Genomic DNA, 112,900 nt, shown 5'->3' on the forward strand with positions numbered 1-112,900 from the left:
TTATTGCAAGAAAAAAAATAAATAAATAAAATGCTCGTTTTGTGTTATCCTACTCTTCACAACTTAGGAAAAAACAATCGTTAAAAAATGTAAACATACCGTAAGGGTAACTAAATCAATTTGCCACAGCATCCATACACACACAAACAAAAATTCGTACAAGCAATTTTACCAAAAAAAAAAAAAAAAAAAAAAAAAAACACAAACTGAAACTGAAACCGAAACAGTCCTTAAAGAAAAAGCAAAAAGCGAAACGGTAGAAGAAAAAATCACAAGATATGAGCAACGGAGTAAGAAAAACTCCTAGCGCACACATATATAGAGACTACACATGACTACACACAATAGCATACCATTGTAAGGGACCAAAATGATGAACATCCTTCAAAAAAACATCTGCAGGAAATGTAACTTTTCCAGATTTTACAATAAAAGAAATATTTTCAGTCTCAGTCAAAAGAAAAATATGACGGCATATAAAATATACACAGATGGACTAATTCATTCCGAATTTTCAACTGAGTTAAAAACAGTGAATGATGTTAATAAACTTCCTATATTTCGTATATTAGACACGGAAGGGAATTTATTAGATGGCCACAATGCTCCATTTGAAGATGAAGAAATAATAAATATTTATAAACGCATGGTTGAATTTTCAATATGGGATGAAATATTTTACGGGATTCAAAGACAAGGTAGAATATCCTTTTACATTGTAAATGATGGGGAAGAGGGGATACAGTTTGCTTTAGGAAAAGCACTAACTCCTGATGATCATTTGTATTGTCAATATAGAGAAACTGGAATTTTATTGTCAAGAGGATTTGATTATCCCGATATTATTAATCAACTATTTGGAAACAAATTTGATGAAGGAAAAGGTCGACAAATGTGTATCTGTTATACTAGTAAAAAATTAAATATACACACAATTACAACACCTTTAGCATCCCAATTATCTCACGCATCGGGTTGTGGTTATGCACTGAAATTAAAAAATCAGAAAGCCGTTGCAGCTACCTTTTGTGGTGATGGTTCTTCATCCGAAGGGGATTTCTATGCTGCTTTAAATTTTGCAGCTGTAAGAGAATCACAAACTATGTTTATTTGCAAAAATAATCTCTATGCTATATCTACATCTATAAAAGATCAATATAGAGGTGATGGTATAGCACCTAGAGCACTAGCTTTGGGAATTGAATCTGTTAGAGTTGATGGAAATGATTTATTCGCTAGCTACTTAGCTTCCAAAAAAATGAGAGAAATTTGTACTGAACAATCTAAACCTGTATTTATGGAATTTATGGCGTATAGATATGGACATCATAGTACCTCAGATGATTCTTCCTTATATAGACCGAAAAAAGAAAATGATGCTTGGAAGAAAGAAGGGGTTCATCCAATAAGTAGATTATTTTTATACTTAAAAAATAAAAAATTGTATACAGATAAGGATGATGAATTACATAGAAAAAGCGTTAAGGAAAAAGTGCTAAAGGAATTAAAGAAACATGAAAGCATTAAAAGGTACAATATTGTAGGGGGATTATTTGAAAATGTTTATCATGAAGAGGATTGGAATCTAAAGGAACAAAGAGAAAATTTTGAACAATTTTTTAAGCAAAACAAAAGTTGTTACGATACATCAAAGTTTGAAAATTAGTTTATGTATTATATAACAAGAAGTGGGGGAGGGGGGGGGGTGGATATGTGAAAAAGTAAAACTTTTTCGTTCCTGTTTCTTTTTATTATTTTTTTTCACTTTTTTTTTTAGGGAAGAAAATTAGAGAAGAAATGGTACATGTAGTGTGCAACTATAGCGTTACATGCTTACTTTTACACTTCTCAGTATACTTAGTTGTTTCCATTTCTAACGTAAAATTATTCTGTAACTCTAATTTCACTTATAACCCTAAAAATTTAGGAAAAGTATCATGAACAAGCACACGTAACTATTTTTATTCTCCCTATGATTAAACAAAACGATTATTTTTACACACATCTTAGTTACATCTAAAAAGCTTTTAACAAATTATTTTTTCTTGCAATAATGACAGTGCAGTTGTGCCGAATATATGTAAAAAAAAAAAAAAAAAAAAAAAAATAGAATTTAGGTGTACCTTCCACACAACCTGTTGCACAATATTTTGATATTCTCCGAAGAACCAAATGCACATAATAATTATATGCACACGCTTTTGTGAAGAAAAAATAAATGTCAAAAATGAAACCTGTTCAATAAAGCCACTGTTCCCTTATTGCTGTGAATAATTCGGTTAAGCACGTGACAACACAAGTTCCTCATTCACATGTACATGCATGTGTGTGTCTGTGTGTTTGTATGTATGTTTGTATGCTTGTGTATACATATGCAAGACTACAATGGCATATACCATCAGCATACACACACAGTCGACATTTTCTTTCATGGATGCAATGGTAAACAAAGGAACAGATAAATTGTAGGTATCTAATTTGTATGCTCACCAAGTTGTGAAAATGTTTAATGGGTGTGTAATATTCTTCAAAGCAAAAAAAAAAAAAAAAATAAAATAAAACCTTGTACACATACGCGTGCAACCAAGCTGAAGCTATCATATGTTATAGTTATGAGGAATAACAGAAGAGAAAATATTTTATAATTTTTCCAAATATTTATAAGATTAAGAATAACTCAAGTTGGGAAAATATGAACAAAACAAATCGGTACAAATGTGTAAATTGGCTAACTGATCAAGCTGCAAAAAGGGTGATAATTCCATTACCCTTACGTAATAATTTTTTAAAAAGTGCACACAAAAAAAATCGAAATCAAAAAAATAAAAAAAAAAATGATAAAAATGAAAAAAATATTATAATATGATAAAACAGTAATGTAATCATGTAGAAAAATGTAACAGTCAGGCAAAATAACAATAGTGTTAGGGGGGAATGAACATCACCCCGAAACAAACAGAATTTTGAAAATTTACATAAAAAATGTCAACACTACAGTAGACACAAATTCGCTGTGTTGTGAGAATGAAAAGGTATTCGTTTTTTTTATCTTTTCCTTTTTTTTTCTTTTTAACTGGAATCAAAAAAAGAAAAGAAATTCTTCGTACACATACGCAATTTTGCGTAGTAAAAGCATGACATATTATTGTATGTAAAGAAAAAACAAAAAACAAATTTCTTTATAAGAATGCACGGGCTGAAAACATCAAGGTGTTACATACAAAACAAAAGAACCCTGTTACGAAAAAAAAAAAAAAAAAAAAAAAAAAAAAGGAATAAGCGAACATGCATATACAATTGTATATACACATATATATTTTTTTTTTTTGATGGGTACATTTTTGCTGCTAAGGAATTGAGAGATTTTTCCCAACCTGAATCTACAAGTGTTATGCTTCCAATTTCATCGTTAATCAGAATGATCGGATACCAAAAATAACAAGGGCTCCATTTTACACCCCCCCACCCCTCCCTTTTTAGCTATTCCTATCAGATAGACTTCCCTTTCCTTTGTTTTCAGAATCCACCTCATGATTAGTATTTTCCATTTGTGTCATCATTCCAAAGGGTAATATTGATTGAACATACTTGTAGTACGAATTATTATCCTCATTCCTTCCTTCCGACATATACCCGTGCGAATTTTGTGAGTATTTTGAATCAGACAATGACGGAGAAGTTCCCTTTTTGTTATTGGACGTCAATTTCACATTTAGTTTTGACTTAAAACTTGATAATCTAACAAAGTCCAAAGAATTTGATGAATTTTCGTCTCGTTTTCTACTCCTTTTTTTGTTATACTTTGACAATTTTGTACTATTCTCTTTGCTTGAAATTTTTTTCGAAATATTTCTTTTGAGTATTTTGTTCTTTTCACCAAGATATAAACTACTGTACATTACATCACCAAATAACTCCCCAGTAATTTGGCTATCCGAGCTCATCACATATCTCTCAATTTCTTCATTCTCCTTAGCCTCGATTTTTTCTTTTATGTAATTACTTAAATGTTCTGATGAGGATAAAATGGGCGTTTTAATTTCTTTTCTTTTGTTATGTTCTTTCGTTTCTTTCTTATCTTTTTTTTTTTTCTTTTTTTTTGTATCTGTCACATTATTCCATTCGTAACTTTTACTACTACACTTATACTCTTCTTCCCTTGCTTCTTCATTCACATTTTTCAAGATTCCCTCTGATATTTTATTTCCAAGTGAATTACACTTTCCTGAGCTACAGTCGACGGAATTACAATTACATTCTGAGAGGTTATGATTAGACATGCTGTAACCAAACCTAGGTGATAGCTTCTGACCGTTAAAACTATTCTCATCTAAAATATTTTCATTCAGAAACTTTTTCCCCTTGTCAATATTACTACTCTTATGTACGGTGTTCAATAAGGGGTTCATGTCTCTATCCGTTTTCTTCATCTCGTTCATAATGTTTTCATTGGATACACTCATACTGTTTACTGTTTCCACACGGCTGATAATATGAAACGAGGGAAGCAAATTCTCATTTTGCTTTATTGAGACATCGCTTTTTGTCTCTTCAAATATTTTATTTCCTATACCTTCCTTTGGATAATTCATCGCTTCACCACTAAGAGTTACCTCCATTTCGGTGGAAATTCTTTTTTTGTCTTTCAGTTTATTTATATAAGTATATAACTTATCTACTTGGTTGCTCATTTTTCGCTTGTCCTTCTTATCTTCGCTCTTCTTACTCAAATCACTATTTGATAAGAAGCTCTTAGAAATATACTTCTGCCCGTGAGTAATAATCTCCTTAAGATCATCACGTTTGCAATCTTTTTCTAATATCTCTTCATCCAATTGGCCATCAATGTTTTCATTTGAAGCGACACTAGGTACACTATTTAAAATTATATCGTTCGTATGGGCTGACAATGCTTTGGGCTTTTTTTTGGAGGACTTGAAGCTAAATTTTCCTAAATTCTTAAAAAATTTATTAAATTTATTTTTTTTATTTCCATTCTTAATAGAACCTAAGCTAGAAAATTTGTCGTATTTATTACTCGTAGTATCCTCCATCGCCCCCTCTACATCCTCTTCCAATTCTTCTTCCTCATCATGTGAATAGTAAGAAATGTCTGAATGTGCAATAGGGTTATTTTTTTTGTTTTCATTTTTTATTTCTCCACCATAGGCCTCCTTAGTTAATGATTTTTCTTCTACTTCTACTTTTTTCATATAAAGATTACCTTCTTCATAACGACTCCACCGCTTTTTGTGTTCATCCATCCTACAAGATTTATTGTTGATAAACGATATAGCCTTCTTATCTATTATGTTCTGTATTTGTTTCGAATTTTTTCTTAAACTAATCGACTGCATCTCTAAAGAGGAGTTAACCTTGTTTAATTCGCACAGTTTTGCATGAGCTAAAGGGATTGTATTTTTTTCCACATGTTCATCAATTTCCTTCGTCGAAGTGTGTTCTGTTTCACTGTCTCCACTATGTTTCATAAGTTCCTTTTTGTCTAGTTTTTTATCTTTTCCTTTATCGTCTTTCTTGTTTTCTTTCTTGTCTTCCTTCTTGTCTTTCTTCTTGTCTTCCTTCTTGTCTTCTTTTTTGTCTCCTCCCTGCAACTTGTTTAAACTTGCCTTTATGCCTCCATGACTGCTAACATTAGACTTTGTAAACATTTCACAACACTCTTCTTCATTTAATTTATCAATAAGCATTTTTTTTTTCTTTTCTTCTTCCAAGTGCAAATGGTCACCCACTTCCTTTTCTAAAATTTCATATTCAAATTCGTCATCATATTTAAATTCATCTTCAGAGGAAGGGGATTTACCATTTGACGCCATGTCACTCTTGTTGACGTTGCCTTTGCTTACACTTCTTCTACTTACTTTGCTTTTTTGACTTATTACGCTTTTTTTATTTTCCACTTTATCTGCCTTGCTTGCTGTTTGTCTTTCATTTGAACGTTTCTCTTTTTTCTCACCCTTCGCAGACGAGGAAAACGAAGATTTATTGCTGTCCGTGGAAATTTCCTTACTTTTTTTCTTCCTGTTTAGGTAAAATATTTTTTTAAATGCACTCATATTACTCTTTTTGCTCTTTTTCTTTTTTCTGTTATATTTACCAGATTCCTCTATTTTGGAATATCCCATAGAATATTCATCTTCATTATGTGAATTGCTGGACTTGGATTTTCTTGTGGATTTAGAATTATCCGACTTGCTTCCAGAACTCTTTTTATTTGGTTCGCTTTTGAAAAGGAAGAAGCTACCCAAAAAGGAGCCATTGTTTTCTTTTTTCTTTTTAGTAGATCGTTTTACACTTCCGGAGGAACTAGAAGAGCCGCTATCGTGTGACCTGCTTTTAACGAGCGAGCCGTTTGTAACGTGAGAACCGCTTGTTACATGAGAACCGCTTCTAACATAAGAACCGCTTCTAACATAAGAACCGCTTCTAACATGAGAGCCGCTTCTAACATGAGAGCCGCTTCTAACATGAGAATCACGGATAACACATGAATCATTACTCAAGTAAGAAGCATTTAAAACGTGCGAATTGTCGCATCTGTTGTCGTGTGTTTTCAATAACCCTTTCACCTCTGCTTCATCCTTGTTGACATTCTCTTTTTTATTACTTTTTTCATTATGATTATCATTCTCTTTGTTTATCACATGCTTGTCATCTTTTGTATTGGACTCCTTCACCGAAATGCTATTACATTTTTGGTCAGAATGTTCATGTTCTTGTTTCAGCTGAGAATTCTTTTTATTACTATTGTGCTTATTTGATTTTTTATTAAAACTGTAAATTAATGATTGCATATATCCCTTTTTCTTATTAAAATGTTTCGTATTCTCTGCATTGGTAATGCTTCCCTTCTTTTCCTCACTGTTAATAAAATTAACATCATCATAAGCAGTGTTCCTTTCTTTGCATTCATCAATTTTTTTTACTAATGAACTTGTCTTTTTATTATCCCATTCTAGATGTAATATCTTTGCATACAAATCTTGGTAGCACATTGCATTTCTCTCATAATCCAGTGTAACATCGTAAATATTGTTGCTTATAATATTATTTGTTCTAAAATTTTTTATTAATTTTTTTTCTATATCGCATAGTCGCAAGTTCATTAGCCCTTTCATGCGGCCACACCACAATTCTTTAATTTTTTTATTTATGCATTTTTCTAAATATTTTTTTTTTTCTTCTTTAAGTTTTTCTAATTCAACATTACTACTTATATATTCTCTCTGTAATTGTAAATCTATCCATTGCCATTTCGAACAATCCTTAATCCATTTTTCAAATAGTTTGAAACTTCCCCATTTATCATTTAAAAAATTTTCCAACTTTTTTATGTCTTCCTTACTCGATATTATCTCAAACCCACTGTATTCATTAGAATCTTTTATTTCGAACTTATTTTCACATTGACCATGCCCACCTGATGGGGTAATGCCAATATCGCCATTATATAAAGAGTAATTCATCACATTGCCCATAGTATTAGTATTACCATTTGTCATGTCATACTCATTATTCATGTATATACTACGCAAGTTACTAGTTTTTCCATTCATCATCACTTCTCTATTATTACGCGTCTCCACAATATATGGCATCGTGCTACACTGAACAGAATTGTTGCAAACCACAGTTTGTAATATCTTCGGATGTTGATCCACGTTTTCATAAATGAATATATCTCCTTTTTTCGCAACATCGAATACATTTCTTCCATCATATTGAACATGCGTATTATTCCCCAAAATATGTTGATTATGCTTATATTCTTTATAACTATCCAAGCTTGTAGCTGTTCCTATGTCATTGCAAAATAGGGAACAATGTTTCGTATCACCCATCATTAGAAGATTGTCCCTATTATTATTGTTTTGTATTATTTTGCCACTATTTTTATCATAGATGCAAGATGCGTTATTTTGGTGATATTTCTTATTGAAGAATGAAGCATTGCCACTACAATTATAATTGTTCAAATTGTTCATGTAATTATCTCTTTTTTCTGGCTTCACATGTGGTACATATCGATATGGTATCTGTGTTCCTTTCGTCAAATCCATCATACTTATAGGAATACTGTGAGAAATAAATTTATGGCAACTAAAATTGTCGTCGTTCCTCTTAGGCCCATTTTCATCCACACAAGAATTGTTAAAAATGGTAGTTGGAGGATCACATTTTTGATAATTATTTAGGTTTATCATATGTTTATTGTCAACAATGCCTCCGATATTATCACTAAATTTTATATTTTTATTAATCAAATAGTTTTCACAAAGGTGATTATCCTTTTTTGTGCTACTTAAAATACAAAAATTTTTAAATTTATCTCTGTCTATTCCTTTTCTACCACTACTGTCCTTTTCTACATGCACATTATCATATAGATGAAAAAAGTTATTCAAATCATTCTGGTAATCTGGAAACATGGTCTGTTTTTTCCTCATATTTATTTCATATTTCATATTCGTTTCATTCATGTGATATAGATCCTTTGGATCTGGTAGCAAACACACATTATTTATAGAATTAAAAATAATATTTATAACATTTTTTTTTAAGTTATGTATATCATCGTTTAGATTTTTTACTTCATTGTAACAAGATTGTACCTCTTCTTCTAAGCAATATTTCAATTGCTTGTATAAAAAAGTCAACATGGTTTTTCCAAAGGTTAACTCCCCATTTTTATCTACTATATTTTTCATTTCGTCCATTTTGCTATATATTATTTTTCTTATTAAAGCATTAAATTTTTTCGTGTCATACACGCATAGAATTAATTCCCTCAATTTTGTATTGATATATTTAAATTTCAAAAGATCCAATGTTATGTGATTTAAAATCATTTTATTTATATCATCTTTAACTGTACTATCTTCTAACAAATCATATTTTGTTCTTAATTTATTTTTTCTGATATCTTCAATTAGTATATCAATTATTTCATTTTGAAAAAGTAATATATATTTTAAATCATCATAAATTCTTTTTACATTTCCTTTTTTCTTAATTTTATCTATATCTATTTTTATTTTTTCAATTTCTTTTTTCAAATCTTCATGAGGTTCAAAATTCATATTTTTGTCTTCTTCCTCATTTTCACATTTTTCTTTGCTTTTATAGTTTGTAATTTTGTCATTCTCTTTGTTATTACTATAAATAATGGGAGATATATTTTTTTTCTTTTTTTTAGTCTTTATTTTTTTCCTATTCTCTCTTGATATTTTATTATCTAACAATTTTTCTTTTTTTTTTTTTCTCTCTTTCAAATGTAAATTGTCTATATTTTTTTTCTCATCTGGATTGTGATCCTCCACAATTTTATCAGACATGTCGTCACATTTATTTAACTCACTAAAAGAAAGATAATATTTATCTTCATCCACATTCTTTGGATTTGTTAACACACAATTCGAATCGTATATTTTAGAAAATGTCTCTTTCAATTTTGTCGATTTTTTCTTTTTCTTTTTAAAAATTTTCATAAAATTATTCTTCTTTAAATGTTTTCTTTCCTTATGACTGCTCGATGATTTTTCCATCTCTTCTTTTTTCTGAACAATAGCGTTTGAGCTGTTCAGCTCATTCATTTCCTTAATTTCCTTTTCATACACATTCTCCGTTCTAAAAAAAAGCATGTTCATATAAGTAAGTAAAGTGTATGCATCTTAAATGTTCATACATAGGAGGTCTGTTGAACAAGCACAGTGATGGATTCTTATCAAGAATCATCTGAGAGGGAAAATACATTTAAAGAAGTATATTTTTTTGCTCACATGCAAGGATATGCATATGCATATACATATATATATATATTATATAAAAATATGTTCAAAAAAAATGTGTTATAAAAAAAAAAAAAAAAAAAAAAAACTTGCTTGAATTCTCATCATCTTATTATTTCAAAAAGAGCATACTTATAATCCTATTCGCAAAATAACATTTCAAGTCGTAGTTATAAAAAAAATAAAGTATAATTCCCAAAAAATTGTAATGAACAAAAAATATTAAAAAAAAAAAAAAAAACATTTCTTCACTACAGTAGTGTGACGGCAAACATATAAAAATAAAATAATGTCTAATGTTTGTACCATATTATTCACTTAAGAAATAACAATGTTGCATAAATTTATATAAAAGACAATAATTAAACAGGATATTTGAAGTCACGTTATGCATATATATAGCCCATAAAATGTATCTTTTTTCTCTCTTTCATACTTTTATTTTTCTACTATTATTTTTTCTCTCATTCTTTTGCTTTTTTTATCTTGTTCGTCAAAAAATTCTACAACATAATATTTCCTAATATACCTAAAATTGCATGTATTATATAGGATATACTTGTTGAACCTTTTTGATACTATTAAATAACTTCTACATCTTTATAGTTTGTGTTAATGCTTTTTTTCTTTTTTTTTGGAAAATAATTAGTAATTCGCATGGATTGTATAAATTCTGTGAGCTTTGCGTGTTATACGCGTCTCACTTGTCGCATGAAATGTACATATATTATGGAACTTGTGAACAATGTCCAAGGTTCACCTTGTGCATTTACGCATACTACTTTCATATCACTTCATGCGTGCCACGTACGTTAAACAAATAAAAGGAGAGACAAGCGTATTAAAATTATAAATATACTTAAATACCCTCTTATTACATAAGCACATAATGTATATAAAAACCAAACGCAACATAAAATTTTTGCATATACTTGAGATAATATTTAGGCAGCATTTGGATATCATTTTTTCTGGTACTCATAAAAATCATTTTAGTTTATGCATACTGTGTATATATAAATGTAAATACATTATGAATATTATTCAGAATTTCGCACTATATAGAACTTAAATATTATAGTTATATTTCTTTTCTTTTTCTTACACGTCACTGATGCCAGAAACATCTTGAGTTTTCTTTGAGGTATCTAAGTTTAGAAAGTAGCTCATTATAATTTTTTTCCCCCTGTCTTTATTCTTTTCTCTCAGTTAGGTTTATCTGCTATCACAAAAATATTGCTTAAGGAAAGAACTTATAACTATAATTTGCTTCTTTCGTCTCTTCTTTCTGTTCTTTTAAGTATAAACACTAAAAATAAAATAAAAATAATTTTAAAAATTAAAATGGTTAATCTTTTTTAATTTTCACGCCTCATACATGTATATATATATGAACTAAGTAATGGTGAAATGTTATTTTTCCAATACTTTGAAAATATAATTATTACCAAGAAAAAGCAAATACATGTACTGTTTTTGCCTTGTTCTTCATTTCTCTCTTTCTCTTCTCTATTGTGCGTAGAAGTAACATTCCGCACCCCAACAAGTTTATACTTATATTTCTGCTGAATTATAAATTTACATAGTTCCTTCGACAAACTCGTATGTGTAGTTTGGGTCAAACAATTTAATGAAGAAATGTTTTAACGTAACGGTCTTTTGTAAATAAATAATGAAAAATAAAAGAAAAAGTTGAACAAAAGAGGGAAAAATTGCACAAAAGTGTGCGACATCTCACACACTTAAGCAAACGTGTACAAAATTGTGTATATTGTGGAAGTTATACAGAATGTACAAAAATGTGCCAAATTACAATGAAATTGTTGTAGTATATTTCTTTCAACGCACGCTAAAATGAAATAGTTTGTGAAGGAGTAAACGATAATTTTGCCAACCCATTTTAACTAAACCTGCTAAGACTATCCATACCGTAAAAGAAATCTTTAAAACTAAAAAAAAACATTTTTATCTTTTGTTGCAATTTTCATTTAAAATTTTTTTTAATCTATGTTTCACTTTTATTTTTCGAGAAGCACAGGCTACTGCTTTTTCATAATACACACGTGTAAAAATATATGTACATTTATTGCGTATAAATAATTGTTGTTGTTTTTTTTTTTTTTTTTTTTTTTTTTTTTTTTTTTATGGTTAACAACTTGTACAAAAAACACAAATACCATTTTGGTTATTTTTTGAAATTTTGGACCATGAAATTTAGCATTTCTTTATAATTTTTTCCTAATATTTTACTCAATTATTTTGTTATCAATTCATACGCATAAATTTATCATGCAACTTATTATGCCACAAAAATTTCAAAATTTTGGCAGGATAGTGAAATGTAGATTTCACACTTCTTTACCTAAACATTCATAAAGTATTTTAACAATTTCATACCAAATCATCGGATTAATAGCTGTTTTTTTTTTTTTTTTTTTTTTTTTTTTTTTTTTTTTTTTATATATATACGATAAATCATCTGTATTAATCAATTTTTTATTTTTATGAACGGTTCGTTAAATTGTATAAACAAAAGATGTTTATATAAACATACATACAAACACATGTACACTTTGTGTGTCTTTTTTCTTTTAAACAATACACTTCCATTATATTTCTAAGAATGTGCTATTATTTTTATATATTCATCATTCAACAAAATGTGTGCATAAAAACATATGAATGAATATGCTATAGCAACTTTTTCATATTGAATAACCTTATTGAAAGACGCTGAGATTACAACCTTTTTTTTGGAGGACTGATGCATTTTTATTGCACAACTCATAATACTTTTTTGTATTATATGTATTAATTCGTTAGCACTATTTATTTTAAATATTTTAAAGCTGCATAAAGCAACGTTTATATATTTTATTTTTTTCCCGATTTTTCTTGTATATAGTGTGATATAGAGAAATTTAAATTTTCATTCAATAAAAAAGCAAAGGTACTGCTTAAGCGTAATAATTTGCAAATTGACACTTCAAACTACTCTTGGAATTATTCAAAATGTTGATGGAATTATGACATCAAAATATTCAAAATAACGCTATTTTAAAAAGACGATGGAAAACAATTGGGGGAATAGTTAATTAATCCTCTTTGAGGCGACATAACTCACAAAGGATAATTTTTATGTACAAGCATGTTTTATATACATAAGTACATATATCTATATCGTAATATTTATCAATCCCTTACACAATGTGAGAGTAACAAAAATGTAACAGTGAAGAGGTTGAAAGGTGCATGGTTTTTAATACCCTTTTTTGTGGTAAAATGTCTGAAATTCCACTATAAAATTAACCTATGTCTTATTATTGTATATATACAATTATCATTTACGTGTTTACACAAGAAAAAAAAAAAATAAATAATGATGCGTTGCGTAAAATACCCCTGTACATAGTTAATTTTGCATATGGCATATCGGCTCAGGCATTCGAAAAAAAAAAGAATAAATAACTCACACATAAGACCACATAACGTTTACCATTTTATTACACTTTTAAAAGGTCTCATTCTAATGCATGTGAACATATATATACACCTATTTAATAATACATAAAGTACTTTGGATTTTTACCTATCTGAATGAAAATACAGCCTCATTTCTTAAATTAAAAGGAGGAAGTTAAAAAAGAAATAAAAAAAAAAAAATAAAAAACAATTTTTATCCAATCCGACTCATAATGCAATTTTCTAAAGTTTTGTTTTAAAAATAATAAACTCATAAAAAAATGAGAAAACGTTGCATTCTGCTTAACATTCCGAAAAAGTGTAATAAACGTGCTTTTTTAATCCCTTATCATAACTTGCACATGTAAATGTGTTGCGGCACATGCTCCCTTGTAGTGCATCACTACCTTCTTTCAATTTACTTGGTGATATATATATAGCAAATGCGTACTTGTTAATTGCAGAAATAGTGTATCATTCCATAGTGAGTTTTTTCTTTTTACTTTTTTCCTTTCTTTTTTTTTTTATTTTTCCCCAAAATCCGTTAAATTAAGCCAATGAAATACGTTGGATAAAGCATTTTTGAGCAATAAATAGTGCTCTTATAAAAAAAAAAAAAACATAAAACACTTTCACCACATTTAAATTCGGTAATTAGCAGGATCGTTATAACAAAAAAAAAAAAATCCTTAAAGCATTATTGATTATAGTTATCATATACATTTACATATATATATATATATATATATATATATATATATTCTTATATTTTTTATCTCAGTGCTAATGTTGCTTGTGTATGCCCCACTTGTACGTGATGTGCCATACAAGTGAACGCATGCACTTTGTTTTCTTATCCCCTACACGTTGTAGAAAGTAATTCATAAAAATGTGAAAAAATACATTTCTTTTAACTTGAAAGAAATTCAAAAAATATTGCTTCGAAGTCAAAGCATGTTGTTTCTTTATGTTAATAAGCTTTGTTCCTACCTACATGAGCTTTGCATTGCACGAACTGTATCTTTTTTTTTTTTCTTTTTTTTTTTTTTACAATGTGGCAAGAATGCAAAATGCTTTTTAAAATTTTATAATGTATCTAAATTTATATATAAAATAACACTACATATATATGTTATTAGTGTTAATGTATATATAGTAACTTTTTTCTTTTAATTAAAGCACTACTTTAACATGCGCGGGAAAAAAACTGACAGATAAAACCTTTAATAATTTCTTAACCTCCCGCCACTATCGAGCAAACACATTTTTTTCAAAGCATCTCTTTTTTTTTCCATTTGACGAGTTTTACGACATTTTCTTGTGTTATTAAAATTACGTAAAAAAAAATTAAGAGAGGAAAATCGTAGTTTTTTCCTTTTACATTCAGTTTAGGGAGATAATTGTTCGCTTGTATCTTTATATTTAATAATGTGGGGTTCATATATAACGACTTTTGTTTATATATTTATGTATATATATATATATATTCATACATATATTCTTTTTTGTAGCATTAAAAAACAAGATTTTGTCATACTCAGAAAGGCCACATATGAGTATGTTTATGCGTCAATTATAAAATCCAAAATAAAATAAAAAGCAATTGTATAAACATACATAATTATGTTATTTACACCACTTTTTTCCAACCAAAAAAAAAAATATATGCGTATTGCATCCATGTACATTTTAATAGATAAATATATAGCTCATATATTGTTCGAATATATATATACATTGTATACATTCGAACACCACTATATATACGTTCATCAATATACATGTATAATATGTACGTACATAAATTTTCACGATTGCATCAAATACATTTTCATTTATTTCATTACATCTTTATTTTTTCCCCAGGGATTATTTAAAAAATAAATAAAAAAAAGAAAAAAAAGAAAAAATTCCTCTTTATTTATATAGTTTTATATCCCCAATATATGTATATAAAAATTTACGCAATGTTAAATGATTACAATTTTATATAAATATACGCAATGTGACACAAATTGTATTAGTTGGCATTTTGAAGGTTTTAAAATCAATAAGAACGCGTAAAATATCATTGCATGCACGTTTTGTATTAATATTTTTGCATACCCCCACCCAACCCCTTCACATGTACATACTTTTTTCTCAACAAATGCATATCATTGTATATACGCTTATATATTTATATATATGTGTAACACATATATATATATATATATATATATGAATTTTTTTAATTAATTTTTTTACAATACGCATTTACGCCGCGTATATATGTTTCCCCTTTTTTACAATTTATATGCTTTAATTTTTTTTTTTTTTTTGGCACGGGGACTTTACTTTCGTAGGAAATTTATGAATTGCATAAAACACTGCATTATACATGTATACGTACGCACAAATAATATAAACACGTATAGCAGGACTTGAACTTGTACATATATATATGAAAGCAAAAATTCGAAAAAATACCGAAATACACATCATACATATAAGTGTTCTTTTTTTTCCTATTATTTGCAAAAATCATTCATTAAAGTGAAATACCAAAAAAAAAAAAAAAAAATGAGTTGCATGGATATGAAACAGGAAAATGTCCAAAACAATGAAAAAAATATGAATGAAGTAGGATAAATAGAACATAAATACATATATATTCATTTTTACATATATTAAAGTTATGTCGTGTGTATATTTACACGTGCACATGAACACATTTTTTTCCATTATACAAATGCACATATTTTCCCACTTCCAGGCCCAAATCAATACAACTACAGACGGAAATAAAAAAAAGGGAGACGACGAAAACATGAACAGGTAGAAAAAAAAACGACAGAAACTTATGTGCAACTAATGTTTGTATATATGTGAAAAATGCGACGTTGAAATGTATGAAGCTGTGGTAGTATTTTATTTTATATTACACATATTGTAATTGTATATGAATGAATACATCACAGATCAGAATTACATTTCTTTTGAATAAATAGAAAACAAGCGCATCCATACCATCGCTTCCGTTACCGTACACTCGCCATTTCAGGTTTAACAAGAATTCCCGAAAAAATAACGCTTCTGGATCATACAACCAACAAGGTTCAATTAATCACAGTTCGAACAATAACCCTGAAGACATGGACAACGAGTGGAATAATTTGAGAAGCGGTTCTAGTCACACCTTTAGAAATGCAAATAAATCTATGGAAAATAACAGTTTTTCTTCAATGAATAAAAAGAATCATGTGATGGATCAAGGAAATTGGAGATCTAAAAAAGAAGTGAATGGAGCAAATTATAGAAATAACAATTTTAATAAAAATGAAATGAATTCTAACATGAACAGCTCAGACAATTTAAAGTTTGAATTTGTCAGGAATTTTAAGAACAGTAATAATAGAAATGTAAGTACGAACAACTCTGTTATGAAAAACATAAACGCTGGAACGAGTGCTAAAGGAGTAAATAAACTTTTTAACAATAATAATAGCAATACAAATAATAATATGGTTAGTGGCGCAATCCCAGCGAATGGTATGAATAATGAAAACTCAGATAACTACACAAATAGAGAATCCGTGTCCAGCAATCAAAACAAAACGATAAATTCAAATCAAGATAATTTTACGAATTTAGGAGGAAATTTTAATAACAATTTTAGCAGTATGAATAACAAAGATTTTTACAAAAATACAAATAAAAATAATAAATTTAACAAATCTAACATACAAAATAATGACAGTACAAATAACTTCAACAATAGCTTAGATGGAAAGAAAAATATGAACTACAAGAACCAATATAGTTCGAATTTTAAGAATGATGGAAATGTAAACAACTTGCCATATAGAAATATCAACATGGATGAAGGTAATAAAAATTACCCAAATGATTTTAATCAGAACATGAATAACAATTATACGCAAACCAAATTTACTACACTTATAGAAAATGATGCAGAGGGTAAAAATATCAATATTTCTTCAGGGTATAACAATGCATCTAGTAATTTAAATAATTCATCTTTTTACAAACAGAAGTATGACAATAATGGTACCATGAACAGCTTGGACCAAGGGAAAAATGAATTTCTTCCATTTGGAATTAAGGGAACGAACAGCAAGTACTATGGAACTCTGGACAGTGGCAAGAACATCCATTGTGATGATAGCAGCATGGATGGGTTCTACAATCAGAATACCAACCTTACGAATTACAGCAATCAAAACAAAAAAGGTAATATGTACAGTAACGAAAATGTTAGCAGGAGTAATGTAGATTTTTCATATAATTCAAACGTTGGTAACATTGGCCACATGGAAGGGGGATACCCAGAGGGAAACAACCCTTCCATTGTTAACCAAGGGAACAGGGACGTAACTCAGAATTTTTACATCAACTCATCAAGGAATGATAATTCAAATAACATGGGTATTGGTAGTGTGGGCTATATGAACAATATGACATCAAATGATAACGCTAATTTTACCAAAAGGGAATGTGTAAATGTAGATAACCATTTTGCACTTCGAATGCAAAACCAAGCCAATTGTAATTTTGAAAATTCAGGTAATGGAAACACAAATGGAAATTTTAATGCACAACCCATTTTTATGAATAAACCAATAACAAACACATTCAATAGCGCAAACAATATGAAGTCAGATATTAACAGCAACACCAATTTTATAGATAATAATTCGAACAGTACCAATTTTATTCCAGGAGCAGGAAGTAGCACCAATAATGTTAATATGAACAATGTAGATAATCGAAATAACAATGATGAAGAGGAGGATAATGATGATTGGGGAGAATTAGGTGAAGACAAATACATAGACATTAACTCAATTATAAAAAAGAAAAATGTCATTCTAAATCAGTTAGCTGATTTAAATGAATCTTCTAAAAAGGGAAATGATAACAAGAATAAGAAAAAAGCAAAGTCGAAGAAAGAGGAGGACAAACTATTTTTAATAGGAGCCGATGGGACGAGTACATCCATGGGTGATAAGAAAAAAAATAAAAAAAATAAAAATAAAAATTCAAAGAGCAATAATAATAAGGAGAACGAGAAGAGTGACAAAACAATTGGTACCAAATCACTAAACAGTGAAATAAGTCCCAAGGAAGCAAATAGCAGTAATAACAATGCGTCAAATAAGAAAAAGGGAAAGAATAAGAAGGGAAACATTGGTAGCGAAACAGAAATAAAAATGAATGAAGGAAGTATAACATATGAGGGAACAAACGAAAAGGATAATAACACTATTTCAAAAAAAGAAGAAAGAAATGAACATGAGGAAAGCTATGCCCAGAATGAACTGAACCATGAAAATTGTGAAAAAAAAGAAGTCACGGAAAAACCAGCGAAGGCTTTGTACGTATTTAAAAGAAAGGAAAATATGTCTCCTCATGAATATATGGAAAGACAAATTAAAAGTTTACTGAACAAATTAACCGTAGAAAATTTCCCAATTATAACAGAAAAAATGTGCCAAATAATGGACTCACGTACAAGTATTGATGAAATTCAGACAGTTGTAAATGAAGTTATTAATAAAGCTGTTTTGGAACATGACTGGTCAGAGATGTATGCTGATGTTTGTCAAGCCTTGAAATGGAGATCCCCAAATTTTGAAATGAAAAAAAAATCCTCCTTTGAAATTGCTCTTTTAAAAAAAATTCAAGAAGAATATGAAAATTTACCGAGTACGTTCGAATCAACTATGAAAGAAAAATTAAAAAATGATGAAAATGAAGAAGAGCTAAGTTTTGTTGAGCAAAAACAAAAAAAAAGGTTATTTGGAATTGTAAAATTGATAGGAGAATTATTTCAGCGTCAAATCGTATCTATATCTATTGTGATAAGCATAGCACATGATTTATTAATTGCATATGATGAACCGAAAGAATATTGTATTGAGGCTTTTCTTCAACTAATTTATTCCACTGGATTTTTCATTGATAAAATGGAAAAATATAAAAATATATTAGACACATGGTTTGGTAGATTAAAAGAATTACAAAGAAAAAAAATGTATTCAAAAAGAATAAAATTTGTAATTCAGGATGTATTTGATTTAAGGTTGTCTGAATGGAGAAAGAAAACTCATAAAGACACAGCCAAAGGATTGAATGAATTGAGATCCCAATTAGAAACAGAAGAAATGATGGGTGGCTCAATTCACCTTGCACAGTTAGGAAATATAGTCATAGTTGGAGAAAGGCATAACATTAGGAATAATGAATCCTACTCGAAGTATATGCAAGAGCAGGAGAGACTCAGCAAGGCAAATCAAAAGAAGTAAAATTCTTCTGGTTGTATTAAGAAGGTGTAATATGTTGTAGTACTATGACCACAATTTTAATGTTTTGTATAGGCAGCAGTTTTGATATACCATAGATGCAAAGAAAAAAAAACAATAAAAAAAAAAAAAATGAACAAATAAACAAAAAATGGACATAAAAAAAATAATAATAATAAATAAAATAAATAAAAAATGAACAGATAAAAAAAAAAAATAATAATAATAAATAAATAAAATAAAATAAACAAAAAAAACAAACAAAAAATAACTCTCCCAATAGATAAAATAACTTGCAATAGCGCTTGTTCTCGAAGGTCCCTATTTTCCTCAACTCCCATGATCAATCGTTCAAAAGGAAGCGATGAAAACTTCTATTAAACTGCAGATTTGTTTCGAAAAAAGAGTTGGCTCATACTTCACTGATTGCATTTCAGAAAGGTAAAAAGAGAAGTCGACAGGTGATCAGTAAGTTGGTAAAAATAATTTTAAAATACAAAGGGAGAAAGTAGCATATAACAAGGGCATCAATAGCGAAGAATACATATATATACAGAAAAGGGAAGAAGATAACAAATTAAATTATTTATTTTTCTCACGCATACGCACACAATATTTCGTGAACACTGCATGACAAAAGTGGCCCTCCACCGTTATTTCATTTGAACAGTTTTCGTATCCCTCTGCAAGTGAGGTATATCATGTATATATATATATATATGTACGTCCATCTCGTCACACATATATACATATACAACCATCTGTTTGTTCTAGTGATAATGATGCGTGCAACACACTCTGCAGATGTATTATGCATGTGACATCTGGGCATTTAACGAAAACACAAATAAAAATAAAAAGCGCCATGCCATGATGCAGAAATGCAGTATTGCACGAAACTGCTTTATGTGTATATACAAATGTGTACGTATATATACATATGTGTGCATATTCACAAAATGTGCATTTTAACATGATGCTTCTTATCTCCATATATTTTTATGCTTTTGTATGCCAAATATATATATATGCACAGTTGTGATGGACGATATACATTTTTGTATGTGGGAAAAGTGTAAATTCCCTCAATATACACAACACATGAGCTTACACGTTCATGTATAAAGTTGTTCATCATTTTTTTCGCATAACACGATGAAAAAAATGGAAGTAAAAAAAAAAAAAACAGAAAAAAAAAAAAAAAAGAAATATTTTCAAGGTTATATACTAACATACACAAATACATCGTTGCATCACGGTGTCACAGTAGTTTAATAGTGTATAAACCTTGTTTCTTTTTATAACACACATTTACAAAAGAGAAAATTTTTGTAGTACATAAAATTTTTGTTTTTTAAAATTTAAAAATGTGTATATATATAGATGCACATGTATGTATATATATATATATTTTTATGTAATTTCCATACCCTTCATTCATAACCTTTATTATTTTTCCTTTTTTTCATATATGTATAGATTTCGAATACTCCCCACAAATGTATGGAGTTCTACTTTTATTGTAACCATTAAAATTGTATTTAAAAAATATGAATAGGTGAAAATAATTAAGTATACACAGTATAGGTATACCCACGAACCTCTTCATATGTTATATACGTTACGTACAGAGACAGAAATATACCCTTTGGAGGGTTGCTCGAACAAAGCCTTTGTTTATTGTATATCATTTTTGGTGAAAGAGAACATATCATATTAATGAACTCATGAAGAAGTGAGTTAAATGCTATGCAACATTTTTAGTTCATAGCATTTTTATACCCATGAACATGAAAAAAAAAAAAAAAATGTTAAATTGAGGATTAACAAATATCAATGCCTATTTTGCTAAAGTGTACGTTCATCAATAAGTATCACGTTTAGAATGTAAAAGGGATATTACCAGACATTGTAAGTTCATGGAGAAGAGGGGGGATATAATTCTTCTAAATTACGAAATTATGAATTTGCAAATTTACGAATATATGTATAAATATTGTTTATATGTTAAAACAAAATTTGTACTTTGTTCAAATGATTACCCGTTTTGTAAAACGAAAAAAAAAAAAAAAAATGATGTGTAAGAAATAATGTGCATGTTCAGTGAAATTGCATAACCCTGGATGGGATAAATAAGTAAAAATATGTTTGCAAATGTTGAGAAAGCATATTATTGTTAAAATTTGTTCCTGTCAATAGTGTCCTCCTCTCAGTTGTAAAATCATGTGAATGGTTGAACCAGGTACAACTCTGTAGTCGCTTAGTTTCATGTCGTCGTGCATTTGTTTTCCTTTAAAAAAAAAAAAAAATTACAAATATAAAATTACAAAATTGAGTTTACAAGTTGGAAATGGTGAAAGGGAATGTGCGAACTGAAAAGTACACACTAAATATTTCTAACTTTAATAGATAATGCAAAGTACGTTAAGAAAATTATATGGAACAAGTTCAAGCAATTATGGCACTGGAGTGGGGGAAGAATGTAATTTCAAATATAGTGCCCATATGATTAACACAAAAACGAAGACGAAATAAGAATAGGATAAAATAAATAAAGCAAAATAAAACAAAATAAAACAAAATGGCCATAAATTTAGAAAACAGGCAAACCTGAGTATATGAGCCTTATCTGTTTTGCGTCTATTCCTTCTTTTTCTTCAATAGCCATCTTTATTTGATATACAGAACTGGATGGTTCAAAATTAAATGATTGTCTTTTCCCGGTTAGCGTTTTTACTAATATTTGCATCTTTTTTTTTTTTTTTTTTTTTTATTTATTTATTTATTTCTATATGTACTCCTAATAGTTTGAATGTTTTACATTTCACACCACTTTTCTTCTTATGCCTGAGGTTCGTCAAGTATATATCACTTTACTGTAATGTTTTGTATTTTCTTTAGGGGACCGAGCAGCACAAGTTCAAGCTATGGTATCTTAATGGCATTATGATTTGTATTTTGTTTTTTTGTATTTATTTTAGCTCATTTCTTGCTTTATTTATTCATTTGTGTATGTATTTTACTTTGCTTTGTTTTACTTTATTTTTTGTTTTAAATTATATAATTTAATGTTTTTTATTGTAAAACTGTCGTATGTGTATGGGCATGCCTAAGCGACTCTTTTTTAATTTTTTTTTTTTTTTTTTTTTTTTTTTGTTACTGGAACTTTCTACATACTTCATTAAAAAAAAAAAGAAGAATATTACATTGTTTTTTATTTAAGATTATGAGGAGTTTTTATTTTTATTTTATGCGCAGCTAATCCGTATTCTTACATGAAAGGAAATATAATACATGGTAATTTTAATTGATGCCTTTTATATTTTCTGCACTTTCCACAATTAGTTAGCCCTAAATAAGTGGTCTCGAATGGTTTTCCTCTTCTTTTTTTTTTTTTTTTTGTAATTCATTTCATATGCTAATCGTCTTTAGGTTATTACCGAAAAGGTGTGTTATTAATGATACCTGGGAGGAGAAACAATTCAACATTTTTTGAAAAATGAAAATAGGAAAAGAGAATTTCCAGCAAATTGTTAAGATACTTTTTATAGTAACACAATTTGCCGCACGTACATTTGCACACCGAATTACATAAAGAGAGTATTTACATTTCAGTGGGAAATTTGTAGGAAAAAATATATCTCATAATATAGAGGCCTTTACGACGCCAAATGAGGTAAAGGGAAGGACAATTTTTTTTTTTTTTTTTTTATTTCATACGCACATATGCTATTCCACAAGCTACTCCACACATGCTTATGTGCATTATCACATGTGAACGTTCTTAATTGTTGTATATTTATTGGAACACATTTATGTGTATATGTTCTTATGTACAAAATGTTGAAACGCTTAAATCCTACGACTCTCTTTTCCCCGCTCTCTTCAAAAATTAGGGAAATATGAAATGGTCATTATATGCCATTCCAACTCATCTATATATATCTTGGATATAAAACTAATTGAAGTGAAATTTTCCTGGCATTCTTCAAAAAGTAGATAAAGTTACCATAGTAACAGTAATTTTTCGTATAGACCCAAATGTTAAGAATCGTAAAACATTTTTGCATTTGTTTTAAAAAAAATTTATATATGTGTATGTCCATGTGGACACACATTTATGTGAACATATAAATGATTACGTTCCAGATACAATTTATGGAAAAAAAACATAATTTTTTTTTTTTTTTGAACAAATGACCCCCATTTTATTTCATTTTTGAGATACCTCACTTTGGTCCTGTGCATATGTGAGCATATTGTAAAGATTATTCATATGACAGTTGTGGAATTGTGTAACTTAGTTGTAATTCTAGATTCACGGGTTTACATGAACATTTTTTTTTTCTTTTTAATAAGTTCATAGAATAATGAAAAACATGCTTCTGTAGTTCCCTCATTTATTCCTTATAATATTTGCAAAAAAAAAAAGAGGGGATAAAAAAGAAACATAATAAATGAAAAAGGAACAAATGATATGGAAAATAAGACGAAAAACTAAGAAACCTCATTTATGCAAACCAACCGAACGGAACGTGTTCTTCATTTAAATAACCTCCATACTCTATTATTCATACGTAGTTTAAAAGCTATAAATAAAATGAACTTACCCGAGTGGCAAACATTTATTTACGATGATTAAAAAAGGTATAAATGTTAATTTTGCACACCTGCAAATCTTTACACAAATGCGTAGAACCAATTCGAGGATTAATAGAATGGAATAGAATTTAGATCATTTTATGTTGCACAATTTTTTAAGCACAAAAAAAAAAAAAAAAAAAAAATACAAAGTATAAATGATTATGTTACTTAAAAATTGATTATTAAACAAATACATATAAAATAATTTCTAACCCCTGGGGGTATACGCACACATTTCCATCGTACAAGGTAATTTCTACGTCGTGGATTTACACATTCTTGTAAAGGAAAAATAAAATTAAAATAAAAACTATTTAGAATTAATGCACACATATATTTATGTAAAAATATGCTTACATCATAAGCACGTGTATTATTATTTGTATATAATGTAGAATTATTTTAAAAAATTTTCATTTGCTCATAAAGTATTTAAAAAATGCAGAGGGCAGAAGTTGGTAAAAAGGAAATAACTTCTTCCTGCATTCATTTTCTGCCGAAGTGCTTTTTTTTCCTTCAAATGTAGAATTTTTTTTTTTTATTTCTTCCTTCCTTCTATTCCCCATTATCAATCATTTCTGAACGCTTTGGCTTTTGTCTTCAAAAGTTTCCCTCCTTGCACTCTTAATTTACCAAATCCACAGGACGCGTACATATTAGCAATACAACTATTGTCGAGAACGTATTTTTCTGGAGTGGCAATTTTGGCACTTCCAAAAAAAGAAAAAGAAATTGTATATAAAGCAGAGTTATGAGAAGCAAAGTCATGAAAAGTAAAATGATGAGAAGTAAAGTGACGAGAAGCAAAATTATGAGAAGAAAAATGGTGATGAGCAAAGTGATAGAAAAGAAAGGCACCGCGAAGAAAAATTCTAAAAAGCAGAATGTCGTAAAAAAGAAAGCGTCATAAAGCAAAGTGCCAAAAAGCAAAAATATATAAAAAAAAAAAAAGAAACATTTATTTCTTTATTTGAATATTCTTTGGAGGATCATGTAAAACTGGTGGAAGAACACAAACCTTGTTCAAGTTGAGTTTTTCCAAAATTATTTAAAAAAAAAATAAAAAGGTTTATTTTAAAATACAAATTCTACAATTTTTATTTTTTTTTTCCATGTATTCATAGTGACAATTTGTAAATGCAACCATGCTTACATCTACATTTGTTAATTTAAGAGCACGCTCAGTAACTCTGGAAATTCACCACAAGAATTATTCTGTTAAAGAGGGTTCCAAGATTTTGACTATGTTACATGATACAGAATTTTATAACATTTTTTCATATATCTTTTCTTTCTTATTTTTTTTTTCTTTTTTTTCTTTCTCTTCAAAAATTTGAGTTCCAAAATAAAACATTTTTAATAATAAAACTTGCATGACTATCTCTTACGCTGGGTATATTTCATGTATAGTATAAAAATAAAACAACAAAAAAAAAAAAAGCATTTAAAATTAAATTTATGAAAATCCAATAATAAATAAGTTGACAATATATGAATGCATGATACTTTAAACACATAAAAGCATTACATAATTTATGTGATATATCCCAATTCAGATTAGCCGATTTACTTATGTGTTCAGCATTTTTCACTGCTTCTATTTTGTGCTTTAAAAAAAAAAAAAAATACAAACCCTAAGAAGGCATATTATTGTAACACACAAAAGGGTGCACACATCCCACTCTGCATATATATATGTGCATGCTATGTTAGAGGACATATTGTTACATACATTATATGACGTTCTTTGCATCCTAATGCATCCCATGAAAAAATCACAATATGTGGTTTCTCATAGGAAAAACATATGATTCTCATGAAATAGTTTATATATCTAGTGTGGATTAGAAGAAAATATTACTCTTAAAGGACACACACGCAAAAAAAAAAAAAAAAAAAAGGCACATATTTATATTTGCTCAAGTTTCTTCTGAATCAATCCAATCATGGAGGAAGATAAATATGAAACACCATTAGAAGTTAATTGTATAGGAATTGAGGAACCTCCAAAAAGAAAAATAACCAGTAGACGTAAAAAAGTAAGACTACTGAATAAAACAAAATCAAATGAGAAACGCAAAAAACCATCTAAAAATTTTAAGAACCTTAAAACGTTTAGAAATTTTAAGCCTTTCAAACATTTTAAGAGTTTGAGAAATATTAAAAATTCCAAAAATAAAAAAAAGAGGGAAAAGGAAAAAGTAAAAAAGAGACAAAAAAAGAAGTTCAAGAAAAATACTCTCAATGAGCGCTTACCCATCGAGCAGGAAAATTCGACGGAACTTCTGAATAAAGACATGTGTAGGGAAACTGAATGCAAGGACAATGAAGTTTTATGTAACCAGAAGAAAATATCCCCCCATTTTAAGAATGAACAAAGGAACATCAGTCCTCCTATTATCTGCAAAATGAGATGGCGAAAAAAGAGTAGCAATACTGGACATACTGCCTTAACACACAATAAAATTCTTTCTAATCATTCTGATGAACAAAATGGACCAAGTATAAATACTTCAAATGAAATTATAAAGAGTGTCTACAAGGAACAACTCCTTTCGACCCACATAGATTTAATTGTTGGAAATACAACATCTTTGAAAGATCAGGAAAGGCGTGTTGTCCCGTATGCTCTTCTCGATAAAAATTCCACTAAGCAAGTGTTTCAAGAAGTAGTAACAGGTTGTGGTAAGTCCATAAATCATGGGGAAGAAAAAGGATGTAGAGGAATTAACAGGACTGTTTTAGAACATCGAATGGATGAAGATACTGAAAAAGTCTTACTGAACCAAAATGAAGACAATGAATTAATGAATAATGGTAAACGTCTGGGAGAAAAGCTCACAAATGAGGAGCACACAAATCCGGAGTACACAAATTGGGAGTGCACAAATGCTCTAGGTTCGATGAATGAGAATGAGATGTCACGAATTCAATTCAAGGATCTAATAATATCAATGAAAAATGATACAAATAGTATAAGTCTTGTAATGGAAAAATTGAGCGAAGAAAAGCTACTGTATTTTTCCCTACCATTTAGCGAAAATTACGACATTGTAAAGTACTTCAGTTTGTTATCAGTAGAAAAAATAAGTAAAATAATAAAATTATTACATGTAGATAATTATAAAAATTTTATTTTTTTGTTTAACCAAAAGAAAATCACAGATGTAGTGAATTATGTGTCTGTTAATACATCTATTAGTATACTCTTAAATTTATCTCATAACAAATTAGTATATATATTGAATCATATAGAAGAAAAAGTGCTTATAAATTTGATAAATGGAATACCTTTGTGTAAATTTTACCACATTGCTGAATGTTTGCCAATTCCCAAAATAAGTCTCCTATCAGATCATATTACATATGATAAATTATATATACTTCATAATTCCATGCCACCAAAAAGATTATATGAACTGACGAACAATTTACCTATGCACATTATTAATAAGTTGATAAATGAATTACCTTTATACAAATCTATAAGGATTTTAAAAATTTTGTCACCTTCAAAAATTGGATGTGCGATTAACACATGTGAACTTACCCCCCATTTTGCTTCAGAAATATGTAGATCATTTAATGCACAGGAAATTATCGAAATTATAAATTATTCAAATATGGAAAATTCAGTAATGTTATTAAGTAAGTGCAATTTAATCAAAATTATTCTCTACATAAATTACATATCAGTAGAAGAATTTAAATATATTGTTCCAAAATTGCCCATCCAATTCCTCACACAAATTGTCAATGACATATCTTTGAAATTGCTCATAGAGCTTTTTATGTCTCTTCCAAAGGAGAAGATCATTCCTTGTTTGTTCGCTATAACTCCAAAAAAGTTAAATTTTATTGTACGGGTCATACCCACACAAAGAATAATAATAGACATTATACTAAGACAAGCGAGGGATGCTGAACAGGGGTTTCACGCCACCACTACCATGACTACCACTACCACTGCTACTTCCACGGCTAGCAATAATAGACACATCGATCATGTAGAAAAACAAAGGAAACTGATTAATTTGCTAGATGAATACAATTTACTCCTCATCCTTAACCATTTGAATGATGACGATTATGGAGCATTCTGCAATTTACTGTGCATTGACAAGGCAGAAAATATTATAAACTCCTTTTGTGTCGATTACAAAAGCGCTGCAATGGTAATCCTGTTTTTACCCATTAGCAAAATGATCGAGATTCTACAAAGGACAAATGGTGAACGAAGAGATGAAATTATGAAGCATCTTCCAAACTTTGTTAACCATATTCTTTTACCACGACCATGTGATAATAAACGAATGAGCACAATAGAACAAATGTTTATTATTTGCAAATTGCTAAGACTGAATAAAATTTTTAGTAACAATAAAAAAATTCAATCTTTAAAAAAAAAAAATAATAAAACAAAATATTATTACACTATAAAGAAAAAAAACAATGATATTATACATAGTATTAATATAAAAAATTATTGGAAATTTTTAAACACAATTTCTTGCTCCAAAATTCTGGAAATGAATCGTGTTGTCGATAGCATCATATGTAGAGATTCTTATGATGAATCTGAAATTATGGATTGTGTTTTGTTTTTCTTTAGTATCTATCGACAAAATAAAACTACGAAATGGAAAAATGGAAAAAAAAAAAAAGAAAGAAAAAACATACAAAAGACAAGTAACATCAATTTGCAAAAACAAAAGTCATTTCTTCATCAAAAATTCTATAATAACACCAAAGTGTATGACAATGATATGGGCATAAAAAAAGAACATTTAAAATTATACGAGGAAAAATTAAATATGAATAGCTCCTTAGATAGAACCAAAATAAAAAGAATTATAAGTCACACAGATGAAAGAAATAAAAGCTGTATGAAGGTTGAGTTAGGAAAATATAATCCTATCATCAACAGGAGCGTTAGATGTCCCTTCTACACATTTTTAATACATTTTATTTGTTTTATAAAAATGCATATCGAACAGCATATTCTTCTGAATTGGAAAAATTCACAATATAAAGGAGAAGAAGAGAAAGACATTAGCGAATTTTTAGAAAATAATTTACTCTTAAAAAAACAACAAGTACTGAAAAATACATCCTATTACAATAATACACAAATCAATAATAACTATAATGTGATTGAAAAATCAAGTTGCATACAAGCCCATTTATTAAACCACATATGTGTAAACAGTAAATTAATTTTTAAAATTGTTAGAAAAATTATGAAAAATGTCTTCTACTCTGTTAAGAAAATAAATCAAATGAAAAATTCTGCCCTTATCATTAAACAAATTTCTATGTTTAATATCATCCATGCTGATATAATTCAATATAAAAATCAAACATCAAAGGAGGACCTGAAAAGTCTGAATGAACAGAACTATTCCACGGGTAATAAAATGAATGATCAAATTAGCCAAAATGAAAGTGAAATCACCGTTGCAGTTAAAAGTAGCACTAGTTGTGTCTCACGGTGTAACAACTTTTTGAATGAAAATTGCCCTTATACAAATGCCAATTTTGGAGCAATGGATGAAAAAAACAGCAAAAATGGGATAATCTCAGAAAATGGAACTAAAGAAGAAAAAGCAATTCAAGATAGTGAAGAGACAAATGAGACTAACTACAAAAGTGGACAGTTGCAGATGCCGTTACATTTGACGTTACAAAATGATAAAGCAGAATATGCATTTAACAAAGGAAAAACACCTTTGAGTGTGTTAGGAAATGAATTACTGGAACATAAGGAGGAAGAAGATATTTTTCCCTACTTAGGTAAGTCTGTCACAAATTCAATTCGTAAAAATGGCCCTATTTTCATAGCGAACAAAAAAAAGATATGGAAATATGACCCTCTTATTAATGGTGACGGTTCAGGGTTCAGGGATTGTAACTCTGGAGAAATCCATATTGAGAAAATAAAAACAGAGCAATGTAATAAGATTAACAAAAAAATTAAAAAAAATTATTTTAAAAAATTAAAGAATATTCAAAAACTACCCAGTTTTAAAAGATTTACACAAAGATATAAATGTATCAATAATAGACCAAATAATAATGCACCTCCAAATAGAAGTTTAAATTGTTCTATTGACAGTAGTCAAAACATTGGACAAAGTGGAAATATTACTCCTAACGTAGACAATAATGAAGAATCCATTTATTCTACTAGAAATAATCAAACAGAAATAATATCATCCGATGTTTCCACGAAAAGGAAGAAAAACAAAGTGTCCCTTTTAAAATTCATATTATCTTTTAACGATTCTACTTCACAAGACTATGATAATAACATTACATTAATTATAAGTTTTTTTTTTTTGAAAAAAAAATTTTTTTTTAGCAAATATAGAAACAGAATTGTAGGAACTTCTCTAAATATACATATAAACAACAAGGAATGTAAAAAAGTATTGAATTTTAGTGCACCCCTTAGCGACACTCTATGTTACATCAATTCGAATATTATGTCTTTACAACATGAAGACACCGAATCTATTAAAAATTTGTATTCCCTAGCATCTAGCAAGTGGACTTCGGGACGTTATAATTCACGTGATATAACTTCATACAATGGTGCACAATCATATTTATCGAATGACGAAGAAAAGCGGAAAGATAGAAACCATTATGATAATAAGATTTACATACCTCAGATGATTAAACAGAATAAAAACAAATCAATTAAAAATATGTGTAATAATTTAAATTCTAGCATTATTCTGCTTTGGAAATCTACTCAATTTGGGTACATACTTTTAGATGCACACAATTCTCTTCATGTGAATATTAGAGACCCCTCTAGACAGTTCTTTCTAAATTTATTCAGACAAAATGATGACATGTCCTTAGAGGGAAAAACTTACAGAAACATAAATTCGTTTTTTTCAAAATATGAAAGGAAAAAAGTAAGCCTCAAAAAAATAAAATCAATGTTTTCAAAGATATTAGATAAGAAAAAGTCTACCGTTGTAGCGAGTACAGAGAATGATGCCAAGATAGAAAGAGGACAAGCAAGTGTGGAAGAAGAAGAAGAAGAAGAAGGGAGAGAGAAAAGTCAAGCTGTTGCCAGTTTCGAAGGTAGAACTATTTTATACCAAAATGGAAAAAATTACATGAACGAATGTGAAAATGGTGTACCTAAGGAAGTCTGCGATGCCAGGGATACCATCGTCAATGGACTAGGTTTAAAATCGGAGGAAAGTATTATGAGTGACGATAATGAAATATATTTTGGTGATGAATATTACAATTCTTGTGAGAGGGAAAATTCAATCAGGGTTAAGAATGGGGAAGAAGAACGTGGTGATAAAAATAGGGGAAAATGTAGTGACAAAAATGTGGACGCTGTGACAGAACAAATCGGGATTGGGGAAGGGGCCTTCCAAATTGGGCTCACTGATAAATGCAAAAAAAGGGTGGAATTGAGCCAATGCCATAATGTGATAAACCAAAAGATCCAAAAGAGAGATCATATGCACCATGATGAAAAGGTTAAAAAAGAGCAAAACGGAAAAAACCAGGAATATAGCATGTGCAGGAAATACGACAAAAAATACACCTCAACCAAAAAATATTCCTCAACTAAAAAATACCCCTCAACTAAAAAATACCCCTTAACCAAAAAATACTCCTCAAGTAACAAACACAGCATTGTGATCAACAAATTCAGCAACATCATTAGTGAAGCGCACAGAATCCTGTCTCGTAAGGAAAAAATTATTAACAAGAAGATATCACAAGAAATGCATATTAGCAGAACATCTCCATACCTTTTAACGGAAAGCGAAAAAGAAAAAATGAGAGAAATAAAAAATAACGAACTTAATAAAATTATGGAAGAAGAATTAAGAAAAGCAAATAAGAATTATAAACCAAGAAGTGTTTACTCACATAGAAATACCACGTATACAGATGATGAACTTAATATAATTCACTATTTAGAGGAAAAAAAAAAAAAAAAAGACAAAAAAATGATAAAATGGAAACAAGTTATTACTACTAATAAAAAAGAAAAAAATTTCTTTCCATTTTATATTAACGAAAGTAAAATATTAAAAATAAAATTATTAACACTTATTGAAAATTCATTATGCAGTTACGACATTATAATGGGTGATAAAACAATTATGAAAGTAAATGAACACATAAAAGATGAAATTGAAAAGGAACCTACATATTCTTCCCCTAAAAATAGTACTACTGGATGTCATTTCTCCCTTGAACAAATTTCTTCCAACAGTTCTCACAATTATGGGGAACAATCGATATTTCCATTTTTAAATTCAAATGATTGTCAAGAGAAGCTACATGTGAAAACGATTACTCTGAATAATAATCTAAATTTCAATCCAAATAATATATTAAGCAGCAAAGCAAATGAGGATAATGCTTATTTCTTACATAGTAATGTTTTTTGCATTAAATACCCTTGTGGAATGGTCACAGAAGGAGAACTGTATCAAACAAGTGTACAAAATGAAAATTGTAAGATAACCTCAAAAGAGATAAATGAAAAAACGATACATCAAATGAATGAGGGTCTTCAAAATAGAGCACTTTTTTCCCCCTCTGAATCCTGCAACAGCACTACTACAACCCTTTTGGCAGATCAGCGTGCACTAAATAAATCCTCATCACTATACCTAAACAACAACTTTCAGAACAAAACAAATATTATTATGAAAAAAATAAGTGGAAATACATACGAAATTTTAAATAATATTGTAATTAATGAGAAAAATAAATCAGAAAAAGGATCATCAGCGAGTGAATCAAATAAATGCTTAAAAAGTGATACACACTTAAATAAAACTTCAGCCTTTGTAAATCTGTCTTATGAAACAGATAAATCTATTCACCATTCGGTAGATGGTACCTTAGAAAGAGGAAGTGTTTCTACTACGAATGAAAGGAATGAGAAATGTGATGTTGGAAAGGAAATAATAATACCTAAAAATTTGCTTAACAAATATGGTAACAACGATCTTGACATTTATTCACATGAAGCAAGGAACGATAATTTAATGAACAAATTGGATGAAGTTAACGACAATTCTCTCTTATTGAAAAAAAATGAACAAGACGCAATTCAGGAACATATGGAGTACACGAAACAACAGAACTATTTTTCATCCACTTTAATGGGACACAACAACCAACCAGAAAATTATGCACAGATGAGTTTAAGAGAAACATGTGCACAAAGAAATGACATATGCAATAACAAAGTTGAAAGAAATAACATAGCAGAATATCAAAAAAGGAAACTAAAAGAAAAAGAAAACGAAAGTTTCTTAAATGATCTGTTAAACAGAATGAGTAAGGAGCACAACTCGCTTGACAACTATGGCGGAGAACTGAAGAAAAAAATTGGCCTTTTAAATTTGCATTGTTTGTTCGAAAATAAGTCAGAAAATTTTTACCTAATTAGTGAAGGATGTGCTAAAGCTAATAATTATGTTAATGACAATATATTTATTCACACGAAACTTTACAATGAACTTTTTCATCTAAAAAAGGATTACATGTCTACCTCAGAAAAATCCTCCAAGATTAATATATCTGTCGCTTCCAACTCTTCCAATTATCACAATACAAGTAGTTGTTATAGCGAGTCAACTGAAAATCAAAACATATGCGTGCACAAGATGAAAGAAATATTGTGCAATGAGTGTGGAAATGTTCTCAGAAAAAATCTCCTAAGCGACATGTTCTTTTTCAGAATAACAATTATTAATAAAAAATCATTTTTTTCAAAGCATGTAAAAATCAACATATATTATCAAAGTCCCTTAATTAGTGCAAACTTTACATCGAAGGATAATGTTACGTATTCTTTAGAAAAAAGTATAACAGAATATAAGTTAAAAATTGTTGCTATTAATAAAAAAAAAATGCACAAAAAGTTATCTTTATCCAAGTCAAAGTTTTTTAGAAAATGCCTCGAAATTGAATTAATTAGTAGTTTAGACAATATGGAAATTTGTGAACAGGAAGGGAAAAATGTAATGAGAAGTTGCACAAATGATACTAATGCTCATTTTTCCATTAATCAATCAAATTTGTATAAGCGCAATAGATTGGGGGACCATATCATGGCAAGAAAAAGTTTATCCTATGAACAGACGAAAAATTATTCAAAACGATTGTCAAATGTGTACCATTCCTCCAATGATGCTCCTACTACTTTGTATAATTCACGCTTTGCAATACTAAACTTTAGCATCCTTGATGACAAGAATAAGAAGTAAGAGTTTTATCTTGTTTTGTTATATTTTTATTTATTATTTTATTTTTCTTTATTTGTATTTTTTTATTTTCTTTCCCCACGCACGACTCATTCTACAAAAAGAATTTGCATAAATTGGAACTCGTTCAAAGAATTTATTTTAGTTTTTCAATTTGAGCAGCTCTACAAATACCACTCCTTGAAATTTTTCTACTTTTTTCTTTTTTTTTTTTTTATAGGAAATATGACGTTGAGAGGTTTATGGTTCCTTCCATGCTATTTTACACTAATGGTTAACGAATTTTTCTATATCGTTGAAGAATATATAAATAAGTGGGCGGACAAATAAACGTCCATTTTGCGAAAATGGGTAGAGAATATTAAGACTTACCACATTGTTTGAAATGTATTATCTCCTCACCATTTTTGTATTTTCTTTGCAATATTTCGCTAGCTGTCAACATGTGTTAATTTTCTGGTATTTTTCTCTGTTCGCCTTTCTCCATTTTTACTTATTTTATATGTTTTTTTTTTTTTTTTTTTTTTTTTTTTTTTTGGGTGGGTGGGGGGGTTTTTATTTTCCTTTTTTTTTCCTTTTTACCTTTTTTTTTTTTTGTTTTCTTTTTTTTTCTTTTTTCTTTTTTTTTTTTTTTTTCTTTTTTTTTTTTTTTTTTTTTTTTTTTATTTTTTTTATTTTTTTTATTTTTTTTATTTTTATTATTTATAATATATATATATATTTCACGTTTTCCCATTTTTTGCACACCTTTACGAAAGTTCCATTTTATTTAAAATTTAATTGTGCTTTGTTGCCTCTTATGTTATATTCTATGCTCATGGCCTAAACATTTTTTTATTTTATATGAATAGGCTTACATTTTTCCCATTCCCTTTTTTTTTGCAAACTGTCCCTTTTTTTTTTTTTAAGCCAACTTTGATACATTTATTAAATTTACTTTATTTTATTCTGTTTCAATTCATTTTAAGGAACTTTTTTTCTACTAAATGATAAACATGACAAAAAATGAACATATAAAAGTTCATTTATTCCTTTTGCTGCTTTTATAATACCACTCTCCCGTTAAATATATAAATTTATAATTCGTTTTCTTACACAACATAAATGGAAAGTGTACTACATTATGACAGAGTGAAAAAAAAAAAAAAAAATAAATAATAAATAAATAAAAAATATGTTATCACCTGTCTGCTGATGGATATCATTCACCGAAATCACTTTGTTATTATTATTTAAGAAAAAAAAAAAAATATGAGGAAAAAGCAACTTAGCCCACGCCCTTATCATTACGCAAACACCCCCACTCCCCCTCAAGCAACTTTTAAAGTAAAAGAAGAAGAAGAAAAAAAAAAAAAAAAAATGCATAGACTTACACAACAAAAAATGAGTATCCCTTAATATGAATGTAACGAGCTCTCATGTTGTGCGAATAATTTTCATTATATTTCTAAAAACATACATTTGCAAATTGTGCTATATTAACAAATCCTATGTTAGTGATAAAAGACAACCTACTCAAAATTTTAACAAAATCAGACATCAAATTTATATAAAAAGTGTAAAAAAAAGTGCAACAAAAAGGAGAAATAACGACAAATTAAATCTCACAAAATTAAATGCCACCAATGCTCTTTCACCCAATTGGGGGAAGCGCGAAACGGTAACAGAGACAAATATAAATTCAGAAGAGTTCCTTGAGTCATTATGTAACTCATCTTGTAACTTATGCAAGCAGGATGGTACATTATTGTTGTACACACGATGTAGACACTACAATGATGGGGATTACCCCTTTGCAAAAAAAAGAGTTATCGATACTGCAAATGCATTAATTGGGTCAAGATATTTCGTGAGCAAATATCTATTCTTTAAAAATGGAAATGTAGAATATCATAACCACAGTAAGTGGAATCACAAAAAGCACTCCAAATCGCATGTATCGTCAAACATTATCATACACAACTTGCTTAAATATGAAGCTATAAAACTGCATTTGCATAACGTCTACGAAGAAATAATTCGTACAATAGAAAATACATTAATGAATAAAATATTTTATGTAGACAATAGGGAAGAGTTTCACAAGAGAAAAAACATTATTATGAATATGCTTTACGAAATTTATGCATTAAAAAATGGGGAAAATAACAAAAGGAATAATAATCTCCAAATGGGGAAAAGAAATATTCGCATTCTATTCATCGGGAGTAACGAATTCAGTTTATTGTGCTTTAAAATAATATTATTAATCATAAAATATGTGAGAAATGATGTAATATTAGATCATGTTATTACAAAAAGTCCTAGAAAAAAGGGAAGAAATTTACTTGTAAAAAAATCTCCTGTTGAAGAAGAAGCTGAGAAATATGAAATGAATATATTTTATTACGACAAGATAAAAAATAATATACATTTGTTGAAAAAGAAAATATTTGATTTATGTATTTCTATATCATTTGGGGAATTATTTAATAGCAGCTTTTTTAAAAATATTCATTCCAATATTTATACCTTACATCCAAGTTTACTACCATTTTACAGAGGCGCATCTCCTATTCAAAGAAGTTTACTAAATAATGAATCCATATTTGGATATTCCATATTTTTAACCACATTGCGTATTGATGCAGGTAAAGTTTTAATGAAAAGACAGTTTGCATTTGATCAAAATTTCAATTTTAATGATATAATTACCATATTATTTACATTCGGTACATTACACTTGATGAGGAATATTTCCTTCCTCTCCAATTATAAATTAACGAACAATGAAACAGAAGCACTTAATGGAAAGACCCACCCTTCTTCCACGTGGTCTACGCAAAACAATTATGATCACTTAAACTTTCATCATATGGAACATGAAAAAGAAAATGTCTCTTTACTTAGGAACAAAATTCATGATTTCATGCAACACACAAATGCACAACAGGATCTTATGAATTATTCTTGGCAAAAAAACCACCACATGTATTATATGCCATATAAAAATAATACATATGCACAGAAAATAAAAAATGAAGAAAAATATGTCTGTTTTTTTTGCTCTACCGCCCTGCAAATTCATAATAAAGTGAGGGGATTTATAAACTGGCCGAAAGTAGAATGCACCTTTTTCCTTTTTCAGAATGGCCATCTTAAGGTGATGGAAGTGAAATTAATTAAAACGTCTTACTCTTCGATAAGCAATAGAACTAACGATTGTAGCAGTAACACAAATTACTCTCATCATGTATTTAAACATTTAGGAGCTGTACAGATGCACAAGTGCTTTGATGCCACCCCACGCAAATTTGCAATTTTTGATAAAAAATCCATAAATGTTCAATGCAAGGATAATAGCCTACTAAAAATTTATACATTACAGCGGAAAAACAAAAAAATTATGGATTCCTCATCTTTTTTTAACAGCATCAACCGCGTCGATCTACTATACTAGTCCATTATATGAGCGCGTTTTTTTCGTGCTAACATGTATGAACATTTCAAGATTTTCCTTTCCTTTCCTTTCCTTCCTTCCTTTCTTTTTTTTTTTTTTTTTTTTTTTTTTTTTTTTTTTTTTTTTTTTTGGGGCTTTTAAATTTTGGGGGTCCCCAAAATTTTGAAGTCCTCCAAATTTTTGCAATGTTTAAAATTTCCCAAATGTTCACCCATTCCATTTTTTTTTTTTTTTTTTTTATATTTTCTTTTTTTTTTTTTTTCTTCTTTTTTTTTTTTTTTTTTTTTTTTTTTTTTTTTTTTTTTTTTTGCATTTTTTCGAGCGCTTGAAATTTTGGAGGTCCCCAAAATTTTGAAGTCCTCCAAATTCTTGCAATGTTTAAAATTTCCGAAATGTTCACACATTCGACGATTTCAAAATTTATGAAATGCTTTCATCCTTGTGTAATCATTTGGCCTAAGCCATTTTTCCATATTCTTAAGGATAGCACATTAGTTATGCAAGTTTTTTCGTTTGTTTCTCAATTTCTCAAAATAATTAACACTCCACACGTATGTATATGTACGTATGTATCTATTCATGTATATATATAAATCTATGTATGCTCACTATTTTTTACTGCTAGCACTCCTACATTCGAAACTGCGATAAATGCCTATTTGTTCATTTCATTGCTATACATTTGTTTACGCACTTAACAAAAAAATTTATACTCATCTATCTAATATAGCTTAAAAAAAGTAACACTTTTAATACTTAACAAAATGAAAAAGAGCCCTAAATATGTACTTCACGGAATTACGAAAAATACACGCCTAATTTGGTTAACTTCTGTGTATCGGATAAAAATGAGAACTTTTTTTATTATGTATACATTTTTTAAATCGTGTAACAGGAGAAAATTCGCGTTCCTATATTGTCATTTCAGGGGGAAAAATTTTAATTCCCTTTATTTAAAAAATTTTTTTTTTATTTCATTTAATTTATATTTTGCAAAAAAATATTTATTTTCAAAAAAAAACCTAATTTCTTATTTGGAAGAAAAGGGAGCAGATGCCTATTTGGAAAAAAAATACAAACCTGATAAGCCCTACGTTAAAACAGACAGGTGTAGAAAAAACGAAAGGAAGAAAAAAAAAACAAATGGAACACACAACTTGCATAACTTGGATAAGTTCATGAATACACAACTGAGCATTGCTAAAATGGCTAGCTATGCGAAATGATATATGCTGTGTTATCTGGTGCATGCACACACATTCTCACACATGCGCTTAAAATAAAAAAAAATAAAAAAATCTAACGCATATATACATTCACGCCTAAATGATAACCCTATTTTTTTGATCAAGTGGAATATTGTACAAAGATATCATAGAAGGCGAAGGTGACACTGTAGAAGAGGGAGACACGGTATATATTCACTACCAAGGAAAAACGACAAATGATTTTCGCATAATTCATTCAACTTTCAATAGCATAATTCCACCTAAAATAAAAGCTGGGGAATACGATCAAAAGCACATAAAGGCTATATATGAGATTGTCATTGGGATGAAAAAACACACAAGAAGACAGTGCATCATTCCTCCACATTTGGCATATCCCAATCATTTTCCAAGCCAGGTATTTCAGGCACAATCGTTTTAAAAAAAAAGAAAAAGAAAAAGAAAACTTATTTGTCTTCATTACAGCAACCCTGAACCCTTCAACTATCAACAAGCAGAATGTTTCTATCTCGCTTCTTATTTTTCTTTCTTTTTTTTTTTCTTTTTTAAACCCATCAGCCGCTCATTTACGAAATTGACGTAGTAAAAGTTTTAAAAAAAGGTTCTGATGACAAGTCATTTTTCGAAACAGTTGAAGAAACAATAAAACAGATAAGGGGTGCCATATCTTCATTCTTCTAATTCAATTTTCACCAACATTCCAAAATGTTTTATTTTCCCACTTTTCTTGCCAACTCACTACTCTTTTTTTTTTAAGTTCCATTTGGGAATTTTGTGTAAAAAGTAGAATTCATATTCGTACCGTCCTAAATAGGTGTACATCTTTACTGTTTCTTCGTTATTACAATTTATTCCTCTTTTTTTTTTTTTTTCTTTTTTTTTCAAACCTTATTTAAGTTCTAATTTGAATAGTTCACATTGATTAATGTGTAAATTAATGAATGGTATCATTTTCCACTTAAGCAGTTTTACATAACATAAAAAAAAACAAGAGAAAAAAAAAGTGAAACACATGAAGATGAAGAAAGAGTTACAAACAAAAAAAGAAAAATAAAATAAAATAATTATATTACTTCTTATTCACTTCACATGTGCTACTTATCACATAATTCCTTATTTCAATTCATCTAATATGCATGATGTGATGTAATTTAAATTGTCTTTTCCCTGATCTGTGATGGCAGATACCTCACTGGGCGAATTCTTCGTTTCTTGCTTATTTTTTTCATTTTGCACCATTTTATTATTATCCACATAATCAGAGGATGGTTTTTCCCCCTGTGTGGTAATATCGTCCTTTATTTGCAATTTGGTAAAACAGACCCGTATGTTCGTCAACCAATTTCTTACAATATGGACATTCCTTTCATCTTCCAACATGATGGAATAACCAATGTTATTCCTTCTTCCAACTCTACCACTTAAGTGAATATATTCATTTACATTTTTCGGTTTATTGCACAATAAAACGAGATCTAAATTATTTATATGAAACCCCCGAATACTATCAAAGGAGCTTATAATAATGGGGTATTTATTTATGTATTTTTTCTGTTGCTCTTCCTCATTTTTCAAAGAAATTTCTTCTAAATTTTTTATATCTGCATAGCTTTTGCACATTTCATCCAAATGTTTGTTATTTCCTGTGAGGGAGATTTGTAACTTTTCATGTAGTAACACAGAAAAAACATTTTTTTCAGTAAGATATTTTTTCATATCTAGTAAGGAGTACCCATTTTTAACTAGCGTTAGAACTTTTTTATTTTTAAAATGTTCTATGATCTTATATGCTTCTTCCATTTTATTCCTATACAGCTGATCGTTTACTACAATGTATAAGTGGTGTATATTGTTTGGAACTTTTACTTTTATTACATATTTTTGCAATGTATTATCTTCATCATTCGGGGAAAATAAATTGAACCTTTCATCCTCGCTCTCAGTATCATTGATATCGGCATTGTCCTTTTCGTTTTCTTCATGCGAAGTGATAGCATTTTTTTTCCCTCCACAAGGTCTCATTTTTGCTTGGTTTACATTACTCTCCAACACTTCATCACTCAAGGGCCTCCAAGTAGGACTCATAGGATTGCTGTATTCAGCATTCATTCCTTCATTTGAACTAGCATTATTCTCCCTTAGTATATATATTTTTTTTTTTGCATTATTTCTATTCATATATAAAAGTTTGAATATTTTTCTGTGCAATTCCCTATTTAGGGTACTTGAGCAGCCGATAAAAATTAAGTTTTTTTTATTCATATACATAATCGTTTCTAGAATAAAATATGCCGTTTTTTTCTTCATATTATTTTTTGTTCCCTTTGATTTGCGTGTTTTCATCGTAGGAAACATCCTATCAATTTCGTCAAAAAATACATACTTTATACTTTGCAAAAATGCTTTCAGCTCCCCCTTTCCTAAGCTTAATAGATAATTTTTAAAACACATTGGTGTCCCTACAAAGAAAAGGGCATCCTTGAATTTTCTTGTTTCCTTGGATATGTCAATTTCATTTTTGATCTTCATTTCGTGTGAATCATTATTATAGCTAATAGTAGTACCACTACCACTTTTTACATGTTCAGGTAAAGAAGATATTTCTTCCCTTATCCTTAAGTGTCGCTCATTCCCCTTCTCACCATTTCCCTTTTCTACAACTTTATTTGATAAATTGGAATCCGAAACGGGAGTGGACTGTTTTTTCTCATCTGCCTTATCAATAAAGAGATGAATTATTCCTTCATTTTTGTCACCAACAAAAGACAGAATATTATGCGAAATTTGCACACACAATTCTTTAGAGGGAGACAATATAAGAATTTTCTCCTGCTTTTTTAATAACGTGTTTTTAGCCCTGTCTTCTAATAATAAATCTGTGTCCTCTCTAATATCACGTATTTGTGCATATTTTTCACTAAAAGGGGTATACTTGAGTTTATGCCTATGCACCTTTTTTCTCGCTTTATTTAAAAGTAATATTTTATTATAACTATTTATGTTCTCATTCTTGTTCAAATATTTCTCCCTTTGGATGTCTTCATCGAAAACAAATTCACAATTATAATAAAACTTTAAAATAAAGTAAAATAAACAAATGGTTGTTTTTCCGCTAGCAGTTTTGGCGTGTAGTAGGATGTTATTATTCCGTTCTAGTATATAAATGAAATTTTTTTGTAGATCACTTAGATATTCTATTTCCTTTACTCTGCTATTACTTTTTATTTTATTTCTTATATAAGTTATTCTATTTTCATTTAGGTTTTCATCTTTTTCGATTAGAACAATATTCTTCTTCTTTTTATTATTATTCTTCCACTCATCTCTATATTTTTTTTTTAAGTAAGTTAAGTTATTCTCATTTTTATTTTCATTTTTCAGCACAAATTTGGTTTCTACAGGTAGTGCTAACTTTCTAATGAAGTTTAAATTAGAGTGTTGCTTCCTCGCAATAATACATTTTTTTCCGAATAAAATAATTAAATAAACCAAAAAATATGTGCATCTCCCAGATGGACGCTTTTCAATCCTGTTCAAATTCAATATAAAACCGTTTAACAATAAAAATAATGCAATTATGTAATTTTCCATAAAAATTTATATTTTGCCAGCTATCAAATTATAGTTGCATAGAATGCGTAATTATACATGTATTTTCATTTTGCTCTTCGCACATGGCTCATTTGCTAAAACAGCTAAAATGTAAAACGTAAAATGAATGCATTTTTAGTTACCCCCAAATTCGTGCAATTGTCAAGCGTTTCTTGAAAACTGCATTTCTACAAGTAAAAATTTATAAAAACCCACGTATATCACGAAAGTAAATATATTGGTGCCTACTTCCTAGCATCGTTTTTATACACGCATACGGTACCCACCAGTGCATATAATTGTATTACATACATAAGCTTATGCTAACTTTTTGAAAAAAGTAAGATATGGAAAAGCATATTTGCGAAACTTGTGTGGGGATCATGAATGGGGTATCAAATAATACCAGCCCTCCCCCCCCCCCATCATATTTGCAAAGATATTTATAATATATTATATGTATAAGCACGCAAGTGTACAGTATACACATGTGTTAATAATATAACAACTGATCACAAAAAATTTCGCAAATGTAGTAATAATTAATCAGTATATACAATTTTGAAAAAGTTAAAAAAATTAGGCAAAATTTTGATAAAAATGAAAAAAAAAAAAAAAATAAAGTCACATGGTTCCAAACGATGTGAGAACATCCTTTCTATATTAGTATCATAACATAAGATTCTGTATATTTCGTGTTCTCTTTTTTTTTTTTTTTTTTTCAACTAAAGTGGATGCTTACATATATTTTTAGGCATTCATCTTTTTACACAAATTTAATTCATTTGCTTCCTTTTTACATGGACTATATAACACATATTTAAAATTGAAGATGACACATCTCCTAACTGTACAACACGTTATGGATATTGTAAACTAGTGTTTTTCCTTTGGTACAAATAAGTTTATTACCATATGTATATAGTAATTTATGATGATTCATAATTGCTCATTGAAGAACCTATCATTAATGATGACATCCTTTTTTTTTTTTTTTTTTTACGATTTTCCTGTTATGTGTCCATTATAATCTGCTTCGCATACTGCTTCAGAGTATGTAATCTGTTTTTATCCTCAGAAATAATTTCTTCGCTCATATTTATTTGATTATTTATTTTTTCCAAGTAAGTTCTGGAAGAACTTAAAAGCTTACTGCGGAACTTCCACTGTAACTCTATTTTACGTAAATCCAACTGTAGACCATATATCCTTTCCTTTAAATGATCACATTCTGTTATCAACGTTTTAGATATATCGTTATTACCTCTTAGCTGATCTTTAAATACTTCAAAATACAATAATATGTTATTAGTTTCCTTCTCTGCAAACTCTTTTATTTCTTCATTTAAATATTTCCATTGTTCGTTGCTCAAATGTGTTAAGGTGAAAGTGGAGTAATCTTCGCCTTTTTTACTAGCTATTTTTTTTTTTTTTTTTTTTTCCTTTTTTTTTTTTATTAAAATTAAATAGCTAACCAAAATGGGTGCCAAAAGGGAATATATAAAAATTAAACGTATTAATATTAAATGAGGCAAAACAAGAAATAAAAAGTAAAAAACGTTGCACTTTAAATAAACATCAATATGAACTAAACCCAACAGAGTTAAAATGGAGTATATGAATTGCTGACTCGTTGTCAAGTCGTTAAAACCGTCTACACCATAAAAAAAATAATGAAACATGAAAAAATTAACGAAAACAAAAAGAAAAAGAAAACTACACTTTAATATCTGCTTTTTGTTAATATATAAAGTTTCGTATAATTTTTCCTTTTTAATATAATTAGACGAAAAAATAAAAATATTTATTATGATTAAAAAAAGAAAAAAGTAAAAAATATTTACAAATTTGCGGAAAAAAGAAAACAATTTTATGTATATATTAAAATAAATTCCCAAATTATCAGTAGAATATTCTATCTTGTTAATATATATACACACAGTAAGCCATAACGCAACTAAGGTAAAAGATGATAACAGAATCATTAAATTTAAAACGTCTGATTCGAATAAATATATCAAGTAAACTTTTAATTTGAGCAACGTACCAATTTTGTATTTCTTGTCATTTTTATAATCCCCCCGTATATTAAAATTATTTGGGTCTAGACCGTAGTTATATCCACAACCTTGCATGTTAAACGCTGGATAATTCCCATAAATTCCATAATTCGTGAGACCCGCACCAGAGTAATTTCCGTATCCTCCATAATTCATGGCACCCATATATTCGTCAATATTGTTGTAATCCAAGAATGGGTAACTTCCATAGTTGTAATTATTTGGATTATTTGTATTCCCCATATTTTCAATTGGCCACGCACTTAACTGTCCATTCTGCAAACCACATTCCGCAACATTCTTATTATTCCCCATTAGGAGTGAAATACACGCATTGTAAAAGTAGGTAAAATTTTTGAACATGTACAAATACATTATTACAAAGGAACACAACAATATGGTTATGAATAGGATATTAATTACTACACCTTTGAAATGGAAAATATTAAAGGAATTAAAAAATAAATGGTCAAAATATATATTTTTTGATATATGTCCACTAGAATTGAACACAAAATGTAAAGTCACTAGAACGTTGTGATAATCATTTTTATCAAATAATATATAAGATATTTCAATTTTTTTAATTGCATCATTAATAAGTAATGCTACATCGTTAATCCCATTTTGTAATATCTGTGCTTCGTTGCGTAAGTTTATATAGCAATTTCTCTGCTTATAATCACATATAAGACTATTATTTGACGAATGAATTCTTTCCCTTGATACAATATTTATTTGTACTTGTTCTTGTTTCATGCTAAATATATCATTCCATTGGAAGGTACTACTGTAATTTTTTGAAGCATTTCCAAGGGCGTTTGAATTGTTGCCCAAAAGTGAAATAAAACAACTCTTTAACCACTGAACTAAATCGGTCTTATTCTCTATTTTTTGGAAGTTAATGTTCTCCTTTTTAATGTTTACATTTATGATTTTTTTTAAATGGTGGAATTTCATATTCTCAATTAAAGCATTGTTTGAAAAATAGCCTATACTCTCTATTTGATATTTTAGCAACTCTTCGCTTTCTCTTCCTTTTTTGTAATCATTAATAAGAAATAGCATAATGAACATTAAGAATGATATGTATACAGAAAGAGAAAATATTATTCCATCATTTCTTTTTTTATTCATATTATATTCTTTCGAAATGAATCTTTTTTCCCTACTAGAGAAAGGCATTATGTTGCTACTTTTTAAGTTAACAAATAGATCAAGAATTTTTTCTATATTAAAAAGAGCATTTTTTTTTCTATTACCCATTTTTTTATCTTGTCTCTCTGTATCATTCTTTTCTTGATCATTATGTAACTCCTTCGTTATATTCATTATGTCATTATAGTTTAATTCCTTATTTTTGTCATATTTATTTGGGTCAATTTCATATTCATTTGATTCATCTAACGAATATATACTGCTATTATCAATGCTTAACATTTCTTCATCACATTCTTTCACATTATCAATTAGATCATCATCAAATGAACCATATGTATCTTCGACATTATGACTTTCTTTTTGAACCATTTCGTCTTCTGCACCTGAATATGAAGTTATTTCGATTATGCTGTTGTCATTTTTAGCCCTTTCATTTGAGTACTCCTTTTCGAATGCTTTTTCTCCATCATTGTTTTTAGTATTGATATCATAAGCTTCCAATTTTCCTCTTTTACTATTTTTACTTTGCTCATCCCCCTGGTGCATATTACCACGCTTTAGTGATCTATCGCCATACTGATATATAAATAAGTCATATATTTTTTTATCTCTTTTGATGAATGACTTAATAGATAGGAAAAATAAGAAAGCAAAACTTATAGTAACAATAAAAAAATGAGTAGGGATGGAATAAAAATAAGACAATATATTTTCTTCATTTAGGATGGAAGATATATTAACTCCTTGGAAATTCGCAAATATGATACATACGTTGAAAATAAATGTATAGATAATGCTGGAGCCAATATTTTCATCAATATGAAAAAGTGTATAACTGAAGACAGAAAATATTCCTAAGCACCCAAATATTATGGACAAAATTATCAAAAAGGGAAATAAAAAATCTCTTTTTATATTATTTTCCACAATATTATATTTTTTTATCAACAGACCATTCCGTTTTATGCAAACGAAGCAGCATACGGAAAAGGTTATTATGGTATTATATACAAAAATATTTTTAATTAATTCCATACGTGAGAAGAATATGGTCATACTGTGTAAAAATTCCGTTATTTGTTCTGGACTGCTTAGGTGATGTGTTGTATCCACTTTGAATTTCCCATTCTCATAATTTGCACTAATTTTTGGAAGCAAGGTTTGGTGTAGGAGATAAATACACAGGGTTACCAGGTTCGATCCGAAGCTGACTGAGGGAGAAAAAAAATTGAGAAATGTAATCAAATTGGGTAAGTTAATCAAATTAGGAAAAACAATCAAATTGAGTAAATAAGAAAAAGGGCAGGAATAAAAAAAAATGAGTCAATTCAATATTTCCGGTCATTGTGTGTTGGGAGATATGTGAACATGATTAGCAACTTCCACATGTACATATACACATAAGACTTCTCAAGTGAAATTATCTTCTTTTCCTAGGAGTGGAATACAAAAATGTCTTTCGAATTACCAGTAAGGAGAAAGGGGGTGCTGTATGATTTTACGTAGAGTTTGAATCCAACCAAGGCAATTTTCCGAACATAGATAGTAATATATATGATAAATGTTATGATAAATACAGACAGGGCAATGAGGAAATAAATATCAAATCGGTTATATGAAGCGGATTGTGTTACAACCTCCTTGTACGTTTTGGTATTTGGTAAAAAGGAAAATTTTAAAACGTTATATGAAAGTACATTAAGGAGTGGGTTAAATAATAAAAAATCTATCGCAACAGATGCTATATTATAATTTGTTAATATAAGAGCTGGGATAAAATAAGGATAATCAGTAACATATGAAGAACCCTGAGAAAGACCTTCTTGTATTTTATTAAAGTCCTTTTCACATATTATTTGATATAATCCTCCAATTTTTTTATAGGATTTTTCACGAGAATATGAATAATTCCACTTTTTGTTAAAAAAAGAAGAATTAATATTTCTAGTATCTTCAAAATTTTCTAAAAACGAACTGTCAGGATATATTTCAAATATTTTCCTATAATTATAAATATTTTCTAACATAGAATTATCCTTTTTGTATAATCTCATAGTTACTCTCCAACATTTTCCAATTATAATGTTACTATTTAAGAAATTCTCTTGGGATATTTTCTCAGTGAATGCATTTTTTAGCCACGAGGAGAGATCAAATTTGGTATGTAAATTTTTAAATAATATATAGTCTTTTTTTCTTGGTTTATATGAAAAATCATTGTTAATTTTCTTTATATGTTCACTTATAGATTTATAAAAATGTTCAGAATATGTTTTTGACTCACTTACATTGTTATATATATAATTCTCCAAATTTTTTATTTTTACCAAATCGTTTGATGCATAAAGAACGATGAAAAATAAAATAATTAAAATGATGTCTATATTTATTTTTATTAATCTTTTCCCATCTTCTATCTTTTCTGATAATAGCAGTAATTCGGAAGACTTTTTATCTTTTTCTTCTTCTGTATATTTAAAAAGAGTATTAGAGTATACTTTTAAAAATTTTAAGTTTCCCTCATTGCATATTTTTTCCTTGTTCATTACCATTGTGGAATTTCGGGAACATTTGTTTATTGGTCTATTAGTCGGTTATCTTATCAGTCGGTTCGCTTATCGTCTTATTAACGTATCATTTTTTATCCCATTTTAGGATCATTATGGAGAGTTTATATGTGCCAAAAAATATGTTCTAGAAGATGATCATGTCGATAAAAATTGGAACATCACTATGACGCTAACTAAAAAAGGTGATCTTATTTTTAAGTTTAAAAAAAAAAAAAAAAAGAAAATCACGAACTTTACAGGATGACAAAAAATTTTATATAATATAAGTACTGTATATTCACAAGGTATGGTATTTTTCCTTAAAAATGATTAAAGTAATTGGGGATTTGTCCATGGGTATAATTTGTGTGTACTCCTTATGTGTGCATACATGCATAAACATCATGTTCATGCACTTATGATCTTACATATGTATGTTTACCATGATACAGTTCACTGTTGTAATTTTATTTTGGCACATGCATGATGCCAGAAAGTGACTATCTCATATGCAAAATTATGATAATGATTCATATTATAATAGCTTTTTGTCTTATCCTCTAGCAACTTTTAAAATAATATTACACATTATTAGTAAAAAAAAAAAAAATAAATAAATAAATAAAAATAAATGAATAGTAGCTGCACTATTGCGGCTTCACTATTTCTCTCCATCAAAAAATGTAGTCTCCTGAAATCAAATTTTTACACTAACTTTTGGTACCGCCTTTTTTAAGCAATCTAGTAAACACATAAAAAGGGTAGGCAAGCAATAAAATACCATATTGTAACAAAAGAAAAATAAAATAAAAAAAAATAAAACAAAACTTTACACTAATTTTAGATAAAAATATATATATTTAAAAATTCTCAGATGAAAAGTATATTGTGGCAGAATTAGTCGAGTTTATATCCTTTTTTTTCATGTGTGCACATTTTTTCATAACAAAAAAGAAGAAAAAAAAAAAAAGAAGCATAGCTATCCTATGTAAGAATAATTTAAATGTGAAACTCACAAAAGCTAATCTGATTTAATTTTTAACTATTTTAAGTAACACCCCCAAAAAATGTAAAAAAATTACACATGGAACTTCTGACCCTTATTAAAAATAAAACATTAATGTGTGCCTCTTAGCCATATCTCAAATAGTCCAGAAAACGATTTTCATACTCAGTTTGGAAAATACTAAACCACTGCACACAAGGGGAGGTGAGAATACAAAAAAAAAAAAAAAAAAAAAAAAAAAACATACACATACACGCACGAACAAAAACACTCTCGAGAGAAAAAAAGTGAATAATATAAACGACAACCTTCAAAAAGCTCCCTATATACAAATATCATGTCCATTTTAAGCATCCCCTTTTTATTTTATTTTTTTTCATCACAGCAGGTAAACATTTTCCTCAACATATACTCTTCTTTCTTAAAAATACAAATTTGAGATACTCAATTTTACCCCTTGATTTTTTCTCCTTTTTCACTTTGAACTGTCGAATACACTGGAGGGTGAAAAGAACCACGGATTAGTCACAATTATGTTCGATAAAAAATCGACGTTTTTTACTACATGCTCTTTATGAAAGTTGGAAAGTTCGGGATGTAAATTCACACTTAAGTTTCTTGATTTCTTTTCCTTATCTAGGATATTTGTAAGGTTTAAAATTTTGTTCCCTTCATTATTCAGCAAGTATTGTATATACTCTGAGTACTGTTCATTTTCCGTAATATTGCTTAAAGACTTTACATGAAATAGAATTAGCTGTTTTTGTAGAGGCGTTAAAAAAAATTTAACCAAGTCTATCAGTAAAATCAATTCGGTATGACCACAAGTGCCTTTCATTACGGAAAAAAAAAGTAAATCAAACCATATACTTGGGTTTAATAAACAGTTATAATTTGTTTCTGTTCCCATTTTTTGTTTATTATTATATATATTACATTTGGAATAGCAGTATTTACATATATCATCTATGGTAAAATAAGTATCATCGAATAATATTTTCTCTATGGATACATAATCGTATTCTCGTGTATAACAGTTTCTGTGAAAGAAATTTCCATGTGTATTTTGATGAAAATTGCTAAGCTGAAGATTTAAAGCTCTTCCCCTATTTCCACCTTTATGATTCAAGTGTATATCGTCAAGTATTTCATCGATGCGCATTTCCTCACTGTTATTTTTGTACCATGTGTTATCAAAACAATCTTCTCTTTTCGTTACTGTAGGAAAATCCCTCCTTGTGTTGCACTCATCAAAACACAAATTTCTAAATATGGAAGGTTTATTTTCCATATTAATTCCACCTTTTTTCATTAGCGTTAAGTTTTTCACAAAAGGGGATGAATTCTTTGACAAAATTATACCTAACAATTTAGAAGCCAACATGAATTGTTTTTTCATACTTAAAGAAATTACCTTTATTTTGAGTATTTCTCGTATTATTATGAATATTTTTTCCATATCTTCTTTACCCATATCCTCATTTTTATTTGAACTGGGTAATAAATCATCCTTGGTGTAATAACACCCGAATATATCCTTTGCAAAAACAAGATTATAGTTCTTTTGACTTTTCAATTTTTCATACAATTTTATGTACAATTCGATTGCCTCTTTTCTATATTTTTTATTTTTTTCATTTAAATAATTTTTTTCCAAAATGAGAAAATCGGAAGTCGTAATTTTTTTTTTAATATGAGCATTGGAAACATTGTCTAATGAAATATTTGGGTAAATTAAATCTCTACAACCTATGTATTGTTTCATTTCAGCTAGCCGATAAATTATATATAATGTTAAACTGCGTGATGAGCATGTAGAACTACTTAATGTCTTTAAGCAATCTTCTGTAATTTCAATTGCTTTATCAAAATTACCGTTATTTTTTAACGAAACAGCTAAAAGGCATTTATTTTGCAGTATGAGAAAATTTGGTAGTTTTGCCCTCTCACAATTGTGTATGGATAATGTGTAATACTTTATTGCGCTCTTAAATTTATTCAGGTCCATTAAAATGTTTCCTTGTAGTATCAAAGAAAATATACAAATATAGTGAGAAGAAATATCATTCATTGTAGTTGAAATTGTTCTGTAACATTCTTCCGAATAATGTAATGCTTTGAACAAATGTTTTTTTTTTAATTCCAAATAGTCTACTTGATCTAGTAACATTTTGTCTTTTTTTGTACAATTCTTATTAGTAATATTCTCCCCCCCCATTTCATAATTTTCAGTTTCATAATTTTCTGGGTCGTCATTTTTTCCTTCAGCATTGGATGCATTATCCAAAAATTTTTTCCAGCTTTTACCATCTGTACATTTCTCTTTTCTCTCGTTTGCTATGTCATAGTAGTAGCAAGCCAATAATACGTTACACAGCAACGTACTGATGCTATTAGTATCTCCATCGTAAAATTTGTTGAAAATCACAATTAGTTTATAAATTATCAATGCGTCCTCTATATTCCCTTCCTTTACTTTACACTGCAAAATAAGGATAAGTATGTCCCTTCTGATGGTACCTATATTTGGAGTTATTTTATAAATATAGTAACAAACGTTTAAGCACTTTTTTATATATCCATGTTCAAAATGCAGATAGGCCAAAAATAAAAATCTTTTAGATAATTCTATGATGTTCTTATTTATGCTAAAATTTAGTAAAAGATAGATACACTTTTTAGCTCTTACATAATTTATGCATTTCATTTTTTCATTTAGTATACAATATGGATGGCAGGGAATGTTATATTCATAAACGAAACTCTTTATTTTGTTACATGAACCAACGGTGCATATATTATTCATATGCAAAAAGTCGTTTTCTTTGGGATAAATTATATTTACAATATTTTCCTTTAACATATTTTTTATTTTAAATTTCTCCTGTAACATATTATGTAATGAAAACAGCTTTTCTCTTGTTCTATAGGACCATGTAGAATATTTTGGAAAGCATCCTTTTGTATTAGGGTAAAACAAAACGAAATGATTCATTCGGAAATTATCTAATTGTTTGTTTCCTCTACGATAATTCATATTATCATTATTTGATACTTCCCTTTTTTTTCCCCTACACTTATTACGATTATTTCTTCCTAAAATCAAATATTTTTTTTTATTCATTTTGTCTACTAAGGAATACACATTTCTTAATTTAACGTTGCTACTCCCATTATAAGATGAATCACAACTTATGTTGCAATTGTTCTTCATTCTCTCTTTTCTCCTTATAGTTCTACTGCACTCATCACTTGTTAATGGGTCTAAATTTTTGTAATTCCTGTGTGTACTCTTTTGAGAGAAAGAAATGTAACCTTTGTATGAAGAATTATCTGTAATCCCTCTCTTTGGATATGTTTCACTTGGATCAATTTTGTATTCATAATTATTATAAGTATTTTCACTATACGAATCTTCATAATATATTGAGTCAGTGTTTTCGTCTACTTCATCACTGACTTCGCTCCTCAATTCGAATATCTCCCTCAAATGACAAACATTAGGAAATAAAATTTTTTCCTTGTCAGAAAAAAAGTTAGACATATCATCCAAAGTTAGAGGTAGTCTAACTTTATAATTCTTCTTACATTCATTTTTAAAATAAACACCAATGTGGTGTTCTATACACACGAGTAATCCATATATTTCCATTTCCTTAATTTTTATATGATCATTTAAATTTATCTGGAATTTTTTTATGCATTCTGGTATTAACACCTTATGCCAGAACTTTATTGAATCCACTGTCCTAATATTTAGGGTTAAATTTATCAATCGAATTAGTAATTTATGAGGAATTAATTCAGGAAAATAATCCCATTGTGTAAAACAGTTTTCACAAAAGCAGATAAATTTGTTACATTCTTCATAAGTACATTCTTCTCCACATTCATTATCCCCAGAGTTATGTCTGTTTATATCACTCATTTTGTCATGAATACATATTTTCTTATCATTCTTAAAAAATGTATCGTAATACGTGGTATTGGATTCATCATAATTATCACTTCTACAGTTAGTGATACTATTCCTTTTTCCTTTTTTAAGAATAATCATAAGAAAAGAATGAATTTTCTCATAAAAAATACACTTCAATGTGCGACAAATAAGTTCTCTACATATTACATCTGTAAGAAACTCTGGAGTCTTGTTATCATTGTTTAGTAGGTAACCAAGATTACTCATATTAACCCCATGGGAGTGGTAAACCTCAGTGATGTCAAAGCTATCACTAAAATTTGTTACTATATTTACAATTTTAGGTAAAATGTAATTTTCAATATTATCAAGACATTCCTTACTAGCGTCCTTTAAAAGGTCCACATTATTTTTATGCTGATTTAATTTGTGATTCTTTATATCAATTGATAGCGTGGTGTTACATAATGAATGCTCATAATAATATTTTATAAATTCATATCTTATCCTTTTGTTAAAGCTCATGTCAGTGGAATTAAGTAAAAATGGTGGGAGTATTTCTTCTGCTCCTCTTACGATAAACATATTGTCTATATGTGATTTATAAATTTTTACATTATTTCTTTTTTTAAATATTTTGCATTCATAATAGTTGGAGAATCCTAACGGTAAAATGCAGCAATGGTAATTCATATAATCACTCATTTGTTTTAATTGTTCATACAATTCTGGGTCGTAATTTTCCATCTCTAGAAACAACCTTTCGTAAAAAACTTTTTCCTTTTTCCTCTTTAGGTATTCCCTTTGTTTTAAACCTTTTCTTTTATTTTTGTATGTGCAATTTTTCTCCCTTTGTAAATTATTCCCTTTCTCAAGGTTCTTACTACAGAACTCATCATCCTTGTCTGGACCCTTTCCAGGGCTGTATATACTATCCATTGATTTAATTCTTTTCTTAAAAAACTCATTTTCATCTTCTGTCTTATAATCCGTAAGGTACACTCCTCTGAAAATATCTTTAATTATATCAACTGGAGGATAAGATTCATTTAACGGCATTAATGGCTCAGAAATCACGCGCATTCCCATAAAATCGATCTGGCTAGCTATTGGTAAGGCAAATTTGGAACTGTTTTTTAAATTAAATATGCATTCACATAATGCATTTTTCCCTTTCATATCATTGCTATATATTTTTCTTGCTGTGTTGTAATTAATGTTATTCACTTGGCTACCCAATATAACGGTAAAAACAAGACTGTCAAATAGAAAAACTAAATCATCATCAAATTTGGGTTTGTATATTTTGTAAATATGCGGATATCTTTCCTTAGACACTTGCACAAAGCATTTTTTAAAATAATTTACTGAGCTATTCTCCAATTCTTGATTTTTTAAAAATAAGGAATATATTAATCCACATGCCCCTATCTTACTTGACATGTGAAATAATTCTAGTTCATTAAAAAATTCTTTTTCTCTTTCCCCTTCACTTTTTTCATCATGCATGTATCCCCTTAATGTCCATATGTTACGAAAAGCATAATTTATTCTATCATGCCAATTAGAACTTAAATAGGAATTTTCATTCTTGCATAAAAAGCTGTATAGAGGATGACTTATGTCCATGTTATAACTTCTACAAGGTTTCATATTTCCTATTAGATTATTAAAAATATTTAATTTGTTATTTAATTGCTTTGGAATATCTTCTTCTTTGTCTAATTGTGCACCGACACTACTGCTGCTAGAGGAATTATCAGTACTATCCTCTAACATATTGTATTGGGCGCTGCTTTTATTATTAACGTGATTTTCTGATTCTTGTTCAATCTCACTAAAATTATTTCCTTTATTTGCTTTCAAAAATAGTTTTTGTATGCGTGAAAATTTGGATTTATCTATTTCTACATTGTAACATTCTTCACCTGGTTCATTTCCTACTATGGGCGATATGCAGATTTGTGGTTTAATACCTAGAGTTTCTTCCCTTGATTCAATATTTTTATTTATATAATTATGGGCTAAAGATTCATTATTCTTTTTCACTGAAATTATTTTAGTATATTTAGTGAAATTTTCTTTTTCATTTCCTACACATTTATCCATTTCATTCATTTTCTTATTACTTATTAGACGCTGTGGTAAATTTTCAGTTGGTACATCCTTCAATGCACGTCTAATATCAAATGTTTTAATTTCAGGTTCTGCATCTGTTTCTTCTTTAAATATTAAATTTCTTAAATTTTGTGACTTTAATAGGCAAATGGTATTTTTTTTCTTTCTTTTTAGTTTTCCTTTTTTTCTTTCCTTGCTCTCAATGAGCTGCTGTTCATTCGGAAGCTTGGGGTTGTGCAGTTTTCTATTTGTTACATTCCTATTCGTTTGCTTCCGCTCATCTGAAGTGTATTTTGAGCCATTTATTACTTCTTCAGGAACTCCATTATTGGATTTAAAATTCTCTTCAATTAAGGAATCGTCCAAAGCCTTGAAATAACCGTTGGGCTGATTAAGCATTTCTTCATTTTCCTCCCATTGCTGTCCCTTTTCCTTAATGAATGTGGAAAAGGGGCTTTCCTCCGTACCCATTTTTGTTACAGTCGCTTTTTATCTATCTATATATCTATCTTTTTTTACTTTTTTTTTTCCCTTTTTTTTGGACTATACTTTTTCCTTAAGCGTGTAATATTTTGCATTGGGGTGTCACTTGTATACTTCAAGTTTTATGTGTACATGCTCCTAACAAGATTGTGCCAACATGTACCTTTTTTTAAATTTGTTTTTCCCTATGTTGATTATTAAATCTGAGTGTTGACTCTTCTGTGTGGTAATGCACAGAACAGTTAAAAAAAAAAAAAAAAAAAAGTTGCGAAGTGGACATGGAAAAATTTGGCATTGCAATGTATCTACACGATGTTTATAAAAATTTGTTTGTGGGGAATAAATCAAAAGATTTGTCAAATGGTTGATTCATGCTTCCTCTTGTTATCCATTTTTGATAATATGTTTCATCATGCTACGTTTTGTATATGAACGAACCCATTTTTTCTTATTCCCTTGTTCACCAATAGTATCGAAAATTGTATACACAACATCTGTGCCCCTTATAGCATAAATGTACAACAGATAGGTACACAGGCAGGGAGGGGAAATATATATGTATATGTAAATGAACAAAAAATTTGCACCTTTAGTAATTGTAGGATTTTTTGTTGCACTCATTACCCAATGTATATTAGCAAAGGTCGAAAGGATACAACCCAAAATTAACTACTTGTGTCCATTTCGGCTTGCACACATAGACATATGCATACATGATGCATACATACATATATATATATATATATTTATTTATTTATTTATACATATGTAATATACATGTATGCAGTGTCTTTAATTTATCAATATAAAACGTACGTATATTCGCTAGTAAGATCTTTTCGCACTACTAGTAACAAATAGTTGAATATCCATTAAGAAAAAAAAAAAAAAAAAAAAAAAAAAAAAAGTTCAATCCCTTAAATAAAAGGAATTCATTCGCACATGAAAAAAGAGAATACATTTTCCCTGCACTTTAATGCAATTTTATTTTTCCCTTATACATGTATATATAAATATATAAATATTTTCCCTGTCCCACCCCCTTTAAGGTATATGAAAGCACTTGAATCTTAATTTTTTTTTTTTTTTTTTTTTTTTTTTTAATCATCTCTTATTTGCATTTCTCTTATTTCTTATGTAGTTATTTTGATTGATCTCTATTTTTATTATTTTTTTTTTTTTTTTCACCCCCTTAATTGTGTTTTTTGTGTCTGCAAAGTAGTGCGTGTAATATATATTTTACTTAAAGTTCCTATTATCTGCAGGGAATACTAAAAGAATACATTTTGTGGTGTATTTTCTCCAATGACATGCCTCTTTTCTCATTGCTATATGTGTTGGCAATTTCCTATATTTGGAGTATATCATTTTAAAAAATTTTATTTTATTTATTTCCCCCTCCCCCTCTTCCTTGGATTATTGATTAGAAAAAAGAAAATAGTTTGGCATTTTCTCTACTACAGGGTGAGAAAACATGTTGGGATTAATGATCTATGTAACATTTTGTTAGTGTTCATATTTAGAATACAACACATGGTATAAGATAAAAATGGAAAAGGTTATTTTCTACATAAATACAATAACAGCGTTGACATGCATATGAATTTGCATATACAAATGTGTGGGATATACACATGTCTCTGTGTGTATGCTCTGATTATATACTATAACAAAAAAAAATATATATTGTACAACCCTTTAAATTCTTAGCTGATTGCTCTTATCAACAGAATATTTTACTCTCCTTGCACAACTGAGTTAATGTTTTGGATAATTTATGAATTGGTAATCCCATAACGTTGTAATAACAACCATTAATTTTTTTTATAAACTGACAACCAACCCCTTGAATGGAATAAGCACCGGCCTTATCATATGGTTCATTCGAATTTAAATATTCTGAAATATCTTGTTCTAATAAATTATCAAAATGTACATGTGTCTTCTCAATAAATGTGATAGGTACTTTTGTTTTATATAAAAATATACAAACAGCTGTATAAACACAATGGATATTAGATGATAGCCTTTTTAATATTTCATGGGCATGTTTTTTATTTAAAGGTTTTTCTATTATTTCATCATTTAGTGTAACGATAGTGTCACATGAGATAATAACATTTGGCATAGGGTTATAATTACTATATAAATTTTTGACTTGATATTTATTTACTTTTTCTATATCAGTTTTATTTATGTTGTTCTTATTATCCAGGTCATCAACCAAATGAACATTATTGACGTGTTCACTTTTTCCTGCCTCAGCTTTTGAGTTCTTCTCGTTTTGATTACTTCTTTTGTTTCCAAACCAGACATGTTCTGCCACGTTTAGTCCTTTTTTTATTGCATTTTCCTTAACATATTCCTCAGCAGAAGAAAATTTGTTTTTATCTAAATTTTCTTCAAATCCTGATTCACAAACATGTAAATTTTTTACCCCCATTAACTTCATTAACTCTATTCTTCTTGGGGATTTGCTTGCTAAAAGTATCCAACATTTTTTTGCGTCTGCAAAAAAGTCACCTAGTCCGATCATATGTGAACATTCCTTCATTTCGACTTTGAGAAAAAAAAAAAAATAAATGAATAAATAAAAAATACTAAAATAATAAAATAAAAAAGTAAAAAAAAAAAAAAAAAGGGGTTAAAATTCAAAAATATTGTAGATCAAGGGACTTTTTGCATACACTAAAAGTGCTAATTAGTTGTAAACATTCGACATGCCATTTTTTGTACTTAATTTTTTCCAACTGAAAGAAAAAACATAGTTACTTTTTTTTTTTTTTTTTTTTTTTTTTTTTTCAACTAGCAATAAGTGTATATGGGAACATAGAAAAGGAACCATTTGTGGGTGGAGAAGACCTCTAGGTGTTTGGTGCACTTTCGTAGTGAAGTTTGCCAAATATATATATTTTTTCCTTCCTATTCATTTTGCTTGAATATTACTATTCATACATAAACAAGGAAAACATCATAAAATAGCTTTTTTTCATTTTTGTATTTCTTTGGTTTATACATTTATTTTGCTGGCGTATCCCATTTGTGGAGCACAAAAGTTAAATCGCGTTTTACCTATAGAAATTTGTAGATAATGTGAAAAAATATTCTCTTTAAAACGTTGGCGTTTTTATACAATAGTGATGAAATTATTTTTCACATGACATTAGTATACAATTCACATAGAAAAAAAACTGTCATACAAGATCAGAAGAGGAAGAATTATATAATACATAAGAGGAAAATTACATAGTACACAACGTGTTGCTTGTACATTAAAAAAACTTTGCCACTGTTATCAACGCACTTTTTGGTTTTAAGAAGCAGACTGCCTTTTATGTAAATGTACCAAAGTTTTGGTAATCCAATTACGCTCCTAACACTTCCCTTTTCTCAAAGGAAAAGAGATATTTACCGGTTGTTATTACGATGAAACAGATAGAACCAATCCGCACACGCATAGGCATATGCACATTCATACATACGTCGATACATAAGTCAATACATACGTTGTTACATAAGTCAATACATACGTCGATACATACATCTGTATAACAAAATACAGATTACCTTTTTCTAAAACGAATAAATGGGAATTTTTTTTCGCCATGGAAAACATCTAACATAATAGGTTCCATAAACTCCTTCATATAAAAAGGAATATTTAGCTTAAATAATCTTCAGGCGTAATGCTTTATGTATGTATATCTCTCTATATATATCTATGTGAAGCGAAATCCTTTTTTGAGGTAATAGTTCATCTATGTGGTAGTGACATATGAAGAGCAGTTTCAGAGTTGCAATGTGGACAGAAAAGCTTACGAGGTTTAAGAACACTAAGCAAAGTTCATGCAAAATGGAAGCAAAAAAAAAAAAAAAAAAAAAAAAAAGAACTATAATATCATAAAACGATGAAGATACACAAAATTAAGATTTCCCATGGATATTTTACAACGTGTATGTTAAAACGGAGAGAAAACATGCTGCATACAACCATTATGTACATTTTTGACGTTGAGAAAAATAATAAAAAATAGCATATAACTCCGGCTACAGACGCAAATTCAGTTGTAATTATGGTTGATAAAGCAAGTGGCGGTTAGACATGTAAAAGGCATATGACACAGTTCACATTCATCTGGTAGTTACTTCGGAAAAAAAGGGGGGTTACCCAAATTATAATGGATCATCCAGTTGAAACTAATTTACAAAACTGAAGTCCAATTTTTCTATGCTCTGCTTACTCTTCATCTCTGTCTGTTTTTCCATATCCATTGCTTCTTTGATCAAGTTATATACTAAGATCTTTTCGTCCCCATTAATATCAGCAAGTATTTCCTTAAAAAAAGAGGAGTTCTTAAATGCAAAATTTCTAAAAAGGTTTATCACCTCTTTGAAATATACGGTTATAATATCATTTTCTGTATGTACTACACTTAATTTAACGAAATTATTGTGTATGCACAGATTTTTATCCGGCAAGTTTAATAAACTAATGTTTTCCCCTTGATCTATTTGACATATAAAAAAGGCTTTCATAATGTTCACGTTATTCTTATCACAAATATGAAAAACTTTGTGAATAAAAGAGATAAATGGAATTAGTATTTTTCTTACTAATGCATATCTACTAATAAATAAATTAAAAAATAAATTTAAAATTTTTACAGGATATACAATAATGTCTTCTACACATGAATTTGTTGGTATAACATCTTCGTAATGAATCTTATCAATTGAATAATTAACTACTAATATTGGTGCAATGTGGTTTTTTATTAGATTTTTTATAAAGTAATAAATGATTGAGTCTTCTCTATTTTTCATAAGGGTAAATATATTCTGAATAACATTTATGAATGAATAAATTATTTGACTATTTCTGTACATGTTTTTCGCTTCCACCCTTTTTGTGATTATATTCGCTCTTTTTTTATAGTCACATGCGTAGAGATATACTGCTTTCATCTTGCATGAGAAAGAAATAAAAACGTCCAATATTTGTTGTGTGTAATACATTTTACTCTTTTCATTCATCATATCTGTTGTGTTGATGAAATGTATGAAAACGATTACTTTTACGTAAAACAATTTCAATCTCGGTAAGTCATTTTCATATATAATTTTGTAAAAATAATCTTTATATTTTTTCATTTCCAATAGATAATTATTTATATCATTAATAGAACAATTTTGAAAAAAAAACTTAAGTACCCTACTGCTCAGTTTTTCGTCTTTCAGAAAGTTCATTTTCTTCAGGAAGAGCTCTTGCAGGAGGAGTTTCATTTTTCCCGATAATTTGGTGGGTTCTGTTTTCACATTTTCCAACTTTTCCAACTTATCCAACTTTTGCTCCTTTTCCAACTTATTCAAAAGGGTGTAACAACTAAGAACGGAGTTCCACAAAGGCGTTAGCAATTCCCCTCCTGCTGATCCTCTATTATGCACTCCTACATGCTTATCACTACTGATATTATTACTATTTGCTCCATCATAATTTTTTTTTGTCAAAAAATTATTAACTACAAATAGGTTTAATGTGAATACATTGCAAAGTACACTATACTGGATCCTCTGAGTTTTCATATTCTCCAAGTGTGCATACGCAATGGATATGAATTCAAGCACACTTGGTAGTATTTTTTCATTTATCGAAACTACTAAATGTTTCAGTATATAACTTAGAACTGTGTTTAAAAAAGGGCCCCTTGATATATCCTCATAATTGTGCTTTGTTTCACTATGAGAACAATGTGTATCTGTTTCACAACAGCTGTTACATGTGTTTGAGTCTTTATCCCTAGATGTTTCTTTAAAACTATCTGTGGCATACTCATTGGGTATGGGCTCTTTCTTCTTTTCTATATCTCTATGGTGAGCAATAGAATTGCTCATATGATAAGATGTATCACATGAAAATTCAATCAAACATAAGTAACCAAATATGAATGTAAAGTATATTTCCTTCGTTTCCTTTTTTAATTTCTCCTCATGTTCTTTCAAATGATAACATAAGAAAAGTATTAGTGTTTTAAAAATTAAATAACTTTTCCTACTAATAAAAATATCCTTATAACATATTCTTACAACATTTAAAAATTGTATAAAAATTGAAAATACACTGAAATAGAAAATAGATAAACATCTTGCCTTCTCATTCATGCATGTAAAAAATTTATGTACAATTTCGCTTAGGAATTCCTCATTTTTATTATCTTCAAAAGACCAAAAGTATAAAACAATCGTGTCGTACAAAAGATAACTAATATGCTTTACAACACTTTTTATATTGAACATGCTCAGATTCTTTTGTGCCTTTTCGTTATTTATTATGTAGTTGCTGAACGACTTATGGGAAAAGAGGTAATATACACATGAGTCGAATTCTGAAAAAAATAGGGAGAAATTTATCGCGGATCCCTTGTTTTTTCCTTTCATGCATGTGTTATCACGCACACTCTCCTCATTTCTGGAATAATCACCATTGTTAGAAGCATTGTCATTACTAAACGAATCACTCTTTCCCATGGTACCACACTGAGGATCTTCATTCTTAACTCCGCTGGAGGTCTTAATGGCAAAATAAAAAAAGTACTCAACAAATTTAGAGTGCGAATTGCACAATTCAATTCTATTTAGAAATAAAAACAAATTGTATATACGCATCAAGGGATATTGGAAAAAGTGGGAAAATTGCAGGTACTCATTTTTCCTATCTTCTGCAACATCTAAATTATCCCCTCCTACAGAATTATCATTTTTGTAACTTAAATATATAAAATTAAACGATTCATAATAGATCTTTAGCGAGGTGAAAATATTTATTTCGTAATTTGTGAGCAACATAATTTCATTACTATTTGAAAAATCATCAAGAATAATTTTGGAACGCTTAAAAATCTTTAAGTATCGCACTAATGCTTTTATGGCTACTCTGGACAATTTATAATATCTTATTCCATAATTTATATTATGTAATATAATATTTAGAATTTGTTCAAAATTATCATATAAAGAAAAATTATCGATGATATTTTCTATATCTGCACTGTTAAATTTTTCTTCCCATTTTATGCACTCTCTTTTGGCTCTTTTCCTACGAAAGAGAATATTTTCAATGCAACTAATTTTGTCCTTTATCTTACCTTTCCTGTTACTATGATTAATTTCCTTTTCACATCTATCTCTCCTCACGTTATAGTTATCATGAAACGAATACAGCGTCTTATTCATTTCATCCAAAGCATTTACCTGTTGAGCCATTTCTTGATTACTAGTACTTCTAATACTACTTCTGCTACTACCGTTTCTATCTCTACTACTATCATTAACGTCACTTCTACCCAGTTTGAATGTGTTACTACCTCTTCCACTGCTGAGAGAGAATAGCTTTTTATTGTTATATTCTCGTAAAATGTTTTTCTCATTTTTCACTCTTTTCATGTTAGAGCTGTTTATAATCCGTCCGCTCATTCCTCCTGCAGAATCCACCTTATAGTTGCTCAATATTTGCCCCTTCATTCGTTTTTTCACATAGTTGACATAATAAGGATCATTGTGTATATACACAAAAGGAGAAAGACTTATATTTTTCAAAAAAAATAATAACAATTTCATGGCGAAATGTTTTGTGTCATGAGAAAAAGTGAAATCAGTTTGCCTCATTTTGAAGACGTCAAAAAAATAAATCGATTTTGTTCCTCTAATTGAGTTATTTTTTTTTTGTATATTTTCTTCATTGAAATTTATATGCATGTTAATTTCAAAATTTTTATTAAATAATGAGGTATAGAAGGTTGGACAACTGTTCAGTTCAACACTTAATTGTTTTTCATTTGCTAATAAGTTATTCTCCTTCTTCTTAGAATCCTGTTCAAACGAATTCTTATTATCAATATTACATTCATATTTAGAGTAGGATCCTTTAGACCTATATTTTATGAGATCATAAAGGAGCATATTTTTATTATTTAAAATACTATCGAACAGTTTTGTCCAATGTTTGACATTAAAAAAACCATGCATACGAATCCTTAATTTCAATAATTTCATAAAATAATTGTTCATCTTCTTTTCACAGTAGTTGTTATAAATTACTAAAAGGTAGTAATCAAAATTTTTATGTAATGGAATTACAATATTGTTTTTCAGTAGTTTATATAAACACATAATTGCATCTTGTAGTATACTTTTATCCTTTTCCAAAAATATACTTTTCTGTATCATCAAGGATATTTTATACATAAATCTTTTTAACTTATTCTTCTTCAATAAACTGAACAAGATATTAATAGTCCTGAACAGGATACTGTTTGATTTTTTTTCATACGAATTTAGCAAAATTTCAAATATGCTCAATATTTGGTTTTCAATCTGGGTGCCAAATTTTCTCTGTAAAGCATTCATTGTGCCTTTCATACGACCGATCCTTTGTGCACCATTTTGGTTGCATCTTTTACTACTCCTGTCACTAATTCTACTCTTGTCTCCACTTCTACTGCTCTCGCCACTTCTACTGCTCTCGCCACTTCTACTACTCTTTTCGATACCTCTTTTTGTGCTATATCTTTTTCTGTTTTTCTTTTCCTTTTTTTGTAGAATGCTTAGCAGATTGTTAAACAAACTGATGATGTGCTTCCCCTTCACAATTTCGAAGCTGTATGTATTATCCCCCTCCATTTTTAGTATATAGGCCAAGACGATTTCTAGACAGTTCTTCACCTTGCACATGTTGAGTCGGTTGTTCATTTTTCTTACCACAGTATTGAAGTTTATCAAAACGTGCGTGAACACCTTATTGTCGTGTGGAATTATCTTCAACATGTTCAGATATATAGCGAAGAAATCAAAAAGTCTTTTTTCCTTTTTTTTAACAATATGTTTAGCATTTTCTGCTACTTCGACACAGTTTGGTTGATCTGGTGCATCATTAGGTGCAACGGTATCTATACAATTTCGTGAAGTATTAATTTCGCAATTTGCTTTAACACCCTTTGAGATAATAATACCTGTTGTTCTTCCTTTAATCTGTTTCCAAAAAAAAATTCTCTTCTGTCTTTCGAAATGATTCTTCAGTTGGCATAAGTCCAACGTTTGAAAGTGTGTAAGAGAAAGGGGATAATCATTGAGGGACAAATTTTTTGGTTTTCTTCTTTTAGCTTTGGAAATGCTAGAATGTTCCTGTTTACTTGACATATCTAAAAATACAGTACTATTTAGGGAAGTCGTACTTAAATTACTAGAGGGGAAGAGTTCTTCTTCTGCGTTAAATAATTTGTTTTTTTTTATATTAGTCCAATTTTTCGTTATATAATTATTATTATCTTCAATTTTTATGTAAGATATAATAACATTTTTTATAAAAATAGAAAAAACGACACACAAATAATTTTCCTGGAACATTTGTTTTGAATATGCTTCGTACAGCTTTGTAGCATAACTGAAGATGTACGAATCTACCTGATCATTCTGACTAATAAAATGGGTCATATTTTTTATAAGTAAAACATTTAAGAGTCCACTATTTTTATTCATAAAATGATTATTTAATACATTAAATATAGGTAACATACATTTAAATAATTTCCCTTTTTTTTTGTTATAAAATTTAGCTTTTAAAAATCTGTCTAATATTAGTAAATACATTATTAATTCATTTTTATTTAAATCTACATTTAAAATACATCTGTAAATATTTTTTATTATCAAATTAAAATTTTTTTTTTTTTCTACATACAATTCGAAGAGTTTTATAAAATAAGTTAGAACTAATTCGTAATAAACGTCATAATTATTTGTCAATATGTTTAGGATTTCTAATTCTGTATCATCTTCAAATATATTTTTTTTCTTTCTTTTCCTTGTACAGGCAGTGGCATTATTATTATTTCCCTTCTTTTCCTTGCATTTTGCTTCTTCTCTTTGCAAGATGTTAATAACTGAATTGTTAAAGTTGCCTTTGTCTTTATTTTTGACAAAGTTAATTAATAAACTCAGGAAAAGGTCAAAGTGAACTTCTTCATCAGATTTTTCCTGAATCAATGCGTGCCATATTGGAAGAAACGAAATATTCCCTGAACTACCAATGCTGCTGCTACATTTTTCGTTCTTGTGGAAAGTGTTAAGAGGAACAGACTTATCTTCATCATTGTTGGATATGTTATTTTTATATTTTTCACACATGAGATTAGTGTTAGCCATTTCTCCATTCAAAATATAGCCCATGGGAACCTCATTTTTCATGCTCTTCACGAATTTGACAATTCGGCAGAAAATCTTCAGAATGTATATCAGAAATATCAAAAGAATATTTTCAATGTTTATTAACCTACACATTTGAGTAAATCCATGATCGAAGAAATAAAATGTCATTTCTCTTGCTCTTTTGGAATAACCTCCATTGTTCATGTATTTCTCTTTCTTTTTTCCCATGTGGTCTATATTAGATGTTTGGGATTCGTAATGTTCATAATCGATATCGCAATAATCCTTTTTTAATTGATATATTTTACTCAAAAAATTAAATGACATATGCACAATTTTATAAATTTTATCGAAAAAGAGAAAAGTCAACATATCTGATGCTAAAATGACGTGCACACTTTTCAGTATGTAAACCATGATAAATAAATTATCTACGATGAAAAAATTTGCCGAGTTCATCTTTTTTTTTTTGATTTGTTCTTCATAAGAATTAATAAAACATTGCATTTTTTCTTCTTCAATCTCGTTAAGCATTTCGTGTAGCATATCCATTAGGAGTTTGAAAAGGACATTATCATAAGCCAACTCATATTTCGTGAAATATTTCTCCACATTTTTTACCTGTGTCTCTGTTGCTGAGATTTCTTCCTTTCCATTTTCATTTATAACCGTGTTATTTTTATCGCTATCATCCCTATAGCAGCAGAGAGTATGAGATACATTCCGTATCACCTCATACACAATTGTAGATGTGATAGAATGAATAAGGGAAAAGGAAATGATTTTCCTGAGTTCATTAATAGTTTTCAATGGATGCGTTTGCACTTTTGACAAGAACAGTTTGCATATATCAAATATACACAATATTAAATTGTTCAAATGATACATTTTGTAAAATCCGGATGAATAATACAATATCTGCTTCAAAGAAACGGAGCTTATCATTAATATACTTACTTGTTTTTCTATATCGTCAAATGTATTTAGTGTTAAGGAAGTCATGAAATTAGCATTAATTATGGTTATATAATTTACTAGTAGGGTTATTAAATTATATATATAGTATGGAAATTTTAAAAATATATTTAAAAATAAGTTTATAATGTGTCTAACTAAGTTTATATCTATGTGAATACCATTCATATTATTTATAATAAGTTTCAAAAACTTTTCATATTTTTCGTATTTATCCTTCTTTATGTTATTATTATTTATTATTACTTTATTGTACAAAATTATTAACCCTTTAAGAATTATATCATTTTTTTTCTTTTCATTTACATCCATGTTCATATCATTGTTTTGTATTAAATATTTTTTTACTTGGTTTTCTATGTAAATTCTTACTTTGGTATCTTCTCCCATCGACTCATCTTTATTCCTTTTATTTTTCTTCTTCGCAACTTCTTCCTTCATCATATCTTCCATCTCCCCTTTCATTTCGCTTCCAGCTGTTTTCTCTTCCCCTTTTTGGTCGTATGTACTACTCCTTATGTGATATTTATCTGTTTCATTACTCCCTCTATGCTTATCATTTGTTGAAATGCAATTATCATGCATGTGTTTAGTACCCCAACTAATGGTATCATTCGATTTTTCATTTCCACCATGTGTGGAACTCCTTGTTCCCTTATTATTAAGATGGTGGTTGTTCTTTATAGCACTACTTTCACTCTTATAATTTGTCTTTTTTTCAAAAAATGCAAAATTTTTCTCCTCTTTGGTTTCCAATTTGTCATGCAATTCATTCGATTCCTTGCTAAGATCCTCACGTTTGCTAAATATATAGATTTCCTTTTCGTCTTCATCATATTCGCTACTGTTATTTATTTGACAATTTCCTCTCTTCCTTGCTTTGTATTCCTTTTCTTTAACAATTGTGTAGATATCTTTTTTTTTCTGACTAATTAATTCAGCTACAATGTTCGTGAAGTGAAATAAGATAAAATTTATTTCAAAACTATTTGTTATATTATTCGTATGAAGTGGGCTCTTTGTAATTTTCTTTCTGGCACAAATTGTACATGTGGCATCTAAAAGGTGTAAAAACAATTTGATAATTTTTATAATTGATTTTCCAGTAAATTTCTTCGAAAAAAATAATAAATTTCTAAAAAATTCGAAGAAAACGATTTTTAACAAAGTACTGTGTATTAAATTACAGTACGTCTTGAAAGCCTTTTTCTCTTCAACAGATGCATTTAATTCATTATAACATACATCTTTTTCTTTCATCAATTTGTAGTCTATCTCCAAGAGAAAATTAATAAACATATCGTTATCTCTCGTTTCTACTCCTATCAATGCTTCAGATGCAGAAATCGATGTCGATGTAAATGACGGTGTTCCTGTACATGTTCTTCTTTTCTGCCTTCTGAAAAATTCGTGTATTTTTCCACTACTAGGTATATTCATTTCAAAGTTATGTAAAACATCTGAATAATAACCGAATGTCTCTAACTTTTTTAAAAAGTGTAACCTTTTCAATTCAGAGTAATCATGATGAAAATCCGTGAACATTTTCATTAGTGTCCTTTTAAAATATACCAGAAATGAAGGAAAATTAAAAACTAGTAAGATATCCTTTTTCTTTCTCAAAATTTTTTTGTTAATCTGGTTATTACGAAATAAAAATCCATCAACGTGATCAAGCTTAATGTAATTCTCCATCACCTCTTTTTCTTCTAATTTTATTTTACTAATTTTTGAAACTATTTCATCTGTAGCTATTTTTAAAAAATCTGAAAAAAAATTTTTTTTTTTCCCTTCATTTTTCATATGTTTGCTTGATATGGTGTCCCTCTTTTTTTTTTTCTCATGTGTATAATTTTTTTTGTCTTCATTTTTCATCTCAACATTGTGTTCTGAGTTTTTTTTCCCTTCTTCTTCTTCTTCTTCTTCTTCATCATCTTCATCTTCTTCTGCCCCTGCACCAAATGTACTATTAGAGAAAGGTGACATAACATCTGTTCCATTTTTAATGCTGTTCTTTACTGCATAACGGGCATTGTTACCTCTGTTATACTTCACATTGGAACAGTTACAAAATATGACAGTAAGAAATTTGATAATGCATCTAATATTAGTCAGACTAACATAGGTACTTACACTTGTGCTACCAATTATGTAATTTACAAAAAAGTCATATTCTATGATAGAATACTCAGGGTACACCATGAACATATTCGTCAGACATTTAATAACTTTATATTTAATTAAATCTTCTTTTTGAGCAATTTCTCTTTTAAGAAATTTGTAAATTTTCTCACAATCAATTGTATTTATGCTACAAGTTTTTATTATTTTATTTATGCACTCCAGGTAGAAGTATTTCAATTGTTTGTTTTCCGTTTTTCTTATATTTTCTGATCGAGAAGTAAAAATTTAGGGAGAAAGAAAGAGGAGAAAATTATCAATTGTATAGAATGAGGAATCATCAAAAAGGTCAAATCATAATTAATGATAAGTCATTATGATAGAAGAAGTGAATTTCATAACAAGGTATACATATGTGGGTAAAAAAGAATGAATAAAAATAATCTAATGGGTATATTACACGGAAACCAAATATCACTATTTGCATGTAAATATGTGTTATCAACAAATGTTACACTCAAAAATAGTTATTACTTGAATAATCAATGATTGATGAAATGTTCGGTCCTATCCGTTCATGTATTTGAGATAAAATTAAGGACGTGAAAAGGAATACATTTTTTAAGAAGTTCTCATGCAATTTTTTCACTTCACTTGGAGTATTAACAACAGGTTTATTTAATGTGATATCGATTAAATTGTCATAATGTTCAATTATTTTACCGTTTGTGTGTGTACAAAGCTTTATATAAAATATTGCTAATAATTTTAAAATAAAATTCGTGTTATTTTTTTTTAGTATAAACGTTAATTTGGCATCTATATTTTCAAAGACATTGGTTAAATGTTGTTTATTCACTTGATCTATTAGATTATTTAAAATAAATAAATTTTTAATTACTCTGAAATTTGTTATATTGTTTTGTACACTTATGTTGGATATGTTTTCATATTCTTTTATCATAAAATGATAGTTCCTTTCCATTTCATTTCGATTTTTCATCATTTTATTCTTGCGCCTATTGTATTCCCTTTCTCTAATCATTTTTTCTTAAAAATAGAGTAGTAAAAAAAAAAAAAAAAAAAACGTTTGATTCATAAAATTAGTACATTTTAACATTGTGGTCAAGTGACCAGTATAAAACTAAAGAACATTAAGGTGTGATAAATGTGTTATTGTCCTTAGAACCTTTTTCTGAATACAAACAAAGTGACTCTTAATTCATGCCTTTTTTTTTTTTTTTTTTGGTGGTCAGGTATTTGTATGAGTTATAATGTTCTACAAGTATATGAAGTTCCAATGAGGAATTGGGGGGAGGGGTATAACACCTCCTGCAATCTCAAATGTACAAGCGTGTATGTATATATATGTATATATAGGGATGGGTATATGTATGCGTTTATTCATATATCCGTATGAACAAACTGAGGGTTACACATTCAATGTAGTCCTTGTGCATCGTGCACGGTCCACATGACAGATATGTCACCAAGCATGCTTCTATTCTACCTTGGAAAAGTATGAACGTTCTTATGTATGTTTCTTTTCACGTACGGGTATACAATGGCATACATCTACATATGTACATTCATGTCAATTGCAAAGGACATACGAATAAGTAAGCTATCCCATGTATAAGCTCTTCTTTGAGTTACTTAATCATATGAACAAAACAAGTACAACATATGATACAACCCTTGTTTTCGCTTTGAATAAAAAAAATGAAAACAGAAGAACCTACATTTTTATCAGAGCTGCATTTTATTCGCATATTTAAAGGCCCTCGGGGAATGTTGGTTTTTATTTTTAAGTACTTTAAAAAAAAAAAAAAAATGCACCTTTTTTGTACTTATGCAGAAGTATTAGAATGTATATTTAATGCTGAGCTTGGAAAAAAAAAAAAATTATATAACATATAAAAACATATACATATATGTACATACATATATACGTGCTTCTTTCGCAAAACAACCGCTACTGGTTTGTACCTCTTTTTTAAAAAATGTTAAGCTCGTGATTTCTAACAACGCAAAGGAAATTTCCTTGGATACTCCCCAGCCTAGGGACATTTTGTCCTTATGTCCAGCAATTTAGTACATGTGCAGTGATAAAAATGCTTAAATGAATTATATCATAATTTACACGCATTAGGGGGAAAATCTGTTTTATTTTTTCGTTTATTTTTGCTCATTTTTCTGCTCATTTTTCCGCTTATTTTTCCGCATATTTTTCCGCATATTTTTCCGCATATTTTTCCGCATATTTTTCCGCTTACTTTTCAATTCATTTTTATTTTTTGTTTATCCCCATTTTAGCTTTTTTCATCCCTTATCTTGGCCTTTTCCATAGAGTCGCACACCTGACAGCACTAACTCGATATGGCAATATGAAAATGTAAAAAATGAATAACAATATTACCTTTTGCGACATAACGATTTTTCCACGTGCCTATAAAGGCTAACGTGTATTCGTGTTAGATTTTCATTTTCACTCCTTTGATAAAGGAGAGTTTCCCTGTATCCCCTTCTTTTCCAATGTGTGCACCACAAAGGAATTGTTTCAGGCGCGAAATAAAATGCTACACATATATATATATATATATATATATATATATATATATATATATATATATATATATATATAGTTCTACTCAAATGGACCCTATATCATGATATGTTGTGAAAATATAGTCGATGTTTAATGATAGTTGTAAGTTGTATGCAATTTGAAAAAAAATATATATTATGGTCACGAAAAAATTAGGACCGTGTTACAACAAAGTTGGAACAAATACGCACCAAAAAATTAAATCGAAAATGAGAAAATTGGCAAAACATAACTACAAAAAAGGGACAAAAAAAGAGAAAAAAAAAAAAAAGGGAAAGAATAACAATTAATAATAAACAAAAAAAAAAAAAAAAAAAAAAGATGGGGTATAGTTCAAAATTATTCATAAACTGAAAAGAAATCATAGCTTAATAATGTGATATATCAAAAATGTAAGAATGGAGAGATGTGTTAAAAATGAGGTGTCGTTACTTTTCCGTATATCATTTAAATGTAAGGGGGGGGGGGGGGTAATTATTCATGAGGAAAAAAATATGCATGAAATGGATGCTATACTTAGAATTCGAATTTAGGACATGTAATTTTTGTGATGTTATCATGTCTTTTTACGTTATATCATTGCATACATATTTTTCATACACTTTTTTTTTTTTTTTTTTTTTTTTTTTTATACCACAACATGTGCTCAAAAAAAAAGTCGCCCCCTCTTAAGCAGAGATATAACAAGACTATATATAAATATTGCTGTGAATATTAAGGATACTATGTAGGAAACATATTTGAGTCTTCTTGTTCTTCTTTGCTCTTCTAAGATAAGCCGATTAGCCAAGTCTTGTTCATTCTGCTCTTCCTCTATTTGTGCATAATATTTGTCGAGAGCTTCATAAAATAGATAACGTTCATCCTTACTTAGGTTCATCTTTTTCAATGTGGAATCGTGGATATGTATAAATGCTTGGTCAACATATATATAATTATGTTTATAAAAACGTGGAATTAAGGATTCTAAGTTATGCATTTTGAGAAAGTTGGAAACATCAGTTTTTAACATTTTCTCTTCATAATTTTTCCTTTTTCTAATTTCTCTTTCTTGATAACTTTTCTTTTTCTCTTTTTCTTTCAAAATATCATTTTCTTCATGCTTTTTTAAAATATCATTATACGTTTCCTTTTGATTGTTTTTCAAAGATTCATCAAATTTGTATTTCAAAAATAGGTCGCATAAACCTTTTAAATTTTCTTTAGCTGCTATATGTAACGGTGAATTATTTTCATAATCAAGACAATTTTTTATGTCTACCTTTTGAGTTAATAAAATAATTTGAGCTATATTACCTAAATGTTCTTTTGCACAAATGTGTAGGACAGAATTCATATCCTTATCTTTTATATTAACATCTGCATTATTTTCAATTAGTAAGATAGCAGCTTCTTCTTTATTTCTTTTAATAGAACACATTAGAGGTGTATTGTTTTCGTTATCCTTAGCATTAATACAAGCATTATTTTTTAATAACAGTTCTATACCTTTTACATAATTACATTCACTAGCTATATGTAAACTCGTTTTTCCATTTCTGTTTTTCTCATTTACATCTATTTTTTTCTCAATTAATAATTTGCTCACATTTATCATATCATGACCAAGGGCCATGCATTTCATCAATGCATTATCCTTTTCTTTTTTATCTTTTAGAAATATATTCACATTATGCTCATTTATCAAGTAATAGCAGCATTCAGCACAACCATTTTCAATACCAAATAGTAAGATGGTCAACCCTTCCTTGTTGTGCAAGTTCAAATTCACATTGCTTTCACTTTCTATGACATTCTTAAATTTGTTCACATCATCTTTTAGTATTGCATTCCAAATTTTACGGTTCATCTTATGGAAAATATGTCAGTGCACCAATGAGTGCGTGAATTTACAGGTATAATTCAATTGGGTAAAAGTATAATATAGGATTGGCTTCTTGAAAATAGTTCCAAAGTGCGAGAAATACCCTAAAACAGGGTTATTTACACAGAACTGTGTACAACTGCAGAACAATTTCTCGCAATAAAAAAAAAAGGAAAAAATTGGGAAAAAAAAAAATTTCACGAGCTACTATTATTGAGCAAGCCAGAAAAAAGAACGGATACGTTTAAACGAAATTGTAAAAGGGTACCAAATATAATGATTCCCTATCTATGCACATATAAAAACGCGAGTCCCTAACCTATATTTTTACATAAGGGGGACATTTTTAATCTGTTTTACCCTTGTTTGCCTTGTTTGCCAGTTTTTACCTTTTTTTGTTCTTTTTTGCCAATTTTTACTCATTTTTACCCATTTTTACCCATTTTTACCCATTTTTTGTCCTATCTTATCTTTCTTTATCCTTTTTTTTTTTTTCTTTTATTTTGAAGGCGGGAATTTTTACTTATTAATTGGGAAAATGCTCAGAACGTATTTTGCAAGTATAATCACATAGTGCATTTTTCTGAGATGTTTTTGCATAGAACTTTTATGCCATAGTTATTGTCAAAAATGTTTTAATTTCCATATATTACCGCTTTCCTTCTTCGTTCGTTGGTTTATTTATTTTTTTTTATTATTTTTTTTTTTTTCCCCCTCTCCACTTTTATTGCAAAGAACAGGCACTCATTTAATACATCCTCTACATGTGCACCTTAGGTATACTAACTTTCAAATATTAAGCGCTAATTTTTTTTCTTCTATTATTCTATTATTCTCTTTTATATTTTTATATATTTTTTTTTTTTTTGTAAAATAACTGTCAAATAGGATATTTTATTTTCCCATTACCAGGGGTATTTGTTCTGACATGTTTTGACAATGTCACTCAATCGTTTTGTGTTTACTAAATCGACGTGGCCACTTTAAGGCCACTTTTCAACCAAGAAAAGGTGTGATACTGAGTACACCTTTAGCTTTATATAGCCAAATGATGAAACGATCTTTTATTTCTTTTTCTTTTTCTTTTTTTTTTTTTTTTTTTTTTTTATGAACCTATTTAATTTATCTTAAATATTGTAATCATTTGGAGTTATCCCTGTTCCCCGACTATATTCTTTTTTTTTTTCAATTCTATATAGCTGCTTTGTAACTGTGTTAAGTTTCACGCACACTTAGGTGTTCTAGAGGGATAAACATCAAACACACTAAACATATTAACCGAAATAGAAGACCCTGTAGACTGATCATCCTACGTTAAAAATAACATGATACCATCCAGAAACGTTCTTCTAAAAGTAGAGCGCGAGCTAGCCACATTTCACCAGCTGAAGAGACTGAAAAGGATTGATATTGAGACAAGGCGAATACAAGAAAATGGAGAAAGCACATTTGAAGGAAATAAGCCTTATAATATATACAAGGGTAATAAAGTGTACCTCACAAGTAGCAAAATAAATAAGGGTAACGCACGAGGTAGTAATTCTAATGCGAAAGTAAAGAGGAATAATAAATGGACAGATAATACAGCTAGTTACACAGATAAAATGAGCGTGAGAAAAAATTACGCGAATCATGATAACGAAGGATACAATAGCAAAATTATATCAACTCATTTTGAATGTATGAGTGATAATAATTACTCAATTAGTAGTTACAACCACTTGCTAAATAGTCATCTAAATCGTGGTAAAATTAATTCAAACAGTGGTAGTGGTGGTAGTATTGGTAGTGGCGGTAGTATTGGTAGTGGCGGTAGTATTGGTAGTGGCGGTAGTATTGGTAGTGGCGGTAGTATTGGTAGTGGCGGTAATATTGGTAGCAGTGGTAGTAGTAATAACAACATATCACATGGGAACACAAATAAGAACTTGTATATACACAAATTACATGACTATCTTGATATATCACAGACATCTGAAAATGAAAAAATAAAAATAAATAAAATTTTAAACAAATTGAGAAACGAAAATTTAACCATACATTCTATACTAGATGTCTTAAAAAATTTATGTAACTTGCTGTTAAAAAGGACTTCACACAATTTAAATAATTTAATACCAATTGATTATTTGAACACAAAGAATTCATTAAAAAGGTATAATAGCTATTTTGAGGAATATTTTATACATATAGAAAATTATATACAAAACTATATTTGCTTTATTAATGAGCGAAACATATTTGAGTTGCTTAAATGTATGTACTACCTGAATTATGCACTAAGTCTAAACATAATGGAAATGTTGTTGGAGAAATTTTATCTCCACATGGATAAACTTGATAATTTGAAAATTATTCAGATTTATTACATGATTCAGTCCTTTTACAAAAATTTCTATTTGAAGGATGTAGACAATTATCTCACCTTAATTGTTGATGATAAATTGAGTATGTCCTATAACGATGGATCAACAAACGGAAAAATGAGTAATCTAACGGATTTCATACAGGGGAAGAATAAGTACAGCTTTAGTGATCTATTTGATGAGCCATTTCCCAAAATGGATCTAAGAAGGAATAACATTGAATTATTTCCGGATGAAGGCGAAAAAACTCTTAATAATTCTACACATAAAGGAAACTCATTATGGAATGAGAATCTAAGGAACGATTATAATAATAGTCAATTAACAAATTTAGAAAACTGGAATGATGATAAAACACATCAAAGGGAGAAGGGTGAACACACCCTTTTTAATATACATGAAAACAGAAAACATGAAGAGACAGATCAAATTTTAACACCTACCAAAGAATTTGAAGACCCCCCAAAATATATATATTACTCTATATCAGAGAAAAGAAGAGACGAATTAGAGAATAACGAGATTTTAATAATTTTTAAGTATATCCAAAATTTTCATCATAAAATGAAATTTTTTTATAAAGATAAGATAATTAATTTTTTGAATAAAAATCGAAACCATTTTTCAATCGATACTTTGTTATGTATATTGAATATTTACCAAAATGGTCCTAACGAAATGGCTACCAGAAATTTGGCATACATTTTACACGATCGATTAGATCACATGAATGAAGATCATATGATACAGTTAACTGATTATTTGAAGAGATCGAAAAATGTAGAAAATATCATCCTATATGATAAAAGAGACGACAACAACAATAATGGGATGACACTAATAGGAAAAATACTCCAGAAGATAAAAAACAATAAGGAATTAATAGTTCCAAATAATCTTGCTGTTATATATTTAAATATGCATGAACTTATGAACAGACTAGAGTCTTCCTTAGTTCATGTTATCGAAGGGAAAGATACTGCTTTCCTCACCCATGCTCCAAGAAATCCTAAAGAAGACACAACTTACGGATATCATGAAACCAAATGTGAAGGAATTTCTTCCAGTTCGTTTTCCAAGGAGGGAGAAGGAGAAAATTCAAATTTGTTGAATAATATTCCCATGGACAATGATAAAATAACGGGAGAGAAAAAAAAAAAAAAAAAATCTATAGCGTCATCAAATGAACAAATGGAAAAAACCAAACTTACACATGAAATAATTAAGTTTTGCGATAATTATGTAAACAGCATTTCGAACTTTTCATCAATTTTGAATTTGTACTTATTTTACATTAAGAATGATACGATAAAACATAAAACAATACAAATATTTGAAAAAAAAATTAAAATGAATAAAAATAAATTAACTCAAGAAAATATTTCGAATATAATTTTATCCTTAAGCATATATCCTTACCATACAACCCAAATGTTTACATATTTAGAAAATGTAATAAATGAAAAATTAATGAATGTAAAAAACAATTTCAGTGATGAATATGAAGATGGATGTGTGATGAATGAAAAGGAAAATGTAGAGGAAAATTCCATACATATAGACACGAATTATTTAATTGATATATCCCTAGCATTCGGAATTAGTGGACGAAAAAATTTAAATTTATGGAATCTTGTAGATGTCCACAAAATTATACTTACATGTAACAAAAAGTTGCTGTTATACCTATCATATAGTTTTTTACTGACAAATTATTTTTGTTCTTTGTCATGGTTTTTTATAATAAAAAGGATTGTAGAAGATGTAAAGGCCTTCAATAAGAAACAATATGAATTATTATACGAAATATTAAAATGTTCTGTTTTGTTTAATTATATTGACTTGAATAATTTTACAAATAACAATTATCCTACGTATGTAAATCGATGGAGACGAGGACAACCCGTGGATGGAAATTACAACAGGAGTTATTTTGATAACAACAAGCATAATGAAAATAACTATTTTCTTAAAACGTTTCATTATCTCTTAAATACATCTTATTTTCATTACAAGATGAAATTAATAAATAATCAGCACAATACAAATGTACCGTATGAAGATGTTTTTAATTATTTAAAATTAAAATATGAAAAAAATGTCGAATTTAAAAACTTATATATAATACCATATTTGCTAACTGATTACAATGTAATTATTGACCCATTACCAACAACTCCTATTCATAAATCAACTGGATATGTCATGGGTGAAATACAACTAAAACATAAGGTCTTTCAATGTGATAATTACATCGTATTGTCCTTTTATGATGGTATGTGGGATGAATTTATAAAAACCCCTATTAATGGAAACCAAAATAACTATGATATAAAAGCCCTAGCTGAGCACTTCAAAACATACACAGAATCGCATATCAAAATAAAGATTAACAGATCATCCCTTGTTCGCTTAAGTGATGGAACCTCAACCAACAATACGATTCTTCCACTGGTGCATGTGGAAACAGAGCGATCAAGCCCCCAGACTCTAAATTATCTCAAGTACAGGAAAAAGGACTTACCACAAGAACAGCCGATTAAGTATTTAACTAATAAGTCAAACAATATCAAGAAGAATCAAGACCACAACAAATACTTAAAAATTAAAACCAAAATGGGCATACGAGCACCTTGATGTTACTTTTTTTTTTTTTTTTTTTTTTTTCTACTGAGGAATTTTTTCACATTTACGAGGATTACATGCAGAGGGACACATTATGAAGGGGAAATGATGAAGGGCATCCGCAGATGGTTGCATGTAGAGAGTGGCACATGCTGAAGGTCACCTATGGATACTATGTAAAGAAACCACTTAAAAAAATCACGTAAAGAAACCACGTAAAGAAACCATGTAATGAAAGCAAATGCAGAAGCAGCATTTCTGTGCCTTTTCACTATCAACCCATCTCCGTATGTGCATGTGAACATGCACACATGTACACATGTCTTTGCAGCACCAGTGTCTATAACAGTTTTGTGTTTTTCCTCAGTGCACAAGTCCAAATAAAAACAAAACAAAACAAAAAACGATCAAGCAATTTTAAGGAAAAACATCTGAACATTTTGAATTTCATGCTTCACTTATTTATTTACTCATTTATTTACTCATTTATTTACTCATTTATGTATTCATTAATGTATTCATTTATGTATTCATTTATTTATTTACTTGATTTTATTTTTCATTATTTCTTTTTACCATTGTTTTCCATCTTGTTACCATAAACACAAAATGAACAGCTCAACCATACAAGAAATGTAAAAAAATACAAAGAACTTTGTATCCCACAACAATTTTCCTATTTGCACAACTTTTTTAGTAACTCAAAAATAAAATATAGAAATTTTCTCAAATAAAAGGGGGAAAAAATAAAGTGAAACGTTGTCCACAGTAAAAACAACCACAACAACAATTATAAAAAATAATGAATTAACGAACCTGCACAAATAAAATCACTTAAAGAGAAAATGGGCCTTTCGCCCTGCCATTATTCTTATAGCAGCCTTTACGATAAATGCTTCTTAACTCAAACAATTATATATATATATATATATGTATACATATATGCATACATAATTATAAATGCTGTTTTTTGTTTCCTCAGAATAATACTTCAACACCCACACAGGGAGTTGTTATTGTTTATATTGACCTAAATGTAAGAACAAAAAAAAAAAAAAAAAAGAGATAGAGATTGGGACAGAGGTAGGGACAGAGATAGGGACAGAGATAGGGACAGAGATAGGGACAGAGATAGGGATAGAGATAGGGACAGAGATGGAGATAGAGAAAATGGAGCATAAAAAAAATTTTTTTAAGAGTTCCCCTCTAAAAAAAGGGAACATTTTTTTTCCCCATAAAAAACAGCGTTATAATTGCTGGATCTTTCTTTTGAACAACAAACACCAAAGGGCCAAGCCCCAAATGGCAAGTGCATAAATATATATATATATATATATATATATATATATATATATATACACAAATTCTCACGTGTGAAAATAATTTACATATACAGAACTCACTACCTGAAAGAACCTGAACTGTACATAAAATAAATATCACATTTCAAGCACCCAGGCAGTGCTGCGCATCCCCGTTTTGCTAAATCCACATAACGTTGGATTATCGGATTTGCAGCTGAGGGATATAGTAGTTTGTTAATTTTTTATTCTGGTGATTCGCAAATACATTTACTTTAGCCCAATTCAGCAGTCCTTTTGAGATTTAACTTGAGATGAAATAAACGATAAGTGATTGTTGGGCCACAGGAGCAGAGATCGTTTTGTTAATTTGATGTTATAAATGTTTATTCATCGTATTATTAAGTACTTATCTAGTTTCTTCATACAGGTTTTCCGCGTGCCTATTTTATGCATACATATTCTTCACATGCTTCTTTTCTGCATACCTTTTTTTTTTTTTTTTTTTCTTATTTTCTCTTTATATGCTTACATCCTCCACATGTAGAGTGTACCTAACTGTGTTCCACAACTGAACACATCGCAGATTTTGTACCCCTGCATCTTTTATTTTTTCCATTATATATATATTATTCACATTTTTGCACCCTTCAACTCAACATTGTCACAAAATAATCAACACCTTGATACTTCTCCGACTTTTTGGAAAAACACGTCTAACACTTTCGACATACATATCACTTTCGATATATCTAGCACTTTTGAGATACATAACAGTTTGGGGGGTATATAAACACACTGCCCATTTGGAAATATATATAGAACGAAAATATACTTGCGAACATTTTCAATTCAGCAGTTAGCACATCTGACAAAGGTGACTGTGTAGTCGTGTTAGTACAACGTTCACGGCTCCCTCTTGGACATATAGCTATGGAAGAATTAAAGAATATCATCCCTGATGAGGTTAAAGAGATTCTATCATGTCTACAAGAAGGGAACAGTAATTTCCAGAAATATTTTGGAATACTAAAAAATGAGTATTTAAATAAAGATCCAATTAACAACACGACATGTTTAGTAAAATACATTTTGAAGAATTTAAAAATCTCGGAATTTCAAAAGAATGCATGTCATTATTTAGCGGATATAGTATTATATATTCAAGGAGTAAACAAAATTATAAGGGAAAATGAAAATGAGTTTACTGAGGATATATTAATATTAGATAAAAAAGACGAATTTGAATTCAGAGAAGGACAAAATTATGATTCTGTATATCCACATGATACTATATATCCAGAATATAGAGTAGAAATACGAGATGGTAGATTAAGACAATTCACTTCAAAAGATTACAGAAATGAGATAATAAAGAATTGCACAAAAAATATAAATTATTTAGAATTAATGTATGTCATTAGTACTACTGTATCTCCCCAAAATGGATATGTTTTATACAACAACATTTTTCATAAAGTTGAAATTAGTTATCAATATAAATTATTATCTTTAGAATATTTTGCACATGTTGTTAATAAAATAACAACAGAAAGAGCAAAATATATAGCTCAAATTTTGCCTCTGATTTTAGAAAAATTTTATAGTATAGATGGAAGTCCATATTATAATGACCGTGTAAACAATTTAGATACATTAGTTTCGATGTGTAAATTTGTTAATGTTTTATGTGATGAATCTATAAAAGCACAAGAAGATGATAAGGAGGATGTGGCTTTACACTCAATTGTAGCCTTTATCATGAAAATTTTAAGTTATCACAATACTGATTTACCAATAAACAGAAATGTAGAAAGATTACTTAAGCATATCCATTATGATGATTTAGATTATGAGGAATGTCTAAAGGTGTACACCAATTTATCCTCTAATTTGTACAAAAATAAAAAAGAAATTATTGTAAAAGAATGTTTATCCTGCTTAACATGGAGATTAAGTATAATTAATTCAAATATTCCACGTATTCTGGAAAGTGTAAATATTATAATACCGAATACAAATACATGTGCTTTGGAAAATTCAACTTTAGAAATTTCCATCCTATGCTATCTAATACTTATAGAAAGAATAAATGAACTCTGCTTTCCTCTTATATATTCAGAATTGTATTTATTCAATTTAATGATGCGAAATAGTTACAATCTAATTTTATGTGTCCCCGAGGTGAATGAAAGAATTAAATATAACTTGTTAATTAAAGCGTATCATTTTATATTCGTTTGTTCTGTTATATCCAAAATTATTAGCAAAAGAAGTAGTGAAAATTACAGTAATATTCATAATTTCAAATGGAGACCATTAGAATTTCTAAAAACATTACACCGGACTTTATATGATTATAGGAAATTTAAAACATACTCGAAAAGTATCTACAACAGTATATGCATTATTATGAGACATTTTCATTGGGATATTTTCTACTCATTACATTACAAATTGTTAAATGAAGCCCTTCCAGATAATGCCAGAAGTTTAATTGCAGCATTTGTAAAGGATGAGATATATAAACAAATAATACGTATCATTAAAAAAGAAGATTTAATGAAAGAAAATCTGTATAAAAATGAAAATTTTGCAAAATACACGAACATTCCTCCTAATGGATCCTGTGAAAAAAATAATACAAATTCGCTCGTCACACAAGAAGGGAGTTTAGAAGAAATGAAGATAAACGAATTTATTAAAGAAATAAATAATTTAGGACAGCAAATAAAAAACATTATATATCTCCTCTTAAGTGAAGATTCGGTATTATTAAATGTAGATTCGATTATTGTTGTGCTGAATATGATTAAAATGATTCTACTCAATAAAAAGTTTAAATCCTTTTATAAATTCGTTGTAAACATTGATCAACCGTCTACATGCTTTTTGCAAAGCAAAATTAAACATTTTTATAATCAAATTAAAATTGAAAAGACAATATTAGAAAGAGAAAAACGCGAAGATGGTGGAGCACGTTACACGGGTATGGAAGGAAATGCACTAGTGGACATACCCTACCACAAAATGATAATATCTAAGGATAATTCTATTAGTATGAATGAACTAGAAATTATCGTTATGTTGCTAGGAGACGTTGAAACCAGTATCGAAAATATTAAAGCATTCCAAGAAAGGTAATGCATATTTCTCTTCCCATTTGGTTGCCCCGATTTTGGCCACCCATCATTTTGTTAACCTTTTTTCGCTGTGCTCGATTTTATTTTATTTTTTTTTTGCGCAACCGATTTTTTTAAGACTCATTCGCAAAATTCACATGACTACTCTCTATCTCGTTCGCCTTGTAAAACATTGTATTGTGAAAGATTCAGTTTATGATAAGGTAAATATATTTTTATAACTTCTTTTTTTAAGACTATTCTTGGTTCATTAACCTGCACGTTTGTGTTTTTTTTTTTTTTTTTTTCTTTAAATTTTATTATTTTTCCATATTTTTATCCACTTTGTAAAAGTTGAATATTTGTGTATATACATACATTCTTTGGCATTGGTACATGTCAATAATATGAAAACCTGTTCATTCGAATAATACAAACGTTTGGTTAGTTGTGCATGTTTATTTGAGCATCATTTTTTTTTTATATAGTTTGTCCAAAGAAATTTATGCATACTCGCATTATAAGTATCATAAATGTTATTTTTCGCTACACACATTTATTCATTTGTCTTGTTTTATTGTATTCTGATATTTATTTATATTCAACTAGGTATAAGAATATCAAACAATTTTGAGTGAAATTAGTTTTTAAAAATAACATAAACACATAACGAAATAGAGAAGTATTTAGGTGATTTTTCTTTTTTTTTTTTCGCGGGATTTCTAGGGAGATATTCATTTTTTGTTGCAGCACAGAGATTGTTGTTGTGCTGCTTTGTGTGTTGGCTTGCGCAACGATTTTAAAAATCACTTCACGTGTTAACATCTTTTAACCAGTAAAGATATTTGATGAATTCTTTTATGTACTTTTTCCTTTTTTTTTACACCCTTCTCTTTGCCAAAAACATCATAACTAAGAAAAAGTAGGCCTCGTAGAAGTAAATGTGCAAGTTTGTAAAAAAAAAAAAAAAAAATTAGTACTTTACATTTGGAGGGATACCCAATGGAACAATTTGATCAGCAAGAAAAATTTGCATATGCTTGAATGGAAAAAGAAAAGACCTCTTTTTTCTTCATATTAGGGAACGACAATATATTTTCCATTCGTTTTTGTTTCTTCACATTTTATTATTGTATATTTATGGCGCTTCATTTTTTCTCCACTCTGGAGCACATATATATTCGCTGCTTAAAATTTTGCATACGTAGTGAAAAAGATTTTATTTTTCTCTGTACCTGCACAGCTTGCTGCCCTCAACACTCAATGTATGTGTATATATAACAGCTTCTTTTTTTTTATTTTTTTTTTTTTCTTTTTTTTTTTTTTTTTTTTTTTTTTTCCACCATGGGGGATAACATTTTTAAATGTGTAATTTTGAAAAATTGCCTATTAACACAAACGTAGAACAAAAAAGGAAATTATGAAAAATTCCCCATGTTCACAACACTCAAGGTTTAAAAATGTTGCACTGTTCATGCGACTACATTATACGGTGGAGGCGTAAAATTTTATTAAATAGAAGAAAGTAACGAATATATATAGGTACTTATTTATGTATATGCACATATATGTATATAAATATAAATGTATATATAAAAAAAAAAATATATATATATATATAAATATATGTAGATATGTTTAACCCCCAACCCATATGATGACTTACAACACATACAAAGATAATGGTTACCTAAGAAACGTTTTTAAGTGCACAGACAAGAAAATAAAAATATTTAAATCGTATTTAAAAAAAAAACTAAAAGTGAATTCTTACACACTGGGAGAATATTCACTTAAGCATGATGAAAAATTTCGGAGAATACTTTTTTCCAGTATTTTAAAAGAACATGTTATTGTCAGGAGGAAAAAGGACAAATTATTTTTCATAAACGAAGTAGTTATAAACAAAAGTTTTTTTCAAGAAGATTTTTACTTTCAATATTTTTTACAAAATGTATTGTTACTAGAAGATTTGCTTTTAAAAAAATTAGAAAATAATCAAGATGACAATTTTGTTTTTAAAGAAAGAAAACATGCCACAATTAACTGGAAGCAGTGTTATAGTTATATAAAGAAAAAATTAAATGAAAAAGGAATTGATCAAAAAAGTAAAATTTATAAAAATTCAGTATTACTATTTAATTCCACCAAGTTTTCTTATGAAGATAAGAACTGTTGTGATTATTTTTACAGTTTAAAAGTATGGGATATTTTTTTTAATTATGTTTCTTTTGATTTCTTAAAATACCTCTTGTCTAATACCCTTATATTCATATCAGATTTCTTTTTTATTAACGCTAATAATAAATCAACTGTGCGAAATTCATTTTTTATTCTCCTAAGTCACATTGAACTCAAACATCAAGACAGCAAAGAGGTTCAAGATAAAATATTCTCTAAAAAGAGAAAAATCTTTTACAACACTAAGCAGGTCAAAATAATTTATCAGAGAGAAAAGTCTAGGAGATGCGTAAATCATAAAAATCAGGTAGCCAAGCTCAGATCAAAGGAAACTCTAATTGAGGAGAAACTACAGAGGGGGGAATCTATAAATGAAAAGGAAGAAAATCCAAAAAAGAAATCTGAAAACGAGGCAGACAAAGCGCAAAAATATTCTGAAAATGAGGCAAAAAAGAGTCCAACATTGGCTAGCGCCTTCACAAAATCTGGTTCAGTGGAAAATAATCCTACAAACAGAAATCCCCCAATCCAGCAAAAGGATAGTAAGATAAATGTGAAAACAAAAGAAAATGTATACACGCAAGAAATTGAAAAACAAAAATGGGGTATTCGAGTAAAGCATAACCTAAAAGTGGATCAGGAGAATGTTAATAAATTTGATTGCAGCAGGGACAAAAAAAAAAGAAAGTTCGACAACTGTGGGAGCTATCAAAAAGTTGATGCATGTAGGGAGTGCAAGAAGAAGAAAATTTCCTCACACAGTGATGTAAATGGTGAAGAAGGAGAAAAAAGCCAACATAACAAAAATGACAAAAAAGGAGAGCATAACGAAAATGACGAACATAAAGCACAGCACCCGAGCATTGCAATAAAACGTGTGCAGGATAAAAGAGAGGCAACTGCGAACGTAGGAAACAAGCTGAGGGAAGGAAAAATATATAAATATATATTTAAAAAGAAAGAACAAGGTATTAGAACAAAGGATATTCAGTCGCATGTAAACTATTTATACTTACTTCAGTGTAGTGGACGAATAATTAAAAATGAATTTCTCAAGGAGATGAAGGAAATACAAAAGGAAAATGAGCAGAAAGAAAAGGCCAAACTTGAACGTGAAACAATTTTGGAAGAAACACGAAAAATGACAAATGGAGAGAGGGGAGAGACAATGAAAAAGACGCTACCACAGATTAAGTTTTTTTTGGATGAAGAAATTGAAAGAAAGAAGAACAACGATCATATTGTTGGAAATAGTGGAAGGTACGACACAAATGGAAGGAGAAATGGAAACGAAACGAATTTCAAGGAACAACAAGGTGAGGCAGCTGTTGGAAGCGATAAGAAAAAATGGAGTAAAATTATAATAAATCGAAACAACGTTCTACAACACAATACGACGAATAAGTACAAGAATTTTTTATTAAATAAGAAGATAATTTTTGATAAAATAGAAAACATTCCTTTATTCATCTATCATTTATTGAATTATATTTTCAAGTCAGACCAAAAGTATTTTTTTCATAACAATTTTATAGACGAATATAAACACAAAATTTCGAAACAAATGAAATGCAATACAAAAAAAAATGATATTTCTTTTCTTTTATTGAAGAAGGAGAACATATTGTCACGAAATTTGTTACACCAGTGTAGAAGTAAGGACAAACGTGATGATGTATCCTTTCGTTTAAAAAAAACGAAAATACTCAAGTATGTCTATTGTCATTTTGAAGAATTTATAAACAACACAAGAAATGCTAACTTTGAAAAAATATATAATAAATTTTTCCCAAGAAGTAAAATAAAAAATAAAATTGCCAAAACGTTTAAAATAATTAAATCACAAATAATTAGCAAATACAAAATTATAAATATTCGAAAAAATAGAAAATTTATTAAACAAAAAATGTATGACATTTTTTTTAAAAACTACGATTTTCTTTCCTTTTCTTTTAAAACATTCCAAGTCATCAATTTCATTGTATATGTGACGAAGAAATGTGTACCTATTAAACTTCTTGGAAATAGACATAATTTCAAAATTTTTCTAAAAAATGTGAAAAAATTCATCTTACTTAATTATAAGGAAAATTTTACTATGGATCAAATGATGAAACACATTAAGGTTAAAAACATTTTCCAGAAATATATTTCCAAAAGGAAGTTGACATATATAACTAACTTACATTCATGTGAATTGCAAAATGAGACAACTCAACAGTCCAACCTATTATCGTCTTATACCCTTCATGTCACTACAAATTATAATAAAAACAGCAAATGGTATCCAAAAGGTAGCGGTCAAAAAATACGAGACATTATTGATCAAGAAAAAGGGGTATCCATCTTTGACAAAATTAAGAGAAAATATCTTAACAAGAAAAAAAAAATTAACATGGCAATTCAGAAAAGACATTTTATGAACAGGATAATTTACTTCCTGTTTAATTATTTTATTATGCCCATAATTAGAGAATATTTTTTTCTAACAAAATCGGAACATACTATTTATAAGACAATTTTTTTTGATAGAAAATTGTGGAACTACGTTACAAAGGTTTCAAATTTCTGTTTGTATCATCAAAAATTTCCAAGCAAAAAGATAAAAAAGAAGATGGAATCAGGAGGAAAAACAACTTCATGTCGAAAAAAAAAAAATCTAGCTCAGTCCAAAAGCCAACAGTATATGAAGAATTTGTATCATCTCATTGCCAAGACGAAAGGGAAGAAATTGCATAATTTTCCCGCATTAAATATCATAGATAGAAAAATTGAAAAACGTAAAAAACGACTACTACAAAACACTTCGAAATATGAACTTGGTCATACAAAGTGTACTGTTCCTAGCAAGGAAAGGAGTAAAAAAAATTCACGACTAAGGAATGACGTCACACAAATGAAAAGCAGCCTTAAAAAGAAAGAAGTACAACATAAAAAAGGCACACAAATGAATACACCAAGTTCAAACTTACCACACAAATGTATTGAAGACATGTACCAAATGGATATTTTGAATAAGAAAAATCTTAGACCGTACTTAACCAAATTTTATTACAAAGTGAAGAAAAAATATTTTTCCCTCAGAAAAAAGTATATTAGGAATGGAATAAAAAAATCTCCCCATAGGGTGAATGAGTTTGCAGAGTATATAAAGTTTGCGAATGAGAAGGAAAAGTTGTTAAGGTACATCGGTAAACATTTTTTTAAAAAAACACAAAAAAATTACATTAAAAGGTTTTGTAGATTGATCAAGCGGATGAAGAGAAGAGTGGGTGTCAAGAGAATTTCAAAATGGGGGACTGACGAAAGAGGAGGTGAAACGGAGGGAAAAAGAACAGACAAAATGGGGATCAAAAGGAAAGACAAACTGGGGATCAAAAGGAAAGACAAACTGGGGATCAAAAGGAAAGACAAACTGGGGATCAAAAGGAAAGACAAACTGGGGATCAAAAGGAAAGACAAACTGGGGATCAAAAGGAAAGACAAACTGGGGATCAAAAGGAAAGACAAACTGGGGGTCAAAAGGAAAGACAAACTGGGGGTCAAAAAGACAGACAAACTGGGGGTCAAAAGGAAAGACAAACTGGGGAGTGAACAGACAGGCCGAAAATTCTCTCAACAAGGGGGAGATACTTTTTCTTATGCACAGAATAATCAAAGCAATCTTATCAAAACGAGAAGATCTGGAAAAGCAGCGCGTCCTATTCATATCGCCCCGCTCAGAGAAGTGCACGCCAAGGAAAAGAAAAAAATTTATATACATAAAATAAAGAACATAATAGAGAAACGTAATTTTTTACTAAAATTGAACTCAATTGATAATTTTTTTTCCAAGAAATTAAGAATAAATTGGGTACCTAAAAAAAAAGGATTAAGACCGCTGATAAACCTATCCACATTAAACATCCCAGAAAGTGTAAAAAATAGAATTAAGGAAATTTTAAAAAATAAAAAAAGTAGCGAATTTTATTTTAATACCATTTTAAATAATTTAGAAAGAGATAATAAAGATAAAAATGTAAGGAAGAAAAAAAAATACAATAGAAAGAATTACAACCCAGTATCGTTAAATCATATTTCTAATTTTTCTTTAAAATGTTTGGGTAATTTACGGAATAATAATAGTACTATATTTCAAAATACATTAACTAAGATAAATGAAATAGAATTGAAATTAAAGAAATGGTTAGATTACTTAAGGAATTGGTTTTATCGCAATAAGAGAAATAAAAAATATATAAAAAATAAATTGAAGAATTCAAAGGTTATTTATGCATATGTATGTGTTGGAGACTTTTCTAATTGTTATGAACATATAAATCATAACTATTTGTTTAAAATTTTGAAAAACTTTTTTCATGATATTTCCAACTTTGAATTTATATACGTATTTATAAGATCATTTCGTTTATATAATAATTACTTGAATAATTCTCATCTAACATATTACCCTGTTAACATAAAAGGTTTCGGCCAACATTGCATAAGAAATCTCCGCGAATTAATTATCAAATCAAATTCTAACAATTCCTATAATTTCCTTCTCAAACAGATGTTTAAAAATATGTCAACTACGGATATGTACATTTTTGCAGATTCCTATAAAAGTGTTCAGGTAGAAAAAAGAGATATATTCATGACTATTATCAGCATAATTAGGTATTACTACTTGAACATATATTTTAGCATAAAGAAAATCAAATTACAACGAAAAAATATTTTCTACTTTCAAATTTTTCAGAAAGAGAAAATGAATGAAATATATCACACTTTGCGCTGCAGTAGGAAATTAGACAACTTGAAGAAATTGCAGTGGGTGGAGGAAAATGATGAAGAAACAAATAGCATAGAACAAATCGAAATACAGGTAGGAAGAGAAGCACAAACCATGAGCATTACACCTATTAAACAGACAGTAAATAATGCAAACGCACATGAAATGAGATTTACCTCGTTAAGCAGTAATACATGCAATGTTGATCATGCAGCTACTGACCAATGCGACCATAATGATGATGACAAGAAAATCCCCATTAAGACAGGACGACATAATAAAGGTCAATTAGTGCACTTACAGAATGACAGTAGAAGAGAAATAGCCACATTGGCGAAAAGAGAGGAAGCGAGTGAAACACGCTTAGAAAAAAAAGTCGTAACGTGTTCAGAAAGAAATCTCGCAGCTAGCTCAGAGAAAAGCGTCGCAATATGCCCAGAAGGAAATCTCGAAGCTTACCCAGAAAAAAATCTCGCAACTTGCTCAGAAAAAAACGTCGCAATCTGCTCAAACCCCCCCCTTACAACATGCGTGGAAAAGAACTTCCTAACATTTCAGGATAAAAAAATTATTAGTAATATATGTGGACTACCACAAGGCTTCAGCTTGTCCAATATTCTCTGCTCCCTGTACTATGCTTATTTAGACAGAAATGAAGAATTTCAAAACATTCTTAATTCTGAAAAGGGGTCAAGGAAAACAGAAATAAATGATGTGCTAAAAAAATATGGAAATATGTCGACTTACAAGAATTTAAATTCACTCTTAATTAGATTTATAGACGATTTTTTATTTATAACGCTTAATGAAAAAAATATGAAAAGTTTTAAAAATTTATTGTTGAGAAAAAAAATATGGGGAGAAAATATTAATTCATCGAAGACTAAAATTTTCAAGCTCCCCATTATTTATAGAAGCGATTTCTTGATGGAGAATATATGGGAGCAGGGGGACACAATCAAAGAGGAGAAGCAAAAACGTGTGTTGAATAAGAAACGTGCTCTGGAGATGAAACGTGCGCTGGAGATGAAACGTGCGCTGGAGAAGAAACGTGCGCTGGAGAAGAAACGTGAGTCGAAGGACAAACATACCTTTGCATTCGCATGCCAGTTGACCCCCCAGGGACAATATGCAACCCCATCAATTAGCACTGCAAGCAGTGTGCAAGGCAATAGACAACGAATTTGTGAATGCAGCGTGATAAATCCTTTCCATCCAATTAATGATAACATGTGTAATCAGAAAAATAGAAGGAAAAGAGAGAACCCCCAAAAGATGGGCGAAGCGCGAAAAGGGGACCCCCCCATAATAGGGAAGAAAAAAAGAAAAAAAAATAAAATAACTTACACACAAATTGGGAAACTAATAAAAGAGCTAGTTGAAAAAAAGAGAAGATTAGTAGGAATTAAATCTCGTATCATAAAGGAAAAAATTAAAAAGCATATTAAACGGTTGAGGCGGTTGAGAAAACGAATGCACGGAACTGCAAGATGGAACAGTACAAACCATTGTTATGAAAAACAACAGAGTGGAGTATTTTCCATTGAATGGCTTAACAATGCATACACTTGCGACTTTGTGAACAACTGTGTGCATAGCACATCTTATCAATGGAAAAACAAGCAAGACGCAACGATTCGGAACCATCTACACTTGAATAATGTTATAATAGAAAAATGCAACTCTATAAGTTTTATGAAATTCTTAGTAGAAAACAGAATTATGCGAAATATCATATCAAAGCAGAAAAAAAACAAAATGCTTTATAAAAATAAACAGAATACCTATTTTGCATATAAAAATAATTTTATCCTTTTAAAAAGTTCTATATTAAAATTTATTTGTTCTATTAAAACATTGAAAAAAATGTTCAATGCCTTTTACAATGATAGGTACATTACAAAATTTATATTTCATTTAATCTCATATATGAAAAAATCACTTATAAAAAATAAAAAAATAAAGTTTGTCAAATTGTTCTTAGTCGATACGGCCATACAAGCACTGCTATACGCTAGGGCCTTTAATACCAGTAGCCCTTTATACTCATGCCTGAAACGTCTAAGAAATATTAAAAAAAGGCTCATATGCAGATACATACGAAGAAAAAAAAAACATCTCTTGCTTCAGTATTATTCTTTGTATAATCATATCCGCAAGGAGTTGCATAATACATGGCCATACATGTTTAAAATTAGGGAACCTACTTTCCACTCGGCCAGGTGATACTTTTTTTCAGGATATTTCAAATGCATTGCATGAGGAGAAAAACCGTCAAAGGGTTAAAATGCCTACTAGACATGTCCATTCATTGTGCTCCTCCCATGAGCTGACCTACAAACGGCATGTATCAATGCACAGTTATCTTTATAAATCAATCCATTATTAGCTCCTCTTTCACCCATTTTGCAGGGAATTCTCATTTTTTTTTTTTTTTTTTTACAAATATATACACCAATTTTATAATTAACTTAATTGTAAAAAACAAAATAAATTCCGTTATGTTAAAACTTAATCACCTCTATCAATCATATGTTTGAAAAATATATGTTCCCCATTTTTACTTTACAAAGATTCATATTTCTCACAATGCGTGCAACAGTGTAATGCTGCGTAAAAATGTCATGAGGCGAAGGAGAGGATTCCAATTTTGAACCGTTCGAACCTTCCATTGTGCAATTCATCGCTGCAAGTTTGTGATTCCCTCCCCATAACCACGCATCCATAATTACTAATCCATAATTACTAATCCATAATTACTCATCCATAAGTACTAATCCATAATTACTCAAATACATTTCTCCCCAGGGGTGGTAGAAGAACAGAAGCTCCTTCCTCCGCTACAATCGTGGCTTCGTTTCAAGGGAAATGTTAGACACATTTTTCAAAGCCTGAAGTTTCCCCTTTCTTCCTATGCGAATATTAAGCAACCCCTTCTTGTTAATATTGTAAAGGGTATGTGATACTCCCTTGTAATAGTAAGGCTTGGGTGAATATTGATAAGAACTGGCCTCCCCTGAATTTTGATAAAGGAGAAAAGGGTTGGGTTCAATAACCCTAGATGCTCTCCATTTAAATGGTCTAATATTACTATAATAATTTTGAATTTTGCGTCTAATAATACCATGATATTTTTTAAAAGATATTTTGTTATGTCTTTTACAAAAGTATATAACATTGGATGGAATTTCTAGTAACCTTCTGTTTACTATGTTCCAATATTTCGGAGCTGGGAGAACTTTTTTATGTGGTAAATAATTTCTTGACACATCTTCAAGTGCCTCACTAAAAGTTTTACATGTATTTATATCCTTGTCAACAAAGGATATAGAATTCAAATTGTATAATGGCACAGTACTGTTTAACTGTAGCATTGATTCGACTGCTTCTTCTAATAGTATGCTACTAGAGTTGGTAGGAGTATAACCATAAATACCAGAAGCTATATCTGGCAAGATAACCGAAGATATGCATAACTGATTTAACTGTTTTAATGCATTAGAAAAAGAATACCTTAATTTGTTGGAAGATACATAATTATTTCCTTGCCAAAAATAAGGCATAATTAAAAAGGCTAGTAATTTTACTTTTTCACTAACAGTGTACGGTTTTGAAAGTATAACATCCCCTATTTGTAACGTTTTGGTATTTTCAAGCATTTTTTTGAATTCCCTTTCGCCACTGAATTTGTCTGTGCTATTATAAATATATTCACTCTTATGCTCATTTAATATATCCATTCGTTTTTTAATTAACGTCTTTATAGAGATGAATATTTCTTTTACTAATTCTCTCCCACCTTTGTGTAATATATATGCCCCAAATCCACTTAAGGGTATAAAATTTGAAACCATTGGGATGAGCATACAATCCGCTTCTTCTTCGAATATATCATTATGTATTATTTTGATATTCCCAAATTGGTCTAATGTCATACTTTTCATTTCATGCTCATATTTACATTTTGTTGAAAAGTAGGTATCTAATAAATCTTCATCGTCTTTTAAATTTTCCATTATACATTGTTCCTTATTTTCATCCGAATTGTCACATCTTTGAAAAAACAAATCATTTATTTCGCTTTTCTTGTTCGGGAAAATTTCTTTCATTACACTTCTATTCTTCCCCTCCAGTATATCTAACGATCTCATATAATCTTCATGATACTTGAGTGCACGATCATTTATCGTTTTCAACTTCTTATTCAAATAAGAACTCCCAAAGTTTCTTTTCCCTACATGCGAGATGTTCACCAACTTTCGTGCTTTCATTATATTTGCAACATCAGTGTTTTTCTTTGGTTATTCAAATGAAAGAAATGTTAGATTATCTGTTTTACACTGCGCCACTCCCCCTTCCAGACCTTTTTATAGGTATATATTCCTCTCCTTCCACAAAATGGAATTTCTTCGATGAAAAAATTGCAAGCTCACCTAAGCTGGTAATTGACAACCTCTCATTCTCTTGAATACTGCACAATGAAACTCCTTGGGGAAAGGGTAAAAAAATATTGCCAAAAGATATACAAAAAATGTAGATATAGATATACACAAATATATATATATATATATATATATATATATATATATGTACACCCCAACCAATTTGTACTATTTTTGGCACATTTGAACGCTTATTTGGAACTCATGAAAGGTGGGGTTTACATTTTAGCACAGCTATATTATGACAGAAAAAAGGAAAAAATCTCGGTAAATTTAAAAAGGTTTAAGGCTGTTATGCTACTCAATGGGGAGGACGTAAATTTCTCACATATTTATGGACTATTTTTTTGTGCTATTCCTTCTCCTGTGCTTGTTCGATAGGATGAGGTATCTTTGTGCAATATTTTTTTTTTTTTTTTTTTTTTTTCTTTTTTCTGGTGCTTCACAGTGGAAGGCCGAACACCGATAACGTTCTTTATTATTTTAAGTTAATGTAAGGTACCGAAAGATTGAAATTTAAAAAGTGATTCGCAAAAAAATATATATTGTAATAATTTATTCCGAATGGTATATATATATATATATAGGTATATAATAAGAGAGGGAAGGGGATACACATTCCAATAATGTAGAATTTATGTGACGAAAACATTTTCATAATGAAGAACTGCAAAATGGCCCGGAAAAATGCATTACGTGGGTTAATATAGAGAAGTTATTTTTCAAAAAAAAATGATTATTAGCATACTTATGTATATAAACATATGCGTGTGCAAGTAGGTGAAGGTGGACGCATGCATGATATCCTTAAGCTGTTTATACTTGACTTTTCCGACGTTGCTATCAATGTGTGCAGGTTTTTATATATACAAAAATGTTCGTTAATTGTACCCTTAATACAATGTGAACATGAATAATATAAATGTACACAACACAAGAAAAAAGGGGACGCACTCAGGGAATGACAACTTTGAATTAATCAAACTTGCTTGTATTCGCATAACTACAATATAAAAATCATACTTTACTGATCCAGTACCTTTCTATATCCATTTAATTCAAATACTTTAATAACATCTTTAATTGCATCACTATTATTCAGTCCTTTTATTCCATATTTTGAAAATACCATAGATAGGTCGTGGGACAAATCATTCATTCCATTTTCAACATCTGTATAATTGTAGTCTGGATTCAGGTCAGGGTTGTTCTTGAGTAAATTTTTTAACAAAGCTTCATCTAAGGAAAATGGTTCAATGGGGGAAAAAAAAAAAAAAATAAAATAAAATGTAAAAAAGAAAAAATAAATAAATCAAAATGCATTCAAAGGATTAACAAAAATGTTTTGTCAGTAAATGTATACTAATGTACAAACTGTGAAATACTATTGCGTAAGGCCTACGTTATGAACAGGCTCTACAACAACATATTTGTTTAAGTGAAAATAAAGTAAAATTACCTTCCTTTTTAAAATAAATGGATTCGTCACTGGTTTTATTTCCATCTAAAAACTTCACTCCGCCAAAATTTTTCTTGCACATGAACTTTACCTTAGTGTTAATGTTGTCATTTAGTTTATTTTTGGAGAAGACTTTTCTTACAATTGCAGGTACCATTATATACAGTGTGTATGTTTCTCGAATGTTTTGGTGATCAACAAGGATGTAATAAACTAAAAATACCAACAGAAATTTGGGAAATGCGCGCTCTTAGCAAAAAATGTGGAATGAATAAATTTGACAACAAAATGACAAAAATGGATATAAATTTACATGTATAAAAAATCGCAAATCAGGGAAAAGAGGATCTATTCTTCACCTTTTAACTTAAACACATTTAGATATAAGTATGGTGTTATTTTCACAACTATTTTAACTTGTTCCAAATTTAAAAAAAAAAAAAAAATTTACGTTCATATTTGTCAAAAAAGGGGAAAAAAATGTATTCATAGTAAGCTTGCTAATGAAAAAGAAAATAGGATGCAATAAAAAAAAAACCTATTTTCATACATAAAGAGGTGTAAGGTTTAACTGCTTATGCGTGTTTTTTTCCCTAAAGAGTACCCTTCTGAACAAGTTGAAATTTTTTTTTTTTTTTTTTTTTTCATGAAAGCGTAAATAACTATTTTAATTGTTTTGATTGAGTTAATTTAAAAAAAAAAATTTTGCCTTCCCAATTTTTTTTTTTCTTTTAATGTTGATTTAATATTGATCTATATTTTGTTGCTAAATAGCTATATAGTCATTTCAGGATTTCGGGAAAATGTTTTTAAAAATCACAGGAAAAAATTAAAGTTTTTCAAAAACTATAACACAAAAACAAGTTTTTAAACGGGTTGTAATTCAAAATAAATTATTGAGGGGGATGAGATGAAACGGAAAAGGACCGTTGAAATGTTCCACGAATATATATATGTGTGTGTAGATTAAGGGGAAATACACTTGTGCCAAGTATATGTTTGTGTAATGTATGTATGGACATATGCATCTGCTATGAATGTACATGTGTATCTGCTATGAATGTACGTGTGTACGTAGAAACAGCAAAATTGCAAAACACATTACACACCCTTTCGCGTAGAGAGAAATCATACTAAACGATTGTTTTTATTTCGAAAAAGGACTTTATATAATATATATGAATTATGGTTAAAATAATTAACAGTACTATTTGTACTTCAGACCACAAAATTAACTTCGAATTCATTTTTTCATTAAATTGCTTGTACAAATCCGTTGTTTCCATCATTTTTTCTTGTTCTTCAAAGACTTCAAAAAACTAGCAAAAGGAGAGGAGTGAGATGGGCGATAAGTAAAATTGCAATGATGACCATACAAACGAAGAACAAATGTTACATATTCACATAGAATTATGCTTGGGCATTGTACAAATATGTATATGCAAAATATTGTACCAAAAAAAAAAAAAAAATTTTAACACATCAGGCATGATAAATGCATATATAGTTTCAATTTTTCCTTACTTGTTCATGCAATTGGGATGCATGGCTATTTATTTTTTTTACATCATCAACTGTACCCAACTCCTCATCAGAAATATCGTGACTTTCCTTTACTCTCAACGTGAACATAATTGTTATTTCCACATTTTTCTGGTTTGCATAACAGAACGAATAAATACCTGGTTTTGCAACCTTCAATTTTATGATTTGTTAACGTGAAAAATGAAAAAAAAAAAAAAATTACATGAAAAGTGTGCTTATTTAATATATATATGGATGGATAGAGATAGATAAGACACACACACGCACGTACATAATATGTACACAAGTATGGATAAAACTGTTATTTTCATTCTGCTCTACTCATGTATGATAAATATACAATGAAATATTTTAATAACTAATCATTTAAAAATTTTCTTATTTTTGATTTCCTTACCTTAATCTCAAACTTGTCCTGCACATTTTCCGACTTGAAAATTTTTTCCTTTTTTTTGTCATTTCTGTTGACAATATATATTGAACATGATGCTTTCTTGTCAATTATTTCGTAAGATCTTGTGATTCAAGAGGGAGAAAAGGTGTGTATGCAAAAATATGTGTATAAAAATGCGTTTATGCATATGTATGATTGTGTATCGATGAAAGAGCATATATCTACATATCCATGTTATGACAAGCCTGAACCGAAAAAAAAAAAAAAAAAAAAAAACTCAATCTTTCATGCCTACCCAACAACAACGTTATTCTTTTCAACTCGAAAGTGAAGACAATCTTTCTCCAATGGAGCTATGATAAAGTGGGTGCAGCGAGCTACGTGCGATAGTAACACCAATATCAATAACACAAATGCCGAACTCTTTGTAAAAACCATTTTTAAACTTAACACAATTATCTCGTCACATATATGAACACATGTGTGTATACAAGTATATGAAAATATAATATATCCGCTTTTCTCCTCACGTATGCGATAACACCGTAGTTTGTATAATTTGTGTAATTTGCATAATTTGTGTAATTTGTATAATTTATGTAATTTGTATAATTTGTATAATTTGTGTAATTTGTGTAATTTGTGTATAATTTGTGTAATTTGTGTAATTTGCATAATTTGTGTATTTTGTGTAATTTGTGTACTTGCATAATCTGCATAATTTGCGTAATTTTTTTTTTTTTAACTTCCCTTAGGGGTTTATATCCCCCAAACATAAATGTGTATGTATATATATTCAAATTCGTGTACCACTATATTCTGTTGCGATAGAAAAACTAGACTCAATTTAACTCTGCTGCTTCTGCTTAATTCTATTAGCCTATTTTACATATACGTGAAAATATTATGTTGTGAAAAAGAAAAAAAAAAAAAAAAAAAAAAGGAAATTTCACGAACAAAAAATAATATGCACGTAAACTATTACAAAATACTTAAAAAAACAAAAACACGTTATGCTAAATATTTCTTGCCAAAAAAATTTCTGTTATCACTCAAACAAAAAAAAAAAAAAAATAAATAATAAAAAATAAAAAGGAAAAAAAATTCACTAATTTAATAATTCACTTACCTGGCTAATTAACCAATGACATTGTTATGCTTGCATTCTTTATGCATGCCTGCAAACTACATGAAATGTTTGCACAAAACGCAAAGATTAAAAAAAAAAAGAAAATTCTCACACCACATGTATATATAAAAATGTATTCATAAAATTAGTGTATATGGATACCGCATCAAAACAAGCATGCACGACAAAATGACCTGCACGAACTTTTTCATGTAAATATTTTTCGGAGGCGCATTTGCTCGATTGGCATGATTAAACATGTGTACATTTATGAACTACCCAATACCCCACCCCTCACAACGTTTGTTGTTACATTACTGCTAGTGCATTATGAAAAAAATAAAATTTGGGAATGCTATCTCCATATATGTTTTTTATATCTTTCTAGCCACTACTACAATGACACATTATAATTATTTCCCATCACGTTTTCAATTTCTCTAGTGCATTATTATAGTAGGAGCATTAGCACATTACTGGGGGAACTCTACTAAGAGGCAAACTAAATGTTGCATATGAAGTTATTCTTCAAAAGAAAAGGGTTAACATAAAAAAGAAAAAAAAAAAAAAATGAAAATGAAAAAGAGTAAGAAAAAGAAAAAAGGGGAATAAAAATAAAGGCCAAAAAAAAAAAAAAAAAAAAACGACGCTGAGCAACGAAAGTAAAATAGATCAATAGGGTAAAATAGTCATAAGAATCCGTGCTTATGTGGAACGACAACATCATCCTCTTGCATAGCATAAGTATTTCCCCAAAAATCAGAAGCATATATAGATGACATATGTGCATATGCACATTTAAAGTACTCGTACATTTATGCGACTTCACATGCACAAGTGCATGTACAAAGGAAATTGAGATCGACACTACAAAACAAGATGAACCAACAAATGAAGGGGCTCCTGAAAAGGTGTTACACGATGGGAAAAACGGAGAAAACAAATCCACTAATTTTAATTTCTAACAACGAGAATATTCATTTCAATTTATCGTTAGAAAATTTCCTCCTAAATAACTATAATGATTTATTAAAATATTTAAACGTTAACACAGTTGAAAAGTATGTTGAGCCTGTTTTATTTTTATGGAGAAATAATAAATCAATCATAATTGGAAAAAACCAAAATATATGGAGTGAGTGTAATTTATCAAATATAAAAGAAGACAATGTGTTAGTAGCTCGTAGATTTACAGGTGGTGGAGCAGTATATCATGATTTACAAAATATATGTTTTACCTTTCTAAATAATTATGAAAATAAAGAAAACAACTTTTCTATCATACTAAATACACTAAAAAAACACTTTGAAATTAATGCAGAAACACAAGGAAGAAATGACATTACTGTGAATGATAGGAAATGTTCAGGTTCTGCATACAAGAAAATAAAAAATGTATTCTTACACCATGGTACCATATTGGTTAACCTAGAAAAAGATGTATTAAATAAATATTTAACTCCTGATAAAATAAAATACATAAAACATGGTGTATCTAGTGTTAATGCAAGAACTATCAATTTAAAAGAAATAAATCCAAATGTTACTTGTCAGAATTTATGCACAGCATTAATTAAAGAATTTCATAAATTTTACGAACAAAATTTTGACAACAAGAGAATCAACCAGGAGGAAAACAAAACACAATATTCTGCTTCTGCAAATTTAGAAGATCATATGGACAGTGAAAAAATCCCCGATGCTCATTTATCTGCCACTATTATGGAAAAAGAAAAATCTATTGAAAATTTAATTGATAGTTCTTCTATCATTTCAAATAATTTTAATATCCATTATGTAGATACCAATGAAAACATTACAAAAAATCCAGAATTTCTTAAATATTTTAATATGTTAAAAGATTGGGATTGGTGTTATGGGAAAACTCCCAAATTTCAAAACCGACTTTGCAAGCAATTTAATTTTGGAAAATTCGAAATTTTTTTTAATGTATCTGATGGTATAATTAAAGATGGTAATATTTTTTCAGACTCCTTAGACATCAACCTAATTGATCAATTAAAATTTATTTTTAATAACGATATTAAATATTCAAAGGATACTGTTGCTCAGTTCTTAAACAGTTTACAAGTGGAAAATAAAAATGCCCTCGAGGAAATTGCCTCTTGGATTTTACAGGAACTATGATTTCAGTTTTACTCACTACGAGCTTGTCATTTATCTGATACTTTTTTTTATGAAAAAGGATTTCTGCATAGGGAGTGGGGGTCCAGAAAGTGACCTCTCCTCCTCTTTGTTCATATTTCATTCAGGGTTTTTCTCCCCATACATCCACACATTTGCAAGAATTACTTCACTTGTAACCCTTGTTTATGTACAGAAATTATGTATAGTTTTTGAAATTTTTAAAAAAAATGGTATTAACACCCAACAAAAGAAATTTTCATTTATATTGCTAAAACTTGTAGCTAGTCATGTAGATTGGGTTTTACAAATTAAGTATTGTGTATAATTACATTTTTCAATTTAATCAACATATTTTCCCCCCTTTTATTTATTTCATTCATTTTGGTGCTTTGCTATAATCTCCATATGCATGCGTACAACAGCTAATCATAACAGAAAAAAAAAAAAAAAAAATAAAATAATAAAAATAAAAATAAAAAGAATGCGCCAATATTTATGAGCGAATTGATTTATAACTTATCATAAACGAATTAAAATGGTTCAGGACACAAAAAAAGAATAAGAAAAAGTACGCGATAGCATTTTATTTAAAAAAAAAAAAAAAAATGCATCTGAAACTTTCTCTTGGGTATACCGTGATTATTATAAACCAATGCATAAGCAGCTGCTGCTGCTTATGCTGAAAGATTTTCCTACAAAAGCCTTCCATGCACATATTTGGCTTTTCGTTTGTATGTACATGGGAAAATGTTCATGCCATATACACATACACATATACATACGTATGTACATACATGTATATGCCATTCTGACATTTATCCCCCTTGCCCATGTTAGAACTCCTCTTGGAGGGGATCCTCATATCTTCACCTGCCTTTTCTTTTGGGTCTTCCTTTTTTTTTTTTCCGCATATTTTTCTGACCCCCTTTCGCATCTTCTCCCGGGGCGTCATTAGCATGGACAATACTACCCTTTGCTGCCTTGGCCTCATTCGCCTCATTAGTCTCATCTATTTCATTCGTCTCATTAGTCTCATCTATCTCATTCGTCTGATTCGTCTCATCTATCTCATTCGTTTGATTCGTCTCATCTATTTCATTCGTCTGATTCGTCTCATCTATTTCATTCGTCTGATTCGTCTCACCTGACCCATTCGCGTCCTGCGCCTCATTGACGCCCTCTGTTCGATGTCCTCCCTTATGTTCCGCTTCCCCATCTCGTATTATATCTGGGAAAAATTCATCGCTGCTTTTACTTCCCTCGCCTGAGCAGTTATTACCCTTCTGATAATTTAGTACTCCCGAATCCCTCTTGACAATTCCGTTCTGTGCAGCATCCGTTTTTATTTCTTTCATATCTGTCTCATCCACGGGGTGTCCATAAGAGTCGACGCTTTCATTTGAGATGTTCTTCCCCAACTCGGCTAGTACCTCCAATTCATCTTCATCATCCACTATTTCCATCTCGTCCATTTCGTCCGTCTCTCCTGTTATATGTACATCGTCTGTCTCTCCTGTTATATGTACATCGTCTGTCTCTCCTGTTATATGTACATCGTCTGTCTCTCCTGTTATATGTACATCGTCTGTCTCTCCTGTTATATGAACATCGTCCGTCTCTCCTGTTATATGAACACGGTCTGTCTCACCTGCCGCTTGCACTTCATCCTTCTGTGTGCTCTCGTTCTTCCGCCTCAAAATTTCCTTCAGATTTTGAAACTGGCATATCCATGGTTCTTCCTCAAAGTTCACCTCATAATTGGCTTCCTTAATGGCGTCAATTTTTTTTTTAATAAAATTGTTTGTCTGCTTTTGTAGCATTTCCGTTTTTTCGTTAAATTTAAAAGGGCACCAAAAAATAGTCGGACTATAATTGGTACTTATATAATTTTTCATTTTTTCGTAATGGTTAATTAATGTTAGTTTCATTAATTTTCCTTCATCCGTTTTTATTTGATTGTTTATAATTTTTATATCCTTACTATATGCAATTATTTTTTTTTCTATATCATCAAGTTCACTTTTTTCAAAATTTTTTTTTTCTTCTTGTAATTTCTGTTCAACTCTTTTATTTTGCATTTGCTGTTTTATAATTGTTTTTTTGCTCTTTTCTTCTTCTAATGCATCTTTTGCTTTTCTCAAATGGTCAAAAAGACCTACTTGTAGAAGTCTCCTATTCCTGGTTACTGTTGTTTCGTCATCTTCCAACTTGGGCTGCGATAGGTTGGGGAAGGAGTGGGAACATGGTCACAACCTCAGTCATTGTCCTTCCAATCGTTTGCGTGGAGGGGTAAACAATAATTCGTATGTTTCCTATACGCATAGCTAGGATTAGGTGGTTAGACATAAGATAGACACGTCCCAGCATTCAGACGTGCATGGTAGCACACGCGTGTAAATGTTTAGCAATATGGAACCAATTTCTTAAGTTAACAACTATTTCAAACCCCTCTTGCATCGTACTCTCATCGCTCAAACCGTACCCGTTTTTCTATCCTAAATTCGGGAAATCCTTCCTGAAAGTTGTAAAACGTGGTATATGTATCCCAATGCGTCAAGAAAAATGAACATTTTTTTTTTTTTTTTTTTTAAATTTGTAGGGAATAATGGAGACACATGAATGAATGAGTGATAGAATAGATAAATTTCCCCAATTCTGTAGAAAAGTTCTCAAATGAATATTTATTTATTTTTTTTTTTTTTTGTTCCATAATAATATACACAGCAAAAATTTACATAAAGAATGTTTTATTTTACATATTTGAACTTACCAAGTTGTCTCCAAGATATCCCCTTTTCTGTTTTTCCCTTCTGTTAAATTCATCTTTATCATCTTTCAAGAAGTGTCAAAAAGAAGGAAAATAAGACAAAAAAAAAAAAAAAAAAAAAAAAAAAAAAAAATTCAAATGAGAACAATTTTAATAAAGTATATAAAAATGTGCCATATTTTTTGTTCAAATCCATGAAACAACCAAATTTACAAAATGTAAAACAAATTATGAATAAATGGTAACAGAGGGAAATAAAAACAGGTTGTACAATATTTAGATATATATACTTAAGACCCACTTCATTGTTATTACCTGAACATAGGTATGATAACCTATTTAAATAATTTATAATTTTCGTTTTAATAGCATCTCTCTCTAAGTAGTTTTTTTTTATGGTTAACTTTAGTTTATCTTCCTCAGATAAAATGCTTTTCATCATTATTCTTCCTAATATATAAATGTGTGACTTTTGTTGTTAAGTTATATTTTCTATATATATCTACCCACCTCCCTTCTGGGTACATTTTATAAATGTGGAGAAGAATATGATGCCCCCTGGAGTAATATTCTTACGAAATCAGTTTTTTTTTTTTTTTTTTTTTTTTTGTATTTATCATGTCACGTAATTTTAATTCTGATTTTTATCTTTTTTTTGTTTCCACTCCTCTTTGTTTTTTGTTTAGAAAATCCATTTATCATTTATTAGCATACATAAATACATACATACCTTTGTATATATAATTATAGGCTTATTAGTTATAAATAAAATAATAAATTACTCTATATCATTTTCCTCGCTTATATATTGATATTTGAATTCATGTAAAATTTTTGTATTTTCACATTTTTCAAAATATTTTCCCTCTTCCAGAACGCGTCCTTTTTCTTTTTCTTTTCCTTTTAACGTAATTCCTTTCGTGTTAGTGTAATTATTGGGGAATCGGGAGTAGCAAAAAAAAAAAAAAAAAAAAAAAAAAGGAAGTGTATTTTCATGTATACACATTGGGAAGAACATGTGTTATGTTTATACACTTCATCATAGTCTAGTGTATTAATCCTTGAGCCTTCGGTTCACTCTCTACATTTAGAGGAATATTTTTTGCGACATTTCATTTTAGTTTTATTTTTTTTTTTTTTTTTGTTCTCCAATCTTTTTATTCTTCATAATTATTTTGTTTATTCACAGATATCTATTTTATTTAAGGGGGAATAATCAAGCAAAAAGGGAAGAAACAAATGAGGGGAAAATGCTTGAACAACGGAAAAGGAAATTAAAAGAGGGAGAAAAACATGATTGAAAAGATGGAATTTAATAACTTTTAAATATTAGGTGATCCTACGTAATGAGAAACTTTTTTTTTTTTTTTTTTAAAATCATGAACAATTTACTCAGTGAGGTATAACGTCAGTGTGTCCTTTTTTCAACTGCTGTACACGATGAATATAAAAGTATATATTTTCTAGTTTGAAAGAAAAAAAAAAACTGTATGAAAGAACTAGGTAAAAAAAGGAACATTTCCCCAATAATGCAACCATTTACAATTGAAAAATTTGCGCAAAATCGTCCGAGACTAAGAAAAGAATAAACAAGAAGTACATGTAGTGCCTTCTACTTTCTACCTGCTACATTTTACCTGCTACATTCAACCTGCTACCTTCTACCTATTATATTCTGCCATCCACATTTTACATTCTACTTTTTTCTTTTTTTTTCCTATCCCTCGTCATTTTTACTACTTTTAGGGTTTAAAAAGGGAAAAAAGTTTTAAAATTAAAAAGAAAAAAAAAAAAAAAAAAATCGGTACATCCTGAAAAGATGGGGACATACAGATATGTGAACAATGTACAACAAAACTCTTTTCCACACATAGAAAAGAATTGGTCTCCTTGGTATGTCACTTTATCGCTTCTTAATTGGTGTTAGGATGTATTTTATAATTTATATAGTATTTTATAATTTTTATTTTTTTCATTTTTTCGCTTCACAATTGCACCTTTTTGACGTCCGAACGGGTTTGGCAAGTGGCAAAGGATGATCACAAGGATGCATGCACTTATCACATGCATCTACCACTTGGGCCCATCAAGTCAGATACCATCATCTCCATTCTCTATTTCGGGTATATCCCTTTTATCCAATATGGTGACTAAGCTTTCCCGGGTTAGATTTTCCTCCTTTAACGTTTTCATACTGTTTAAACACTTGCCTGCATATATCAATATCTGGTTCTCTTTTTTTATTTTTAAGCATTTCTCAACTTGTTTGTGAAGTAGTTCTACTGAATCCGAGTAGTTGAGCTCGATGCACTATTGTGGGGGATTGTGGAGAAGGTGTAAATGGAAAAGCAAATGTGCGTTCGTGTGTGCACGTGTGTGTATTGGGATGAATAGATACATGTGCAAGAGCATGAAATGTAATAAAAGGGATTGACGAAGCACGTCATAGCATAAATGTCAGGATAATGTTGTCAACCTTTTAAGAGACTTACGTGCACTTTTCCAGATTTCTGATGAAAGAGATAAATTAGGTATGGCAAGGGAGCTGGTTCAGGTAAAATAAAAATCATTTCATCTGAACAAATTTGATAATGAGCAAAAGTTTTATCCAGATCTATTAGTTGACTTCTAATTTGATATAAAAATCCACCTTTTTCTTTCAATAGTCCATTACGCGCTAACACTTCTCTAATTGTTTCATCTTCTTCATATTCTACTTTTTTAACTAAATTACCTGAACTTTTTACATAAACTGTTTTTATTTCCCCAGTGTTTTTGTCATTATACATTTCTCTTAGTTCGTCCATTGCTCTTTTGGTTGTTTCTTTAGGAAAAATTTTGTACATTTCTCCTTGCGTCCTTTGTACGTATAAGCAGTTTCTGAGGGGTAGAAGGTGTAATAGGAAGAAGAAAGCACTTTTCAGTATTATCTCTATTTTTTTCAACGTAACTTGATATGCATACACGAGAAAAACTTTTTATCTGTCTCTGTTGAACTGAAAATACAATGTATATTTTCTTAATCTGCATTCACAAATACAACATTTTGAAAAAAAAAAAAAAAAAAAAAACAAAAAGGGAGAAGTGGAATAATTGGAGAGGAAAAAGTACTATATAGGTGAATGCATTTGATTCACAAATCTAGTCCTATTATGCGACGTTACACCAGTACAAATATACATAATGAAAAGCAGCATATGTTACACGAGATATTTACACACAGCACAACCGTGATGTCGATACACTGTGATACTGAGAGGCACATATTTCTCTTATGTTTTGCAAAAGGAAAATTTTCTAAAAAGCATCTCTTTCAAATGCCAATCCTCTAGAAATGTATGACATACTTTTTTATCTACGATACGTCTATCTGAAAATTGTCGCTTTATAAAAAGGAAGAAAAAGAAAAAAAAAGTAATGTGTTTCACATTAAGCCTTTTACATCACTTTTTAAACAAAAACTTTTGTATTCTTTACTTATGATCTCATTCTAAGCTTGCAAAAAAGAAAATAATATTCCTGAATATTTATCCTATATTTATTTATATTTTTTTAATTATTACACACATTTTCGTTTGAGACTTACGATGCTGTTTGTGGGCACACAGGAACGGGATGAAAGTGATGATTGGTTAAATACACAAATTTGAGAAATTTAAAAAAAAAAAAAAAAAAAAACCCAAAACATCTAAGTAGAAAAAGCTGTGAAAAAGGTGAAAAAAAAAAAAAAAAAAAAAAAAAAAAAAAACAACGAATAAATGCAAGATGTATTGCTTAACATGCCGCTCGAAGTGACTCCTGAACGAGTACAAGAGAAAATACAAACATAACCCTCGTAATGGAGTTCATTCTTTTTTTTACCATTCTATGTTATCAGACCACGTACGACATTGGTCCCACATCTCTCGCCACACTGCGTCACACACGCAATGACATTTATTTTTAATTTGTTTTATATTATATTGTATTATATTGTATTATATTGTATTATATTATGTTATTTTATATTATTTTATATTATTTTATATTATTTTACTTTTTCTTTTTTTAGTTATTTAAAAAGTGTACTCTTTAGAATCTGTGTAATATATTTTTTTTTCTATCTATTCATAGTGCTTTTTCAACTGAAAGACATGTAAAAGCTATAGAATGAAAAGTAGCCAAAATAGGAATGGCAAAATGATAAATAAATATAGGTAGAATTAAAAAAAAAAAAAAAAAAAAAATTCCCTTGTACCCACTAACAGACATGACACTTCTGAGATATTGTAAAAATGTAAGGAATTATTTCTACTAGGAAAAATATATAGAGGTTTTTTTTTTTTTTTTTTTTTTATAAATTATATAAAAAACAATGCATGTTCTTCACACATGATGCGTGTAAATAATGATAAATTCCTAGAGGAGGCAAAAAGGTTTTTTTATTTTGAAAAAACTTCATATTGTGTATTTTATTTTATTTTTCATTGTGCAGTTTAAAAATAAGAAAAAAAAATATGTAAAACTACAAAGTGATAACATTTTTTCACCACTTTTTAAAAATGAATTTTTCTAATAAATTGTGTCACTAACTAATTCTTACGATTAATTAGAGAGTACCTTTTTTTCTTTTTTTTTTTTTCTTTATCTTTTATGCGATTAGTTATGTGAAGAATATAACTAGAGGGCCATATTTTTAAAGAAAAAAAAAAGAAAAGAAAAATTGGATAAAGAAAGTAACAAACAAGTGCCATTGAACATTGTTCTTTATCTACCATTCATAATAAATAACAACTCGCGTTATTAAGTAATCAAGCTGTTATAATACTCTATAAGTTTTCTCTTGAATGAATTTTTTTTTTTCTTTTTTCATCATTTTACATAACGAGAGTGGGTGAATTTTTTGTTGATACGTGTAAGGAACAATTTATATATCTTATATGTTACATGCATATACATTTTTTGTGGAACGAGATGGAAATAAGGAAAAACTTATAATAATGAACATGAATAGCCTTCGTATATAAAATGTAAATCGTACGAATAAAAAGCAAAACGGAGGTGTGAGATTCACTTAATTTTGTAAACATGATACATAATAAAGAGTATTGTAGCATGTAATATAATAAAATGAAAACCCATCCTAAGACACCAATTTTTTTTTATTGTGTATTTACACCTATGCAATATTGAATGAGAAAACAATAATTGTGATTATCTAAGATCGATTTTATACCTTTCTTTAAAAAAAGAAAAAAAAAAAAAAGGATTTGTCAGAAACATGTTAAGAGTATTTACAGGAATATCGTCTCCCTCTCTATAGAGAAATTTTATTATTTACTTATTTTATTATTATTTATTTTTTTCGTTTTTACTATTTTTTTTAAAATCATGCAACTTAAATGATTAATGACAAAAAATTATCGCAAAATTTTTTCTTTTTTTTTTTTTTTAAAAGTATAATAAAACTGGCATTTACCCCATCAATTTGTGAGGTAAATAAAAGCATATGGTTTAGGATACTTTTTATTCCCTATCAGAAATGAATAAATGAGTAAGAAAGAATAGTATAAAAAGAAAAAAAAAAAAAAAAAAAAAAAAAAAAAAAACAAAACTTTTTTTCATTTTTTTTCGCAAAAAGGTTTATGGTTATTTTTATTAAATGAATTAAAAAAGGTTTCCCTTTTTTTTCAAAAAAAAAAAGGAAAAAGAAAAAAAAAAAAAAAAAAAAAAAAAAAAAACACAAGTATATAATAAATGCACAAACATTTAAGTGTAAAAATTCAAAAATGTACAAATATATAAATATACAAAAGCACAAATGCCATAAACCTGATACAACAAAACACATTGAGGGTTCATTAGGAGGCTTACGTGCAAATTGCAAATAGTGAGAGAACACAAAAAACGTTCTTGAGGAACACGTAAAAAATATAAATTATGGAATTGTAAAATACAAATTCAAAATGTATGACTTGAAGGAAAATGAAATGAAAAACACTTCTCCTTAGTTTTGTTTATACAATGCATAAATCGCAAAGTATAGAAAACAAGGTTTGTTACAAAAAAGGACTAATTATGAAAGCATATTTACATGAACCATAAAACCACCCTCTATGTGTATGCACACAAATGCTGATGTCACATACTTTTTCATTATATCCCGTATATAATCTTCTATCTCCATAGAAAATTTTCACATATGCATATCATTTTTATTGTAATGCAAAATAGACTGTTCTGGTTGAAGAAGTTGTTAGAGATTTTGATAAGAATGAAGTTTTTGAAGAAATAACTGCGAAATTTACCTGGGAACAAGGTAACAAAAGGGGAAACAAAGAAAAAAAAAAAAAAAAAAAAAAAAATTATTATCGTACTCAGGTTCATAGCCATTGTCGTAGTTATAGCTGTATTTAAAAAGATCACGTAAAACTCTTCTAGTACATCCAATTTGGGATTACAAATTATATCATATGCATAAATTTACATAACCACTGACTTGTGCTTGTGCTATTGTTTGCCCATATAGTTGTAACAATTTTTTCATCGTCCACTTTTTAGATGTTGAAAGATCATGGAATTTACTTGTAGAAAATAATGGTATCCTGCAACACATTAGTCAAGAAAATTTCCAAGAGAAAAGTAAACAAAAATATAAAAAGAATCAAGTTTGCTCTTTAAGAAAAGGAATATTCAGGTTTTTTATGAATTCATTTATTTTTAAATACTCTATCGTTTTTTTTTTTTTTCCTATTTTGACAAATTTGCTTGAACGATTTATAAATATTATACACACACACACGTATATATATATATATATATATATACACATATTTTCCATTTTTTACACATGAACAGGCACATAATAATCCTATTCGACATGTCCAGTAGCATGAAGGAGAGGGATTTCAAACCTGATCGTATAAACGTTGCCCTGGAGTGTGTAGAAGTAAAAGCCAGAGAAATATTCATGCCTGGATTGTCTTTTTTTTTTTTTTACGAACGCGAAAATTTCTCGCGCCTTGTACATACATGCATACGCATGTACGAATACATACATATATATACATACCATGTGCTTGCTCCATTTCTTTTTTTTTGCGTGTCCCTCTGAATTCCACCAATGATCCTTTTAGACATTCCTGACGAACTTCTTCTTCAAAAATCCAGTTGGACATGTTGGAGTGGTGGCCCTAAAAAATAGCGCAGCTAAATTAATTCAGCCACTGACTTCCAACATAGATGATATCACAAATGCATTATTGAAAGAAAGAATTGCGGGTCTCCAAGGTTCTCCATCGTTACAACAAGGATTAGAAATTGCACACGAATTGTTAATAGATATACCATTATATGGAACAAAAGAAATATTAATAATGTATGGTTCTATAAGAACTTGCGATAAAAAGAACATTTTAAATATATTAGAATTGATAATTAAAAATAATATATATGTAAATTGCATATCTATAGCTCCTGAAATGCATATACTTAAACATATTTGTGAGAAAACAAATGGATTATACAAAATATGCACAACAAAGAATTCATTGATTAACGAAACAAATAATCTTACAGAAACTCCTCTATGGATGAATGGAATGGAACCACAATTGATTCATATTTGTTTTCCTATAAAAAAAAAAATAAGTACTCAAATTATGTGTTCATGTCATAACAGTTTAAACACGGATACATATATTTGTAACTTCTGCAATAGTTATACCTGTAAAATACCTTCTAAATGTAAAGTATGTGGTATTCACCTAATTTCAATGCATGATTTATCACACATTACAAATAATCTTCAAGGATCTCCATTATTTATCGAAATGAAAAATGAAAACAATATTTATGACAAGTGTTCCGCATGTAATAAGCAACTTTATGATAAGGTATCCCAGTGCACTAAGTGCAAGAACATTTTCTGCCTTGGTTGTGACATATATATTCATGAAGACTTAAATCAATGTCCCTTCTGTTTGATTCACGACACGTGAGTTCTAAATTTTCAGGGCTTAACTCAAGTTACTTTGTAATGAGAAAATTGGGAAAAACCTTCTTGTTAACCAAAGGATGGATATGAAACAAAATTTGTAGAAGACAAAAATGATGGAAACATTCTTTTTCCTTTTTTTTTTTTTTTTTTTTTTTCATAATGGAAGACAAGATTACCTATTAGTTTAACACCTTTTTTGTTTATCTATATTTTATTAAAGCGAATTCGAATTGCAAAACATTAATCATACATATGGAATAACCAATTTTTGTGTGATGCCCACCTGTTGCAAAAATATAAAAAAAAAAAAAAAACATAATGGCAAAATTGTTCAGTAAAGTGTTCAAAATATACCTGTTAAATATGGGTACACCAAATTTATACATGTATTATCTTTCCTTAACCCGTTATAGTTCTTTGTTAACACAAGAAAGAGAAGGAATTGTAAAGAAATTTTATTATCTATTTTGCATGAAGTCTATCATTTAGTTAGGACTTTTACACATCATATTTATATACACAATAGCCCTTTTTTTTTTTTTTTTTTTTCTCCTTTTGATTCGTTATGTGGAAATTCATTATTATGTATATGCATATGTTCAGAATTATTTGCCATTTTTTGTGTGATATCCCTCTGTTTGTTCCATACTTTTTTATTTTAGTCTATTTATATTATACCTTTCCATGCGCACAAAATTAGGAATTCCGTTTGTGACGTGAACTTTGCGCAATTTTATTCTTTTTAGTTTGAAATATTTTCGAATTTACGACTTCTCAGTGTTTTACTCTTTTTGTATCAGTACAATCAATTGTGCAAAAAAAAGAAAAATAAGAAAAATAAGAAAAATAAGAAAAATAAGA

At 29.0% G+C, this 112,900-nt stretch overlaps 23 protein-coding genes across 23 annotated transcripts; 10 read left to right on the forward strand and 13 right to left on the reverse strand.

The window, feature by feature from the left end:
• Positions 1-370: 370 nt before the first annotated feature.
• On the forward strand, positions 371-1,666 carry PGO_141280 (2-oxoisovalerate dehydrogenase subunit alpha, mitochondrial; the record flags this gene model as incomplete). The annotated part of the gene is made up of 1 exon (XM_028690122.1): positions 371-1,666. One exon carries the CDS (start codon positions 371-373, stop codon positions 1,664-1,666), a length of 1,296 nt encoding a protein of 431 aa, XP_028545923.1.
• Positions 1,667-3,476: 1,810 nt separating this feature from the next.
• Positions 3,477-10,976, reverse strand: PGO_141290 (hypothetical protein, conserved; the record flags this gene model as incomplete). The annotated part of the gene is made up of 2 exons (XM_028690123.1): positions 3,477-9,645; positions 10,912-10,976. 2 exons carry the CDS (start codon positions 10,974-10,976, stop codon positions 3,477-3,479), a joined length of 6,234 nt encoding a protein of 2,077 aa, XP_028545924.1.
• Positions 10,977-15,830: 4,854 nt separating this feature from the next.
• Positions 15,831-19,576, forward strand: PGO_141300 (eukaryotic translation initiation factor 4 gamma; the record flags this gene model as incomplete). Its single annotated transcript, XM_028690124.1, has 3 exons — positions 15,831-15,890; positions 16,024-16,085; positions 16,312-19,576. The coding sequence occupies 3 exons, from the start codon at positions 15,831-15,833 to the stop codon at positions 19,574-19,576; spliced, it is 3,387 nt and encodes a 1,128-aa protein (XP_028545925.1).
• Positions 19,577-21,765: 2,189 nt separating this feature from the next.
• On the reverse strand, positions 21,766-22,322 carry PGO_141310 (ubiquitin domain containing protein; the record flags this gene model as incomplete). Its single annotated transcript, XM_028690125.1, has 2 exons — positions 21,766-21,863; positions 22,184-22,322. The coding sequence occupies 2 exons, from the start codon at positions 22,320-22,322 to the stop codon at positions 21,766-21,768; spliced, it is 237 nt and encodes a 78-aa protein (XP_028545926.1).
• A 3,841-nt stretch (positions 22,323-26,163) lies between these two features.
• Positions 26,164-34,488, forward strand: PGO_141320 (hypothetical protein, conserved; the record flags this gene model as incomplete). The annotated part of the gene is made up of 1 exon (XM_028690126.1): positions 26,164-34,488. One exon carries the CDS (start codon positions 26,164-26,166, stop codon positions 34,486-34,488), a length of 8,325 nt encoding a protein of 2,774 aa, XP_028545927.1.
• Positions 34,489-35,884: 1,396 nt separating this feature from the next.
• Positions 35,885-37,924, forward strand: PGO_141330 (methionyl-tRNA formyltransferase; the record flags this gene model as incomplete). The annotated part of the gene is made up of 1 exon (XM_028690127.1): positions 35,885-37,924. One exon carries the CDS (start codon positions 35,885-35,887, stop codon positions 37,922-37,924), a length of 2,040 nt encoding a protein of 679 aa, XP_028545928.1.
• An 848-nt stretch (positions 37,925-38,772) lies between these two features.
• PGO_141340 (peptidyl-prolyl cis-trans isomerase) lies at positions 38,773-39,834 on the forward strand (the record flags this gene model as incomplete). The annotated part of the gene is made up of 3 exons (XM_028690128.1): positions 38,773-39,032; positions 39,277-39,550; positions 39,712-39,834. The coding sequence occupies 3 exons, from the start codon at positions 38,773-38,775 to the stop codon at positions 39,832-39,834; spliced, it is 657 nt and encodes a 218-aa protein (XP_028545929.1).
• A 432-nt stretch (positions 39,835-40,266) lies between these two features.
• PGO_141350 (DEAD box helicase) lies at positions 40,267-42,744 on the reverse strand (the record flags this gene model as incomplete). The annotated part of the gene is made up of 1 exon (XM_028690129.1): positions 40,267-42,744. One exon carries the CDS (start codon positions 42,742-42,744, stop codon positions 40,267-40,269), a length of 2,478 nt encoding a protein of 825 aa, XP_028545930.1.
• Positions 42,745-43,757: 1,013 nt separating this feature from the next.
• Positions 43,758-48,517, reverse strand: PGO_141360 (hypothetical protein, conserved; the record flags this gene model as incomplete). The annotated part of the gene is made up of 2 exons (XM_028690130.1): positions 43,758-47,176; positions 47,434-48,517. The coding sequence occupies 2 exons, from the start codon at positions 48,515-48,517 to the stop codon at positions 43,758-43,760; spliced, it is 4,503 nt and encodes a 1,500-aa protein (XP_028545931.1).
• Positions 48,518-49,995: 1,478 nt separating this feature from the next.
• PGO_141370 (hypothetical protein, conserved) lies at positions 49,996-56,028 on the reverse strand (the record flags this gene model as incomplete). Its single annotated transcript, XM_028690131.1, has 1 exon — positions 49,996-56,028. One exon carries the CDS (start codon positions 56,026-56,028, stop codon positions 49,996-49,998), a length of 6,033 nt encoding a protein of 2,010 aa, XP_028545932.1.
• A 1,735-nt stretch (positions 56,029-57,763) lies between these two features.
• Positions 57,764-58,594, reverse strand: PGO_141380 (septum formation protein Maf domain containing protein; the record flags this gene model as incomplete). Its single annotated transcript, XM_028690132.1, has 1 exon — positions 57,764-58,594. The coding sequence occupies one exon, from the start codon at positions 58,592-58,594 to the stop codon at positions 57,764-57,766; it is 831 nt and encodes a 276-aa protein (XP_028545933.1).
• Positions 58,595-60,237: 1,643 nt separating this feature from the next.
• Positions 60,238-70,381, reverse strand: PGO_141390 (hypothetical protein, conserved; the record flags this gene model as incomplete). The annotated part of the gene is made up of 2 exons (XM_028690133.1): positions 60,238-69,605; positions 69,871-70,381. The coding sequence occupies 2 exons, from the start codon at positions 70,379-70,381 to the stop codon at positions 60,238-60,240; spliced, it is 9,879 nt and encodes a 3,292-aa protein (XP_028545934.1).
• Positions 70,382-72,590: 2,209 nt separating this feature from the next.
• Positions 72,591-73,793, reverse strand: PGO_141400 (hypothetical protein, conserved; the record flags this gene model as incomplete). The annotated part of the gene is made up of 1 exon (XM_028690134.1): positions 72,591-73,793. One exon carries the CDS (start codon positions 73,791-73,793, stop codon positions 72,591-72,593), a length of 1,203 nt encoding a protein of 400 aa, XP_028545935.1.
• A 1,340-nt stretch (positions 73,794-75,133) lies between these two features.
• Positions 75,134-78,811, forward strand: PGO_141410 (hypothetical protein, conserved; the record flags this gene model as incomplete). Its single annotated transcript, XM_028690135.1, has 1 exon — positions 75,134-78,811. The coding sequence occupies one exon, from the start codon at positions 75,134-75,136 to the stop codon at positions 78,809-78,811; it is 3,678 nt and encodes a 1,225-aa protein (XP_028545936.1).
• Positions 78,812-81,033: 2,222 nt separating this feature from the next.
• On the forward strand, positions 81,034-83,244 carry PGO_141420 (hypothetical protein, conserved; the record flags this gene model as incomplete). Its single annotated transcript, XM_028690136.1, has 1 exon — positions 81,034-83,244. The coding sequence occupies one exon, from the start codon at positions 81,034-81,036 to the stop codon at positions 83,242-83,244; it is 2,211 nt and encodes a 736-aa protein (XP_028545937.1).
• Positions 83,245-84,876: 1,632 nt separating this feature from the next.
• PGO_141430 (telomerase reverse transcriptase) lies at positions 84,877-92,403 on the forward strand (the record flags this gene model as incomplete). Its single annotated transcript, XM_028690137.1, has 1 exon — positions 84,877-92,403. One exon carries the CDS (start codon positions 84,877-84,879, stop codon positions 92,401-92,403), a length of 7,527 nt encoding a protein of 2,508 aa, XP_028545938.1.
• Positions 92,404-93,017: 614 nt separating this feature from the next.
• On the reverse strand, positions 93,018-94,448 carry PGO_141440 (hypothetical protein, conserved; the record flags this gene model as incomplete). Its single annotated transcript, XM_028690138.1, has 1 exon — positions 93,018-94,448. The coding sequence occupies one exon, from the start codon at positions 94,446-94,448 to the stop codon at positions 93,018-93,020; it is 1,431 nt and encodes a 476-aa protein (XP_028545939.1).
• Positions 94,449-95,643: 1,195 nt separating this feature from the next.
• Positions 95,644-96,235, reverse strand: PGO_141450 (hypothetical protein, conserved; the record flags this gene model as incomplete). Its single annotated transcript, XM_028690139.1, has 2 exons — positions 95,644-95,858; positions 96,079-96,235. The coding sequence occupies 2 exons, from the start codon at positions 96,233-96,235 to the stop codon at positions 95,644-95,646; spliced, it is 372 nt and encodes a 123-aa protein (XP_028545940.1).
• Positions 96,236-97,211: 976 nt separating this feature from the next.
• PGO_141460 (cop-coated vesicle membrane protein p24 precursor) lies at positions 97,212-98,455 on the reverse strand (the record flags this gene model as incomplete). The annotated part of the gene is made up of 4 exons (XM_028690140.1): positions 97,212-97,397; positions 97,603-97,773; positions 98,021-98,138; positions 98,313-98,455. 4 exons carry the CDS (start codon positions 98,453-98,455, stop codon positions 97,212-97,214), a joined length of 618 nt encoding a protein of 205 aa, XP_028545941.1.
• Positions 98,456-100,025: 1,570 nt separating this feature from the next.
• Positions 100,026-101,294, forward strand: PGO_141470 (lipoate-protein ligase 1; the record flags this gene model as incomplete). The annotated part of the gene is made up of 1 exon (XM_028690141.1): positions 100,026-101,294. The coding sequence occupies one exon, from the start codon at positions 100,026-100,028 to the stop codon at positions 101,292-101,294; it is 1,269 nt and encodes a 422-aa protein (XP_028545942.1).
• Positions 101,295-102,160: 866 nt separating this feature from the next.
• Positions 102,161-104,500, reverse strand: PGO_141480 (hypothetical protein, conserved; the record flags this gene model as incomplete). Its single annotated transcript, XM_028690142.1, has 4 exons — positions 102,161-103,507; positions 103,777-103,809; positions 104,065-104,126; positions 104,377-104,500. The coding sequence occupies 4 exons, from the start codon at positions 104,498-104,500 to the stop codon at positions 102,161-102,163; spliced, it is 1,566 nt and encodes a 521-aa protein (XP_028545943.1).
• Positions 104,501-106,152: 1,652 nt separating this feature from the next.
• Positions 106,153-106,907, reverse strand: PGO_141490 (ubiquitin-like protein; the record flags this gene model as incomplete). Its single annotated transcript, XM_028690143.1, has 2 exons — positions 106,153-106,371; positions 106,554-106,907. The coding sequence occupies 2 exons, from the start codon at positions 106,905-106,907 to the stop codon at positions 106,153-106,155; spliced, it is 573 nt and encodes a 190-aa protein (XP_028545944.1).
• Positions 106,908-110,064: 3,157 nt separating this feature from the next.
• PGO_141500 (TFIIH basal transcription factor subunit) lies at positions 110,065-112,040 on the forward strand (the record flags this gene model as incomplete). The annotated part of the gene is made up of 5 exons (XM_028690144.1): positions 110,065-110,094; positions 110,275-110,359; positions 110,602-110,737; positions 110,899-110,989; positions 111,177-112,040. The coding sequence occupies 5 exons, from the start codon at positions 110,065-110,067 to the stop codon at positions 112,038-112,040; spliced, it is 1,206 nt and encodes a 401-aa protein (XP_028545945.1).
• Positions 112,041-112,900: the final 860 nt, after the last annotated feature.

This window comes from Plasmodium gonderi, assembly GCF_002157705.1.
Source record: "Plasmodium gonderi DNA, contig: Chr14, whole genome shotgun sequence".
NCBI lineage: Eukaryota > Apicomplexa > Aconoidasida > Haemosporida > Plasmodiidae > Plasmodium > Plasmodium gonderi.